Source organism: Saccoglossus kowalevskii, chromosome 14 (genome assembly GCF_978046115.1).
Source record: "Saccoglossus kowalevskii chromosome 14, keSacKowa6.1, whole genome shotgun sequence".
NCBI classification, from domain to species: Eukaryota; Metazoa; Hemichordata; class Enteropneusta; family Harrimaniidae; genus Saccoglossus; species Saccoglossus kowalevskii.
Window position 1 is genome coordinate 14,776,957 of NC_140654.1, and position 144,179 is coordinate 14,921,135.

The 144,179-nt window shown below is 35.4% G+C and overlaps 4 protein-coding genes and 1 long non-coding RNA gene across 6 annotated transcripts; 3 read left to right on the top strand and 2 right to left on the bottom strand.

The window, feature by feature from the left end:
- Positions 1-220: 220 nt before the first annotated feature.
- On the bottom strand, positions 221-64,102 carry LOC102802760 (uncharacterized). Its single transcript, XM_085507486.1, has 54 exons — positions 63,711-64,102; positions 60,715-61,284; positions 60,021-60,094; positions 58,149-58,352; positions 57,135-57,369; positions 56,413-56,603; positions 55,605-55,718; positions 55,342-55,484; positions 55,116-55,218; positions 53,321-53,629; positions 51,809-51,997; positions 51,007-51,141; positions 49,849-50,050; positions 48,820-48,959; positions 47,740-47,836; positions 46,617-46,834; positions 38,354-38,710; positions 36,577-36,705; positions 35,881-36,124; positions 34,599-34,799; positions 31,805-32,017; positions 29,679-29,869; positions 28,983-29,099; positions 28,230-28,739; positions 27,372-27,541; positions 26,676-26,832; positions 25,550-25,676; positions 25,027-25,218; positions 24,256-24,421; positions 22,400-22,568; positions 21,276-21,422; positions 20,848-20,937; positions 20,155-20,261; positions 19,479-19,560; positions 19,160-19,306; positions 18,311-18,475; positions 17,464-17,562; positions 16,563-16,657; positions 15,598-15,745; positions 14,736-14,853; positions 13,587-13,785; positions 12,286-12,514; positions 11,261-11,353; positions 10,414-10,519; positions 9,793-9,941; positions 9,376-9,486; positions 8,344-8,520; positions 7,075-7,587; positions 6,699-6,788; positions 6,296-6,463; positions 4,807-4,904; positions 4,410-4,575; positions 3,282-3,411; positions 221-2,880 (listed from the first exon to the last, which is right to left on the bottom strand). Exons 2-54 carry the CDS (start codon positions 61,271-61,273, stop codon positions 2,759-2,761), a joined length of 9,405 nt encoding a protein of 3,134 aa, XP_085363612.1. The 5' UTR covers positions 61,274-61,284; positions 63,711-64,102; the 3' UTR covers positions 221-2,758.
- A 3,859-nt stretch (positions 64,103-67,961) lies between these two features.
- Positions 67,962-87,733, top strand: LOC100376086 (dihydrolipoyllysine-residue acetyltransferase component of pyruvate dehydrogenase complex, mitochondrial-like). The gene is made up of 13 exons (XM_085507956.1): positions 67,962-68,145; positions 69,706-69,782; positions 70,525-70,610; positions 74,652-74,792; positions 76,755-76,883; positions 79,893-80,027; positions 82,677-82,868; positions 83,677-83,762; positions 84,635-84,775; positions 84,905-84,986; positions 85,728-85,808; positions 86,115-86,254; positions 87,576-87,733. The coding sequence occupies exons 1-13, from the start codon at positions 68,024-68,026 to the stop codon at positions 87,703-87,705; spliced, it is 1,542 nt and encodes a 513-aa protein (XP_085364082.1). The 5' UTR covers positions 67,962-68,023; the 3' UTR covers positions 87,706-87,733.
- Positions 87,734-94,232: 6,499 nt separating this feature from the next.
- On the top strand, positions 94,233-95,217 carry LOC144343523 (uncharacterized). The gene is made up of 2 exons (XR_013418974.2): positions 94,233-94,350; positions 94,792-95,217. It is a non-coding gene; the product is annotated as an uncharacterized LOC144343523 (long non-coding RNA).
- Positions 95,218-98,791: 3,574 nt separating this feature from the next.
- LOC146734491 (uncharacterized) lies at positions 98,792-100,493 on the top strand. 2 transcript variants are annotated; one of them, XM_085507666.1, is made up of 3 exons: positions 98,792-98,972; positions 99,549-99,653; positions 99,760-100,493. In XM_085507666.1, the coding sequence occupies exons 1-3, from the start codon at positions 98,952-98,954 to the stop codon at positions 100,177-100,179; spliced, it is 546 nt and encodes a 181-aa protein (XP_085363792.1). In that variant the 5' UTR covers positions 98,792-98,951; the 3' UTR covers positions 100,180-100,493. The 2 variants fall into 2 exon arrangements, with proteins under 2 accessions (XP_085363792.1, XP_085363791.1); XM_085507665.1 differs by having other exon boundaries at positions 98,792-98,958.
- Positions 100,494-105,331: 4,838 nt separating this feature from the next.
- Positions 105,332-108,365, bottom strand: LOC144343518 (bone morphogenetic protein 1-like). Its single transcript, XM_078006036.1, has 5 exons — positions 108,326-108,365; positions 107,630-107,763; positions 107,092-107,311; positions 106,283-106,437; positions 105,332-105,640 (listed from the first exon to the last, which is right to left on the bottom strand). The coding sequence occupies exons 1-5, from the start codon at positions 108,363-108,365 to the stop codon at positions 105,332-105,334; spliced, it is 858 nt and encodes a 285-aa protein (XP_077862162.1).
- Between the last annotated feature and the right edge of the window lie 35,814 nt (positions 108,366-144,179).

Consider the following 144,179-nt stretch of genomic DNA (forward strand, 5'->3'; position numbering starts at 1 on the left):
ATATAAAGTACCAAAGCAATCGAGCTGTTAGTTTTCGAGAAGTCGAAAATAGCATTTTTTACCGAAAATATTCACTAAAAATTGAGAATTGAACAAATCGCCAGGAAATAAATGATATATCAAAAAGACATGTATTAATACGAATGCGTCTATACCACACATGTAGGGAAATAAATAGTAATATGTGACAAATAAATACACAATTCGAAGACTCACGTAATTCTCGCGTACAAGCAATTAGTGTATTCTTGATATAACATGATATGACATCATCAACACATACTGCAATGTATAAACAGTCTCCAGTCCAATATACAATGCTTAGTATATTGCTTAAAAGCTATTCATACATTTCAGATTACATTTAGTAATGTACACATATAGATTGCACTTTGGTTGTGCTGAAAAGTATTCAAAGCGAAAAGTTCAGCAGTTGAAACTCCTATATATAAAATATATATAAACATCTTGTAGCCCAATAATTTTACATAAAAGAAAGTACGTTTAAATACTGAATATTATATATAGCTATCATCAAATTTTGTTTTTCGTTATCCCTGGTAAGTACTCAGGTAACAAGTACTTATTTTTCAGAATGCCAAGACTTCAAAAACATACATAATAACAAATCTTACAAAATATTTATAACATTAAAATTACAAGAAGTTAAAAAAAGGTACGATTGAGAATGCTATATATAATATATATATACTAGAGTAAGTTACAAATCTTTAATAAATAGGAAATGCTAACATGTACATGCAGAAGAAAGAACCCCCCCCCAAAATACAAATAAAAAGGATTATTAGAAATTTAGTTTGGCATAATTGAATGTCCTCTGTGAATGTAGTATAACAAAGTCCTGATTTGTATGCTTGTGGTATTGAAAATAGTAAATTTCTCATTAAAATTATTGTAATTTCTTGTATATTTAATAAAAAATGTTAGACAACAAATACCTTCTCAAATAATTGACACTAAGTACAGGAACAGACAACTGTGACATACAGCAAAGAGAATAGAACAATGCCCGCGAAACATATCACAATACATCTCATTCTATTACATGAAACAAGTACCAACCGCCATAACTTTTTCAAGCAGTTATTGTAACCTGTTATCAGAAAGATGATTATCGAATAAAATAGTTTGTGTACTTATATATATACTTTTGGGAAAGCTTCATTTTACAAATCAACAGATTAGAATACTACATAATTGTTTACATCATTAGGTTGCATCAAGTAACAAAGACAATGTTCATGACAACAATCAACATCAATGTATCAAATTTGTTCAAAATCTAATGCCTGTCAAACACATTACAAATAAATATGTAGAAATAAATGTACATGCATTTTTTCAACAATTTGCACTATGATCCAATATTTGACTTCTCCTTTATTTTACATATTTATATATACGATTTAGTAAGAATACAAAAATAAACAATTTTAAATAGTTCATTGTTCTTGAAAGTGAAAACAGCCTGAGACATGATCAAAATGAGAACAACCTGAAATAGTTTTTTCTTAACTGTGATAAGTAACACTAAATTGTAACCATTGGCAACTTCTGAAATTCCCTAGCCACTCTTTTTGACATAGACATATGGCACAATTTCTTAAAACATACAATGTAATATAGTTTTTTCCTGATCCATATATAAACATTTTCTAAAAATATATTATCTTTTTCATGTAAATGCAAGGAATGTATATTAAAAGTGTACTCTGAGATCATTCTTAGAGTTGTATTTGTTCCTTCGAAGGAACTAGTATGCGAAATATTGTGCACATGGCGGAAAATACTGGCAAAACTATGTATCAAAATATTAAACAGCTAGTCCATTCTCACATTGTTAAATTGTGTAGTTTCATCATCGAAATTGAAACAGCAATTAAAACCGCTGAACTGCTACTTTTAAATATGGTTTGTCGCACACTGACTCATGGTCTGCAGTAATTCAGAACAAAGATGAATCTGCATGAATAATCAAAAATTTTTTTTTGCAATTCATGTATATTAAAATCTTTGAATATATCACATAAGAGTTCCAATACCTAAATAAAGTTATAAAGTGATCTTCGAATGCGACTTATATTAAGTCCAGTAAAATTGTGCATATACATAGAATGTAGTGCTGATTAAAGATAATATATCATTTCCAGCACCTTGCGAGAATTTGTGTGACTTGGCAAATGAACAAATCACCAGTCGTATTTGACATTATAAAGTAGATAAACATGTACATGTAAAGCATTCGGATCACTTGAGTTGTAAATAGTATGCCACAACCCCAAAGATAGGTCACACCAGTCATATTCTACAATTTAAAGAAGATACACATACACATGTTACACAGACTGATTACCTGTTGAGCACTAATGAGGAATTTTAAGTGGTATACCACAACAGCAATGTTAACTTTATAGGGGTTATAGTTATTGCTTTACAACGCGAAAACCTAAAATTCAACAATCCTTTCTCATAATTTATTTTGAAATTTATTTATATTAATGAAACAAAGTCAATTCTGAATGGTATGCAGTAGGGATGTTCTTCCCTCTAAATATATATATATATACTTGAAACACTTCGCAACTCTGAAACTTATCAATATTATAAACAGTGATAAAAGCCCACTGTCGTGTGATTCAGAGTGTCCTAATCTTGCTCTGTGTGAAATCCTGTCAAAAAATCCCCTTATTTTTGACACAAGTCTTCTTCTTGAAATTTCATAGTATTATACACCCGGTTACAATATAATACAAGACTTGCTTGGGTTGTTTGGATCACTGGATTTGTTGTTGTTTGCTGCTCCTGCTGCACCTGCTGCTATTCCCGCTGATTTAAAACTAACATGTTTCTCATCAGCTGCTGAGATAAAAGAAGAATGCGATGAAGCATTGATTACAATGAAATGAATTAGAGGAATGTTCAACTTTCATTAAAAGTACAGCTGCTACGTAAGTAAAAGAAAGAAATTCAAGCTCAAAATCAAATCATTTTTCTGGCAGACGTTTGATCTACAGTAAGCTTTTGTGGGATCTCTATAGAAAATCACCTATTGCTATTGACAGACGTTTTTGGGCGATTTTAAAACCTTATGGTGGCAAAATTGTGTTCATCATGAAATAAAATGCATCCATTGTTGAACATCTTGCACCAAATGTTCAATATTATATTATTTTGGGAAAACTCAAACACTTAACATTGTTTCATTACCATTTTCATCAGAAACCAATAGAGTACAAATATTATATATGATTTTAAATCACCTTGCTTTTGTTTTGTCTCTTGTTGTGATGAACTTTGTGTCTCCTTGACTTTATCAGCTGGGTTTTGTGGAGAGGATGAAGGTGGTTCCACTTGACTTTTTGCCTCATCAATCTGTTGCCCAGATTTTCCCTGGCAAGAACAGAAGAAGATAGACCATGGTAACATCTTTAATGTTAATTATGCTGCAATCAATGTAGGATTGTCAAGGGGAACATAGAATACTAAGTGAGATTTTATCATTTTTGTTAAAATAAAATATTTTTAATGATGTTTGACAATTACATCCCTGGCCAATGAGCTTGAACAATTTCAGTTAAATTGCATCGAAAAGTGCATTCAATTTAGATGGATACATTACATGTAGACTGGTTCACCCAACTTCCAGACCTGTTGCCAGGATTTTGTCCCCAATGATAGATTTGACACTTATATAAATTCCCCATGTGCTATATCAACTGATAACTGCCACAGAGGAGGTGGCAGAACCATTTTCGACAGAGATGGATTAAATAGGTAATGCTTGTACAGAAAAATTGCTGGTTAGTCAAGATACAGTATATCAGCTTTTTCTTAATATATTTAGAATCTGCTACAAAAGTTTAAAGGTGCATTCACACAGTGTATTATATGCAGAACACCTCTCACTGATCACCATGAAAAATGATATAATCCATACATGTGCTTTGGAAAGAAATCCCGAAATATTGAAGCACTGAAGCTAGCCTTCACTGAAGTTCATGTATGGTGTTTAATTACCAAATCGAACATACATTTCATTATTTTAATCATTCAAGATATTTCAGGTTTTATAAATTCAAATATTCTATTTTTTTAGAATTTCCCATAAACTGTATGATATATAATGCCCTTTTTATGCTTACAAGGATCAGTGTTGCCAAAGATCTTTCAAAGTGGAAACTTTAATAGACTGAACATGAATATCAAATGAAAAGATGACACCAACAAATTATCTATCAGCCTAAAGAGTATTTTAGTATGAGATTGGTTTCACGCATCACTGTTTCCTTTTCTGTTGTTTTGTATTGTATTTTTCATTATCTATTTTCAGGGGAAGGGATTGTGAGAAAGCATCAATCTTTCTTGGATTGCATTATTAATACCGGTACCTGTTCTGCGTTTTCAAAGAAAAATCCATGCAAATGCTCAGCTAGTCCCAGATCTTCCTCTTCTACTACACCAGTGCCACCTTCACTCGCAAGTACGGTGATACGAGCCTCTTTGTTCTGATGTTCCTTGCATAACCAGGATATTCTCCCACTTGCTAGATGACACCTAGTGAATGGTAAACCATTGTAAAAGATACATTTATGGTCGAACATGAAGACTGGAAGTGATTTGAAAACATGATGAAAAATACAAATTTGATGAAACTCGGGTTCCCATTGTATTTTCTCTGTTCCCCTTCTACAAAGTGCAATTATGAATGGTTATCGCAGCATGGCCTGCACCTTCATCATCTCTGTGAAAACAACGAACATTTTTAAGTTATGAGATGAAGCACACCTTTGTAGTCCTCCCATGGACTGATTCACATCGCATTCCATTATGAATCTTCTCAACTCTTGGTAAGGGTTGGAGAAATCACCAGTTCCAGCAGCTTTCTGAAATATGAAATCATAATACCGGTACTCAATGTATGCAATGAGCTATTATGCATGTCTTTGTTAGTTAGTTAGTTATAATTAGTTTATCAGTGAGCTCATATATAGTACAGATTCATGTAAACACATATTAAACCTAGAAACCCATACTTTTTCACAGTACCAGTTTATCAATAAACCAGCAATTCACCAATTAAGCCTGTATTTGACTAGTAACCCATATGTTACCATTGAGTTCTTTGCCAGAAAGCAATTCTTTCACCAGTAAATCATACAATGTAGTTCATGTGAACCCTGAATAATTACATGACGTAAACATGCAGCCTCTCGGTTGAGATAGCTCTGCTGTTAGCAATGCACATTTCAAATATAAAATTGAGGATATCATCACAAAATGAACAAATCTGAGAGAGGACCACCTGTCCACCTTTATGTATAATATCAAATCAATCAGACTCATGGTGTTTAACAAGTAGTCAAAAATATTACTTTTTACTAAAAATTATCAAAATATTCATCAAAATTAGAGTATTGAGGATATTGCAACGAAATATATCATCACAAAATGAAACAATCTGAGACGGTAAACCTGTAGTACATATATCTATAATATCAAAGCAATCGGACTTTTCCAACAAGAGGATGAAAGTATCACTTTTTACTAAAAATGACAAAAATATTCACCATAATTAGAGAATTAAAGATATCATTATGAAATGAACAAATCTGAAAGGGGTCCACCTCAGGTACTATATGTATAATATCAAAGCAATTAGTCATGCGATTTTCAAAAAGAAGTCTAAAATATAACTTTTTACCAAAAATTATAAAAATATTCACCAAATTAGAGAATTAAAGATATTATCATGAAATGAACAAATTTAAGTGAGGGCTACTAGCATCAAAGCAATCAGGCTTGTAAATTTCAAGAAGACGTCGAAAATGAAAAAGTTGATGCGAATGCAGGCGACGATGATGTCGACAGACAATCACTCATATGATAAGCTCCGCTCAAAAAAGTCGACAGCAGAGCTAACAATGCATATTCTGTTGTCTACTGTTAAATCAATAACTCATTAGATTTTAATTTCCCTGATAAATGAAACTCTCTTAATGACATGTAAATTAACATAATATTTGAATGAAAAATCGACTGAATATATTTGATATATTAACCTTTCAGACAATAATTGTTTTTAACCAAGATTTTGACTCAATTTAATTTTCTTTAGAAACTTTCTCCATTAATTTGGAGCCAAACAGACATAGGTTACTATTAGCTACAGATCTTGAACACAATTTTCGATAAAAAATATGTGTTTTTTTGGGGGGGGGTTTAGTGTTCAAAGGGAAGGATGAACTGTACAGAAATTCTTGGTAAGTATCCTCACCTCTTGCATGAGTTTCATCATTGGTTCATCGTCTAACACATCAAGTGTTATGTTACCATGCCTTATAACAGCGTACATCCTAGCCAAGTATGCTGCCATGGAAGCCAAGTAAGAATCACCATCAGACACAGTCAATGGAATCAATTTGGAAGGCAGGATATGCCAGCCCTGCGAAAAAACAAGAAATAAATAACAACCTGGGATATTTAGATATGTGTTATTAATTGTGCCTCACTTTAAATTGTGTACTTTATTGTCTACTTTTTCTCAAAAAAACTTAGCTGTAACACATTTTGCACATTTTATGTATAATTTCACATTTCTTTTTACGAAAGTGACATATCCATGGTTGTCTATATGACTTTGGTGTTGAAAAGTTTATGATTCAGCAGTAACACCATACCTCATCATGCTCACATATCAGATAGGCACATAATTTACATTCTTCTTTTGTCTCCACATTTATTTCGCCATAACCCGTTACATCATCATCCTGCAGTACAAGAGATAATTCAATATTAATTACAATGAAACTATGAAAATATCAAACATATTTCGACTTTTATTGTATGGAAAGAGAGAATGTATATTACATACATTGTATACATTACATAGGATCCATATTGAAGACGATGCAGTGATTGAGATGTATTAATAATGAAGAATCAGTTTCTATAAAATTTTGAAATTATATGTATATGAGTCATTCTAAAATTCCAAATTCCAAATATATCACATAAGACCTCACTCATTTAAAAACAAAAAAAGTATCACCATACCTCATGTAGTTCATCACATTCGGCTTCCTCCTGTGTGTTATTAGGCAATTTCTCCTTAGATCCACTTAGATCCTCCTTCAACTCTTCATCTTTACAATCTCCTCCATCATGTAAATCAGACTTATCTTCTGCTTTTCCATCATCTTGAGACTTTTCTGCATTACATTTTTCTTTGTCATTTCCCTGCTCTAATTTATTTTCATCATCTTTTGGCTCATCTACCTTTGCATGATCCCCATTCTCATCAGCACTCGTTTTCAACTCATCTTTCTTTGCATCCCCATCATCCCCTTCTTTACATTTGTCTGCATCTTCCACATCTTCACTCTTATCAGCCTTTCCTAAAGAAACATCTTTTCTATCCTCATGGTTATCGACTCCTGGATCACAATCACTTTCAGGTTTGTCTGGTGTTTTATTATAATAATCTAGGGCAAAAAGCCTTGGATAGGTGCCATCAGAGTACAAGGAAACTTGTCGTAAAAACTTTCTCTGCGCCAACTCGTACAACTCCTGGAAAACATTATTTAAGTACATGTGAATGTTTTGCATATAATGGAAAATTATACATCCTTGCCCATAACTATAAAAAGGTATGGCCTGTATGTCTATAATTATTTTTAAGAAGAATGCAGACCCAAAAGAAAAACTGAGCTATTTCAGACCCATATCACTTAAATAAGAATTCTATTTTACTGAATAAAATAATTTTGCAATTGTAATTTGTTGAATTGTCTAACAGAAAACCATTCAATCAACAATTTAAACATAGTGTAACTATTTAAACCTTGTTTTTAATGGTCATATACATGTAATTTGTAGACTCCAAAATAAAAATGTTTAATCAGTAAATTTAATCAGCAAGGGTAAAAAGTATTTATTAATATTGTATATATTATATAAATATAAATGTGTATATGTAATGTATATATAAAAGTATATATTAACATTGTTGTTTAAAAATTAGTCTTAAATAGGCCATTATTTTATTGTGTATTTTTTTAGTAAGCAGTCAGTAAAAATGTCTACTATTTTCAATTAAAAGTAACTATGACAAGCATGAAATAGTTCATCCAGAAATTTCTAAAGTGGCAGATTAAGGCAAGTTACTTTCAATGTTAGTGTTTTTGGAATAAATGACAAATTATAAATAATGTATGGTATGCTTGATTAAACATGTATGCAAAACTAATGCCACCATTTTTAATGTCCAAATAATGGATATATGCAAGACAACAAAAGTATGGCCAATATTGATCAAATCATTACCTGAAATTCCAGTTGTTTCTGTAAGCTGCTTTGATTCTCCAGATCTTTATCATCTTCTTTCTCAGAGAGGTACTCTTTAACATAACGTACAAGTTGTGTTTTAGCTTCTTCCCACGCTTCAGGGGTCAATGCATTTTGTAGGTTAATTTTGGGATACCCAAGACTCAGCATACCAAGCTGAATTAAATAGAAAAGGTGAATTTCTGGATTAATTACCTTTGTTATTGCATACTATTGGTACAAGACTACAGCAAGAAATTAACTGACACTTGCATGTTAATGCACCTGCAGATCAGAAATGATAATATAATAATAATTTATTTACTTGTATTGCGCTATTTACAGTAATAACTGATCAACAGCGCATGACATAAAACTACAAACAATACCAAAGAAAGAATAATTCCAAATTATATGCTTTCTTAAACAAATAAGTTTTCAAATGTACCTGAAAACCATTAATATTGTTTCATTTTTTACATGTTTTGGTAGAGCATTCCACAAATGTGGTCTACATACAGAAAATGCCCTATCACCACATGTTACTAAACATGAAAATGGTAGAGTAAGTAAGTTTGAAGATGACCTGAGAGTGTACAAAAGTGTCACATGTGAATGGAACATTTCGGTAATATATTTGGGGGACTGGCCGTTGAGGGCATTGTGTACAAACAGCAATAATTACTAAACACACTGATACTCTATGTTCAATAGTGAGATTCCAAATTCTCACCGCAGTATCACTTGCAAGAATAGACCAAATTTATTGAAAAAATGGTGAGAAGTCAAGTCTCACCAATAAATTTTGCAAATTTATATTCTCGCCAATGAAGCAGTATTTTGAAATCTCAATTTAAAAATTCCCACTGACAATAGATGACAATATTATCAAGTATTGTCGAACAGCAAGAATTTTACGAGAAGAATGATGTAACATTATGGTTTACTTGGATTTTATCCACTGGCATCAAAACAAACAATGTTTTTAAAAATATTATGCGGATAAAGAAAACTTTGTATATATCTTCTCACCTCAGATGCCTCCCATCTGAATCCTTTTCCAACAACCACAATTACAATAGGTAGACGTAGCGTGACAGCAGCAAATCGGAATTCCATGGAACAGTTCTTTGATTTGGCATACTGTGGGAAAATAAAGCATACCGGTAGATGGTTAATATATACATGAACAGGATCTGTTCGATCCTTTGGAGGTAGAGTGACAAGAAAGTATTACTAAATAATATATATAGTCAAGTAATCAAAAACATAGAATGCCAGGTTCCTATGATTAGAAGTAAATACAAATAGCAAGTGATATGCCAGAAAAGACAATGACATTTAATGTTCGAAACTATTGCCTTGCAAGTGGACTATATTTTGTGGAAGAAGACAAAATCAGACAATGGCAGTAAAAAGGTAAAATGTGCATGAATATCATTACCATACCTCATCTGAGACACATGCTACCATGATATCAGCATGTTTCAAACCCTCAGCAATGTCTTCAAATAAACCTGCCCGTCCAACGTTATCAACGTCCATCCAACATGACACATCATTGTCTTCTAAATACTCTTTTATTGTCCTTGGGTCACCTAATGTACAATTAATATATATAATAAATACATTATTACAATATTAAATATTACCAAGAATTCAAACAGAACCGAATATTACTGTATTCGAAAATTCACACTATGCTTTGAAGGTAGGTAAGTACACTTAGTCTAGTGAAAACAGTTTAGATGAACACTAAACAGTTCTTTGACAGACTTGCTCATATGTATGGTATTTCTAAAAATGTGGACTTTATTGTCTTCTGATTGATGTTCTGTTCATCTCGTAATTTATGTGAATTTGTATGTAAACACTAGTTGCATCATCATATGAATCCTTGATATTATGTACGGCGATAAGGGACATGGATCCATAACACAAGAAACTTAATGATTAAATCGTATATGACGCATACACTATTAAAGCCCCATCAGCACAGCCATTGTGTACACATATAAACTTGTTCTATAACTATACAAACAATCTGCTACACATAAGATACACATTTACCTTCGCCAACTGCATTTGGATTGTTCGGAACTTGACCAAGATTAACAGCTTTCTGAGAGTTGTGCCAACAGTAGCTGATGAAACATCTTGGGAATGAAGACTTGGTCTGATAACAGAATAAAAACAAACATAGTAAAACCATTGTGACCTTACCTAGAAGATATATAATGAATTGTTAATAGAATACTCAACATCAAAGTAGCCTGTAGGCATGAGTAGGCCCTCGTTGGCCGAACGGCATCAGACCTCACGCCTGACAGATTAGTGTATGTCTCGTCAGCAAGATCAATACTGCTAATTCGCAAAGTTTTCGCCTTCTTGCGATGAGTTCAATGAATATTCATTTTGGCGGTCATGGTAACGCTGTCAGTCAAAGCTGTGTTTGCATTGTCGTCAAAAATCACAGATTTTTTTCAACAAGATGGTAAACATTAGGCAGAAATTTGTCAGCACCTTATCACAAACAAATAAACTCTGCCATGAATGGTTATAGCTATCACTATCTGACGTTTCTGCAATTTCATTGGTATCGACTTTAAATTGTCGAGGGAAGTGAAAAACTACATCGTTCTGTCAGGCGTGTGTTGGGTTTGGCGCACTGCGGAGGGCGCAACTCATGCAACCTCGTCAGACTAATATCAAAATGGTCAATATATAGGTTATGCACATACTAACTGTGTAAACGCAATGTGCCCTCTAAGCCAAAATGATGCACAACTGATGCAAACAGATTTGCTATGATGTAATTAGTTGTGCTAATCATATATTGATATAGTAATGTCACACAATTTTATTGCTTTGATCTATCCTGATAAGAATTCTTAGTCAAACAGTATAATTTGCTTACCTCTTGTTTCTTGGTTTTCTTGTTAACATGTTTCAGTAATTCACCCATTCTAACTTTAAAGTTACTTTGTCCATGCTGCATGTTAACATATACCTTTAAAGTGAAAATAGTTTATTATCAGTTTTGACTGCCATAATATAACTTTTGTATACCTAACATGTTGAAATATTTACCACAGTGTTTTGAAAGTGTCACACAATTATTGGCGTAGACACATTTCATCAACTTTTTGTTTTTTTCACCCAGTAAGAATATTTGTTGAAAAAATGCAAAAATGAATATATTTTTTTTTCATTTGAAATCTATGTTTAAAGCATTATGTCCTAACAAGAAAATAGTATTCATCATAATTTCTTATTAATTCATGACAAAAATGCACTTATCTTATAATTATACATCTGTCACCGTAGCGCCGTAAGTTACAGCGTATTGTAATTTTGAGGTATTTTACAGGGTAATTTCATCCTACCATATTAGGAAATGCGAATTCCAAATATGGAATGATTACGTGCGTAAGCGTCCTCTAATAATAAAAACAAACATGGCTGCCATGGCTGAGTTTGACTGGACCCCACACAAAGAAGTTTACTGATTTTGTTCTAAACATTTTGGATTTGGCATTCCTAATGGTGTTTCCATGGATAATAATAAGGTTGCTACGAGGATACCTTAAAATATGCACTCAGACAGTACGCCACGCATCGCGGGTCGGTCAATACTCCAGCTGTACTGTCTTTGTGCATACTTTGAGGTATCCTCGTAATAACCTCATATAATTACTACATGAAGATATTTGTTCACCCCATATACAATGTATGCAACCAAACATAAATTGATAGGATAAGACATTTTTAGATAACCAATAGAAATGAATGATTAATGGCTCAAAAGCCATCATTTTCACTGATTTTTGCCGCCTGATTTGGCACCATTTTGGTGACATTATAGTTTTAGCAGGGTTTAGTGAACACCAGCATATTATAAAAAGCTGGTATAGTATACACAGCTGAAAATAAAGGCCTCACCTCGTGAGCAAGCATCATTCCAGTATGAGTTTTCTGCCATTCCATCCCTTTTCCCATGACAACCGGAATAACAGGTTTGTGGAGCTGATTCATAGAGTACTCCAACAGATTTCGACAATTTGTAGATTTCTCAAAGTCATTTGAAATGAACACCATCACAACCTGTGCATCTTTTAATGCGATTGTGACCTGTTCAATGTGGGACTGTTCTTGATCTTCATCCAACCAACTGGAACAAAGAAACATGGGACAGAGTACGAAGGTTAATTATTAATAATAATTCAACAGTCAAACCTGTGTATAGTGACCACATAAGGAACTGTAAATAGATCTTTATAGACAGGTGGTCTTTATATGGACGTTGGATTATTTTTTCATGGATCGTCAAATCGTTTATTTGACAAAATATTTGGCCAGAAAATAATGAGCTGGTACTGTACAGTTGTAATATATAATTTATTTGATTTGATCAAAATCAAATCGGTAATTTAAAACTAAATTAGATTGAGGAAATTCAAAATTTGTTTTATAAACACACGGCACACGTTATTATTTTTGTCCCTAAATAAAGATGAATTTACAAAAAAAAAATGGAAGGATGCTCACATAGGAGTATTGGTTATTATATATAGAGATGGTCAAAAACACATGAAACATATGCTCAAATGAAACTTCATTCAGATTCAACAGGCATTCATGATATATGTTTGACGAAAATCTTTTAACAGAAGTTTGCTTAATCTCAAGAAAATGCTTACAGAAAATATCACTGACGGACAGACATTTAGTTTCTTATTTTTTTCATTTTGAGAGAGTCAAATATAACAATATCTATTTAACAGTGGGTAGTATATTTAATGCCATAATTGTACACTGTTTTCAGGTTACCATAGAATCTGTGAAAGCATAATACATAGACTATGAGATGATGCCAGGTGTTCTGAAAAAGGTGAGCACAAGCTGTTTTACATGTGACACAGTGAAAATATCACTGTGTTGAGAACTGGGAAAATTAATTCTTGCAAATAAGGCCTTCCAATGAACATTTCTAAAAACTTTTTTATGGACTGAAATTCAATCAGTTTCTAGTTTCTGGTTTCTTATATCAGCATGCACACCACCTGAAAAAGTGTGGGGTGATCTTTTTTTCACTTATTTCCCCACTGCATATCCTGTCTGTTGACAAAGTGATAAACCTGCAAATAAACCTGTGTCGTAAAATATTTATTTATATTTGGGGAGGCCTTACAGTATGCCCCAAGAAACAGGACAATTATGATAATGATGAAAAAAAATCTTACCATGAATATCCATCTTTCTCTAATTCATCTTTTATTGTTCTTATATCCACCGTCTCATCATCACCTGGAGACGGCAAATCATTCTTGCAGAATAACATAAAAAGGTCAACTGTCATGCTGTATCTGATGTCTTCAAGGTCTCTCATTGTATTCTCAAGATGTACATCAAAGTTACTGCTATTGTCAGGTGGCATTATAGCTATGGAGGTAAATCAGCAAAAAGTGAATCAGTATCACTGATACAAAACGTATTAGTTAAACAGTGATGGTCAATTCAATGCATTGTATTCCATGCAATGAATATAATTTGTTTGCTTGTTTGTTTGTTTACAAAAATGTAAGTCACACAATGATCACTGGTCTAAAAACACATTTTTCATTTCCAAATTCTTTGTTATTGCCCAAAATATTTTCATACATCTGAGGACATTCCTATTATCGAATTCCTCCAAAACTGGTTGATCACTTGCAAAACATATATTACCGTAGTTAAACAGTGCTGCTCATTTCACTGCATTCTTTGATTACACAAATGCACTATTCGTATGCCACACAATGATCACTGCTCTAAAAAACTATTTTTATTTCCAAATTCTTTGTTATTGCCCAAAACAGTTTTGAGAACATTTTTGTTATTGAATTCCTCCAAAAACCAATCATTTGCTAAGATTAGACAAACATTTGTCGTCAAATGTTTTTGCCCTTGGTAATGATTATAGGATTCAAACTTGTTACTACAATAGACCATTTTCCGTTCACTGCCAGAATCACGCGTTATGCGTGAAATCGAACGTAAAAACAGGACAAACAAAGGTCATAGCGTCATAGTGGAGTCAAACATCACGTGGGACTCGACAAACGCAAAAATATATTGGGGGGCATTTCCATGCTTAATAATGTGCTGTACACATTTGATGATAGACAATTTTGATTAATTGAGGGTATTCGAAAGCAATATTCATCTGTCTAAGATCGGTCGGTCGATGTGAGTTACCAAATAAAGAAATTCAAGTTCAAAATCAAATCGTTCGATTTTTGTGGCAGACGTTCAACACGCGTCTTTCGTGTATCTCGTGAGATATCGCAGTTGAACGGAAAATCACCTATGAAAGTATATGATGTAGTTTATTCACACAAAGCGTTTCTTACCCTGTAATTCATGTAATGATACTGTATGGAAATAATGATCACACTGTAAGAATGGTGCTTTCATATCATTAGCTCTGGATACTTTAGTTGCTGCAAACATACAGGGATCTCTAGAACCCTATCAAAGAGAACAATATATTAAAATAGTATGGTATAATTATTAGCAGTGGATTCCATAGACCACAATGAAAAAAAAACACTAAAAATATTCTTCAAAAAGTACCTTGTAAGACACTATATGTATTTTTTTCACCATGATATTACACCATGCAAATTTTGAGACATTGAGATATAACCGAGTGCAGTGAACCCAATTATTTTTAATTCATTTTGATATATCAAATATATAAAATATCAGAAAATACAATATTTCTATACTTTTGTGAAGGGTTCTACATGAAATCACAAATCACACTCCCTGTACAACTACATGTCTACTTCATGGTGTATAAAGCAGTCTGTGTATAATTATATCAACTGATGTACAGTTTATGTATATGAAGGTACAATTTATTATAAAGACATTCAAGTTTAAAGCGGGATGTCGTCACCTGTGCATGCATCAGATGGCCATGGCGTGTCATTGTTTATAAACAAGCGTCTACCCTGAGCGTTTTTAGCGTGTATTGTTATCGTCGATTGGGACTCAATTCCCGCGTGTGCGCAGGTGACGACCCTCCCGCTTTGATATCAAAAAATCCAGTACATTCTGGAAAATACTAATTATTTAATTTTAAGCACTGACGTCTATTATTTATCAGTTGAACTTGATGAAACATTCTTCACACATGTATCATTTCAATCAAAGTAGCAGCTTCTATTCAATACAGATTTTACAGTAGGTGTCACTTCTTATACTCACCACGTTTAGACAGTCTGGACATGGTATCATATAATCATAAGCCACACCATGGAAGGATTCTGTAATTAGCCCTTCATATACCTCATGTACTAGGAAAAGTATATTCTCAGGTCTGGGACCTTGTACCATGACAAGCAACTGAGAATCTCTGCACAGAAAGAAGATCACACATGTTACAATATTTGTCATTGAAAAAAAAAAGATGCAAATATTAGTTGATGGTGGTACACCATGTATGACACTATATGGTGTATGGTTATATCAGTGTCTTTATACATATATTATGTACACGTACATATCTATGTTTCCGCGCACATCATTTTGATCTATGCGCCTCAAATGTTTTTTTTTCCTTCTAAAGCATTCCAAAATGCGCTTGTACTCGCACTTGTCTCGAATTCCCCCCATTTTAGCTCAGTATTCAAAGAAAAAAAAGAAAGAAAAAAATGCCTCTCCAGTTTATTTTTAAATTTCCATGAAACGAGAAACAGAGAATTTTTTTCCTGCCATTTTAAATCCAATGTGAAAAAACAACAATCATGTGCATCAAGAATCTATATTGTGCAATTAACATGTATTTACAATTACCCAGGTATAAACAAAATACACCAATACAAAATAGAGATCAAATTCCAAAATGGCAGAAATTTTAAGTGCTAAAATCACACTGGCCATTTTGAATTGGGTAGTGAAATAAATGGACGTGCATATATCTCCTAAGATGTATGATATATGTATGATGTTTGAATGTGATTATAGGGCATGTCAGGGAAACAAGTCCCCGTTTTCAGGCAGAATTTCATCAGGAACAATATATGGCCAAATTATTGAAGTCAAATGCAATAGAAAATCAATTCGATCTGAAAATGGTGAATAAGCAACCATAATTATGTACGAAATGCCACAACACTATATGTCTTAAGCACATCAAGCTAAAACCAAGAATTGATATTTAGGCTTCTTACCTGAGTTGTTTCATTAAAGCTAAGTGACCATTCTTTCTCAATAAAGAACCTTTTTTCCATATCACTGAACTGTCACAGAACTGGTACAAACGAACCTTATCATTGAAAACAAATTTATGTTATTAATAACATGATTTAATGTAAAGGCAGTCACATTTAATGTGAAAGTGATGTACATGTGTATGGTGTTGCAGTGTGACAGTTATTCCTATGCTGTATGAGTTATACTTAGATGTAAATGTATGTTGCATCCAGGAACACAACACTGTGATACTATGTGATTAAGAGTAAATTTATTGCAATACATATATGTGTATACCGTATTTTTGATTTACACTCCAGTTTTTTGTTTTCTATTGAAATATTTACAGTGAAAACCACCAAGATTTCGTCACTGAGACTTCCCTGAATGTTGAAAGATAAGAACGACTAATTTCTTTCAAAATATTGTTGACTACTGGTACTAATACTTTTGTGTACAGTCAGAGTCTAGAATTTTTACATTTATTTCCATGTGTAGATATGTCAGGATTACAAACAAAATCTGCTTGTAATCAAAATAGGTATTAGTTAATTGTTCTGATCTTACAACAATCTAATCAATCTTACCGTAAAATCTGTATTAGAAGCCGCACCCCTAATAGAAGTCGCATCCATTCTATTTGAATAATTGAGAACCAAAAATTCATCATTTCTCATATGTGTAGATGCTCTAATAGAAGCCGCATCCCCTCTGTTGCATTGTACCATTTTAATAGAAGCCGCGGCTTCTAATACAGATTTTACAGTAATAACAAAATCCTGGTGGTTTTCACTCTAATTCCAGGATGCACATTTGCTTCCAGGTATGCGTGCGTACTATTTAATTCCCCTTCAATACTCAAATTGTTAAGTGTCTCACCTGTGCTCGGTTGAACAATCCTGTTGGTAAATATTCAAATTTATAAAGCATTTTAGTTTCTCTGAATCCTGGATGGTCGCTGATATCAGGCCATTCATACTGATGAGAAACAATATATAGACTTAATTATAATATAATAATTTTATCTTGTTAGATTTTGTTAATGCTTGAAAGTTGCAAATCATGTGTCTGGTGCAAAAATCAATGGATTTGAGTTTTAGCTTGAATTTACCTTTTTTTTTTATAGTTCAAATCAAAATGCCCATATTTCAGAGGGAAATTTGGTATTGAATACGCTTATTTCATCAAAATTTACATTATCACTGAATGTGTATAGCACATTATTAAGTGTGGAAATGCCCAAAAGATAGTATTGTGTTTGTTGAATCTCATGCAATGTTTTGATGTCACTATGACACTATGTTCAATTTCAAAAATAAAGCCATTTCTTGCAGTAAATGGAAAATGGTCTAAAAGCAGGCATCGTAAAACTTTCCTGTGACAATGTTTCTCATAATTTGTTTTATTAACAGGAACACATACTGTACACATACTTATACATTGAAAACAAGAGCTGTTAATTAATTATTTTATTTTTGGGTGTAAATGACCAGTTCATGTCAACAATTCACTACACATGCGCAAACTAGCCTAAACTCATTAACAATAATGTGTGAATGTGTAATATTCCACAACAAATATCCCTCACTGGCAAATCTTTTTTCTGTAATGTAGGTTTTTCATGCTAAGAAGTATACATCACTCAAAACATTTTGCTGGAAAGGATGATAATTCAAAGCATTCTTGTATAAAATATAATTCACTGCAAGCTGCAGTGATACCTCACCTCTGGTTCCTTCTCTGGAAGTAGACAGGGTACAATATTTACTGGTTTGTCAGATAATGGGAAAGTCAGATCAAATTCTTCTGTCAGTCTAACTAACCACTGGTGTAATTCTTTGGGGTAGTCCTGCCACACGGCAGCAATGTCCTTATGTTGTAGTTGACCTTCCTGTATGCAAGAAACGTACACATGTATTGTGTTTTAGGTTCACAGTTGGTGTTAGCATAGGGGTGTATGGGAAAGGTATGAGGAATCCCCCCCCCCAAAAAGTGCCCTCTATGGTTAAATTTTCAACCCATAGTCCTTTGCAAAATCCAATATGGTGGAAACACATTTATAAACAGTCAGTCAATATAATTGTTGTACATACATGTATGCATTAATCATTAAAGACCTGGGCTGCATTTTTAGCCAATTTGAAAATTTGCTGATGGGCTGATAATTTATGATGTATTTCAACAAATTGAGCTTTTGTAGGCTACATATCTAAATTCATGTAATTTAGCTTAGAGCTCAGAATCTGAGAAGATAAAGAGCCTAACCTTCCCACAACCAGTTTCCTCTTTTCATCACAAATTCACAAAATAGTGATTAGGACAAAAATAGTCAAATTTTTTGAGTAAAAACTGAAAATGTACTCAAATTTTGTTTGTTGGCTTCAAAATTAGTGTTTACTTCCAGAAATATTGAAAAATGTAAGAAAAAAGTGCCAAAAATTTGGATGAGAAAGTCTGGTGGTGAAATGGTTAAACTCAGCTGCTCAGATCTACACTGATAATGATCAACAAATAAATTCTATGCATTCCATAAATAATTATTATGAATAAATAAATTAAATGTCATGTGACTTACAATAATTGGTGATTTATGCACGGAGACAACACATGCCATGACATCGACAATCCATTGTGGGTTGATAACAACTCGCTTTTTCAGGTATTCATTCGCAAAATGCTGTAATGATCCCAAGTCATGGAGGAACTGGACAGCCTGGATTATCTAGCAACATAAATATCAAATGACAAAATAAACATGTTCCACGTGCAATAGCTGTATTTCGCCAATAATCAAATACATGTGATATTCACAGCTAAGAAACTCAAACATCTTTTTTAATATTATGTACTAATTTCTATAAATCACTAAAATGAACAATTAATTCACACTTTACCTCATTCTTATCATAAATTGCAGTCTTCAAAGCCAGATTACAGACTGTATCCCATGGCAACAAGCTTGTCTCATTTCTCTTCCTATTAAAAATGAACACAAGACTAAGTTGATCCACCTCAGCTAAACTGTACAACCATAATGTGTATATTAATTTTTTTAATATTTTATTTCTGAATCAATGTATATAAAATATCGTATTATATTTTGAGTTTATCACAAGAATACCGCAAATTATGCATGAAGGCAGTACTAACAGCGATTGTATCATAATAAGTAATAATGTAACAGTTGTATTTTTTGTAGATATTCTATTCTCAGAGACAGAGCTACGTCACAGAACATTATACATTGCTAAGACGTGCACCACTGTACCATGTATTTCTATACGCTCTACGCAAGCTGCTGCAAAATGCCGGTCAAAGAAAGAAAGCAGCACAAACTCAACTTTGAAGTAATCCTGAACAACCAAATTTGTATATGTAGTGCATGTAGGGGTAAATCTTGTTACACTGTTCAGGGGAATCTCAACAACTATTCCAAAGTACCATTTTTTGAGTTTTCACCGTGATTGTTGCCAGGCAATGAAAATGCCTGGAAGCCTGCCTCGAGAATATTCATTTTATTCTGTCTTGCTAGATGCACGTTTTCAGTTCAAAGTGAAAAATAAAACTTACTGAATAATCTCTTTCTCAAAGTTAAGCCATACTTGTGGGATTCTTTCTCCCATGTACTTCTCCTGTAAGGTAACCTCAATCAGTTGATGTTGTAATTCTGCTATATTCTGTAACATGAGGGATACCATATTAGAAAATGCAAAGTGTGTTTTCATTGTGAATATGGAAAATGCTGCTAAACTGACATTTTAGGCTTGTTATTTCACCGTTTTTCACAGAAAATAGATTGACAATATACTATAAAGTTGCTGACTAATACTAAAACGAATAAATGTAGACAGATTCTGATACAAAATAACTGCGATGTGCTCTAAAATATGCACATTTGTCAAAAACTCACGAAAGCTACTTTTCAATTTTAGCCAACCAATTAAATTTCCTTTTTTTCAATGTTTATGAGTATACAATGTACCTGGCTACAGTTGTTGACTTAACCAAGGAGAAGAGGGCTAAACCATGCATGATTCATGAAATTTCATTGTTTCAAAATCCTTTGAATCAATTAAACTATATATCTGTGTTGTTGAGACTGATATTGTACTGGTTAACAGGAGGTAACATTCTGGTTAACAGGAGGTAACATTCTGGTTAACAGGAGGTGACATTCTAGTTAACAGGAGCTAACATTCTAGTTAACAGGAGGTGACATTCGAGGGTTAAAACTTGCTAATGCTAAAGAGTAAAGTGACTTACATGGCCAGTAAGAGAGCTGACAAGGAAGAAACCGGATATCTGAGGATAACGTGCCCTCAACATAATTTCAGGAACTTCAACTTTAGCAACCTGCAATATAAACACACATATAAGAGTGTGAGTGAGTGTAAGTGGCCATTTTTTTTTTTGACAAAAATTTCGCTGCCATTTTAAAGCATGCATTTTCATATACTGATATGAATTATATGAATACTATCAGCATATATAAATAATAATTAATGACTTTTTGTGCAAATAATTTTTCAAAATTAGTTATATACGCTGTTGCTATCACTTGAGCGGTATTGATTTGAACAGACTTCAAACAAACAAATTTGCTATTTATACACTTGGAGGCATTAATCTTTTAATTTGAAAATTTAATTATTAAATAATGTACATTTTATTAAATGTAGAAATGATCTCACCTGGTCAGCATGTGTTCCGACAACAAATATAGGTGCCTTGGGTGCATGTACTGTGATTGAACTCAGCCAGAAATCCAAGCCCGAATGCTCCACTCCAAGACGTATATTCCATAATAGAAAGTATACAGCACGGTTGGAGAGAAAAAACTGAAACAGAAAAAAATAAGCAATGTATGGCAAAGTCCCTGTTAGTTATCAAATGTATACTTTTAATTTGTTTATAGTTATATAGTACTTGTCCATATTGACAGATGTTGCAGCATTGGTAGAACAAAATGGCCACCAGCCAGCTATACAATTTGAACATCAGTCAAACCATGTCAGAGATATGGTTGCACTCATTAAAACAAAATGGCCAATAGTTTTAGGAATAGGTTAAAAATGAATATTGTTCTTATTGGTAGCATATCATATGTTAATGACAGAGGTGTATCTATGGTCGATTAAGGCATATTTTAAAAAATCAGCAAACAGTAATTTCAATAATTCAGTTTTGGTTCAAGTGAGTTTTTATTGGACATACACTTCTAATAGAGAAAATAAAGAATTGTTCTCACAAAAAAACTATTTTTTCATAAATGTTGGCCTTTTTCAGAATAGTTTGGAACCACACAGTGGATATTGTTTACTAAAATCAATGATCAAACATAAAATAATTTAACATTAAGTAGTGCCTTAAATAATTTTTTTACCAATTCTCCCAAGAACTATACTGTGATGTGTTGACTCAGGAACAAACAAAACATCAAAGAAACCAGAGAGCTTTCAAGTTTAACTTCTTGTTTATTCTGCCATTTTTAGTTACACTCACTGCACTACGTTTTACATATCAATACACCCGGGTGATCAGGTGATATTTAAAACCATTATAAAAGTATGTATTCTGACGCATGCAATAAAGCAGTCTCAAAAACGTCACATATACACATGTATATATAGGTTCCAACCATAGAGTAATGCTTTGACAAATAATTATTTATAAATCTCAAGAAGTACCATATTGTAAGTACTACAATGCATACTTAAAAATGTATTATAATAAAAGTACTTTCAAACACGAAATATTTTTTAAAAGTTGTGCTTCTAATAGTGGCATTACTGTATTTTGAAAACGTATTACTTACTTGATGCGTATTGTAGTACACAGTCTGACCTGCAAAATCCCAAACACTGAAAGTGATTGAATCAGTAGGTGTTTTTACCGTCCATGTCTTAATATCGATGCCATCCGTGATAGCTTCACCATGAGTTGCCCTGGTTTGAAAAGAGCCACTCATCAGCGCCCTCACAAGGCTGGAATTCAAAATTTGAAACTTTTGTTTTTATAAATGTGACTTTACAGTAAATAGACTCAGAAGATATTCATATGATCTTACTTTGAAATTTTACCCCGGAGAACAACAAATATATTCATATAATGTTTTTTTGATGAAATCTAAAGCAGAGAAAAATTATGTCTGTTTGGTCCAAAATCAACAAATAAATTGTTAAAAATACAAAAAAAATGTGTAAAAATGTTGCACAAACATATTAGAGGGAGAACTATGGTGTTAAAAGGCAATGACTTGAACTGCATAACAGCCTACAGGTTTCAAAGGTAGAATCAAATAAGCATGAATGTACTTATCACTATTTTTGAATATAATTGATTGATTCACTGTGAAATAATTTAATTTTTCTAGAAAAGGGTTTATTCAGTAAAAATAAAATCCAGTGAATATACCATTTTTCCTATATTTTACATTCAATTCATTAAATATCAAAATAAACTCCACACAAAAAACCAAAACGGCTTTCAAGTGGAAATTAACTGATTGCAAGGAAAGGCATGGTATTTCATTTACTGTAAAACAATTTAATTTTGCTAGAAAAGGGTTTATTCAGTAAAAATTAAATCCAGTGAATATACCATTTTTCCTATATTTTACATTCAATTCATTAAATATCAAAATAAACTCCACACAAAAAACCAAAACGGCTTTCAAGTGGAAATTAACTGATTGCAAGGAAAGGCATGGTATTTCATTTACTGTAAAACAATTTAATTTTGCTAGAAAAGGGTTTATTCAGTAAAAATTAAATCCAGTGAATATACCATTTTTCCTATATTTTACATTCAATTCATTAAATATCAAAATAAACTCCACACAAAAAACCAAAACGGCTTTCAAGTGGAAATTAACTGATTGCAAGGAAAGGCATGGTGTTTCATTTACTGCCAGTGTCAAATAATTTAATTTTGCTAGAAAAGGGTTTATTCAGTAAAAATTAAATCCAGTGAATATACCATTTTTCCTATATTTTACATTCAATTCATTAAATATCAAAATAAACTCCACATAAAAAAACTTATATTTGTAGTTAAAATTTTATCAAAATTCAGCTTGTTTTGAAAAGATGATTTACAATGATTAGAGTAAGTATTCAGTAGTTCTAATTATACCAATACCTGTGTAGTTGAATCAGTATTATATCAAACACCTGTGATCATGATGTTTAACCCTTTGAACAGCAAATACTTTTCCCGCTCAAAATGGGGGAAATTTGTTAAAATTTTTACTGACTTTAATCTCAATTTTAGACCAAATAGACTAAATCTGACATTACTTCAAGTTTTTAAAATTAAAATTCTCATTTAACATTTTCTGTTGAAAAAAAACAGTAAAAATAGAACTTATTTTGTGGATGGTGCCTTGTTAATATTTGATTTTTAAAACTCGGCAAATCCCTCTTTTTAATTTTGTTATAAATAATTGACTCACTGACTCTCTGTGTATGATAGCCCTACCTTTCAAGTTTGTACATTGTTTATGGGGGGGGGGTGGTATTGTAGTGTGAAATCTGTAGATTCTGGAATAATCAACCGAAATCACATTCGACCAAACCCTATTTCATACCATACATACAAAGGGTTTAGGGTAATTTTTTTCACATAACTTTTATTTGGAAAAGTAGGACAAATAAACCTGACTTTACTTGCCTTGTTTTACCGGCTCCACCCAGTCCTACCAGCATGAGTTTGGTTCTCTTACAGGCTACGGAACCAGAAAGTAGTCTTTTGAGATATGCATAGGTTGGCCCGAAACCACGCGATGTGATTTCTTTTGGTGGTGTTCTCAGTGTGGGGCAATGTTGCATGGATATGCCTGTAAAAAGAATGGAATTGTTGCTGGTATAAAAATACAGAACAGTCATGTGGTAATTTCAGAAACTTTAAAATTCACACATCGCTTACCAAGACCCAAAGCGACCTCCAGATTGGTCAGATTGGGAAATGCAGTTAAATTCTTAATGATCGAACTAAACAATAACAAACTAATGAAACCCAAATTTTTCTTTGTAAAACTGCACTTATGCATTGTTTCATCACATATTTCATCCCTGTAAGCAATTTAAAATTAGTTTGATTTGGTGTAAAATTATAGTGGAAATTATAGAGCAAGCAGCCCCTCAGCTGAGATAGCTGTAGTATCTATATGTATAATATCAAAGCAATCAGACCTGTGGTTTTAAACAAGTCGAAAATATCAAAAATGACAAAAATATTCACTCAGATGCTAAGCTCTGCTTGATAAAGTCGACAGCAAAGCTAAAAATACATAAAGAAATACAAAACTATAGGCCAAAATGTTTGTGGGGGGAAATATGGCTTTTAAAGGATTAAGATTCAGTCCCTGATAAAATAAGTGACATCACACCACAGACTAAAAGTAGTGGTAATAGTAAAACATAAATATACTTTGCTACCAACCTTTAAGTGGAAGATTACCAAGTTCAGCAGAGAGAGTCTCTAAGGCAGGATTATTATTTAGACTCAATGTTTCCAGGCTTGACATTCCTTCAATAACATCAGGAATTTTCTTTAAAGCTTGGTAATCCAACTGTAAACTTTTTACTTTAGCCAGCTGACAAATCTCAATAGGGAAACCGCCATGCTCTGAATCTGAAGAGGAAAAAAAACAAAAAAATCTTAGTAAATAACAGAATAATGTATGACAAGAATTAAAGACGATAAATATGAATTGCCAGCTGGTTAGATTGAAAATAAATAAATACCATACAAAGTCTCACTGAGCAGCAAGAAAGTTTCACTTACTTACTCTAGTTTATCTCACACTTAATTTTCACCAATAGTGTATTGCAAAATAATTTTGTTTAATTCTTAGCAATTACATGTAATAGGGAAATTGTCTATTGAAAACATTTTTGAGTAGAACCGTAAATCTACATGAATAAAAAAAAAGTATATTAGAGTGAACTTTGTCAATGACTACCTGTATTGTCACTGATGCCAAATCTTGGAAACATCATGAATATCTTGGCATTCAATGCAGTCACTTCCTTCCAGGACAAGATACCATTGTGATCAACATCGCATTCAGTGAAAAGATCCTGTCGACTCTAAAGATTAAAAAAATAGCAAAGAAAGCTTAGAATGAACATGCTACAATGTCCTGAAGGTATCTCAGGCAATATGTGAAGATAAAATTAATAAAGCAAATATTTAGGAGCATCGATTAGTCAAATATTAATGAAGAAGCATGTAAGGTAATACAACTATGTGGTTTGAGATGCAATCTGTTAAAGCACTCTCAAATATATAGTCAACACAATTAATAAAAGTAACATATGACGCAAGATAAAACAAAATAATTGGATTTTATATACTAGTAGTGAAAGAGCTGAATATCAGCTGAATATCAGATATTAACATCTATGTACAAAGTTTCATTGAAAATTTATTGAGTGGCAAATAAATGAGAAAGCTTGCATGTGCAACTGTCATGGCTACTTATGGTGCAAATTATATATTTAATTTTCAGGTTTGTGAATTACCCCCAAAGTACTGTACACTGGTATTTATTTTCACTATTTGAATGTTTGAGCATATTCATAATCAATGGTTCACATGGGTTTAATTTTAATTGTGGATTTCATCTAAAAATAGCGAAATTAAACCCAGTAAGTGTCTTTACAGTACCAATACCAGTTTCATTTCATTAAAATGGAAATGAAATGGACACCTATTTAGATTGAGTAAGTTATGCAAATTAAGAAATTAATATTCACAGATTTCAATGGAAAGGCATAAAATTTGCGAATTGTAATCCTGAGATACTAACCAAGATTCTTTCACTAACAGATCAATCTTTGGGGCACCTTGGTTGAGGACCACGTACGATGCGTTAAACTTTCATAATCCCATTAGATAGGAGGACGTTTGCATACTCACAAACATTCAATATGCAGTTTCTGTTGCAATATGCCATAACATGATGTACCATCATAAATTTCCCACATAAAAAAGTTTGGAGAAAATTGTGATCTACAATACGTGCAATACATTGTCAGCTGATACACAAAATAAATACTTTTTAAAAAAAAAACTTATTTATTTACCTTTTTGTCAATCAATCGCAGTAGAGTAATATTATCAAAATGTGCATTGTATGCCTCTATGGTGAGAACAGATTTCTGACCAATTTCAGGGAACCATGGTACTCCTCTAAGATCCAACTTCTCTAAACTCTGGAGTTCAGAGAATCGTTTTGGCAGCCTGTGAAAAATTAAACCAATGCTATGAGTGTAAATACTGATTGATCACATTCTATCAAAAGTTGCAAAAAAAATGACAAGAAATTTTCAGATGGAGGTTGCCCTTGAAAAACAATTTGATTAGATTTTGGGAACGGTTAAAATGTGGTTGCCATGGAAACATGATTCTTCACCGTTGCCAGATAGAGTGTTAAGAACATACTTTGCAGCTTTGGCAGAGGTTTATGCTCTGGGAGTGCCCACATATAATTTGATAAAGAATGCTTTGAGAACAATTTCACATTATTATAACAATGGGACATTTAGTTCAAATGGAGCTATATTTATTATGAACATGTATCACACCATGATTTCCTTTCATTCTGTATAATACCTTGGTTATGAAAAGTAAAACAAACAAACAAGCAAGCAAGCAAGCAAGCAAGCAAGCAAGCAAGCAAGCAAGCAAGCAAGCAAGCAAACAAACAAACAAACAAACAAACAAACAAACAAGCAAGCAAGCAAACAAACAAACAAACAAACAAACAAATAAATAAATACCTGCTCAGCTTGTTCCCCTTTATAATTAGAACCTCCAACTGCTTCAATTCACCGATTTCTTCTGGTATCTCCGTTATTTGCATATTTGCAGCCTTCAAGATGGTCAGTTTGGTGAATTTACCGATATTCTTTGGTAATGACTTCAATAAATTGTAACTAATTACCATCACCTGAAAAAACAACATCAATTCATAGCCATAAAGTTAATTTTTAGTTCAGACCGAAAATTCATTTTCTAGCTGCTATTTGCAAATGTATCTATAGCCTAAACATTTTTTTTTAATGTGTTTTCATTTTGGTTCTGTATTACATAGGTATTTAAAAAAAATTTACAGATTGTGCTCTTTTAAAGTAGAAGGATCACATGTAAATGTGTTGGAATTGAGTCCTACGTGATAATAAAAATGCATGCAAAAAATATGCAGGTGATGACTACCTCACTTTAAATCGAAAATAGTCAGTCATATATGATCAGATTAAATAGACAAATCATTTCCAATGTCTTGTATGATTAAAAAAAAACATGTCATATTTTAAAGTAGGAACATCTGTTCTTCAACATTAATGAGTTTTATAAATGTTAATATTATTCTTAATGAAACATCATTCTTTGATTACTGGTTGTGTGTATACTATTTTACAGAATTTAAATTTACTTAAAACTTTATGTTGATGATAAGGAAGTTAGAAATATACACATGAACAGTAAAAACAGCAGTGAAAAACTTTGCTCCCTTGCTGTAATGAGGGCTTTGTCAAATAATTTTTAACAATTTACACATGCTCCGTGTGGGATCTTATCAGAAGCTTGAAAAGCTCTATTTGGCAAAGATTATGTAAAACAAACTTAAAACTCACCACGAGTGTAGGTGCACAATCACTAATATCATCTGGCAGCTCATCTATTCTATTTGCTCCTATATCCAGAACTTTTAAATGTTGACATTGACCAATACCTTTGGGGAACCTTGTCAATTTATTCTTGAAGAAGTTCATATATACCAGCGATGGGAACAGTCTGAAAAAGTCATCCGGAAGCTCCAAAATACTTTGTTCAGTGAAAGTGAGTTCAGAAATGTTGTCGTGATAAAGTTCAAACTTCTCAAATGGGAAGCTGGTTAGTTCTCCAACGAGCATCTTTGAGTATAGCGGGAGGTGAGCTTCACAGACAAATCGCCCCTTCTGAACAACAATCCCATAATCCTGCTTGATTGCACTCTCCAAGTTCTTGGTATTCCAATCAGGTACTTTCATATCTAAATCAGATTCTAACCTTCTGAGCATTTTCTTTTTCATCTTGCTCTTCTGTTGCGGTTCTTGCGTTGGTTGAGATAAATTGTAGTGGTCAAGCAAAATAGAGTCCAAAACCTGTTAAATAAATATGCCTATATTTATACAGTTGTCACATTAGTTGACGTATGTGTAAGTTGTCCTTTAGACAAACATCCATACCACATATGCAATATCATATACCTTCCTGATGATATATAAGTTGCTATCGCAATATCGTTAGTACCCCCCGTAACTCAGAGAGTCTAAATCATGGATTAATTTTGTACTCGTTTTCCCCTGTTAAATCTGGTATAGGCTGGTTTAGGTTTATATACTCACGTTAGGATTCCATTCTTTCTGCTTTTCTTTAAGCATGTTATCTCTATCTGACACAGCCCAGTCTGTGTATATAGTCAGGGCATAAAGATATATCAAATGCTTAATTGATTCCTCAACCTACAAGGCAAGAAATAAAACTTATAATAATATAATACTAATTATTGAACATCTGTCATCGTAATGCCATAATTTACACCGTGCTGTAATTTTGTGGTATTTCATGGGGTATTTTCATTTAATATTGCGACTTCCAAATATGGAGCGATTATGCACATGAGCGTCTCTTAATAATACAAATAAACATGGCTGCCACCAGGGTTTGACTGAACACCACACAAAGAAATTTGCTAATTCTGCTCTAAACTTTTTGGATTTCGGCATTCTCATATTATGAGAATACCTCAAAGTATGCACTCAGACAGTGTTTCTGCATTTCCAATGATGTATCTTTGGTAGGAATAGATGTAGAATAATAAGGTTATTACGAGGATACTGCAAAGTATGCACTCAGACAGATACTTTTGCTGTACTGTCTTCGTGCATACTTTTCGGTATCTCATAATAACCTCATATTATATCACTGCATATGCACAGCACTGGATATTTAAATGTTCACATCACTGTATGGATATGATAGGAAGCAGTATGCATTAATTGTGTTAATAATCTGAAAAATTCATAAAACACTGAACTTACTTGTTGATATGAGACCTTGTCTGTAACAGCAGGGAACATAGCTGAGTATTTGGGTAGCTGTAGCCTACTCTGCATGGACAATGCTCCGTATACAAAGATGACACTATTCTGATACTTTGAAGTTGACAGAAGGTCCATCCCAGGTTCTATTGGAATCCCTGGCTTATCAAAGAAATGCATCTCCTTATATCCTGTAGAAATCCAACATAAAAATATTCAAAACATAGTTGAACTCTGGTGACCTTGCCCTTTGTTATATAATATAATTCCCTTTATCATAGGCTACCGAATGTCCTTAAAAGATGTAAATATCTTACAAAAACATTGGTGCCTTATTTGTTTAATTATTTTAAGGGACATAATTTCCAGCTTTCTTCAAAGTAATTCAGATATTTTAGTATAAAAACAAATGTCTCATTGAAAAAAAAAGTGCTGCATTTAGATGTGAATAGATTCATAAAACATGCAAGATAACAGAAAATTTTAGCTGGCTTTAGTCTAAGTATTTTGTACAGGTGTCTGTAAAAAATTGATGATTCACTGAGACAAATATGAACTGCCTCATTGTGTGACTACTGTATTATATGAAAAGTAAAAAAAAAACACCCTTTATGAATCTATCATGTTGCAAGCTCTGCTTTGTATGCAAATCAACTTAAATAGTTAGTTGGTGTCCAGTGGAGGGAGAAGTCAACAGTACTGTTGCCTCCTGAGAATCTACATCTTCAAACACTGCAATCTTTGAAGTGCGTTTTTAAACTAGTATTATATAAACTCTATCATTCTGTTCTGATAGCTGAAACATATTCCTGTGAGTTTTCATTTGTCGAATGAACTGTTTGTCAAATACAGAATACATATATTTTAGAATAATTTTCTTTTTAAAATGTGGATGAAATGTTTTGCTTTTAATGTATTTTTTATGTATTGTTTTTGATTTGATAACTTTGAACTAAACAGATTTTCTATTAGCTTCAGATCTTGATCAAAGTTAGGCACCCAGTTCATGGAGTGCTTATATTGATTTTCTGACATCTTGTTTTCTGTAAAGATTTTATTGGTAGGTTTGCAAATGTGTATCAGACTGTGCAATCTCTCCATGAGTTGGTTTTGAAACCCAGTATGGGATACTGAGATACATTACCAAGGATATTATTACAAGATAAATCATTTGCTTCATTGAACATATACAACAATGCATATTTCCACTGAGATCAGTGACCTTTGATGTGTATCACCAGTGATCAGTCAAGTAGAAACAGTCAAAATATTTTATCAGATTTTCTCAATTTTTGCATGATATTTTCATACAGGACATCTGTTGTTCAAACTCAGGGAAGACTTTATACTGATGAATAAGGTGACCAAGTTGATAAAGTTTGGAATAGAATTAGTAAAGTTATTATGCACACAATAACAATTATTAACGACAACGACAACACCAACAACGACGACGACAACGCCGGACAAAAATTTTCCCTTAATATACCTTTCCCTTCCATCTTTGATGGTACGGGCAAGGTAAAAATCACATCATTGAATATTGAGGAAAACATTTAATTTATTTATTATTTAATATTCTTGTTTGAATGCTGGGTTTTTGCAGCATGCAGACTACTGAATTCTTTCAAATACACATGTGCAGTGATAGTTACTGTACATATACAGAAACAATCTGCACACAAGCATATTAACAAATTTAATTTTTTCATCAAACAAATATTTGTAAATATTATATAAAGTATTTAATTATCACCATACATTTATAGTGTCAAAGGGAAGTATTAATAATTGATTCTCATCCATATTCATTTTTAATGTGCCAACATATGACTGAGTTATTGAGCAGACTTATAATAGATAATTACGATTTGTCTGTCATTTTAAAACTCGCAGTTGGCCATATCTTAAAAAGGCTTTCACCTGATATATATTCATAGTGCTTATGTTGTTACAGGCTGTATTAATTATCGAGGGTAATACTAGACAATCACGTCACCCGCATCAACTAGCTCTTCGAACAAATGATATTAGAAGATAATGTTACTGCATATTGGTGAAAAACACATTATATATTGCGTCCGGAGTAGAAAAACAGGGTAAAATGTATAGAATACGACACATACTTAAACCATCACATAATAGATGTAATTTCACAGGACTGGTGACGTCATGTACAACTCTCCTGCATGGATGATGTATTAACTTATCGTCTACATTTCCAGGTAAGAAGACAAAGCCACCGTGATTTCCAGCAGTTTGTTTATTAATAGCAGGCACATTTTTGTTCCAGATCTCTTTCCAAGTATCACTGTTCGCGTGAAACTTTTGTATTGTTACTATAAGATAGAAAAAAAAATATCAACGATTAGTGATTCATCTCTCAGAAAAACGAAAATTTCTATCAAGCTACCACTAGTTCATGTTACGTACCCGGTAATTTACTGCAACTAAATCTAATTATAAATAATATGAACAGTATCCTTACATATGCTAAAGAAATACTGGTAACTCGTCAGTTTGAATTTGAGTATGCATAATACATTGATTGTTTTAAAATCCGAGACAACAACTTGAAAAAATTACTACCAGCTGCCTCAAAATAAATAAAAACATTTACTATAATTTATTATATTTTATTAATAACTTTGTTTTATACTCTTTGAATTTTTTTTATTGTATTTTATAATCAAAGTCCTATAGAGGATAGGATAACAATAAAGATTATTATTACACAACAAGTCATTGTCAATGACACGTCCCCGTTCCATTCATATTTGAGTGACATATACATTCAAAGCAGATCATGACCGAAATGCACCTGCATATGTACAACACATTGTGCTAAATCTGAACAAAATCCATCCATGCATGACTGAGATCCGGTTCTGGAATTGTGAAAATATGTGATTTTGATGCATTTTCGGCCTTAAAATGGCCATCATTCCGCTATTATTAAGCAGATCATGAAACAAATGCACATATCTATTTGTGACATGATGTACCATGTGTGTGTGAAGTTTGAACTTGATCAATCCAGACATGTCTTGGATACGGATCCAGAACTGAATTCTTTAACAAAATGGCCGCCAGTCGGCCATTTCGAATTTGATCCGAAAAAAAAAAAAGACGTGCATCAAGGTCCTATTATGTTTAATGTATGTACCAAATTTGAACAAAATCCATCCATGCATAACTGAGATACGGGTCCGGAATGGTGAAAATGTGCGATTTCAATGCATTTTCGGCCTTAAAGCGGCCCCCATTTGGCTATCGTTAATGAGATCATGAAACAAATGCACATACATATTTGTGACATGATGTACCTTGTGTGTGTGAAGTTTGAACTTGATCAATCCAGACATGTCTCGGATACGGATCCAGAACTGAATTCTTTAAAACAAAATGGCCGCCAGTCGGCTATTTCGAACTTGATCCGAAAAAAAAATGACGTGCATCAAGGTCCTATTATGTTTAATGTATGTACCAAATTTGAATGAAATCCGTCCATGCATAACTGAGATCCGGGTCCGGAATGGTGAAAATGTGCGATTTCAATGCATTTTCGGCCTTAAAGCGACCGCCATTTGGCTATCGTTAATGAGATCATGAAACAAATGCACATACATATTTGTGACATGATGTACCTTGTGTGTGTGAAGTTTGAACTCGATCAATCCAAGCATGTCTCAGATACGGATCCAGAACTGAATTCTTTAAAACAAAATGGCCGCCAGTCGGCCATTTCGAACCCGATCCAAAAAAAAAAATGACGTGCATCAAGGTCCTATTATGTTTAATGTATGTACCAAATTTGAACAAAATCCGTCCATGCATAACTGAGATCCGGGTCCGGAATGGTGAAAATGTGCGATTTTGATGCATTTTCGGCCTTAAAATGGCCGCTATTCGGCTATCGTTAATCGGATCATGAAAAAAATGCATGTGCATATGTCCCATATAAGGTGTGATGTATGAGTGAAGTTTGAACTTAATTGGTCCATGCATGTTCAAGATACAGGTGATCACGGACGCACGGACACACGGACGCACGGACGCACACAGGGCAAAACATAAGTCCCCGTTTTCGGACTGCGTCCGAACGGGGACTAATAAAACACACTCATATAACCACTGTCACTGTTTTTGCAAAAATTTACTAATAGCAAGGTGTCACACAAGCAAGAACTTCTCTTATAAACAAGATGACCTGCTATTAGAATTATGACCATATTTAGTTGATAACACTCAGTAACACTGCAGGCATGTTTGAAGTTTGTATATGATATGGACATCCGCAGCCACTACACATTTCCAGGAGTTCACAGTACAAATGTTTACTTGCAAACACTGGGTGTTTTATCAAATAGAAACCCAAAAAGAATATTGTCTTTATTGTCATATACAACCAGCTATGAACAAGAGCGACAAAATGGCAGATAATTATGATGTGGAGAAATGACGTCAGAAGGTCCCCAAAACATTTCAGTCTACGTCTGTCAGGGACTAATATAATCTCATATATTATTATACATAGGTCATCTTAATGCTATAAGTTTCAGCGTGCAGTAATTTTGTGGTATTTTACGTGGTATTTTCATCCTACCATTTAAGAAAATTAGACTTCCAAATATGGAATGATTACACGAGTAAGCGTCCTCTAATAATAAAAACAAACATGGCTGCCATCAGGGTCTGATCAGACTTCACACAAAGAAGTTCGCTAATTCTGCTCTAAACTTTTTGGATTTCGGCATTCTCATATTATGAGAATACCTTAAAGTATGCACTCAGACAGTATGCCGCGCATCAGCCACCGCTACGCGTTGGTCGATACTCCAGCTGTACTGTCTTCGGACATACTTACCTCGTAATAACCTCATATTATTTTCAAAAATGTGAATTCAATAAAGGATATACCTCCAATAGATTTCTTCATATTTTTGCAGATGATTTGTTTGTATTTTTCAAGAGAACCTTGTACGTCATGTGAAGCTAACTCTAGTTCAGGATAAATCTGTTTACAGCCTCCAGTCTGTTTCTCTGAAAAGCCGTGATATGGAGCGGTGAATCCTTTTATTTTCTCCAAATACTGCTTGTAGTCAAAAGATCCAGGGTATCCTATTAAGATGAGAAATATACATTCAAATACAGGTAATAGGTGATTTTCAGTTCATTGTGTAAGATCTTGTATATTGCATGAAAGGAGTGAACCGAACCTTCGTCGCAAAAATAGAATGATTAATTTTTATATAAATGCCGATCCTTCAGAGAGGAATATGGCATCGAGATACCCTTACTTAATCATTTCCTGCTTTTACATTCAATTTTACACATAAAGCGGGAGTTCACAGTGAATGACAAGCCATGCATGGCACAGTCTACGTTAGTTATCAAATTTAAGATATATAGTTTTGTTTATTATAGTAATATAGTTTAATAGAACATAAACATGTCAGAAGTATGGATCCAGAAGATGATGCTTGATTATGATGATTTTTTTAACATTAAAATGATTGACATCTTGTATGTGATCGTCAAATGAGTATTTGTCCATATTGAGAAATATTGCTCTGGAACAGCATTAATTAAAACAAAATGGCCACCAGTCAGCCATTTTGAATACATCTACATATATCAATAACATGATGTATAACGAATATATAAAATTTGAGCATAATCAGTCAAAGAATATCAAAGATATGGCTGTAGAAGCGCATTCATTTGAAAAAAATGGCCACCAGTCAGCCATTTTGAATCCGATCTGAAAAATAAAATGACGTGCATCAGGAACCCATAATCTCTAATGTATGTACCAAGTTTGCACAAAATTCATCCATAAACGCCAATATACAGTTCTGGAATGCAAGAAATGCTTGATTTTTGATGATTTTTTAGCACAAAAATAGCTGCCATTTGACTATTTTGAATCAAATAGTCAAAGCGGTATATCTATGTCATGATGTATAATGAATATATGAAATTTGAACATAATCTGTCAAAGCATGGCACTAGAACTGCATTCATTGAAACAAAATGGTCGCCAGTTGGCCATTTTAAATTGGATCTGAAAAGGTCACATAATGTCCAACGTATGTACCACATTAAGGACGATGATGCCACTCGTGGACGTGATAATTACCTCTATCCCTTAGTTTCTATATCATTACAATGAAGAAAAAAAAATTGTCAATACATATACCTTTCGGTGCTTGGAGATCTACACTGTGATGATAACACCATCCTATAGGGTGAATATCTTCGGTGGATGTCTCACACCAGTAGTCATATCTGTTAGTCCATCCATCAAAATGAATCAGGAGTTTATCATTGCCATCTTCACTTTTGACATCATCAATTGTAGCCACACAAATAAGGTGAGGATTCAGACGATCTTTGGCTTCTAAACGCATTCCAACTTTGTACATAGTACAAACGACCCAACTCTGAAATAAATAAAACATAGTATAACAATTAAAACCTTGCCCGTTGAGAATCTAAATAGCTATATATAGTGAATAATAATTCAACTAGACTAGTTGCTGACACACCAACTTTTCGAAGGCTTTCCGCAGGTGATGTGTTAATGACTGGTGATTATTCAACTCTGTGTTGATTTCAATTAAATAAATGCTGGGTTAAATACAAAGTACATGTATTATTCCTAATTCTGTCAGTCCTATGTTTGTTTACATTGACTTGACCACTTAAGTTTAATATAAGATGTATGAGTAGTACTTTCTACTAAATCAAACTGAAAAGCATTGCTACTATTTCTGACATACAGCCAAAAGATTCTGACAGCGAGTGGCCCCTTTTATTTACAAATAAAATTATTTCTGTTTTACCTCTTTTCTTCGAGTGTTGTGTCATTAACGGATACATTTAAGTGACTTACAGGTATTGTAGATGAGTCAACCATTAGTGTCAATCCACCTTGTGTTCCACGGTATCTGCAATGAGGCACCAGTGTCAACCCATCAGCATCTATTTCCTCCACTATCCTGCCATTCTTAGAAAAAATCACCTGAAGAAAATGAGATTTTGAAATGTACTTATATATAAGCCACGCAGAAATATTTGTATTTAAAATTCACTAAAGACATGTTGTGTTGTGTTTCTATGCTGTTGCAGCAAGGTAGCTTTTGTTTGCAGTGCTTGTATCATTATTATCATTATTTTATTTCCATTTCTTTAAAGAAGAATACCCCACTAACCTGGGGGAACGGGTTACAATGCATATAAAAAATAAAGTTTTATACAAGCGTGACTTTAATCGTCTCAATAAAATAAAATATTATAACTCATCTATTGGAGAACTCACACTAACAAATTATATCTAATCTGAAAAGCTGTGTATACAAAACTTGTGAGAATTTGGATGATTTCATGGTTATCCTGAGAAAAAATATATATAAGTTTACTGATAGGCCGAAAGGAGCTCAAATTGTCGTTCAATGCAGTTAATTCAATCAAAAAGTCATATAGTATGGCATAGACCCTGTCTATTTAACAATATAGCTTAAAATGTAAGTTCAGAAAGAGGTGAATGGAATCACTCAAAACATCAGTCAGACTAAAGGCGCATAACTTAACAATTAGACAGCTTTAACCTAGCTTATAGCTTGCTTTTAAAAAAACAAACATTTTCTCATAAGATATGCATGAGTTGTGCAGTCAATTTTTTTAATACGTTAGTAATACATACATGTAGAAAAAAATATACTGTAATTGTTTTATTCCTATTGTGCAATTTATAATTTGAGAACATCCATGCAGTTAAGCCAAAGCATATATACAAGACAGAATTTTATATGTTGAAAAAATAACTGTCAACAAACAACCTGCTCTCCGATTGGTCAGACTGTTTGGTGTTAAAGTTGGGTAGCCAATCAGGCACATTTTTGTAAGTAGCTTCTGATTCATGAGAACAAACTCAATAGATTTCTGTCATCCTTAATTTTTGGTTCTGCGCATTTCCGAATATAATGTGCTTCGTTCCTAATTTCACTACTTGTAATTATACACAGACATTCTTGGGGGTAAATTTTGCAAAAATGACTGATGTCGCTATAACTTGGAACCTGTTTATTGTTAATCTATGTTTAAAAAACTTTGTAACAGCACTTGGTACATGTAATAGACCATTTTCCGTTCACTGCGAGAATCACGTGTTATGCGTGAAATCGAACGTAAAAACAGGATAAACAAAGGTCATAGCGTTGTAGTGGCGTCAAACATTGCGTGGGATTCGACAAACGCGAAAGTATTTCGGGGACATTTCCATGCTTAATAATGTGCTGTTCACATTTGATGATAGGCAATTTCGATTAAGTAAGGGTATTCGGAAGCAATATTCCTCTGTCAAAGATCGGCCGGTCAATGTAAGCTACGAAATAAAGAAATTCTAGTTCAAAATCAAATCGTTCGATTTTTGCGGCAGACGTTCGACGCGCGTCTTTCATGCATCTCGCGAGATCTCGCAATTCTACGGAAAATCACCTATTTGTGGTCTATTTCTGCTTTTAGGGGAGAATGCAAGAATTCAACCTAAAAATGTATCACAAATTTTTGTTTCAAACGTTTTTGATTTGATTTTTTTGATTGATTTGAAAACATAGGTCACCAACTTTCCTACAATTTTTTTTCATATGATAGAAGAAACTCACACTCACCTTTTTGGATTCATAACTCGCATTATTTTGAGTTTTCCACCCAGCAGACTGCACTTTGCATGAGAAGACATCTCCCACATCTACACTGCTGAATGTTGAATGTTTCTCTTGGAAACCAATCTCTACACTGTTATCAGTACTAGGCGTGTATAATACGAGGATAGAAAACTCACTGAATTCAGAGGCACTCATTGCCGAAGCACACAGGATTGAAGAGTCCATGTCACCGGAATTTGTTGAACCTTTGAACACGTTCCCATATTGTTGTTTCTCACTTTTCCTCAGTTCTGGAACTTTGTCTTCATTCGTGAACATACCACGAGTGACACTTCCTGGATTCAACTTGTGGGCCAGTTTCTATGAAAATAACAATAGATCATAAAGTTTAAGGCAATATACACTGACATTGTAAATGTGAATGTGGTTAGGCTCACCCAATAAATGACGTACCTATAGATTTAGGCGAGGGTTCTTCGAACCCGCCTATTCACATTGTTCATACCCACCATAGACTCCGGTCAGTCAAAATGACTATTTTGAACTGTAGGCATTAATCAGTGATTCGCCGATGACGGAGAGATAGAATCCAGGTCAGGGGAAGCCCCATGACCTCAAGATTCTTTTAGCCCTTATGTCACGAACCCACGTGACCGAGGCCACCTGGCAGCGCCACAGGTAGCCGTCCATCACTCTGGTTCCTTTCTCTCCGCCTCAAGGACTTAAACCAACGCGACGGAAAGAGTGGGGAGGTTGGGGGGGACCCGGAGTCTATGGTGGGTATGAACTCTGTGAATAGGCGGGTTTAGAGAACTCTCGCCTAAATTCACTACGTTCAATTACCCACCATAGACTCTGGTCAGTCAAAATGACTATTTTGAACTGTAGGCAGAGTCAGACACAGATAGGTTGCGAGTTTTTCCGAGCAAACAGAAAAAAAAAGGAGAATGATGATATACTTTTCCCCAGTCCGGGATGAAAACAAACCCAAAAACCTAAGTTAAGACCCAAGAAGGGTGGTGTCTTACCTTGCCTGTGCTGTCCCCGAAGCAAGAAGCCAATGCTGCTGTGGTGACAGGGTTCGGTGTGCCGAGAAAGCTAGACCCCAGCCGAATTCGGGGGTGATAAGCTTGAAGTAGGACCGAAACAGTTCGCATGAGGGCGTAGGTCGAAGCGAAACCTGGGAGCTTCCAGGAAGTGCTAGTGGAACAGACAATCTGCCCGCAAAAATGCAGAGACTGACTTATCGCCTATGCGCAGAGGCCCCTGCGGTCGTTCGGGCTGGGTCAGCAAACAAGGCCTGACCCGCTACAACGAGGCCTAACCTGAAGAGACCCTGCTCAATAGATTGGGTGTCTCTTAGGTAGTAGTTGATGAAGACGTTCTGCGTTCTCCAGAAGCCTGCCCTCAGAATGTGTTTGAGGGGGCACCTGACGCTAGCGCTAGTGAGTTAGCAATCGCACGGACCTCATGTTCTCGTACTTGGTGTCTCTGCAAGGTCTGTGTTGAGGAGGATAGTGTTGTATAGACCTCCAGTAGCGGCTTATCCTGTTTGCCAGGGCCGTAACACAAAAACATGTGTTTGGTTCCCCGTCTAGGAAACCTGGTACGGTTCTTGTGGCAACTCAGCGCTCGGACCGGGCAGAGCAGCATTCCTCCTGATCCTCCGGACTGACAATATTTGCCAGCCGGGGGATGACGATCGGTTGAGGATCGTGTCCTGGGATTTGGTTCTTGGCGAGAAACCCGATTCGTGTCTTTAGTACAACTTGATCGTCCATAAAAGCGGCACAACTATCCGCGAAGGACAGTGCACGCCTAGCTCTGACCGGCGCCTACCTGAGGGCCAGTAGGAAGACTACATGTATTTTCCACATAAAAAATTTGAGTGGTGCTGATTGGAGAGGCTCAAAGGGCAGTCTGCTTAGAGCAGACAACACAGCCGACGAGTCCCAGTTGGGCGGCTCCTTTGTATGGGGTTTTGGCGTCTGGAAAGCAGTAAATAGTCTCCTAATAATAGGACAATTGGCTAGTCTTGTTCCCGTACGTTCTGAGTGGTGGCTGACAAGACCCACCTGTAACCAACACCAACGCTCGCTGCGTAGAACAAACCCACTTCGTCAAACAGGTGGACGAAGGAGCCTGCTACCTGGCCAATAGAGGGATGGTATGGATCAATCTCCCTTCCGCTACACCAATCAGTGTATGCTTGCGGCCTAGAAATGTAGGCCGCATAGGTGGAATCCCTGTTTGCCCTGGCCAGGACGTTGGCAGCCCGCTCAGATAAGGCTTTCGTATGTGCGGGTCTACTGAGAGCCTCTATGCGTGTAAGTGATACCTGCTGGGCTCGTTGGTAGTGCGCCGTCTGGTTGGGACGGCAGGTCCGGTAAGTCCGGAAGCACTGCTGACGCTTCGACTAGCATTTCCAACAGAAGTGGAAACTAGGCCTTGTTTGGCCAATTGGATGCAACCCATGATAATATGCGAGTGTGCCCCTGTCGAAGTTTTCTCCGGTGCCCGGTGAACTAGCGGGATGGGAGGAAAGGCGTACACAACTAAGTGGGTCCACGGGGCTAGCAAAGCGACCCTGGCCCAGGCTCCTGGAGTCAGCAGGAGTGTTACGTATGTCCGGAGCTTTGCGTTTCGGGGTGCGGCAAAACGGCCCAACCTTGGACCGCCCCACGGCCGAAACAGCCTAGAGGCTACCCACTGGGGTATCAGCTACTCCGTGTTCTGGAGATGGAGCCTCCCTGAAAGGGCGTCGCCAGACTATTCCTCACTCCTGGAAGGTGGTGTGCGGTTAGCTCCACATTGTATTCCAGGCACCAAAGGAAGATTTTGCTTCGCTAGGACTGACAATGATGGGGAATGCATCCCCCCCTCCTTCTTGAAGGAGACCACCGCTGCGTTGTCTGTGCGGAGCAGGACTCTGTGGTCTCAAACTACGGGTAGAAAGCGTGGTAGTGCTAAGTACACTGCTCTCAGTTCGAGCCGGTTGATATGGTAGTCCCGAAACTAATGCGGGGCCATATCCTTGGGCTTGCTGGCCCAATAGATGCGCTCCCCAACCCTAGGGGGAGGTATCTGTTACCAGATTCATACCTGCAGCCAGTGACGACCACCAGGGCAGGGCTTCCTTCACTTGGTCCGAGATCGAAACCCGCCTATCTAGTTCCCATAGGAGAGCTTGGCGTTATAACAAGCATTATACTGGGCGGCTGTGTAGTGCGGCCTGGGGAACGACCCTTCGAACCGAGGTCATCATTTCGATGATCCGTATTAGTTCAAGGAGGGACACCGAGGGAACACTGACTAGGCATTCGGCTAGGCTGCTTAGCGCTAAGCAATACGCTTGAAATAGCTAAGCCAAGCTTACCTCTGTGTCAAAACTCCATGCCCAGGGACACCAACTGTACGTTGGGTCGAGGTGGGACTTGTCGATTTACTTATGAGCCCAACTGGTGAAGTAAATCCCGTGTTAGCCTGACGCGTTTGGCTATTACCCCTTGCCCGGGTTGTTGGTAACCGGAAGTCTGGGTACGGATTGAGGTGTAGCGACATCTGGTGAAGCAGCAGCACTACCTGTTTCATCACTCTGGTGAACATGTAGGGCGCTGTGCCTAACCCGAACGGGGGGCACCCAAAATTCGAATACTTGGCCCAGCTGGACGATTCGAAGGAGATTGCAACTCGCTGGGTGCATCGGTACGTGCAGGTAGGCCCCGCTTAAGTCTAGCGGGGCTAGCCAGTCAAAACGGTGGATGGAGAGAAGAACCCTGAATGGTGTCTCCATGTGGAACCGACCGAAGAGCATGTACTGATTCATTCTGCCTAGGTCCAAAACTGGACGCCTGCCACTTGTAGATTAGGTACTACAAACACATTTGGGTAGAAGCCTGGCCTTAGTTCCGGCTGATGTACCCTGTGTATGGCGTCTTTCCCCAGCAAACTGCTACTTCCTGTCTAATTGCTTCCGCCTTGTGGGAGTCCCCTGGCAGTGCCCAACAGGGGGGACACTGACGGGGGGAAATGGAGATTTCAGTGGTATCCCGTAAACGGATGTCACTACCTGGAAAGGTCCAGGGATCGGTCACCCACCGTCTCCAAACCGGACTACACCAGCACAATCTGTGTACGACAGGGATATGTGGCTATGTGTTCGGCAGTAACGGGGGGGGGCTCCCTTCCCCCATGAGGTGAGTTCCCCAAGGCCTGAAGTAGTCACTAAGTTGTGACCTGGCCTTTCACCGAACACGTGCCTGTCTCCTCCCCCCCCACGGTTGTAGAGGTGAGCGTCAAACATGCCTCCCCTGCTGCCGGGTAGACGTCCGCCCAGGGAGGGTGAGGAGCCACCACCTGGCTCTTACCTCCCTGGGGGCGTGCCACTACCCTCCCTTCCCATGGAAGGGTATAAGCGCTTGCCTCCTGGCTGACTCTGGCTAGCGCGCGACGCCCTAGGGCGTTGTGTTTTCTGTGCTTGGGGTGCCCTCCGTTTGGCCATGGCAGGACCAACTGGCTAGCGGATTCGATCTGAGCCCTCTGGTTCATTGCACTCCGAAGCTCCGAGACTGTACCCACCATTCCCTGAACAAAGAGGGTGGAGGATGTCCAGTCTACGTCACTGAGGTGGGGGACGTACCCCGGCTCAGCTTGTCAGCAAAAACATGTGCGTCTAACGCCGCGTCCCGTAGCACGGTAGTGGCCCTGGCCAAGGGAGCCAGGCGACACTAGGGGGTGTTGCATGTAGATGTGCGGTGACCCACCAGTAAAAATGACGCCTGGTCTAGGAGGCTGGTGCGTTCTGCCTCCAAGGTCTCCGGAGTGCTGGTCACGCATAATAATGTGCTCAAGCAACTCTGCCCTCAGGGCTGGATGGGTCGTCTTCAATTGGCAAAGACACCCATGGAACGCGGCTATCCCCCTTTGCCCCGTTTGCCAAATTCGTGGTACCGGGGTCTGGGGAAGGAGCCTTGGAATCTGGTTGGGGGTGTTTTGGTCTCATCCCACGCTATGGGGTCTGATCCCGAAACCACATCGACCGGGTAGCGTTTGGTCCAGTGGGAAGTGTTGCCTAATGTTATCCCCACCCGGGGGCCTTAAGCATTACATCCTCCGCGGCTGACCAATGCCGCCCATCAACACCGTTTGCGTGCTCTGCGCCCCACTCCGCACTCAGGCAGACAGGGTGATCCCATAAGCGTTGAAGCAACCTTAGGTGGTCGCTTTAGGATCAAGGGTGGGGGTATATACATCGTATCACTGGGATCCCAAAAGCGTGGCTCACTGAGTCATACAGATGGAAGACTCTGAGGGACCGCCCGGAGTACCGGCTGTATCCAACGCGAGCGAACTGCATCTCCTTTCACTTTAAATATGTGAGAGGGAGCGTGTTCGACTGTGTGTCTCATGACAGGGTCGGTTTCCTCTGGGGACGCCCGTGGGTTAAAAGAAAGGAGTCAAAACCCACAGTGGGGACCGGACACAAGGAAAAATTCGTTACCGTTGTATCGTTACCGCGTGACGAACCCTAGCTGGCTGAAAGTAGGGGGGGTCAGCGTGTGCCCTGCCCTGAAAGCCCTGCCCCGAGATCGGAGACTTGGCTGCCAGTACCCCGTTGGCATTCAGTGCCCGAGGATCCAGAGAAGGACCGGTGCAATTAGCCTGAGGCTCGGCCACCCCCCAAAATAGTGGGAGAGCCGTGCCTGGGAACGAGGGTTCCCCGGAAGAGACGTGTTTGAATGCAAACATGCTTTTGTGTCTCTTCCTGCTTGCCCACCGAGGGGACACAGTGGAGACAGCTCGCTCCGACTGCGTCTGATCTACCCGGCCTGCCAGGAACGGAATTGCCCCGACAGTCCTTCGACCAAAGCCCTCAACTCGGGGGCAAACCCAGCGCCGTGCGAGGAAGGGTTCACAAAGAGACCCGCAACGGGCCCCATAGGAGGAAAGCCTCCAGGTGCACAGCCTCGCTGCAGCCGGTAAAATCGGTTAAAACACCGCCTGAAAAAACAGACTGTGAGGATGCCTTCCGATCAGCGGGGAAGACCGAGAAAAATATCGGTACCTCCGCCGTCGGGCCTCTTACTTGACGTCCCGGTACATGAAGTACCAGTAGCCGAGCGTGAGGACTTTCCACTCATGCCAAACACGCAACTCACTTTAACCGATTTGTTTACTGGACGCGCGACCTTGCTGTGACGCGGTCAGTCTCAGCGATTTTGATGGCTCTGAAAGAAAATCTCAGGCCTCAGAACTCCAGTGAAAAAACATGCTTTCACGCAAAAACCCCGAAACCCGCACGTATCCACGACAAAGTATCTCGGATGCGGGTTCTATGCTGGTAAATTCTGAATATAACCACTGCACGGTCGACTCGAAACACGAGGAGACCGGAAAGAAAACGGCAGCGAGCCCTGGTGCTGTCATTACATCTATATACTGCTAAATACATTGAAAATAAAAGACGACATGCATGAGAGAAACGAATTACAGTTGTAAAAGGTGCCGCCATGAAAACCAACTGGTTATGTAGTGGCGCCGGATTTTGATTTTTTTGCTGTGAAAAATACTACACACAAAGGGGAAAACGACACGAGGGTAAAAATGACAAGGAAAACTTATCCTAGCAGCTACAATGTCGGATGCCGAGCAGCGGCAACAACCCAAGCTATAAATCCGGACAGGAAAAAAAGCAGGCGATCCAGCAGAGCTCGCTAGATTTCATCTCCACTCGAGGCGGAGAGAAATTAAGAGTGATGGACGGCTACCTGTGGCGCTGCCAGGTGGCCTTGGTCACGTGGGTTTGTGACGTAAGGGGTAAAAGAATCTTGAAGTCATGGGGCTTCCCCTGACCTGGATTCTATCTCTCCGTCACCGGCAGAATCGCTGATTAATGCCTACAGTTCAAAATAGTCATTTTGACTGAACGGAGTCTATGGTGGGTAATTGAACGTAGTAAATTTGCCTAGTAATGAAATAGGAAATGCGACAGTTTGCGGAGATTATTAATTAAACAGTGCAATTACAATTTGAATATTAAATTATAATTTTATTTACATATTCATCTAGCTTCCCCATTGATTGTACGGTTATATATTATAGATATAATATAAAACATAATGGTTGTGTTGACAGCATTGTCAATTGAAAATAGAACTTAGATAAACTGTTCTCAAAATGAAACTGAAGATGAATTACATTTCTTCATGGATAGAGATCTACAACAATTATCCAGACAAAATGAAGGAAGGTTTTGAACTCCTTAAAGAAATAGATTTATATACATTTATATATCTGATGAGCAATAATAACCAAAATATAATTAAACAAGTAGGGAAGTATATTTACAAATCTTTTGAAATCAAAAATGAAAATTCCTAATAAACTCATTACAAGGTACTTTCATTTACTATTACTTTTATCATATTATTAACTAACTCAACTTCCTCTTATTACTTTATTGCTGTAGACTGATAGAAAGATTTATTTCTAAGGATGCAATAAAGATTATTATTATTGTTCTCCGAAAACAATAGAATTTACCGGTTTCTAAAACAGAGGTGTTTGAAAGTGCTACGATAGCACTCAAATGTCTTCCTTATTTGTGCGTCATGTTTACGTCACATTCAAACGCTTTCTTTTGTTTACTTTACATGCTGAAGCACTATTACAGCAAGATGGAAATAGAATCATGTAACTGAACTCAAACGTTCACACAGAATGAAACATTCTTTGATGTCATTTTGGACTATTATCTCTCATTAAATTATTACTACAAGCAGGGAAGAGATAATAACAATAATGTTAATCACAAGAATACTGCAAAATATGCACACATGTAGTATGATAATGATCTCAGCTATGTGCCAGTTGATACAATCACCAAACTTTGTTGTATTTTCATAATAACATCATAATATTTGCATATACCAGATAATAATAATTCAGGGTTTGCGCTAGTGTCTCGGCAAGACGAGTCCCACTTACAAAATTTTAAGAAATAGAAATGTTATCCTAGATAACCTTATTAGAGATTGGACCCCAGCTTGCCCGAAAAACTGGGTCCCTCTTCAAAAATTGGAGTCAGGGAAGCAAAATATGGGGTTAACACAATCCATGAATTATAATAACGTAATAATCTCTAAATCTTTGTTCCAAAGAATAATAATAACATAATAATCTCTAAATCTTTGTTCATAAATGATACAAAATCAGAGGCATGAATCACACAGAAAATACTAAGAGATTACAAGTCTATATTACTTACATACAGAATACCAGCACAATATTGAGAAGTTCCACAGTTAATACAGGTTGTAATACGTCTGTCATGGTGTCCTCGTTGACTGTAATGTGTACCAATGACAGCACTGTTTTTTTGCACAGAGGCAGTCTGGCACATCATACTGCAAAGCTTTGGTTCATTCTGGACCTCACTGTCTTTCACACTTTCCTGGAAGCTGTGAATAAAACTCACATCTGCATCTAAAAGTAGAAGTGCAACAGCATAAAAAATATGTAAACCTCAAATTTCTTTTATTAGTTTGTTCTTTTTAACTGTGAATAGATTAACAAATAAACTCTAATAAACTTGTATTTGTATTTACTGATTTCAGTGACCTATGTATTTTCGCCATAGAGGGCGCAATTTAAAATAAAATAGGTTTATCTGAATGAGCAAGATCACAAGAAACACCATTTACACCCTAAAGTACATTAATGTCAACATAACAATATCAAAACTAGTTTTGAATAATCTATTGATAAATCAAGATATGAAAAATTAAAAACAAAAACAAAAGAGGGATGTCATCAGCTGCGTATGAGCAGAAGGCCATAACATGTCACTATTTACAAACAAGGGTCTTTGCATATTTTAATAATCAATCATACAATAGATGCAATTTTGGTTTTATGTTCACTTCTACACTAGAGATGTGCTTTTAATAAACGAAATAATAGTTTCAAATTTTCTCTATTAGAGGTGCAACTCTAATGGAAGGACACATAAACTAAAATTTGCATCTATTGCATGCTTGATTATTAAAATATAGACCATAGACACATCTCTGTAAACTTATGTGCTATTAATAGAACCATTACAGTATCTTAACTTTATTATAACTCAAAACAACTACTGTAAAAGGGTTAATTATTCACTGGGTTTTAATTTTGCTTATTTCGCTGACTGGAAAATGCGCTACATTAAAACCCAGTGAATATGTGAAATTATCTAAATGATAAAACAGTGAATTTAAACCCACTGAATATGCCTGAAATGGTAAATCAGCAAAATTTAAACCCAGTGAAAATTACAGTATCAAATAGTAAGGTTGTTTTACCAGGTGGAAGGATGTCATTCATTGAGTGAAAATGTCTGCACTTCTTGCCTTCTAAGACATCTGATGACACTGTGTTTTCTGTGAAAGGATATTCCTGACAATCTGTCGACCTTGTACGAAGACATTCCAGACATGTTACTGTATTCTATGGAGTTAGAACAAAAAGTGATTCTTAAAACAGTAAGTTTTTGCACAGTGCTACAGTGAATTGCATAAAAGCATGAATAATTATAAATATTTTTACAGTACATGATTGAAGAAAAGACTGATGGGTAATAGACTTTACTAAATTGCCTATATAGCTAATAAAAGCACATTCCACAGATTTGAATAAAACAAGAGTGTCCTCCAGTGTAAATATTTTAATTAAGATTTCATAAAAAAACTTATGTCAAATTATATGTACTGTAGAATACTTTATTTTCGCCATTTTCGCTGAAGGGATGATTCCGTGAAAATAAAATCCAGCAAATATACTTTTTTTCCTATATTTCACATTAAACTCATCAAAAATCAGTGAAAATAAATTCCATACAAAACACCCAAAAAGCCTTTTCAGCAAAAATTAATTCCAGCGAAAATAAAGTATTCCACAGTATTATAAAATTAATAAATTGATCAGTTTTCAAAAGTGCAAAAGTGTAGTTTTTAAAAAGTACTTATAATAAAGTGACTTCTAATCAAATTAATACTTTGAATGCCATAAATTTTCTCACAAAATTGTTAGCAACATTTTTGCACATGTTTATTTTACATGTTTGCGTATTTTCTAGAATTTTTTTATTAATTTTGAACTAGGCGGTTACAGTTTTCTATTACCAACAGATCTTGAACAAAATCCTTGAAAAATCATTGAAAAAATTGGGTTCATTTTGTGAAAGATAACAAAGTTGAATATGAGGGTCAAAGGTTAATAAAACACCCTAATGTTAATACTTTATTACCGCTCTGAGTTCAGTGTAAAATAAAATCCAGCGAATATACCTTTTCTCATTTATTTTACCTTCTACTCATCAAAATTCAGAGAAAATAAACTCCATACAAAACACCCAAAAAGTCCTTTCAGTTAAAATTAATTTCATCTAAAATAAAGTATTTTACAGTAGCTGCAAATTGAAATGTACATACCATAGATTTAACATAAGGAGAGTACATTGCACTGACACCATTGATGACAGTGTCCAATATTTTGATAAACTTTTGCATCATTCCAACAAGGCAGCTATTCTTCTTCATTGTACATCCTGTAAGCTGTACAGTTGAATTATCTGTGTTAAAAAAAAAACACAAAAAAAACTTTTTAAATTGATATATATTATAATTACATTCATCATGAGACGATTATTTTTTAACTCAAACATTCATTCAGTCTTCAGAAATTTCATAAACAAAATGTTTCCTAACTTTACTTTATTATAATAAGTATCACAAAACTTGATTATATTGAAATAAACCTTGGAGGCAAATGGCCAGCGAGATCTCCTTGACAGTGAGAGAGACACAAAATTTGTTTTTGCCCTTCAAATATGATCCTTTCTCTCATAATCATGTCTTTTACTTCAATGATCTTTGTTGCCATGGTATTTGGAGCAGTGGATTTGGTGACAGGGAGAATGGAAGACTATTTGAGGGGCACAAACATCCAATTCTGTGTGCATATCAATACAACCAATTTGTAATATTATATGCTATCACACAAACACAGTGGACACTCGAAAAAGTATGCTTGCATAATCAATAGTGAGTGAGATTATCACATTGTTCAAAAATGCACATAATAAGGTTGTGTGAATAATGAACAGAATAAACACCCAGAGATGAACCCTATCAAGTTCTTGAATATACTGTAAAATAGATAACTTTCACTGGGTTTAAATTTCGCTGATTTACCATTACAGGCATATTCAGTGGGTTTTAAATTCACGCTTTTATCATTTAGATAATGTGATCTAGCAAATTTTCCAGGCAGCAAAATAAGCAAAATTAAAACCCACTGAATAATTAACCCTTTTACAGTACTCACTCATTTACAATTTAGTATTTCTAGAAATATATATTTGTTGAGTCATTTTTTGTGAGATCTTCATTGCATACCCACATCTTATATAATCTTGGTACATGCAACTGTGATATTCCCTTAATATAAAGCATCATTACCTTTTCCTGTCACGCACACAAGTACCTCAATCGGTCCTTGCTGCAGCAGTATACCATATTTCCACACGAGATTGACATCGCCAAATATACTACATTGTGATATAATCCAGGCAAGAAGACCAGCTGGAAGACCACCTTCGTAATGGTAACTGAGTTGGATTCGCTCTTCACTAGTTGATGCAAAGTGAGGCCAATAGTGGTCCTGAAAAAATGTGTACATTCTAGTATATTAAATTCACTATGTAAACACATACACAGTAGACATATTATCTTGACAAACCGGTTGGATTGTAGCAATTAAGTTACTCTAAGAAAACTACAATTAGCAAAAATAAGAAATCTGAATTTTCGGTTGGAAAATACCACATGAGCAGAAGTTAAGTGATAAGCGATCAAATAAAAGCAATAAAAGTGGGAGGCTTGGCACAATGAGTACTGTGTATGTTATCTTTTTCACTCTTTCAATAAAAGAATTAGGATAACAAAATTAAAATAAAAATTCCCAGAAACTTAGAGTGTCAAATATCATGAAAAATTGCATAATTTGCAGTTTTGTACTTTCTATGATGGAATTATTTTTTAATTATATCTGAAAATTTTGCTTGGTGACACAGAATTAAAATGTGAAATGTAAAATGCAAGTGTATTACTGTCTATTGTTATAGGAGTGAAAATATCACGCGCTACTGCGGTGTAAAGTGGTCTCCTCCAGCCCTTTAATGGCCAATTAAATACACGATGCAACGAAACATTAGTTCTTTTACTTTAAAAAACCAAACAAAACACAACAGAATTTTAGGGAGCCATCAAACTACCCACGACTTACTGTGACTTACTGAGACGCGACTTAGTGAGGGGGGGTCACTGTATCAGTCATGTGATTTATATCAAACATCCGAACAATCAATTAACCGAACAAATACGTCACTGGCCACTGCGTTCGGATAATCAAGGTTTGACTGTAATTTATGCAAGTGTGTGGCTCTTGCTGCAGACAATAGCAATGGAGGCCGGGGAAAGTCACAGTATTTTGATTTGTGCTAGAAAAAAATTGACATATGTTTGGATTGATATGAAACCCCAGTGGTTATCACACAGTGTCTGCTGACGTTAAACTAAGAGAAATATTATGGGATTATATATAAATGTTAGGCTTACCAGAATATCTTTAGGAGGATAGCTTTGCAATGCTGGGTAGAAAATATTTGGAACACTAATGTCTTCAGGCGTAAATGGAATGGGCAACTTTAAAATGAGACCAAGATCTTGCAACAATGCTAGAAGACCAGAATTCTGTAAAAGCAAGAAGAAAGCAGACATTGGTATGTCTATTACCTGTCATCTGGACCATGAAAATAACACAAAAATTAAAATTATATTCTTTGAATTGATAAATTATTAACAAGAAGGTAAAGTGAAGGTGAATACTGAACACTACAATGGCTGCCAAATGGCCATCTTGAGTAGGATTGGGAAATGTATACAAATCTGCGTACATTGCATGCATTGCATTATGGATAATTTATGTTTATATATTAAATTTTAATGTAATTGATACAAATTTTCAAAATATATGTATGACTGAGATTAGGCTATAAATTCATTTTGGTACTTTATACAAACTGGAATTGGTACACGTATTATACAAGAACAATGAGGTCATCAGTAATTAGTTATAAAAATTAAAATTCTTAAGTTAATACTAAATATACTCAATTATGCCACAGTCCCTCATATAATATGACATGATCTGAGAAATGGCTCCAGAACAGCTGTCATTAAAATAAAATGGCCACCAATTAGCCATTTTGAATCTGCAAATTGGTACAGGTAATACGCACACACTGAATAAAAATCAAAAAACAACCACAAAATTCAAAAGCGCTGAACGATAAATTTGACATTCAAAAAATGATTAAAATTTCCCACAGTATAAAATTAAAAAATACACTAAACCTACCTCTGCTATTTGTGAGCTCATTTTCTGATGAAGTGAAGCATCTGACCAAACCGTGGTGTCAGCACCAGAAGCAGGCAGTCGTGTAATGTTTCCATCATGATCAAATAAAGTATTCAGTATTTTGACAAACCAAGGCACATCAAATATTACTGGATGATCCTCAATATGTTTAAAATACAACAATTTGCCCTGAAATAGACAAGAGTAAATTCAGTGAAGGTCAAATGTACAGTGCCCTCTAATATCAGGGAGGGGGTTGCAAAGTTGACACAGAAGGCGCTATTGTATGAGCTACAATACAGAATATCACTTCACTTCACTGACATACCGGTACTACCTATGTTTCAATGAACAGTGTACAGCGCTTACAGCATTTTTTGTCTACACCAACCATAAAAAACAATGACAAAACAGTAGATGAAAACATGCACAGTTCAGTGCTTTTTAACCCAGAGTTTTTCCACCAAAAAAATAAATGCAATATTTTACTTATTTTTTTAAATTTTGGGGAATAACATGGACATAATTCGCTGTTGATTAAATGATCTTGATCAAAATTCTGAATACAAAACATGAATAACATTCAGGTTGATCAATACACGTTAGTTTTGAAGTGTGTCTGCTGGAGTTTTGACGTGAGAAGACGTACCATTGCACATGTATTAGAATAAGAAATTGTGTTACAGAAAGCAAAGCAGGTAACTTTCAAATTTGACCATCAGTTACTAGCCCTGCATTAAAGATTATTTTAAAATACTTCTGTTTCCACAAAAGCATCACAAAAACGCAACATTCTGCAGAAACAAACAACAGAAATATCATATTATATTTCAAATTTGTTGCATAATTGTTTCACAATCTTTCTAAATTCATCAGAGCAGAATGCATTCAACTCATGCAATAATATTATTCAGTAAAATTGCATTTAAAAATTGTTATTGAAGCAGACCATGAACAAATTCTGCCAGACCTCCAAATATGTAAGTTTTAATTTTTTACCAGCTGAATTGAAAAATTAATTAAAAGATGGACAGACAAATTAAAGAAACCAATAAATCTTTTTAAATTGATTTTTGATTTTGAAAATTATATTTCCTGGCACATTTGTTTTATATTTTGAATTCAATAAAATAGTAACATATTTTCTAACTGAATGGGTCATGTTTTATTTTTTCCCCAGAAGAGTTCCATGTATTAACTCCATATTTCTCGTAAAGTAATATCACATTTGTATCAAATATTTGGTCTATGATACACATTTTTTTCTTTATATGAGAAATCTATTCAAAGGCAATCAGCAATTTCCAAATAATTTCATGATACTTTATTGATCATGGGTTATATTTTTCGAAGAACTGGCTTTGGCGCTCAAATAATATGATTGACAATAGCAGAGAAAGCAGTAGTACACATGTGCACAATACTTAAATATTTCAATTTTAGCTACTAGCAATGAATTCAAACTCCTCATGGAAATATCACTGCTATCGAATAAATTTATGAAACTCATACAATTTTTATGGAGATTAAAGATTTTTTTTTTTTTGTAAAGAGGTTTACATTTTGTTTTAACCTTACCATGATGTGCATAGTCTCCAAGATCTTTTCATAGACATCCAAAGTCTCCTGGTCCTCTGCACCAGATCCAGCACAGAGACTGTGTACTTCACACAGAGAGAAAACCTTTTTCTCATTCTGACATAACTTTAGAATCTTTTCTACCTCTTCACCGAAATCTTTACCAAATTTTGCGAGATGCGGACAAACTTCATCCATTTTGGTTTTCATGTTTACTAATCCATCCTTGAATGCTTCCATTCCCTATAAAAACCGAAAAGAGGTAGCCTCACTGCAGTGGCTGCACATACATTTCCAGAGTGCTTGGTTTACAATGACAATAAATCATGAGTTGAAAAATTGTTGATGAGGCAAAATGCACTATACTATGTATCCTCAGCAGTTGTTTATTTCAATAATTAACAAGTCATTGAAAATGACACAGTCCCCGTTAAGTTCTCTTTGTGCTCGTCATATTAAAGCGGAGGGGTTGTCGTGAGCGTGTCCTTGAAACTTGAGTTCCAAGTGGCGTATACAACAGAATGTTTATTTACATCAAAACACGTGTTTCGTGTCATAGTAATATGGCCAAAATAAAAACAGCCGTTATTCGGCCATCTTTGATCTGATTATGAAACACACTGATATGTATGATTGTATGGGCCAAATACGAATGAAAATAGTACATAAATTGTGGAAATATAGTAGTAAGGCCAAAATCTGAGATGGCTGTCAATCGACCATCCTTGACCAGATTTTGAAACAAATTGTCATGGACATGCATCCTAACATGTATAAAGTACATGTATGTGCCAAATTTGAATGAAAACTGACAGGGCACGTCCAAGATACTGCATAAAAAAACAAAAACAAGATGCCTGCCAGTCGGCCATCTTTGATCTAATTGTGAAATAAATCATCATGGACATGTATCCTAACATGTATAATCTATGTACCAAGTTTGAATGACAACTGACAAAGCATGTCCAAAATACAACTTTTTCAAAAAACAAGATGGCTGCCAGTCGGCCATTTTGAATCGAATCGCTAAACAACAGCGTGCATATATCTCACATAAAGTACTAGGCACATGCAAAGAATGAACGGAATCGGTCCAAGGGATTTTGAGATATGACTCCGGATGGACGCACGGACACACGGACGCATGGACGCAAGGAGACCAAATTATAAGTCCCCGTTTTCGGACTTCATCCGAACGGGGACTAATAACAAGCAACCTATCGGCTGAGATAGCTTCGCTGTTAGCAATACACATTTCAATTAAAGAACTGAAGATATCATTAGAAAATGAACAATATGTATAGTATCAAAGCAATTGGACTTGCGGTTTTTAACAAGAAGTCAAAAATATCACTTTTTACCAAAAATTATAATATCAAAGCAATTGGACTTGCGGTTTTCAACAAGAAGTTAAAAATGTCACTTTTTACCAAAATTACAAAAATATTCACCAAAATTAGAGAATTAAAGATATCATCACAAAATGAACAAATCTGAGAGAGGTCCATATATAGTACCTATATATGTAATATCAAAGCAATTGGACTTAAGGTTTTTAACAAGAAGTTGAAAATATCTTTTTAGACAGCGAAGCTAAAAAGTCATGAAACTGCGACAAAATTATACATATATACCGGTATATATATAAATTAGATTGATCCAAGTCCCCTGCAACAACAAGAGGTCAGTCAATGCAATAGGAGATGTCAGTGATTTATGCTAGACTCACCTCTCCATTTGTCAAGTTGATGGCATACACATCAATGGTTTGATGAGCTGATAGTTGTGACTGTAATCTACCATATGTCAACTGCAGAGCAAGGGATGGGTCACTGAAACAAAACAAAAAAAGGCAGTACATGTAAGTACAGGTAAGCATAGAGAAAAGTGTGTGTTTCACAATAACTGAACAATTAATAATCCATTTTTTTATTCATCTGGTTTCATGCACTTACACCAAGTTTGCAATCTCATCCATTTGATTTTCTATTTTCTTTTTCCTTTCTTTGTATAAATCATGAATTTTGCTTTCCAACTTCTTTGCATTTTGGTTCTTGCCTTCGTATGTGGCAGCAATAACAAAGAAGGAAGAGGTAGCCTGCAATTGAGAAAGAAGAATGCACATTGATTTTCTGGTTTATTCACAACTTCAAGACTGTCTGTACATGGTTTTGGTTTGATATAAACTCCATAAATGATGTAAAGCTTTTGTACTTACCTGTACAGCTTGGTTCGATACAATCTCCATACACTTCTGAGCTGACGAGCTATCATTCAAATCACATGGGATAACAAACAGACATCTTTCACTGTTGAACACATCAGCAATAACCTGTACAATAAAAATAAATTTCACTATATTCCACTGAAAAACTAAGTAAATAATTCCATTGCAATTTATATAAGATTGTACCCCAGAATTTTGGCACAACTGCTTTTTTTGTGGTCTAAGGTTATATACACCGCAAGCACCCAAGCTTGCAAGGGTTTGCTAGCCATATAACCAAGAACAGCAAAAGTTGATTTTTGTTATATACCTTATGTTATATATACCTAGGTACTGATGTTCGTTTTGTAGCTAATGTGATCAATGTCTTATAACAACAAGCACCACAACATAGTCGCAAAAATCTGCCAGGAGAATTGAAAGCTATGAATTATATCTTAATTTTATCTTCGGTATGCGATATACTGATAACTGGCTGTAATAGAGCTCACACTGATTTAAATTAATTGAGAGAATGAATATGTTCATCCAAATATGGTCAAAGAGAACCAGGTGGGAAATTGCTAGTCTGGTTCCTCATAGAGCATTATAAGATCCAGGCAATACAAGGCCTTTTATTTTTAATGAAACCTATAATGAAAAACTGGTATAATACGGTAACAGTCAGGCTATTTAATGAAATATTCCAGCACCTGCAGCCCCATCAACTTTGTTCACCTCACATCTATTTAGTGAATGATGGTTCTGTGCCAGTTGTTGCAGCAATCCCACTACTGTGCACTCACTTCACTTCGCTCACCTTATCACTGACATGCACAACATTATAGATAACATTTGATTGACTCTGCGGTTTCCAGTCTCCAAGCACAGTGCACAGGTTACCCAGCTGACCATCATAACTCAAGGACATTTTGCTCAGGATTTGTGATTTTTTCTCTTCAGTATCCACCATGATCATTTTATAGGATGGACATATATAAGATTGTTTTTCTGCAGAGACAAAATTACATGATAAGAACAGATTTTTTTAAGTTTATTATAACATTTACTGCAAAGAAAACAGGTTTTCAGATAATAGCTAGTGCCTATGTTGAGTAAGTACAGTAAAATTTATAATTATTTAATATTAGTTATACACGTACAGACAAGTCACATTCTCAAACTTGACATTGAGAAATATAACACAGTATATCAGGGTTTTTTTCTAGAAAAAATCTGCAAGAGGGAGCACTGTTATTCAGCGACGCTACCAAGTGGGGGAGATAGGGTTATCCCTTCCAGGGTGTGGAGTTTTTGATAATTCTAAGTTAAAATGGAGCATTCTATGGCTTCCTTGGGGACAAAATTACTATCAGACAGGTCACAGTTGTAGACTGTGGCCATATGTGATCCCTAGTCAATCAGAATTTTATGGTTGCCAGAGGATCTGCTTCCCAGGGTAAGGGGGTGCATGGGCATGGCATGAGGGCGCTGCGCCCCTGTTCCTTTGTTTAAAAATATCCCTGGTATATCAATTCTTACCTTTCAGATATTTTTTGACAACAGATATAGAGTTGACTTCAGGTTTACCAAGTAAGTTCTTTTTAGGTGAGTGCAGAGGGCAGCCCAGGAGGGACAACTTTTTAAGCTGAGAGACACTACTCGGCACCGTAGACACCGATGCATTGGTCATTATTAAATTCTTTAGGTTTTGACACTTTTCAGTCAATACAGCGATTGATTTCTCAGTAAGTTGTGTACATCCTCTCAAATCAACCTTGGTGTAAAAATATAATAAATGATTCAGAGATGAAAATGACTAACATTATACTTTTGACATGACAGACAATTTGTTTAAAACGCGGTAGTCGTCCCGCTGCGCATGTTCGACATTTGTGTTGATAAACATTGATTTTCCCACAATCCAATGCACTCTTCAAATGGAAATCACAAGTATGAGGTTTGACCTGGGCGCGACTTGCACTGATTCCCGCCAGTGACTCCTTCGATGCCTTCCAATAACATGAAAATTACCTAATTAAAGCTTGGAAACATGTCAGTTCGTACTCGAATGGCACAACAGTCAAAGTCGCCATCTTTGTTTATATGAGACCCATATATCTCGCACATGCGCAGCGTGCCGACTACCGTGCTTTAAATTATGAATCTTAATTAGTTATTTTTATTTTGAAAAATTTCAAATAGATGGAGAAAGCACTTACATCATTGTTTCCATGAAAACAAGCTTGAGAAGCCCGCTTTTTGCTGCTGTTTATTATGTAACTGTAGTACATTTTGATTGTCAGAATACTGTAAAATACTTTATTTTCGCTTGGAATTAATTTTCACTATTTTCGCTGAAGGAATGATTCAGTGAAAATAAAATCCAGCGAATATACCTTTTTTCCTATATTTTACGTTCAACTTGTCAAACATCAGTGAAAATTGATTCTATACAAAACACCCAAAAAGTCTTTTCAGCAAAAATTTATTCCATCTAAAATAAAGTATTCTACAGTATGCAGATTTCATTACGTATGTTCAATATATACTTACTGTAACAATATTAGGACACCTGAAAGCAATCAACTCTATAGCCTTGTCTGTTATATTAATACATCCCATAAGAACCAATGTTTGCATTAAATCTGCCTTGCTCCAGTTATCCATCCACACTTTCACCGCCATGTCTGTCAAGTGCTCTAGACCACAAAATGTAATAATCGATTCCCCTTTTGGCATTTTAGATTTGGCCACATCCTGAAAAAAAAAAAAAAAACAGAGAGAAAAATTGGTATCCACTTATAGTAGAATACTCTACGGGAAAATTTAGTTTTTAAGTAAGATATTCTTCATAAATGTTGAATGAAAATCACTTTTAATATTCATGATAATTATTACTTTTTAATGACCCAAACCATTGCATGAGAGCGCTACAAAATATATCAAATGCATGTATCAAACTGTTCACATATGGTAGGGTTAAAAATCATGATTATACATTTATCGCCAAAAGTTACAGCGTGCCATAATTTTGCGGTATTTTACGAGGTATTTATAAGGAAGTGCGAATTCCAAATATGGAATTATTATGTGCATAAGCGTCCTCTAAAATTAAAAACAAATTTTCATGGCTGCCACCAGGATTAGACCGGATTCCACACAAACTGATTACTGATTCTGTTCTAAACTTTTAAGATTTCAGCATTCCCATGATGTATCCTTGGAAAGAAAAGATGTATAATAATAAGGTTATTACAAGGATACCATAAAGTATGCACTCCGTTGCGCGCCGGTCGATACTCCCACTGTACTGTCTTTGTGCATAAAATGAGGTATCCTCATAATAACCTAATAATATGATAACTTACATGATGCATGTGAAAATACATTTATGTATTTCCTCACTTAAAAGTTTTTGTATATTTTACACAAAACAGTATCAAAAATAAATGTTTTGCAAAAAATGAAAAATGTAGAAAAATAAGATGCAATTAAACATAAATGGCCATGCTTTGCCATCAAAAGAAGCAGCATAGTATTAACTTAATATTTATTGTAAAAACAAAAATAATATTATTCCATTGTTTTTATTCTTTTCTCTATCGGTGTACTGTTGCCAGTCATACTACATTTCTGAAACTTTAAACAATTTTAGCACTATATTTGGTTACAAAATGACATGTCTTAGATTTTTTTATTTATCATTATCATCATGATTATGATGACAGGGTAAAAATACCACTAATTGCAGAATTTGAGCCCGAAACATCAATGAGTTATGATTTGGGGCTGGAAATTACTCAGTATTAAATATAACTTCTAGTACCTTGAGCTTTCCAATTTTTTGGTACATGAAGTCTGGATCACGAACAGAATTGTGAAAATTGCACAGTGATTTTTTAGAAAGATAATTGGTATATAAATTATGGTATAAAATTACTAGTCCTGTAAAATACTTTATTTTAGCTGGAATTAATTTTCGCTGAAAAGATATTTTGGGTGTTTTGTATGGAATTTATTTTTACTGATTTTTGACGTGTTAGATGTAAAATATAGAAAAAATGTATATTCGCTGGATGTTATTTTCACTGTGCGAAAATAGTGAAATTAAATAAATATACAATTGAAAATATAATATATTTTAACAGTACATTTTAGCATATATAGTCAATGTGGCATAATTGGGCTACTGCTAGTAACATCGCAGTTGTATCGCGGACATATTCATGTTTGTGTACGACATGAAAATAAAGCACCACAGGCGTTAAGATTGCCGAAAAGAGTGATTTTGCGGAGCACCCCGAAGAGATGTTTCACGCTTGAGTGTCATTTGCATACTGAAAAGTGGCGGCCATCTTTCCTTTTATACACCCAGACCCGCGGTTTAATGTACTGTTTATGATACTGATCATATAGTAATCCTACCTTCAACTTGCCAAGTGGAATGTGTGTAGTGATGCCACCAATGTCTTCATACAGGCGTACAGTGTCATATTCAACTGAGAAAAAAGAAAATAACAAAATACAATTCAGATTCAGCTCCTGGAATAAGCCACACACATAAGGCAGTTTGACCCGAATTCAGCAACTTACCATACACATGTGCAATGCATTATGGGAGAGAACTTCCCACTGTATATAATGAAGAGCTGTTATTAACAATTGCAACTCCCTCACAGCAATATTACGATACATCTGGAGATTTTTGTGGGGAAAACAAAAATTATAAAAAGTAAAATTTGCATAACACTGTCCCTATCAGGTTCACAAGGTCTACATGCATAACAAACCTCTCAGACATACACCAGGTAATCCCAGAAATTCAAATAATAAATCAAGTTGGAAGCTGAAATGATCGCTAATATTCGGATGTGCTGAGAAAATGATTTAACAGTACATTATTATACATTTTAGTTTTCGTAATTTGTTCAAATTCAGACAATCAACATTGTCACATACATGTAACAGTCTTAAGACTGTTTATTAAGATTTAAGATTAAGAGTGTAAAATATTATTCATCTAAATTGCAGAAATTGGCATATCAAGCTTAAAAGCACTAAGAAGGAGAAGTGATGTTAACAAAACAAGTATAAAATGCAAGTTATGCGTTACTCATACCTGCATGGCCACGTACAGCTTTTCCATGTCTTATTATAGGAGCTTCTACTTTCCTGAGTTTAGATTTGGAATATAGTAAGTCCTTAGAACTAAGTTGACTCAGTGGTCCATCTAGGATTTTGCTCTCTCGTTGGCGTTGTTTTTTTGAAGGAAGAGTTCTGGATCTCATCTTTGCTTTGGAAGGAGGAGGATCAAAGTTGTTGGTTTGAAACAACTCGTCTTCCTCCATCGACAAGAAGTCATCATCCTCGTCCTCAGAATCATAATTAAATTCTTCTTCATCCTTGAAAAGTAAATTGTTAAAATCTGAAGGAGGGGGTGCAGTGTTACTCTCTGATAGAATATCAGCTTCATATTCAGTGTATATGTTTGGCAGTTGCTCCTGCTGTTGTTGTTGCAGTTGTTGCTGTTGTTGCAGTTGTTGCTGCTGTTGTTGTTGTTGCTGCTGTTGCTGTTGTTGCTGCAAAGCTTCTTGAAATGAAGAATGTGAGCCCAGCTCAAGTGCAGGAGCCTTCTTCTTTTTAGTTGGAGCATTTTTTTTCATTTTCTTAGAGAACATATTGCATCAGTCTAAAAATAAAAATTAATTTGAGTTACAGATTGCATCTTGAGGATTGTATAGAAAATGTACATTCAGGTGTTATTAAATAAATATAAAGACAAGCAGCCTGTCGGCTGAGATAGCTCCGCTGTTAGAAATAGACATTACAATTAATGAACTGAAGATATCATTAGAAAATGAACAAAATGTATAATATCAAAGCAATTGGACTCGAAAAGTCGAAAATATCATTTTTTACCAAAAAAGACAAAACTATTCATTAAAATTAGAGAATTGAAGATATCATCACAAAATGAACAAATCTGAGGGAGGTCTACCTGAGGTACATATACATGTATGTATAGTATCAGAGCAATCAGACTTGCGTATTTTTAACAAGAAGTCGAAAATACCACTTTTTACCAAAAAATTACAAAAATATTCATCAAAAATAGAGAATTTGAGATTTGGACATGAAATGAACAAATCTGAGAAAGAAAACATTCCGACTGGTGGTTTTGAAGAAGAAGTTGAATTGTTTATTCGACGTTTTTCGAAAAACCTGCAATTAGGCTGTGAAAGTAGAACATTCCGGAGGGGGTGAAACGGAAGAGCCAAACTTAACTCGTAAAAATAGAACGCGTATTTTGACCTCTACGTGGCCAACCAATGGCTGGACACGGATACGTTTGCGGTCGTTGCCAAAGAGCCCCGCGTCCATTGCCTGGCGATGCTCTTCCGTTTCACCCCTTCCAGAATGTTCTACTTTCGCAGCCTAATTGCAGGTTTTTCGAAAAACGTTGAAAAAACACAAGAATTAGTAGAAATGTTCCTATTTTGGGCGGATTATTGATAGAGAATAATGTCTTTATTACAAAAATGCTGAAAAACCGTGATTTTTTGCCTTAGTTATTTTTTTATCGGCGATAAACTGCGAACTCGGCAAATTTTGTTGCACAACTTCCCTCTATCATATACACCCAGCGACACCGATGCCAGCTGACTGTGGTTTTGTAATAGCAGTGTTCAAAACAGATGGAAATAATAAATGATGTAACAGAAGAATACATCCTAGTAATAAACTAAGTGACTTCTAAAGACTGAATGTTTTTTGCAAACCTCGTATATGGGCCCATTTAGTTATAAACCGACGTTAGCTTCACGTTTATGTCACACTATGGAAACTACCAAAAACATGTTGCTTGTTTTTGAGCGAAGTGGAGCGGTTCGCCAACCAGCCTACTGGCTTGTTTATATACTTGTCAGTGTCTGACTAGCATACAAAATGGTACAAAGAAAACATTGCATATGTACAAACAATTCTAAATATCAGATAAGGTCACGACCACAACTGTCGGCACAGGTGCTAGTAAATAAGACCCGTAATAATGTTGTTCCAATAAGATCAACGCACTACATTGAAATGCAGCAATCAGGACAGCATTGAATCGATCATAACTTGCAATGAGTTGCAGTTTCATTGTATTTGTATCTATTCTAATCCTTAAAACACTCAATTGAATGTTGCCGAGTTTGTGAGTTGTTTTTTATCTACACTGATGTAGAAAATGCTACAATTGAAGATGTGATGGACAGAAAGTCACTTTGAGGTCAAAATTTGGAGAATTAAGGACTTCTTATATGGATTAATATAAGCATTATACACATTATCTACTGAAGTTCCCTCACAGATAGCTAACAACACTCAACTGATATCGGGTGATAGTTATAGGGCTGCAGTCGTCGCACTGCACATGTGTGACATTTGTGCTGATAACTATTCATTTTCCCACAATCCAATGCACTCTTCTAATGGAAATCACAAGTATAGGGTTTGACCTGGTCGTGACTTGCACTAATTACCACCGGTAACTCTTTTAATACTTTCCAATCACCTAAAAAAATCTATTTAAATCTTGGTTACGTCTCAGTTTGTACTAGATGATCTTCCACACAGGCAAAGTCGCCATCTTTGTTTATATGCATGTATGTATGGGGGGTCTAAAAAAATCTCGCGCATGCGTTGCGCGACGACTACCGCCCTTTAAAATCAGTAACCTCTATAATTTATTATCATATTTTAAAACAATTAAATCCGAGACAATTTTGAATGAACTACAAAGTTCAGCCATCTAAACCATAGACCAATTCTATAATTACGCTTTTTATTTGTCTGTGTCTGGTCCAAAATTGTGTGACATCACAGTCGATTTATTGCAAACGCGGTTTGTTCATTCAAATATCATGTACGAACCCGATCGATTTTCAATGCCAACCCCACCACACGGTGGCACTCTTTGAGTAATCGGGTACTCACGCCCAGTCATGATTTTCAATATTCAAACTTGTTGTCTGAAAATTGCTCATAGAGCACCTCCTGTTTATGTTAAATCAAGCAGTGAATACTGATAAGAAACACACCCTATTTCGAAAGTCCGTGAATCAATATTAGTACCTGTAGGTTTTACCTCGTTTGTGCACGATCAGAAAATCAAAAGTAGACATGGAGACAAACTACGAATTTTCGATCACTGATTGCGATACTGTTTCCAATAATCTTCCATATTTGACGAACTGTAAAAGCGTCTTCTACCAGCACATCTCCGCCGTCGAAGTAATGTCAATATTACATGTTGCTAGGTCGCCATTTTATTTGGTAAACATGCTTGAGGAGGTGAAAGGTCAAAGCACATTTTTCGCACCCTATTTCAGCAGAAATATACCAGATCTTTTGTGAAATTATAGCCAAGCCCCAGTATAGCACATCATACACACAAGTACACATGGACTGCACCTAATTGTGAGATGGCCACAAGTGCAAATTTAGTAACCGTTTGCTTTCACTTTCATCAGCATCAGCGCCCCCAGTGTCCGGTTCACAAATTACTCAGTAGATAGTTATCCACGGGTGCTCGTAATAATGATATAGGTTGTTGTGTTTTACTTATAAATACACATATGATAGCATAACTATTATAACTTGTATAACTAAGACATCAAACAATGCGGGTAAAGCTATTGTATCTCTATTTATAAACAACAACAACAACAAAAAGCACAATAGTTACAAACACTCGTGATTATGTCTCCCATAGATTCAAACGCCACTGCAAGTTCAGCTGACTATTAGGAAAACGGCCACGCGTTTCGGACTGATCCAGGAACTAGGTGCCGTTAGTATTTTCAAGTGATAAGAGAAATTGGAAAATATTAAAACCATTTAAACATTGATTCCCAGCCCTTTCCCAAACATTTTATTCGTCCACACTGTTTAAGCGGGTGGCGTCTTTTGCTAAAAATTCGAGGAAGTTTGCAACGATATATATTTAATTTATTTAGTTGACAAGCACATTATCTCCGGTGGTCTAGTATTCGGAAAACACGCCCACATGCTCGAATAGATCAACAACATGTTGGTAGTTTCTTAGATTTTGATTTTTATGGAAATATTATACTTTTATTCAATCCAATATGTAGAAAAAAAATATGGCGCTGATAAAAAGTAAACACAACTTTATTGGTCCGCCAACTCAGATAAAGAATCCATGTCGTGAATAGCAAGATTTCTCTTGAAACAGATAAGGGCCCACACTTTTAACTAAATGGGGGTAGGCAGAAGAGTCACCCAGGTAGAGTAAACATAAAGTTATAGATGCATGTGTGGGTAAATGGTCATCCCTTAGTCTGTTTCAAGAGAAAATTATGCTCGCCGTTTATGATAAGGATTCCTTATCTGATTTGTTAAGAAAATATTTACTCACCGACGTTTGCCCACTACTTATTCAAACTCGTTACCAATGTATCTGTAATGCCTCAAGAACATAGTTTAAAACCATGAATCAAACCATGGAGCTAAAAAAAGGAGCAGTGACGGAAAAAATCAACTTCAATTGTTTATTGCTAGTTAAGCTCCTAATACCTTTGTACTCCTGGTGTTTGAACTCGATGATAGTTCCGTTTGTTTCAAGACAACCAATAAATCTATAGTTGTCTGAGGTTTAAACAAATGTACTAACCGCACTGAATATTTTTTAGCTCCATGATGATCAAACTAATAGTGTACTGATTCAATTGAAAACTGAACCACCTGCCCGAAACCAATAAGCCTTCAACTGTTAAATATTTTTCTACGAATGTAATAGAAATCTTAATTTCAAATAAAACATAAGGGCGGGTTTCATTGCAACCTGCAAGCCTGCAAAGTTTCAAATTATGTTACAGCTACCTCAACAACAAAATTGATCGCAAAACTGACATTGTGGGTTTCTATGTACTCTAACATAAAATAGAACGGTTTAAAAAAATAATAACGCCTGTGTAAAAAAAAAATCGACACATTGTTTGATTTGTTGAAGAAATAATTAAAGATATAAATTAAATGCCCTGAAATAACGCAAACTAAAAAAGCAAGATGACACCGAATTTTATTTTTTCAAAATAAGTCTGAATTGGGACATATCATTATATTTATTTACTTACATTTTTTTCCCTTTTGGCTACAATGTTACTAATATCTTTTTTTTTAGGAAAATACTCATGTATTATTTCTAGTATTATACTGACCCGAGCACATTTGCCTAGCGCTCTTGATATTCAAGTTGTTCAAACCGAGATATACGAATTGCTGAACATAGAAATTGAAAAAGACAATTGCCAGATAATTTTAATAGTAACTGTTGCGTGATATCTGCACCGTAAAGATTTCGCAGCTCAGAAATCAATCAATCAGCAAGACTTGAAATGAACTGACCATAATGCTGAGTGTTTTACGAATAGCCAGTGCCTCGGAAAATAATAAAACGATTACTGAGCGGCCCAGCGGGCCGGGCCCTCTGAAAATGTTTTAACTCCGTGAATTATTTTAGTAAGAATAAAGCAAAATTATTTTTTATTGGATACAATGAATCACCCAAACCAGAATCTGAATGTTCCCAAAGTAAATATGCAACACAAAACTTAGAACCAAGCAGAATTCCATTACATTAATTAATTAACGTTCTTGTGCCTATCACTCCAGTCGAAACAATTATTCCCTTGATTTTGCCGTAAAGTCAAACTAATTTGGGAATGGATGAAAAACACTTAACTGCTATCGACAAGTTTTCGATAGCATGTCTATAGTTATTTGGTCACGGCATAGATAATAGTAAAACCGGGACACGGTCATCTAGTCTATAGTCTGGGGGGGGGGGAGAAAATAATAACATCCAATTTACAAACTGCTTGGGTTTTGACTAAACAGTTGTCTTTCGAATCTCGCTGGCGCCCGACTTGTGCGGACCACACCTGAGCGTCTACGCTACAGTAGAGTACACATGATTTTATGCAGTGGAATATAAATAAATGATTCTGTTAACCATTTGTACAACTTCGTCTATTTTTTCAGATTATTCTCTGACAGGTGTATCGTATGAATCGTAAAATACCAAGTCCAGATCTCGTACGGAAGATGAGGGGGGGGGGTCGACATCATGATGGTTACGCCGAAGAACTAAATTATAACGACTTGCTGGAAACCGCCTCTTTTCAGTTACATTATGGAAACTGCGAAGAGACTGACGTCATACTTTCAGGAGGTTCGTTTGTCTGTGGAAGTTTGTTAATTACCTCCTATTCAGCAGAAAAATGAAAAATCTGTTTTTCAACTTGTCTATTTAGTTTGAAGTCGTATTCAAAATAGTTGCCGTCATCATATAGTAAATATCAGTGAATTAATCTAATTATCACTTTCACTCCAGTTGACTGTGATTTTTACTGTGGAATTGATCATAAGGAACGATTATGACAGAACGCCCAATTATTTCAAGTTGATAAGATCGGGGTGAGCGAACTTTTTGTAAATTACTCGTACTTGGCTACCAATTTAGCAACTGTATACTTTCGATAAAAACGCCTTCTATTCACCTTTAAACATAAACTTCTACGATTTATAACACACATAATGCAAAGTACATATTTTCTGTCAGCATTTCATTGCAAAATTATATATTTTTGGGGTATTTCAAGTTGACGATTGAATTTTAGGTTTCTTCATTTATTCAGTTAAAAACAAAATATTTTGCCATGAGACACACAAATTTCAACATTACCCTATTTGTGAAGTGCTCGTTGTTTTATGTAACCATTTTCTGTCCGTAAATTGTCTGTTTTTGGTGGAAAGTCAGTTGATGTACATTGTACGACAGGTTGTTCACTGATCCAAGGTTCAGTAGTGAATGACCGTTTTGTTCATTGTATTATTATGCTCAACATCATGATAGACTTGTAGACAGTTTATTGTTTACTTTTTGATGTCTTTTCAATAAGATATTAATGAAGTGTATAAATAGCAAAAGCTAGGTTACCGTGTAATCATTTTTTCACGATTACCCGGCTTTTAGCATTTATGCACTCCCATAATTTTATTGAAAACACACACACAGATAAAATAAACAAGAGACTGTATGTAAGTCTTAGACATCGCTATTTCGCTATTTCATTGACTGATTTTCTCCGAATTGAGTACAAATATTATTAATTTATTCTCATCTCTAATTCATCCTTGTAACATGATACATGTATCAAAATATGTGAAAAAAAACACAAACATTATAACAATATTTCTATTTTTGTGCAGCGTACTTTTGCTCGCTCAGGGAAACGCCCTCTATACATTGATTTAATTTGAGAAGAGGAACCAACAACAAACGAACCTTCGTTATCAAAACGAGGCTTACGTTAATCTGTGTTTGCAGCCGATACTTGGTTATCGGAAAGAATAATTGAAAGATGCAGCGATCAGCAGGTTCATTCAGGTCTTTTTGCCGAGCATATAATTTCTCCAAATCGTGGAGAGGGCAGGCATGTCGACAGTCCGTCATCAGATGTTCACATTATAGCAAAAAAGCCAGGTATGTTTATCTGTACACCGTTGTCGAAAGTAGACTCACCCAGGGTGAACCTAGTCGCAACTACTACGACGGCGATCACGTTCTGTTCGCATGACACATCTGACTTTATCGAGCTCCGGCCGGGCCGAGCTGACTATTATATTACGAAACTGCAGCATACCACGTTGTACCGTCAGTAGTAGCATCGCAGTTCTAACATTACGTAGTACATGTAGCAGCATGGAAATAAATTTATAAATTCCGTGTGATAGTGATACAATTCCTACTCCAGGGTGGTAGTTGAATAATACCAAATGTTTGTGAGGGTAATATCACGATTTGTTGCCTGGCTGCCCATGGGATAGTGGTCATAACCATAATATTGATGTTGCCAGAACCGAATGACTATGTGTTATTTATTTTATCACATCGAACAGACATCCACCATGTACAATCACATCTATCATACATCTCTCACTCCTACTCTCCCACATAATAACAATACTTATATTTGTAGTATGCAATATTTTATTTCATGTATTATAACCTGACGTATTACTCCATAGCATACATCCGTTGTTTGCTAAAACAAATGCGAAATACACAGTAAACGTTACTTTTAGGATTGTGAATCACTCAATTTATTGTGTATAAAATTATTAGAATGAATTGAGAACTTCCTAAAGTTACTTTGCTTCTTGTGAGATAAGAATGTCAGAATGGAAGGATGCCATGACCAACTCACGAACATACCACACGTTCTACAACTCACTCAACGTAGAGCGCTCTCAGCGAGCATTCACGTGGCATGTCCAGAACCAGTGTAGTACCCTCACAGTGTAATGCACCGCTGTGACTCTGATGCAATGTTTCAGTGGTAGCTTTGCCGTACATATTTGCTTCATATAAGTACCGGTACCTTACTTAATATCCATTCTGGCTTATTCATTGTCTGTTTGAGTTTGCTAAAGTTCCTTCAAAACCTTGAAAACAACAGCGGCTGGTACAACAACAGTGCAGTGAACGACAATTTGTTATACACACTATTGTTTATGTAATATCCATTTTTTTTCATTGTCATGTGACTGAGTCGCAATCACAGCATTTGTAACAGTGAGATGTGATAATCCGCGATAGTATACATGTACTTGTATAGCCATATAACAATTCTGCTATAATTCTAGGCATCATCTTTGTCAGAAACTGCCCGCTCTGTCAGCACTAATTTACAATCAAATTTCGCCATAGATAAGTGGAGTTTAGAGTTCAGTTTTCTGAAGATAACCAATTTCCAGGCCATATTTGAAAAAACAATGCTTTGGAATGATTGAAAATGTGAAGAAACTTTGAAAGTGCACCAAGACAATGCAGCTGATACATGTACATGTATAATTCGATAAGGATGCATTTTGAAGTTGCACAAATTATGAGATGATCGCAAGATAAGCGTTTATTAACCACATCATAATTTTGTGTGCCTTGTACATTGCAAAGACTTAAAATACAGATATTTTCAATATTTCAAGTACATGTGATAGTACAGAATTAGCACTACATATGCTATGTGTTCTATATTTGCAGGTTACCTTTGTATTCTCCAGTCACATTTCAAGTATTAAGAATCAATAATGTCATGCAAGTTAGGTTTTACAGTTCAGGTAAGTTGATTTATCATCACCAGTAATTTATTCTTGTATACATGATTTGTATAATTTTAACTGTAGGAATGAATTTCAAAAGATGATCCAGGCCAAATACAATAAATTGTTTTTTTTTTCAAGTTAACCCTACCTACCCATACTTTTGGAGGGAAATGAACAAGTTATTTGTACAGAAATATGCACAAAATTATTTATTTATATGCAAATTATCTATATTCATTTCATTTATGTTGTAATTTTTTTTGCTTTCATTTATCTCCTTCTACATGTATGTAGTAAATGGATAGCACTTAGTTATACACATGTATGAGGGAAAATTGAATTAGATGTTTCATATCTGTATTTAAAGCATGTGCAAAAAACAAACCTAAGATGCACAACACATGGGGATTTCTTTAAAACTATTTCAGGAAACAAAAAATTTTTTGGCTATAGTGCCTTGGGTCATAGAAGGTCAAAGCTATAAATTCACTCTTGAATGCAGCTTTGGAAGAACATTGTCCTCAATTCGACAGATCCCACACAGATGGACCACCATGAGAGCTTGTGTATTGCGTGAAGGCAAACAGAATTTGATTTTGAATTTCTCTTTTGAGATAACCTTACTTCATCAAATTTTGATCATCTTCAAATGTGTATACATTATACATTATTAAGTGTGGAAACATGATGTTTTGACGCTACTACGGTATGACATTTGTTTGTTCAGATATCATTTTTTCACTTGTTCCCTTCACAGATGATTATCCACCACATCACAAAATACCCTTACCAGCCTTATCACCAACTATGGAAACTGGTTCACTGTCAAGATGGGAAAAACAGGTCAGAAAATTGTTGATTATACTGGATAGAGTACTTGAGTGAATTTTATTTGAAGAAAGTAGCATGTAATTCCTAAGTTTTCGGTTTTGGTGCCCTCAAGCCTCATCAGGTACAGGCAATCAACGCAGTTTTGTATGGGAAAGATGTCTTCATAGCGACAAAAACAGGAAGTGGAATTTTATTTTATACAGTCAAACCTGTCTATAAAGGACAGTCAGTGGACTGAGCCAAACTGTCCTTTATAGACAGGTGGTCTTTATATGGAGGTGGCCTAATTTATTCATTCAATCATGAATATTATTTAGGTGGGAATTTTAAGGGAGATCATAAGCAAAACATAAAAACAAACCTACACATTGTACAATGAATAGGTCTTTTTTAATAAAAGTCACTCATTTTCATCTGGATAATTACACAGCTTTACTTTTTTACTACAAATTATATCATGTAAATTCACTGAAACCAAGTGATTCTGCCCATGGATTCATTGGTGTATTTAATGCATAAGAACGATTGTCAACGATCGGCCGCATTGGCGTTTCAGTTCAGTCTTTCACACTCTCGCCACGCAGTCTTATTCCCCAGTCTCTTACACATATTCCATCACAGGTGGCAATCAGTCCCATCGTTAGTATTGTCGAATGTACACTGTGACAAAATGCACAGGCAAAGTTGCCATGTTTGAAAAAACAAACAAACAAACAAGCATTAAAAATGAAGAAGCATTGGTAATAAACAAAATTTACCGAACTCTTAACGATTGCTCCAACTCTCGGTGTTGAATCAGAAAGTCAAATGAACCGGAAATGAAACACGATGATCGTACTCGCAATTTTACAGTTTTTTGTTGCAAGCATCGACTTGTCAAAACTGCCCAATCGAAACGAATTTTCTCGATTGCGAATTATTGATATTACCTTTTATAAAAAAAAGAGGATCAAAATAGAAAACATCTTTCGTTGAGAATAACCCTGAGATGATCCCTCAGTAACAATACGTTTTGCCCATGCGCTAGCTTCATTAGCATAATGTATAAGGATCAACAACAAACAACATGGCGGCCAAAATAGGTCGGATTTTGCAATCCCGCGAGGAAAACGAAATAAACGAATGTTTTATTATTTTGTTTGGATATTTCATGTCGACAAGGTAAATAAAACATCTCTCATTTAATAAAACTGGTTCATTTTTCTTTGTTTTCGAGACGGGAGGAATTTGCTCTTCATGTGCGAGACAGTCCACAGAAGTGCCGTTGGCCGGCTGGAAATCGATAGTATAGTACCGATCGGAAACAAGCTAGTTTTTCATTTCAAACTTTGAATGAAACTGTTTTAATTTATTGTTAAAATCTTTCCAGTCTCCAGACGTTACATTCAGATGATATTCAACTTTTTTTTAGCTCCGCTGTCGACTTTGTCGAGCGGAGCTTATCATATGAGTGATTGTCCGTCGTCGTCGTCGTCCGTCCGTCGTCGTCCGTGTCAATGTTTTACTTTTTCGACTTCTTCTTGAAAACTACAAGCCTGAATGCTTTGATACTTGGTGTATATGTACCTTGGGTAGACCTCTCTCAGATTTGTTCATTTCATGATGATATCTTCAATTCTCTAATTTTGGTGAATATTTTTGTCATTTTTAGTAAAAAGTGATATTTTCGACTTCTTGTTGAAAACCGCAAGTGCAATTGCTTTGATATTACATATATAGGTACTACATGTGGACCTCTCTCAGATTTGTTCATTTTGTAATGATATCTTTAATTCTCTAATTTTGGTGAATATTTTTGTCATTTTTGGTAAAAAGTGATATTTTCGACTTCTTGTTGAAAACCGCAAGTCCAATTGCTTTGATATTACATATATAGGTACTACATGTCGACCTCTCTCAGATTTGTTCATTTTGTAATGATATCTTCAATTCTCTAATTTTGGTGAATATTTTTGTAATTTTTGGTAAAAAGTGATATTTTCGACTTCTTGTTGAAAATCGTAAGTCCAATTGCTTTGATATTACATATATAGGTACTACATGTCGACCTCTCTCAGATTTGTTCATTTTGTAATGATATCTTCAATTCTCTAATTTTGGTGAATATTTTTGTAATTTTTGGTAAAAAGTGATATTTTCGACTTCTTGTTGAAAACCGCAAGTCCAATTGCTTTGATATTACATATATAGGTACTACATGTGGACCTCTCTCAGATTTGTTCATTTTGTAATGATATCTTTAATTCTCTAATTTTGGTGAATATTTTTGTAATTTTTGGTAAAAAGTGATATTTTCGACTTCTTGTTGAAAACCGCAAGTCCAATTGCTTTGATATTACATAAATAGGTACTACATGTGGACCTCTCTCAGATTTGTTCATTTTGTAATGATATCTTTAATTCTCTAATTTCGGTGAATATGTTTGTAATTTTTGGTAAAATGTGATATTTTCGACTTCTTGTTGAAAACCGCAAGTCCAATTGCTTTGATATTACATATATAGGTACTACATGTGGACCTCTCTCAGATTTGTTCATTTCATAATGATATCTTTAATTCTCTAATTTTGATGAATATTTTTGTAATTTTTGGTAAAAAGTGATATTTTCGACTTCTTGTTGAAAACCGCAAGTCCAATTGCTTCGATATATTATACATATAGGTACTACATGTGGACCTCTCTCAGATTTGTTCATTTTGTGATGATGTCTTCAATTCTCTAATTTTGGTGAATATTTTTGTAATTTTTGGTAAAAAGTGATATTTTCGACTTCTTGTTAAAAACCAATAGTTCAATTGCTTTGATATTACATATTTAGATACTACATGTAGACCTTTCTCAGATTTGTTCATTTCGTGATGATATCTTTGATTCTTTAATTTTGGTGAATATTTTTGTCATTTTTGGTAAAAAGTGATATTTTCGACTTCTTGTAAAAAACCAATAGTCCGATTGCTTTGATATTACATATATAGGTACTACATGTGGACCTCTCTTAGATTTGTTCATTTTGTGATGATATCTTCAATTCTCTAATTTTGGTGAATATTTTTGTAATTTTTGGTAAAAAGTGATATTTTCGACTTCTTGTTAAAAAACCAAAAGTTCAATTGCTTTGATATTACACATATAGATACTACATGTAGATCTTTCTCAGATTTGTTCATTTTGTGATGATATCTTTAATTCTCTAATTTTGGTGAATATTTTTGTAATTTTGGTAAAAAGTGACATTTTTAACTTCTTGTTGAAAACCGCAAGTCCAATTGCTTTGATATTATAATTTTTGGTAAAAAGTGATATTTTTGACTTCTTGTTAAAAACCGCAAGTTCGATTGCTTTGATACTATACATATTGTTCATTTTCTAATGATGTCTTCAGTTCTTTAATTGAAATGTGCATTGCTAACAGCGGAGCTATCTCAGCCGATAGGCTGCTTGTTTTTCCATTATTGTCTATGAAGAGTTTATTGTAGTATGTAACCAACTGATTCTGATGTAAACAAATAAAAGTTTTTGATGTAAATGTGAATGATGCAACGTTTCTAACAAGGAGTGCTATTGTAACATGCAAAACATGTTGGTATGAATTCTACCTACATTGGCAGCCACCCCAAAACGAGGCTGATAATTTCAATATGGCTACTGTCAATGATCGTTCGTGATGTATGTCTGCTTCAATTTTGACAATGACGATTCTAAAGCTGAAATTTGTGGTTTTTACATTCAGAAACAGTAATAAAACATTATTCCACACATTTATTAAGTCTTTTATGAAAATCATTGTTAAGGATCGGCCTTGCCAGTTTTAGCGAAACTTCAACATACTTGGATTGCCAAGGAATACAAAAGTTTGCCATTGGCGACTGGCGAATGGTTAGCGGGAAGCACAGCCTAAATTCCATTGTTTCTATTTGAATTTGTACAACTGATGAATGTGTCTCAATATGGTAGCTACATGTATATTCACCCAATCTAGGTTTTTCTGCTTATTGTTTGCCACTGTACACAAATAATTTCTATAACATTGTATTCTTGTTGGTGTTTACAGGTTGGTGATGTAGTAAATGAAGGAGACGTCTTAGCTGAAGTAGAAACTGATAAAGCTACTATGTCCATGGAGACCCCGGAAGAAGGATACTTTGCCAAAATTCTAGTAGAGGAAGGAACAAAGGATATTCCCCTTGGAAAAGTAAGTTCATTTTTGCTCATTGCTGTAAAGTGCTGTGATTTGAATATTATATTATTGAATAAAAATTTGAAAATTTCCCATATGAAATTTTGCGATGAAAAGAATTCATTTTCTAGTAACTGTGTGTAATTTAGGCCCACTGCTTCCAAATGAATTTTAAACATGGAATATTTCATACTCCCTAGGCTTGTTGTGCTGAGCGTGCTCCAAAGCAGAAATGGTGCATTGCGTGATGGGATTTATGTTGTCCAGATAACAAATAAGTTCTGACATGTATAATTCTTAATTCCTAATTTTCGAGTTGTTAGTTTTCTACGGAATTCCGCTAGAGGGCGCATCCAAAATACCCGGATGACGAGCCTGAGTGGGGTTGTTTTTATTGAAGTTCTGTATTCTTAAATGCGTAAATCAATAGATTGGAAAAGCAAAAAAGTCCCAGAACTCCGCAAATTTCTTCAGGATCGTGGTATAACTTGCAGCAATGTTCGTAAAACTAAACTGTTTGAACTTGTTGAGTTAACAAACGAGTTAAATGTTCGCCAAGAGTCAAACAATCGTCGTTGTACTGTAAAACACGAGTCGACGATAACTCTGGTAGATCCGTGTAACGTAACAACTTTGCAAAAAAAACTTCATACTTTGCCTTTGTTTGAAATAGTTGATATGTTCGCATATTTGTTGCATCGAAGTGACTGGACAACAGCCAGACTAAAAGAATATCGACTTATTAATGGTTACTTACTTCATAATTTCCGTAAAGCTTCATCATGTGCAGAATACAGAATTTAATTTCATTATGGCAGAGTGTATTCGGCAATGATCCATGAAGGAAAATCCTTACAAGCCATGGTTTATTATTAAATCAAACTCTAAAATAGTTTCTGGTGTTTGTAACTGTGTAGTGTAAGTTTGATTTAATATTTTATTCACTAGGCGATCAGCAGATGCAGTTATCATAAATGGACACACGTTTTTTTCCTTCCGTAGTTATTTTAACTTCAACTTCGCAAAAAATGCCATCATAAGGATTCTGAACAAGAAGATCGATGTGGGAATCGGCAACGAGCGAATTTTTCATCAAATCCGGCTCAATGTTTTTGTTTTTCAATCGATGTATAACTGTGGTTGAAAGACGGCTGTCTCCAGTTATTGAACTAAAAAAATACTGGCGCAGGATGGAAAATGCCGTGAACAAACCCGGGAATATAGTTTGGCGTCAGATTCCCAACGACGCATTCGAATCCACTGGTGTTGAAGTGTTGATTTCTTGGACGAAAGAAATGTATGAAAAGTTACGCCTTCATCCCAGGATATTTCGCTGTTTTTTTCTTTTTAATCGAACCCAAGGAATAGTCTGGGGCATTACAATGCCAGTTAACCATTTTGACCAATTCTTGCAAAACGTTTGTAAAAAATAAGACTTCGGCAACAGTAACTACTAGTATATTGCTTACAGCAGATGCCGCTCAAATTTCAACCCCACCACGAACGTTGAACGGACTGTTATCCGGGTACTTTGAGAACGCCCTCTATCGAATTTCGTGAGAAAAATAGTAACTCGGAAATTAGGAATTTACAGCATATATTATACAGTTGTAAATCAACTTTAAGTCAACTGCATGGCAATTTCTCTTGGATAGCCCTTAATCTTTTTTTACTTTATTATGTACGGTACTGTAATGCTATTTTTGCTGAAGGGATGATTCAGTGAATATATCTTGTTCGTATGTTTCACATTCATCTCTCCAACAATCAGATTCGGATTCTGTATCTTCTGAATACCTTCATAAGATTTAACATCCAAAAAAAAAAAATTTTGCATGACAAATATTTGTTTTTTTTTAATCAAAACTTTTAAAAAATTGTGATGCGCATGTTTTAAACTGACATGTGCAAAAACCAGAAACATGAATATATATTTTTCTGTGCCTAAAAATGTTTCGTCTCATTTTCTTTGCTCAGATCCTCTGTATTATTGCAGAAGAAGAAGGGGACATTGAAGCTTTCAAAGATTACAAAGTAACTGATGAAGACCTGCAAGGTCCACCTCCGCTACCAAAATCACCAACAGACCAAACCCCTGAAGAGCAGGTAATAAACCCTATGAATTTAAAAAAAATAAAAATAAAATTTACTACACGAGTTTTGATTAGCCTTAAAAATGTGGGCGGCGGGGGCGCAGCGTCCTCATCCATGGCCATACGCCCCCTTACCCTGAGGAGCAGATCCTCTGGCAACCATAAAATTCTGATTGACTAGGGATTACAACTGTGACCTGTCTGATAGTAATTTTGGCCCCAAGGAAGCCATACAGTACAGTTCTCGCGGAAGCTTTGGCTTCACTTCAGCTTCACCTTCGCTTCAGCATCGCATCATTATGGCATTGTTATGGCTTCAGCATCGCTTCAATGTCGCGACATAAAAAAGTTAGAAGATTATCGCTTCGCTTCATTGTGGCCTCATTATGGCGACAATGTTGCATCAGCATCGCTTCATCAAACAAAGAAGTACTGTACTCATTTCCCCCAAACCTCTTGACCGCTTCCGCTTTTGACCGGTCAATTTCCGTTTTATTTTCGACCGTGCAAAAATTCGGACTACTAAAAATTTTCTGGTTTTCATAGATCACGGTTACTAGTTTAGGGTTTCTTTTCCTGATTGTGTTGAGTTTACGATTTGTATAATTATTGTTGTTTCCCCCCAAGCAGAAGACAAGCCGAAGGACCATGAAGCTAAATAGAAATCCCACGCATGGACGTGGACTGAGTGAAAGAAAATATTTCTAAGGCTAAAATAAAAATGACCTACTATTACACCTCTTTGTGTAGTAACCGTGCATAGATGTTGAACAACCGTCAAAAGTTCAAATACATTTTGTTTTAACTATCTATAATTATATGCACGCAATCTGACCCTTTGACCTAGATTTGGCTGGGATTGAATATTTTATTTTAGACAACATTCCGACGTGACGCACTGCTACAAAATGTATTCAACAGAAGTACAACATGGTTGTCTGGGTTTCTTTTCCTGATTGTGTTGAGTTTACGATTTGTATAATTATTGTTGTTTCCCCCCAAGCAGAAGACAAGCCGAAGGACCATGAAGCTAAATAGAATTCCCACGCATGGACGTGACCTACTATTACACCTCTTTGTGTATTTGTCAATTTTGAAATATATTTGGTATGACCGTAAATACCTAGAAAAATCTCGTCTTTCGTTAATAATTTCGATTGTTTGAAATGTCTACCGACCGTAATTTGTTTCTCCAAACGGTCCCGACGTCCATCATTCAACACAATCAGCATTTATTTATCGCAATTCATGGGGATCATGTCCCGTAATTTGCGGGCTGTACAACCAAATAATTAAACAAGTACTATTTATTGTATTTTTGTTTTACCTCGCGAAACTACAACAGAGCGTAGAGTTGTCGCGGTTAAATAGTCGCCTTGAAATCGATGGAACTTCAACTACTAGTATCCATTTCTCACCTTGAAATAAAAAAATCGAAGAGCATCGGTGGATATATTATTTACCAGTCTTACGAATCGCTAGCTTTATTTTATTCGAATTCATAAAATTCACGAGTTTTCGACATTTGTTGGCAACTTCCGCGCTAAAATGGTTGAAAATGTGGGTGTGGTTTTCTCGCAAAGTCCTGTTGATAATACGGACAAATATGGTTCTGTGACCCAGGTCGTGCTCCGATCAGGTGACTCTCAGCCAATCAATGATATTGTAACAAAACATATTTAACGCAAATTGAAGGGTCGTCGTACCATCCAATCTCCATCGTCGATTCACAAAGTTTTTCTTGTGCTGTGACAGGCTTCGCAATTATTCACTGAAAAACATCGGTATATTTTGACAAACGGATGGGATTTTACCTCAGTTCAAAAAAAGAAAAAAAAAAAACAGGGCTGGGATACAAATCAGTTTTGCAAGTTGGGAAATAAGGTAAACCAGACTGGGGTCGACGATTTTCAGTATCGAAGGACTTCCGTGTGAATCATGATTTTCAAATTGTTCATCGGCTGGTCACCAAATATTTATGGCCACACTAAATGGACACGTTTTTTTCTGAAGCCCAATAAATTATTTCTGCATGTCAAGCGCTATTCGATTTTTTACAGGGCATGTGGCTCGTTTTCATTCGAAAATATGTTTGTGAGAATACTTTTAAAGTACGTATAGATCGAGCTCAGATCACTGATCGTGACTTAATTTTGAGAATTGGTTGTCAAATTTTACCAGACCGACGCCACCACAACCATCCAATCATATGTTGGAAATGTACGCACTTGTTTTGAAACTTTGTATCAAGATGACTGGCGACGACGCCGACGCACCAGGCGGCGTACGTGTGTATTGCATGTTTTAGTAGTCCGGGCATGGGGTCGGACTCGGCTAAAACTAAACGAAACACAGAAAAATACCACCGAAATGAGGAATCTGAATCTGCTCTTCTAGCAGCAAATAAAATGAGCGAAAAAAGGTAAATTTTATAACAAGAACAGTTTCACTTCGTATACAGCAAATTGTGTTGTATCAGAACGACGATTGCATCGTGTGATTTGACTTTATCACGATTTTCCTTCCAGTCAATATGAAACTCGTCACCTTGCCCATTGTACTGTACTTCGAAAAGTTTTTGGTGCCCAATACTCGCAACACTAAAATAATTAAACAAGATATCTTTTTAAAATGTCATTTTACTCTTGATCATATTATTTTATTCGCCTTGAATTTCAAATCGATTACATATCGAACTTCTGTACATGTTTTTGTCTACTGCCCTTCTGCGTGCAAATAATGAGGTCATACTCATGTCACAATAAGTTGAAGCTGATGCCATGTTGATGCCATGAGACTGCGAAGCTGAGGCCACGATGATGCCACAAAATAGCGAGGCGAACACAGCTTCAATTTTCAATGACGCGAAGCTGATGCCACAATGATGCGATGCTGAGGCGACAATGAAGCCATGCGTAGGCGACAATGATGCCACAAAAGCCAAAGCTTCCGCGAGAACTGTACTGTAGGATGCTCCATTTTAACTTAGAATTATCAATGTATTGTTTTCTTTTTTCTACAGCCTACAGCTTCTCAACCACCACCAGTTGTTTCCCCTGCACCCGCTCCAACAACAAGTGCATCAGAACCTGGTGTCAGAATAATTGCCAGTCCATTAGCCAGGAAAATAGCAGCTGAAAAGGGGGTAGATCTTTCTGTGAGTAATCATTACATCTTGTATACTTGATTAGGAAAAATGCTGTCACCAGTGGGAGAGCCATTAATAACTACCGTATTACCCCGGGCACGCGCCCCTCCCTGGGCAAGCGCCCACCCCCCTGTTTTCACAAAAGTTAGATGTTGGGGACATCCTCGGTTAAACGCCCAGGGTGATTTTTAGCCAAGAATTAGGTCAACAATAAAGTTGTATTTGTCAAAAACGAACGCGTTTGATTTATTTAAATAGTGTGTTTGTTACGGTAGTTCTCTTTTTGGAGTGTGTGGTGGCCCTGAAAAGGGCCGTTTTGTTTGTGTTTTTACGTAAAAACTCATTGGAAGAGCATCGCCAGGCGATGGACACAGGGCTCTTTGGCAATGACCAAAAACGTATCCGTGTCCAGCCATTGGTTGGCCACGTAGAGGTCAAAATACGCGTTCTATTTTTACGCGTTAAGTTTGGCTCTTCCGTTTCACCCCCTCCGGAATGTTCTACTTTCGCAGCCTAATCGCAGGTTTTTCGAAAAACGTCGAAAAAACACAAGAATTAGTGGAAATGTTTCTATTTGGGGCGGATTATTGATAGAGGATAATGTCTTTATTACAAAAATGCTGAAAAACCGTGAGTTTTTGCCTTAGTTATTTTTTTATCGGCGAAAAACTGCGAACTCGGCAAATTTGGTTGCACAACTTCCCTCTATCATATACACCCAGCGACACCGATGCCAGCTGACTGTGAACGGGAGCTCGCACTTTTGAGACATTGCTACTTTCTTTCCATCCCTCATCACAGCTATGGCATTACGGTCATGTGGATTATTTTTCTGTCGTTGAAGAAAAACACATTTTGCCGATCTCAAGTCCATTACGATAACCATAATGAGGCATGCCGACGATGGGAACTTGTTGCATCATAATTTTGTCTTGTGTGTGGGTGCGTGAATAAATCATGTTAATGAGGTCGACCAGAGTTTATTTTCAGTCTGTTTTTTATGTATCGCCATTTGGATATGTTTATGTATTCACAATAGTTTGTAAACATCAGTAATAAAAGTTTTTTTTGTTTCATAACCCTGTCTGCTATTCTTCAGTAATTACGATGCGATGTATCAATACGTGCGTGAACAAAATTATGCTAATGAGGTCATCGCCTTCTTGGATTACAAGCGGTAGTTTTTCCCGGCCGTTTCGACTTGCACTGATCACGGTTACTAAAAATGTAACCGTGCATTGATTACAATATTTACCATAGTTTGTAGTCAATTTCAGTGAGTAATACAACTTCATTCGCTGACATAAAACAAGTTTTATTCTTGAAATTCGACCCTGTGTCTTAGTGTTCCCACAGATCTTGACCGAGTGCTCACGTTTATTGAAACCTCGCATAAATCAAGAAATAAGTATGTGTACAAAGTGTACGAAAGCATTCCTTTATTTGACCTTATCATACGATCACAAAAACAAGTTTTTAAAATCTTTTTTGGGGTGGTCCTCGGGTAAGCGCCCACCCCCAATTTTTCCCGATTTTGTACGTTCAGGCCCCTGGGCGCGTGCCCGGGGTAATACGGTAATACATATTTGTATTCTTAGTATTAAAAATGGGATATTCATAAATCTACATTCAAAGTCTGTTTATAATTGGTCAATAGATCATCATGTGACATGAACAAGAATTACACTTCCTCCAGCACATGGTGAACTAAGAAGGTGACATCATTTTGGCTATAGTTTACTATTCCTGATGTTATAACGCATATAACATGGCAAATTCTTTGTTTACAAAATCGCAACGGTTTTGTATAGCACTTGTAACAGCATATGTTAACATGTCCATGATTCACTTCGATAGATGAAGAACTAATTGGCTATCCAAGTGTTACCATAATTCCAATTTATCATATTTTATATAATTATTACAATGGGACTGGTAGGTTTCAGGTGTGCACGTGTTTAGTTCTGCACACTATATGCCGTCATTCTGTCGTACACATATGAAAATAATGTTCTTGAGAGATTTACTTTATTCTAAATAACACACCCAACATAGTTCTTGTTTGATCATTGCTTTCATCTACCTATGACATTTTATCATCCCAGAAGAAAATGTGTATTGCCTTACTTGTTCAAAAATATACACGGAGCTGTTCATATTACTGATTGTCCTTCCTCATCGTCCGTCTCGTTGTCGGCGTCAACTTTACAATTTCAACTTCTTCTTCGAAACCGCAAGTCAGAATGTTTTCAAATTTGATATGCAAGTACCTTGGATGGTCTTTCTCAGATTTGTTCATTTCATTCTCTATTTTTGGTGAATATTTTTGTCATTTTTGGTAAAAAGTGATATTTTCGACTTCTTGTGAAAAACCGATTACTTTGATGTTACATATATAGGTACTATATGTGGACCTCTCAGATTTGTTCATTTCGTGATGATATCTTTAATTATCTAATTTTGATGATTTTTGGTGAAAAGTGGTATTTTTGAATTCTTGTTGAAAACAGCAAGTCTAATTGCTATACATAGTTCTGTTCTTTAAGTGCAATGTGCATTGCTAACAGCGGAGTTATCTCAGCCGACAGGCTGCTTGTTTTAATGATGTACCAGTGGAGAGTGTGTGCTTATCAATTCCAATGTTACTTGTCTTATCAGCGCATCAAAGGCACCGGTCCTCAAGGCAGAATCAAGGCTGAGGATGTTGAAGCTGCTGCAGCAGCGCCACCACCACCACCTCAACCACCAGCAGCAGTACCAACAACACCTATTTCAACATCCGCCCCTGCTCCCTTACCACCACCAACAGCCACATCATACACGGATATTGAACTCAGTGGCATGAGAAAAGTAAGTCATCTGATTGGTTGAATTGCATGACACTTAGTTTTTTGAATGAAATTTACATAATTTTTTGGATAATTTTCACACATTCCTGACTAATTTAATTAGCTCATAATATTATACATGTCCTAGTATTGGCTCTTTTCTATTTTGTTTTGTCCTTAATAAACAAGACTGGTTCTTTGCTCAAACCATTGTGTCATGTATATTTTGCAGTGCTCACAAATATTCCATACTAGAAAACCAGATGGTTTTCAGGTACCTGCAACTGTATACATGTATACGCATTGAACAAAATATGTGCCCAGAACTGGCACAGTCGCCATGCAATGTCCAAATTTCATGTAAATAAACAACGTGTGTTGTGCATGTCACACGGGATTCATAATGAAAATATCGAAACATGACAATTGTTGTACTTGAAGCTTGTAACCACAAACTAAAGCATGTGTAAGTTTAGTATGCGGCAATCATTTAGTTTAGTATGCGGGTACATTGTATGTCTTATTTAATTTGTACCAAGACTTGTTAAGTGTGAAGCTTTGCTACACAGTCATTTTAAACATGCAGAAATTGAGTCCAAAGACACGTACATGTAGTTAGGTGTTTGTTTGTAAACAATGACATGCTATTGTCATCTGCTGTATTCACATGGTAGTGAATCCCACGCTTTAAAATTACATTTCTATATGAGTATGCAAGTCAGAAATATGTAATCCCATAACCAGCTTATAAATATGAAGACATGAATTCTCATTGGCAAACTTAATAGTACAAAGTGTCCTTGTAACATTGTATTATTATCTCTTTTCAGACAATAGCAAATAGACTAACTTATTCTAAGCAGACAGTGCCCCATTATTATCTTACAGTGGATATTAGAGTGGACGATTTATTGCAGTAAGTACATGGTTGTAAAATTACATTTAGTTTTAATAGTCCAAACTGCTTGAACAGTAGACAAGTTTCAGCTGTTACCTTAGAAACTTGCGCACTCTGGTGTAAATTTATTTCTCTGTAGGTGGGTTGATTTTGTCGCGTAAATATTCGATAACTCAGAATGCCGGGTACCGGGGAAACCAGTAAATATATTGGGTTAGCTGGAAATAGGAAACCAACTTATGAAGCTATATAATTGCCTCCATGATACCCCGATGCAATTCCTGGAATTAACAGCTACCTCTTTAATAATATGCCCATATTGCCACTTGAGGGTGCAGTAAGCAGTATGGCAGCATTCCCTGGTTCCCAATGTCCCTTGCGAGTGGTAGGTAGGACGCAGGTACCTAACAGGTAATCGCCATATCGTTCCACTTCGCCGGGATTCCGGCCCAAAGGCACGTGACTAACTGACATATTTGAAAACATTCTAAGTTCCGTTCTGCGTAAACATGTCTGTTCGTTCATTTGGCCTGCTAGGACTTCATACTCGAGGTGATTCTAAGAAAGAAAAACCTGTTTTATATTTAAAACGACCGCGAGGGTAAGCGCTGACCCAGGAAAATAGACCCAAGGAAAGTAGAACAAGGAATGAGAATGTGATCAACTAATCAGAATGCCGGATCCGTTACTAGTTATTGGTCTTTTGTGGCTTGGTACGCCATAACACTTGAGACGAGAACCAGTCAATATGGCTGCATTTATCTTTATGCCTCTTCTTTTTCTTTAAAATCACTTTAGATAAACTAAGTTGATCTCACTCATCTTATCAGACCATCATTACCATATAGATTTGTTACTCATCCTGAATATGTTTTATAATAATTTATTAGGCTTCGAAAAGACCTGAATAAAGAAGTAGAGCCTGATGGTATCAAGTTGTCAGTTAATGATTTTATTGTGAAGGCATCAGCGTTGGCATGTCTCAAAATCCCAGAAGCAAATTCAGCGTGGCAGGATACATTTATTAGACAGTAAGTAATTTTATATTATGCATGTTCCAGGGCTATCTTGATTTGAATCGTTAGAGCGACACAGTTATTATTATGCTGCGTCATGTTCAAATGTAATGAATAACAAAATTGATGCATTTATTTCAACAGATTCCAGTCAGTTGATGTGAACGTTGCAGTGAGTACTGATCGGGGTCTTATTACACCTATTGTCTTCAATGCTGATGGAAAGGTATATTTCTTTCTTATAATCATTTTCTACTATGAAATAGTTATTTTTGCATAAGAGGAAAGCATGATTCTATTTTCAAATAATACAATGTCAGAATTTCTTTTGTTTTCCCAGTTCATAGATTGTCATTGCTTTTATTGCATTGTGCATGTTCAAAAATGTTTTCACTTGAAATGGTTTTTTTTTCAAAACTGAAATAGAAGATAATTCTATGCTTTAACACTTTGTTAACATGTTGATACAAAGGAAAATCATTGCTGCAGTTGCAGTACCTGAATAATCAGTGTCAAATTACACAAACATTGAATTCTTGGTTAATTAAAAATAGAAATAAAAACAAATTATTCTTATTCGTCTATTTCATGCTGTGGTTTGTTTTGGATATACACTTTCATCCATGCCATCCATTACTTTCATGCCTGTGAAAACCATATTATGTAATGAGATGTAAAATTTAATTAGTATCTGTTATTATGTATCTGCCAAGAAAATAATAAAATTGTAATTGGCATGATAATAAAGCATTTCACAGTATTTACCTCAAAACGCTGCTTCTCAGGAGAGGTTTCTGGTTGAGCTTATTATACCTGTGATTCATTCACTTACGATAAGAACCTGTTATTCATTTATCTATGTTTGTGAATAGTACTTGCCTATGATGTCATTTATATGCACAAGACATAGCTGGTGATATGATAATCTCATAAAAAAAACTGTTATAAACAATATTCATTTTTTCAGGGAATTTCTACAATTAACCAAGATATTAAATCATTGGCAGTGAAAGCCAGAGAGGGTAAACTTCAACCAGAAGAATATCAGGTAATTACTGTAATTATCAAAAAATACTTTTAGAACAGGTAAAATTGTATGGAGTAATAGTAGTGATTTTGTAATGTTATTTACACAATGTTGATTTCACTGTAGGGTAGTAGTGCAAACCTGTTGCCTGAAATCTTTGTATAACTTTTACATTTCCTTATCTGGTATTTGTTATGTTTAGAAACAATGCACCTGAAGCTTTGGCTAAATAAAATTATTTATGTTTCAATACTACATGGTAGATAAGCATTGTTTGTGTGTGGATTAAGGGAATCTTGTTAAATTTGTTGTATTATTCCTTTCCAGGGTGGCACATTCACAGTTTCAAACCTTGGTATGTTTGGTGTAAAACATTTCACTGCAATTATAAATCCTCCTCAAGCCTGTATATTGGCAGTTGGTGGGGTGAAGAAAACACTGGTTGTAGATGAAGACAATGAACAGGGGTAAGACAATGTAATTGGTTCTATTGAGACAGTTTTGAGAGATGGTTGTCCACATGTGGTTTTTATGACTCTGTAATTCTTGCATCTGACCAAACCAACATTTTCAGTTTGAGGAAGATCATTCACAATATGAAATAACAAGTAATGACAAGACGTAGTTCCTGTCATATGAATGTAACATTATATTTGAGTGCATGTGCTCATACCTTGTATGTCATCTCATATGTATTTAAAATAGAGGTCAGTGCAATTACTCAAAATTGCTCTGGCAAATCATTTAGTGACATACCAAATTTGAAAAAAAAAAAACATTCTTGAATAGTGTATCACATATGCACTATTTACTACCATGGCTAAGATCGCATTATATGACATGTATAATGTGTATGTGAAGTTTGAATGTGCAATCAGAGCAAGCATGTCAGAGATACAAACACAGGGTGGACAGTAGATTCGTCCCAAATCACATTCATCCCAAGTCGATTCGTCCAACAGGTTGATTCATCCCACAAGTTTATTCATCCCAAAGTAGTTGATTCGTCCCACAAGTGTATCTGTCCCAAAGTTGTTAAGTTCGATGTATTAGGTTAGCCTGATACTAACTCGTCTAATACGGGCAACAAGATCCGAACAACAAACTGTGTCTGATGGTGGCACTCATTGTGCATATGACAGCACTGTGAAGACTGAGCCCTAGTCGTTTATCGTATCACACTTTGCAATACATTAATTCATCAATTGTCAAATCAAGTTATTCATATTAAGGTGGAATCAATTAATCTTCTGAAAAATAGTAATCACGGTGAAAGTTGTTTATTTCTGAATATTGGGAAACACAGTACATATTGTTGTGGCGCTTTCCAGTTGTATTTTGGCTAACCAAAGACACTTGGACAACAGTGTACTGGGACAAATGTGATTGGAAGAATTGACTTTTAGGACAAATCTATTCAGACAGATGTGAATTGAGATGAATTAACTGTGAATCAGCCACAAGACTGTGTGACATACATTAAGATCCTACGATGCTCATCTTAAGTAATTACTCGGCCATACATGACTGATTTCAAAAATCCTAGATTTTGTTTGCTTTTTTTTTATCAAGAAAGTGGCCACAATTCAGCCATCTTGAATCAAATCATAAAACAAATGCACATGTATCCCCAATTTAGTATATTATTTTTTTTATATTTTTGAGCAGTGTTGGAAACTAAACACTGTTAAGTGCCCACTTGAAATATACATATCATTTTATTTCTGTTTTTCATTCTGGTACAGTGCAGCAAATATACATATCATTTTATTTCCCTTTTTCATTCAGGTACAGTGCAGCCAGTGTTATGAATGTGACTCTTAGCTGTGACCACCGAGTTGTAGATGGAGCTGTTGGAGCACAGTGGTTGCAACATTTCAAAAAGTTTTTAGAGAAACCTTACACTATGCTGCTGTAGTAAAAACTATTTTAATAAAAAAAAAAAACAGGAAGATTTTTTTTTGTACATACACTTCATTGCTTGATTTTCATCACAATTTAATTTTTAAAAAGCATGTCTGGGTTTCTGAAACCGCCATTTACACACTTGTCATTGGTAGAGATGTTCATGTGTATCATGCTTTAACCGAACAATTGACTTGGCCATTTTTTGTTATTGTTCTATTGTTCATTATGTAACAAGAAGACTGATTATGGCTTTGCTAGCTTGTTTTGAACAACAGTTATCAAAATTCTGATCAAGATTACCACTGGAGTGGGTGGGTCATATTCAACTGAAATACAACTTACTGGAAATGAAATAATTGAAATAACTGGCAGTAGAGACAGTTTAGCTTTGCACATCATGCTCATATTGGTCAAATCAGTTTATGCCTCATCTTTGGTCTGAAGTGACCACTTACACAAGTTTATTGGAACACCTTCACTGTGTTTTGGTAGTTATACAATGACAATTAGTCATCACCTGGTTGTGTCTTCCACGTGCCATACCTAAAACCTGACTTGTAATAAGTTGTCTATAGCGAACTAGCAGCTGAATATCCTTGTATTTTATTGGTTTAATTTACAATCTAGATATTTATGGCTTGCTGCTTAATTTTGTTTGACATTGTTGAGTTTGTTTTCACTGTCGGCGTGTAGATGACTTTTGATGTATATAGTAACTTGTTTAGTTGATAATTGATTAATTACGGAGTGTGGTAATGTCAATAAAATAAGTGCTAATTTGTGAAATTTGATTTTTGCTTTGTTTTGTTTTTTCAGTATTCATGTACCAGTCATTTCAAAACCTCTAGTTTGGTTTCAGTCATTTCTTAACAATGTCTGTTTTCTACATTTATCTAAATCCTGTGCGATAACTTTTAGATCGATAATCGTATTACTTACTTTGTATAAAAATAATTCCTTTCCACTGCAACATACCTGAAACCAATTTCTTTCGAAGGCAGTACTAGCAATCGCAATGATAATGCTGTTTAATCCTAATATGACCCCCCTCCCCCACCAGGAGAACTTTTTCGCTACAGGTTTATTAATTTATGTCCGGCACTTCAGTGTGCTTAATTAAAACTTGATGCCACAGTAGGCTATATTCACTTCTTTAGAAAGTCTATACCATCAATTCATTACATCTGCACATCCATTGCCATTGCACTTTCAAAATGTGTCTAGTAACCATTGTACGGCTCAATACATTCAATTGAGGGCAATCAAGACAGAATGAGCATTTTCAGTCACTGACAAAAATGTGGGGGTTTTGTATGGAGTTTATTTTCACTGATTTTAGATGAGTTGAATGTAAAATGTGGGAAAAAAAACGTATATTCGCAGGGTTTTATTTACCATGTATCGCCGCCCGTCCACCCCCGCAGCAAAAATACCGAAAATAAATTCCAAGCAAAAATAAAGTATTTTACAATAGTTAATTTGCAGGATTCTCTACTCGTCAGAGAGACGAGGAATTCAGTAATATTGATGATGCTTGTGATTATTTTAGGGGAGGCGAGGTCTGCAATCCCTGCTTGCCTTGTCAATGAGTTTTGAATATACCAGTACAGTATAAAAACATAAAATCAATGTACATGTATACCCATTATTGGCATATTGTAACACGATTTTATAACTCAAAAGGGTGTGGCATGTATCCAAATCTCTTTATAATTACCCCCGGTAAGTAGCACTTTTAAAACAAAATATTTCGATAGAATTGTCACTCTATTTAAGGTGGGCCGCAATGCCTGTGAACTACCTTAAAATAATACATGCCAAAAGGTTACATTTTTTAATACTACACTACCAAAAATTAAGTTTCACATTCTTCAAAACAACTATTTGTAAGAAATTGTTTTAGCTATTGAAATTTGAAAATGTGATGAGGATCTGGTTATTATTTATGAATTTGATTTCTGGCTATAATATAAAGATGCTTTGGTATCCCTAGTCACATCAAGACTATGCCGGTAATATATATATATATATAAACTGGTAGGCGGTCATGATAGGTGCTGAAGGCATGTGGCGAGATCTGTAGCGTCAATGTACTATCCTTTCATTGAGAAAGAATGATTTGGTTATATTCAACAAATAACAACGACCACCTTATATATATATATTTATCAGTACAAGCAAAGACACTCTTCTCTAGTGTCTTTGGTTCAAGCAGCTTTCACTAATTTTAAAGGGCGACAGTCGTCGTGCCGCGTCCTGTTCGATATGGGACTCATAGCGACGTATACAACGCGTGTAAAATACATTGTTTATTTACATGAAATTCGAACACGCGCTGCGCGACGACTACCGCGCTTTAATCTTTTGTTTAATTCTCTGTGATTGGAAACAATCAATCTAATTTGTGAAACCTGGTACCCATGTGTGCCAGTTTTGATGTATTATCAAATAGAACTTCACAAAAAATAAAAAGGTGGGTGTATAAAACTATTATACATTGTCACTAGAAAATAGGTGATTTGCCGTACACTGCGAGATCTCGTGAATTGTGTGAAGGGCACAGAGCGAATGTTTGCCGCAAAAATTGAATGATTGATTTTGGACTTGAATTTCTTTTATAACAGCTCAACGTGGAAATTCCGATCTTTCAGCGGGGAATCTGGCATTGAGATATCCTTACTTCATCAAATCTGACCATCATCAAATGTGTTTAGCACATTTTTAAACCACAGTCCCTCTATCACTATCACTAGAGGGACTGTGTTTAAACGTTAGAATACCCCTAAATACTTTCGCGTTTGTCGAAATCCACGCGATGTCTCGAAATCGTTTAATCATTGTTTGTCCCGTTTTTACGTTCGATTTCACAAATAAAAGCGTCATAGTGACATCATAGTGACATCATAGAGTCGTGTATTTGTCACACATATACATATTGTTCGCAAGATACCAATTTTGAATTAAGTTTTTCTTTTGTGTACGTATTTTGAATTAAGTTTTTCTTTTGTGTACGTGGCAATATGTAAATTACAAGCAGGATTTGTATCGACCATAATACTTTCTATTCATTTCAAGTCTGTCTTTCTGTATCTTCATGTAAACTTCATTGAAACTGGATAACTTGTCCAATGTTCATTTCTATTGTCGTCATGACAACTAAAACCCAATAAAATATTTCTGTGAATAATCTTCATAAATTCACAAATTGGTGAATTTTGATCAACATTACCACTTTGACACCCCAAATGTGGGTGCCTTTCTTCTCACAAAAATGCCTTCAACAGTTTAAACACCTACTATTTCAGTGTTTGGATGATCTACTAGTTGTAATCTAGTCATAATTGCCTGATTAGCAATATTGTAGTTTTACTTGAGCATAACCTAGTGTGCATATACTTTATTCAATAATACAAAACACATTCTGATGGCTGTTTTAAACGCTTACAAGCAGGAATAAAGATCATTGGGTTAGTCATTAACAGTTCAAGTTAGTCGTTAACAGCCTGCCTCATACTGTAGTACACGGCCTGAGACTTGAGTCACGGTGTAGGCTCATTAATTACCCGCTAGGGGGATCCCCAGTGTCGCAGTTTAAATGCTTACTAGTATTGGTATGCAGCGCTGTAGAGTTACAATCCGCTCTCTCAAATGTAGCCGATGATTGCCCACTTATCGGACAAACAAATAATATTCTTACATCGACTATTTACAGTGCCATCGAAGAGGATCTTGGTAATTCAGGTGGGTATACACCCATTCTGTATATCGAAATGACATCGATTTAGTTTACCGTGATATTACAATGATGGCGATTTGTTGTTCACGAAGGAGGTGCTAATTTGTACTATACGTATACTGTTATAAGCCCACAATTGAAGGGCGGTAGTCGTCGCGCCGCGTTCTGTTCGATATGGGACTTGTAGTGACGTATACAACGCGTGTAAAATACATGAAATTCGATAACGCGCTGCGCGACGACCACAGCGCTTTAAACATGCGAATTGATTTGCACACTCTCTGATATGCTAGCATTTAAAACATTGATTTTATATACATACGCCATTATACGTGATATTTAAAGACATGGCTACATTCGTTTACCGTCAATGAAGGCTGTGCTATATATAAAGTAACTAAAATGGCGTACTGCGTAACGCGTACACTTGTTTGTAAACACTGACTGCATACTTTTTTGCGCAGCCACATAGGATCGGACTTTGTACTGTTGCGTTGGCATTTATCCAAAAAACGATTATGTTGCCGCTTACTGTCACAATTATTTAAAAGCGGGAGGATCGTCAGCTGGTTACGTGCGGGAATTGAGTCCCAATCGACGATAACAACGCATGCGCAAATTACATTGCTTTTCACTGCATTTTCTTTCGTTGTTACTAGTACGTAACGTCATTGAGATACTAAACTACGACGTGATTTGAGCAAAATGGTGATGATTTTACTTTGTGATTCAAAACAAATAACATTCATGAAAACAACGCCACCACTTGAAGTTTAATGTTTATACAAAAACCCGTTTGCTCGGCCTACATTTTTGACAATCCGAGTTCATGAAGTCTGTCTATCGTCAATAACACATTTTTAGAATTTCTCGATTAAAAATCACCGCAACCACTTGTAGGCCATTGTAGGATATGACGTAAATCTGAAATCCTGTGATAATACATGCATTGTAAAACGCGACACTATACGAATGTTCACCCCAGCAGAGGTGGACATACAGTTTTAGCGACCCGAAGAGCTCATTGTCAACCGAGGCGAGGCGATATAATCTTGTGATAATACATGCATTATAAAGCGCGACATTATGGGATTGAACTAACCTGTAATTTGTATAATTGTAACATTATCGGAGGCAATTATGGTTCCGTTATTAAACGCGAAAAGCGTCGCGGTACTGATTTCTTACCGGAGTTTCCCGGGCCCCATGACCACGAAATATAATTTCGAAAAAAATCGTGTTACTTTCGGAGAATTTCTACGTCATGGTGTCAACGCTTTCCTACCTTGTGTTATTATATGAGTGGTAGGCGAATGTACCGGCGACTGAGTAACTATGCCGACCCTATTTTAGGTCATTATTTATTATCAATGAAACGTTCCGAGCGCCTGTGCCCATGGCACCACAGTTAATGTACTCGACTTGACTCGACTTTGACGGTTAGTTTTATTAGAGATATTTTATGAATTATGTCATTGATTAGTTATTGATACTTTGTTTCAGTTAATATTGAAGTGAATTACTTGATGTCGCAAACATGTCGGATTTTCCAGAAACAGGTTAACTTGACTTTATATATTTACATGGTCGCGAGAGTTGCTCCCTCTGGCGACGGACAGCTGTGTTCGGCATTTTGTCGTCGCAGGAGGGCGCAATTCAAATGTGTTTGTGTATCGAGCCCATTATAACGTTACCATGAAATAATTTCAAATTCTGATTCTGATAACTTTTTGACATAAATTATGTGCATATTAATTAGCTTAATTATAAAAAAAATATTATATACATGTTTATTGTACTAACCTATGTTGAACCAGTTGTTGGGGCAAGATGGAACTTAGTATTCGGACAGTATATCATTTGTTTTTGCATAATTTATGTGCATATTAATTGAGCATTCTAGACATATTCGTGCAAGTGGACTTATACTCAATATAATTATAATTACGAAAAAAAAATAGATATGAATAATGAATAATTTCGTGCAACGTAATGTTTAATGTGCTACATCACGCATTTATTTCAATTATTTCTGTACTCCTTTCCAGGGTCAGTTTTCAACACGGGAAATTATCAGAACGGTCATAACAACAGAATAGTTCAGTATAACGATCATCACTACCACTACCAGCATCATTATTATCACTATTATCCGCAGCAACGTCAGTTGGATACAAGCGCATTTGAAGGTAACACAACCAATAACAAATTAGTTGAGCGTGAAAAGACCGCGTGGATAAATGTGTATTACATGTATTTTTTTTATCGCGATTATCCCATTTAGATAGTGACCTTCTGAGCGCCGAAATCAACTTTTTTCATTTTTTCCCCAAAATTTTGATCAAGACCTGTAACCACTAAAGAATGATGTTCATTTGGTCTAAAATTACAAAAACAAAAACAAAATTCTAAAAAAATAAACAAAATGTTACACCAAAATGATGGCGCGAACAATCATGGAGTTCAAAGGTCAATGTATATATTCATTAGTTTTCATGTTGTAATCAGCAGATTACCCCCATGAACCAGTTGTTGGGGCAAGATGGAACTTAGTATTCGGACAGTATATCATTTGCTTTTGCATAATTTATGTGCATATTAATTGAGCATTTTTGATATATTCGTGCAAGTAGCCTTATACTCAATTAAATTCTAATTACGAAAAAAATAGTTATGAATAATTTCGTGCAACGTAATGGTACCGTTTAATGTGCTACATCACGCATTTATTTCAATTATTTCTGTGCTCCTTTCCAGGGTCAGTTTTCAACACGGGAAATTATCAGAACGGTCGTAACAACAGAATAGTTCAGTATAACGGTCACCACCACCACCACCACCACCACCACCAACACCACCACCGTCATCATTATCACTATTATTCGCAGCAACGTCAGTTGGACACAAGCGCATTTGAAGGTAACACAACCAATAACAAATTAGTTGAGCGTGAAAAGACCGCGTGGATAAATGTGTATTACATGTATTTTTTATCGCGATTGTCCCATTTATATAGTGACCTTCTGAGCGCCGAAATCAACTTTTTTTCATTTTTTCCCAAAATTTTGATCAAGACCTGTAACCACTAAAGAATGATGTTCATTTGGTCCAAAATTACAAAAACAAAATTCTAAAAAATAAACAAAATGTTACACCAAAATGATAGCGCGAACAATCATGGAGTTCAAAGGTCAATGTATATATTCATTAGTTTTTATATTGTAATCAGCAGAAAATTCTACCCAATTTTAGCGAGTTTCTTTACCCCTTCTGTTCTCGAAAACAAAACAAAGACTGACATATTTTATAGAGACCGATGTGACAGTTAAATGTTTTTTTCGTTTTATTTTTCATGTACAGACTCGGCGCACGAACTTGATGACGAAGAAATATATACCATTCCAAGCTTCGTCTCTATGATTCCTATAAGAAGTATGTGAGCATTCATCGACGTTTTATTGTGTTACATGCGTTGCTACACACCCTCTAGACTATATCAAAGGCTAACAATATCATACACTCTGTTCGTACTGCCACAATGAGAATGACTATCCGAGATAACCATTTGTGTATGTGTCCAATTCTGTGAATTATCAACTCTCCTATCATCAAGATAACTATTTGTAGATTCGTAACAAACCAACCTTTCACTTTTAATAAGAAATGCGTCTTCTAACGACAAAGCGGTTTTTGAAGTTGAAATGACAATATCTATGTTGTTTAAAGCGACAAATATATTTGGTTGTGTAGTTGAACACCACTTAGAATAAATCTCAAGAAACTTTATTTTTAACCTGCGTGTCTACATGTCTATGCTTTCAACATTTATGTCACACAATTGTTTCGTCACTAGAGAGTGTCATATTACTATGAATACATTTGGCAATTACGTATTTACTAATTGAACTCTAGGGAGGGGAGTAACTAGTGAAAATGTGCTAATGATTATGCTAGGCACCCACGAGGTCTATGGTCAAGGGGTCCATTTTGACATTTTTAGTCATCAAAGTAGTTTTTTCTTTTTGTTGTATATAATGTGTGATAGATTTTGAACTGCTGTATACTAATAATGGTGTATTTTTTGTGTGTATTTATTTCAAGAGTTGTTTTATTTTGAAAACTTGTTTCAAGGGGTTGGATTTTTTTCACGGACCTGGTCTCTCGGATCATGATTTTCAACAACAGTTGGTGCCTAGCATACCCGTATATAAATAATAGAAGTGATCCCCCGGGAATGAACTATTCCGCAAATCAGAATGCATCATGATGTGTGCTCTGACTCCCTCTGGCGACGGACAGCTGCGTTCGGCATTTTGCCGTCGCTTGAGGGCGCAAATCAAACATGTTTGTGTATCGAGCCTATTATAACGTTACCATGAAATAATTTCAAGTTCTGATTCTGATTACTTTTTGACATAAGTTATGTGCATATTAATTAGATTAATTATAAAAAAATAGTATATACATGTTTATTGTACTAACCTATGTTGAACCAGTTGTTGGGGCAAGATGGAACTTAGTATTCGAACAGTATATCATTTGTTTTTGAATAATTTGTGTGCATATTAATCGAGCATTCTAGACATATTCGTGCAAGTGGCCTTATACTCAATTTAAATCTAATTACGAAAAAAATAGATATGAATAATTTCGTGCAACATAATGGTACCGTTTAATGTGCTACATCACGCATTTATTTCAATTATTTCTGTGCTCCTTTCCAGGGTCAGTTTTCAACACGGGAAATTATCAGAACGGTCGTAACAACAGAATAGTTCATCACCACCATCATCACTATCACTTTCACTGTCATCAGCAGCAACGTCAGCCGGATACAAGCGTATTTGAAGGTAACACAACCAATAACAAATTAGTTGAGCGTTAAAAGACAGCGTGGATAAATATGTATTACATGTATTTTTTTTATCGCGATTGTCCCATTTAGAAGTGACCTTTTTTCATTTTTTCCCAAAATTGTGATTATTAGACCTGTAACCACTAAAGAATGATGTTCATTTGGTCCAAAATTACAAAAACGAAAACAAAATTCTAAAAAATAAACAAAATGTTACACCAAAATGATGGCGCGAACAATCATGGAGTTCAAAGGTCAATGTATATATTCATTAGTTTTCATATTGTAATCAGCAGAAAACTCTACCCAATTTTAGCGAGTTTCTTTACCCCTTCTGTTCTCGAAAACAAAACAAAGACTGACATATTTTATAGAGACTGATGTGACAGTTAAATGTGTTTTGTTTTATTTTTCATGTACAGACTCGGCGCACGAACTTGATGACGAAGAAATATATACCATTCCTAGCTTCGTCTCTATGATTCCTATAAGAAGTAAGTGAGCATTTATCGACGTTTTATGGTGTTACATACGTTGCTACACACCCTCTAGACTATATTAAACGCTAACAATATCATACACTCTGTTCGTACTGCCACAATGAGAATGACTATCCGAGATAACCATTTGTGTATGTGTCCAATTCTGCGAATTATCAACTCTCCCATCATCAAGAAAACTATTTGTAGATTCGTAACAAACCAACCTTTCACTTTAATAAGAAATGCGTCTTCTAACGACAAAGCGGTTTTTGAAGTTGAAATGACAATATCTATGTTGTTCAAAGCGACAAATATATTTGGTTGGTTTCATATTACTATGAATACGTTTGGAAATTACGTATTTACTAAATGAACTCTAGGGAGGGGAGTAACTAGTGGAAATATGCTAGTGATTATGCTAGGCACCTAAGAGGTCTATGAATTATGATTCAAAAAGGTCAAGGGGTCTTTTTTCCTTTGTTTTCTATAATGTGTGGTATGTGGGCAATGATAGTTCAATTTTAATAAGTTTTGAACTGGTGTATATTAATAATGGGTGTATTTTTTGTGTGTATTTATTTCAAGAGTTGTTTTGTTTTGAAAATTTGTTTCAAGGGGTTTGTTTTTTCGTGGACCTGGTCTCTAGGACCATGATTGTCACCAACAGTTGGTGCCTAGCATACCCGTATATACATAATACAAGTGGTCCCCCGGGAATGAACTATTCCGAAAATCAGGATGCACCATGTGTGCTCTGACTCGACAATACTAAATATTATCTGTGTTGTCGAATTCATGGTCATGATTTTTAAAAGAAAATGTCTTTTCGCTGGATACATTTTTTCAGTACATCACAACTGAAAGTAAACACCCGATATATTCACATTCGGATCCATAGACCGGCTTGTATAAGATTTAAAATTACCTCTTGTGCAATCACAATCGTGCATATACATAACTCATACACTGATATAACATGATTATTATTTAATAGCAATCGCAATTTTCTAACCTCAAGTTTATTTTATGACTTGCAGATAATGTTAACGACAAGAACCATATTCATCTATGCACAATATTTTCCAGTTTAAATCAATGTGGTAAGCTTGCATGAAACTTTTTGACTAATTAATCAAAAAACAGTCAAAATGTTTTTTGTTTTTTTCGAGATCCTGTTCAGCATAGTAATGTTGCATTCTGTTTACGCATAGGCTCTTGGAAGAAGGTACATTCGCTATTCAAATCGTATCGGCGAAATGTTAACCTAGAATCGCCTCATATGGTGGACCGCATCATAGGCGTCACATGTTACGTAAGATCTATAATTATTGCATTGTTGGTTTCTTACAAATTGAGCTTCGCCAATTTCTATATGATACAAATTTGTTGTAAAACTATTTCCCATCGTACTATAGGTCGCAGCCGCTATCTGTAGCCACCCGTCAAAAGTATGTTTTTGAATAAATTACCAATTTCTAAAATAAGGAATAACTACGCGACCAATTATATGTGCTGTTTTGAACAATACGTCTAACGCTACTACGATGTTTCAGAATTTAAAGATTATTTTCTCATAAATTCCTCAGAGCTACTCTACCCGTCAAGATGTTTACGTTTCGAGGAAAAACTCACAATTAACACCAATATAACATCTAGTATACGGGAGTACATCACTGGAACTTCCTAACCCGTTCCCTTCAAAAATATAAAAATATCTCCTCGGAGACCCCGTGTAAATAGTTTCTTTTCGTTTAGAAATTTGGCTTCAGTTTTTCAATACAATTTATTTAAGATTTAATTTAGACACACACTCCACACACTTTTTGTGATAATGTAAAATTATTTAACAACTTTTTCCAGTTAATCAATTAAATATTTATAATTGATCGATTTGTTCAGTTGACTAATTGTTTTGTATTAGCATTAATCTCAGTATTTTTTTTTATCAATTAATTAAGTTTCCTTTCATATTCAATTAGTACTGTTTTTAACATTCAGTATTCTCTTGCTGCAAGCCTCTATGGCAAAGGTGATAAAGGTAAACGACAACTCGATATAGCCAGAAGTCTTCTTTCGAATTCCACTTATCGCCTATTAATGGAATCAAGAATCAAATATATTGAGGCATATATTTTGAAAAGAGAAGGGGACCCACATTCTGCATGTAATCTTCTGGAGCAAGCATGGCAGGTAAACACGATATCGTACGTGTGTGTTACGTTGTTATATCAAACCTGTTACTACAAAGTTAGTAGCCTTCCCTTACCGAACTTGTAGACCCAAATGTCATATTCAATAATATCCATTTTAGGTATAATTTAGAACTACGGACTGTGGTGAAAATGACTCCTTTTGGTAATTTTATGTGTGTACTTCCGAATTATTACTAGCTCTCCGAAAATCGGTTGAAATTAAAGCTACTGCCAGGGAATTGGCGGAAATATCACAAAGCGCAAAACCGAAACACAGCGAGGGCCGCAAGACGCGCACAATGTTATATTTGTATTCGATGTTATTCCGGCAATAGTTCCACCTTCAAATATGCATGTAATAAATGTATAATATAAATTTTCTCTCTGAGTGACTTCAACAGATACATGGGATTAGCCCAGAGTAGCCCGAGTCTCAGCTTGATAAAAAACTGGCAGTAATCACTCATGTCTGATTACGTCAATCTGAGCGAAACATAAACATAGTATATATAGAAAAATCGAGTGTGTCATCACATGAATAACGAATATGTCATATGACTTAAGTAAAGAAATGAAATTTCATTTCAGATGTCAACTGGGTACGACATGCCTTTTTATAAAGGTGCCATCCTATATCATTTGGTGTGTGCAAGACGCCAATGCCATGACAACACACTACGTAATCATGACAAAGTAAGTGGCAATATTACTGAATTACTGATTACTGAATTTTCATGTTAACGAATAAAACATGCACCTGGTGTTGACCTAACCATCTTTCTATTTTAATTTGTTTTAGGATATACAGATGATTAAAAAAGCGGTTGATTTACTTTCTCAGTCCGACGACGATCTCGCAGCTGCCTTGAAGTTTCGTGCACAGGCAATGATTGCTTTAATATACTTGAAAAGTGACACCTCTTTTTCACGGAGGAGAGCTCTAGGCGACGGACCGGTTATGATTAAATGTGCTAAGAACATAATTCACGGACTCAATGGATCTGGGCAAAGCACGTGCCAGAAGCTTTACCCACGATGCTTCATTAATTTTTGTGAAGCCAACTGTTATCTGCGCCAAAAGAAATATGGGAAAGCCAGGAATCACGCGAAGAAAGCACTAGAAATAGCGAATAATAACAATTTCAAATCAGAAATGTCCAAAGTATATGAATTACTGAATGACATCGATGTATTGAACAGACAAAACATTTCAATTTGAAGAGAACAAAATAAATCAATGGTTTGGATTTGAGCATATTAAAAAGAAACTGTTGCTTTCCATATTCGTTGTATGATGCTCGTAACATTCTAGACCTGGTCTCATACATTTCTTATTAGTACCTAAAATCATATACTTATAATGAGGACTGATTACTTTAATATGTAACATAAAGAAGGTCATGCTCGTTGTGTCTTTTATTGTTTCCCGAAAGTCTCCCTCAACAATTTGAGGAACTTTAAACTCTCTAATTTAGGAGATATTTGTGTTGAAGATTTTTTTGGTGCCCCCACATAATAATAATAAAAATAAAATGTAGATAGGTCATTGCCACTCAGATTGTTTTCTCAGATTGGCTCATTAACATACACAAACACTGTATTTCAGTGAATAAATTTGGTAAAAATGAGATTCCCAATTCGATGAGAAGTACTTTAAATGGTCATTTATTATACTTTTCAATTTTAACATTATACATTTGATATTGTCACCGAATATTCTGTTGAAACAACTTTTCTCACATTGACAAATGTTCTGTGAATGTTTATATTTTCAACTTCTTAAAATCTGTGGGTCAAATTACTTTCATATTAACCACGCTGGTAATTTTAATAGTTGTGACTTCAATTCTATTGATTATTTCTTGCTATAACTTGTTTTATATATAAACATAAAATATTTTTTTGCTTGAAATACTATATGTATATAATCAAATTTATTCATATTTCAATAATATATTTAAATATTTTATGGTTGTGTCAATGAAAAACTGTGGTTTATATTTTGATCTGAAAAACAACCGAGATATATCTACCAAAAAAATGCTTGTATATTTATCGAGTTTGTTTAACTAGTTTTCCATGAGTGTGTGAACACGCATATTTACTGATAGTTGCATTTTCCCAGTGAACATAACTGAGCGTGAGGTTGCATATACAATAAACAACATTTAAATATGCGGATTTGTAGAACTTAGCAATTTGTTTTACATGTAAAAACTGCTCTACAAACGTAATTGTTATAGAATTGTTCTATGTAAGTATTCATATTATTTGAATATATATATATAGCTACTTTGAACCAAAACATTTTACGAAGTATTTTATGATTTTGTACATGTTTTTACTGACATTGTTCCTCTAATCTCGCACTACAATAATGAATTTTCATTCGAAACATTTCGATTTTAAATAACAGTGGTTAAATGTGTGATCCGATTGTTTATGGAAACACGGTTGTAAATGCATTTGCCTTTGTCAGAAATAAAATGTATTTCGTTCGTATATTTTATTTATCGAATACATACTGTTTTCAGACAGATGGGCACATATGGATCGTAGCAGCTAAAAAGACAGATACTGTGTAAGTACATACCACCATTTATACGTCTACATAAACAACGGCCGACAATATAAATTTAATGGCGACCTTAACAATGTTAACAAATGCTTCTTACAAAACACAATGTATCTGAATACTGATAAAACCATGTGTACGTGGGTCGCAACATCACAACAATTGTCACATAGTCCTTTGTCATTGCAAAATGTTAAACATCGTGATAACAATTTGAAAAATGAAGAATGTAAAAAATAACTTGTCTTCGTCACTTTTATCAAGGCAGATTAATTTTACATTTAAATGATTAAAATAGAAGTTAAATTAATTAAAGTGGTTAAATAGTAGCTAGTAGGATGGCAAAATGAATATTAATTAGCTCATGAATATTAATTAGCGATCGGCACCCTGTCATTGTATGTGAATAGTATCATAACAAAAGTAATAAGCAATTTGTATTTATGAGTACAAATATATATCTCCAAAACTACAATATTCACCTCATATTAATACAACAAAATGACAAGATTCAAAACGGCACATTATAAGATTAATTTACAGTACATACAGAATGGAGCGGTTAATGTATGTTTCAAGACGCAAATAAAACAGCATGGTGAGACTATAAGCGTGAGACAAACGTAAATCGTAAACACTGTAAAGCAATAATCACGGTACGCTGAAACCCATAAAAAATGAACAAATAGCATAAGATACTATATATCAACCAAAATATCAAGCATATATGTCTGTTGAGCATAAATAATCCATTTTCTTCTTACGTCGACTACATCTATTGCGGAGTGTCGCTGTTATTGTGCTGGTTCATTACTGTAATCACAAATAACGGTAAGATTGAATAGTAGTGATTGTGATGATATAATTGTGAAGTACAATGTACAATACCAACATTGAGATACTATCGCCCAAACAATCACAATGCAGAAGCGTCAATATACTGTATATGACAATCAATGTTTGCTAAGACCATTCTAAATCATGGACATTGCCTACTTCACCAATCCATAAAGTGTCAAATACTGGCTCAGTGTCAAATGTCAGAAATTCAATCTAATTCGAATCAGTGAATATATGTTAGAAGAGTTTACCTACGATCATGCAGAAAGCAAAGATGCATTATTTTTGTTTTGATATCTTGCAAAGAAATTATTTTGCATTTCGCCCTGTTTTGCTGTTTAATCCGGTTTGATCGAGATATGATCACAATTATCTATGCAATTAGTATCTGTACCTGTATGTTATATGCATTATCAGTACTAATGAACCATGTACATACAACATTTATTGGGTATACTGCTGGATAATCAGGTGTGGTTACTAATATATACCCACTTTCAGGAACAGTCAATTGACTACCACATGTATCATTTGCGATAACTTATGTATTGAAAACAACAACACAGTATTAACATGCAGTAGAGTACAAATGAAATGTAATCAGTGAAGTAAACAAGCAATTCGTGAAATGTATTCCCAACACTTCATTGTAATGTTATATATTCGATCTACGCATGTTCATTTAGTCACTGCATATCCGCGTTTATTACACAGGACGATTAGTGTGATGACGAGGTGCGCGTCTGCGTACAGTGGCTAGGTGCTCTGCCGAGTTCGATCATCACGCGTTGTGTGGTCGAATCTCAGCGATCTTGTACTTATGTTTAATCACATATTTTTTTTTTCATTTAAGAAATGATAATTAATTATAATTAATAATTACCTGATGTTAAACGTATTTCGAACCCGATATCATGAGTATCACCATCGCTGCTAAAAACCAAGCGAATCGGAGATGGGACAATAATCGTTTCCGGTATCAAGGAACCACTGTGTTGTAAGATAGCACCTTGGTTACCCCCAGGATCACTATAAAGGTCACCAATCCATAATAGTTCGTAGCCGCCCTCCGTTTTGAAAAATTGAAATTCGATCTAGAATAATAAATTCTAATTTGTTGAAAATTCTAATAATACTATAATTATTTAGCTATCAGATTTGTTTCGTTTTCATTGAAAATCTGAAATTACATGTACATACATTTCGAGATTTATAAGACGCCCGAACCAAAATGTGAACAGCTTACCTCTATACTGTACCAAGAATCATATGAAACTACAGTCCAAGTGCAAGTGATGTCATCTGGGTAATCGTTCGGATAACCAGGTGACGTCACTACTACATCTCCGCCATTCGGGATAATCAGTTCTTGGTAACATACGGTAACATTTGCTGACAATATATATATTATGTTCATTAATGAATACCTTCGTAATCAAGAAGTAATTTGATCCTGAACATAATTTGAGATTGAGAAATATGGAATTTGATTGACGTACAAATTGATATGTATTATGCATACATTTTTACATCGGTTCCTCGTATCGAATGAGTGGCGTATTAAACGTGAGCTATGAGAAATGAACATAATAGATGAATATTAATTATTGATCTTGGCTACAGCACGAAAGCCATATACATTTTAATACATGGTTTCCTTCATCACAAGGGTGACTCATATTGGCATCTGCAAAAACAAATGAAAACGTTGTATAAATTAGTCCTTCAAAAATACGGCTGCAAAGTATATCGTATGTGCAATTGCTATCAAAACAATTTACCGTATCAAGATTATTATACACATTCTAAGTCATGCATTATATGGACACACTGAACTGGGCATTAATTGGTCCTACATGTACGTTGAAATCAACCTTTTTAGATTTTCTGAAGTGAAAGTTTTTATTATGTAACATCAAATGGAAATTACAACACTCCTTTAATAATTAAGATATTGCAAGTTTACTCATGAGAAATTCTGTTTATCTCAATATATCCATTTTACAGCTTTTAAACACAACATACTAAGATTGGAATCATAATTTGTAAGAACGTATACATACAAGACATATATCCACATTGCCTTCTAAATATATTCATATGTCATATATTAATTTATTAATATGAATACCGTGTAGAATATCAATCATAAAAGGCATATTTTATGATCTGTGGATGCGTAAAATAGAGATATTTTTTAAATATAAATCTCAAAATAAATTTATAATATTTTTAATATCAAGAACGAGTGAGTTGATGTTTTATTTATCACATATCATGGTATGAATATTACAGCTAATATTCGCGGTATAAGTCATCATGTTAAATGATTATCACTCATGATGCATTGACGCTAAGTATTATCAATGCGAAGTGAATTTTGAGAATAACTACAGCCGAAATTAAGCGTCATATGTAAATAACATAAATTAGTCTATGATTCGTAAATATAGTTAGAAGACTGCAATTCATAGGTATTGTTGAAATACAGTCGTGCTATTAAAGGCTACTACCCAAATAATAACACTTATTTGCAGAGATGGTTGATAATCGTCCAGTGAACAATTACAGCCCATGATACCACTCGTATCAGCGAAAAAGTGATATCGGACGCAGACCACGAACATATGATAACCTCATTTCAAAGATAGGCGTTATACGGTATTACAGATACTCGACAACTAATTTGTGGTTGGTAAGGATAAGATAAACATATATCCGCTTTTTACAACAACAGCTATGTATGTTTATACCAGTAACTGAAAATGCATGCGATGTGAGTGTTTAGACAGTCTAGACGCAGCTGGCCCCCTTCCGAGATCACGTTGTGGACGAGAGCGCGAAATTGGTCAGTAGAACCGTAGACGCAATGACGGGAGACAATGTAAGACTAGGGACTGAACCAAGTCTCGTGTCCCTCTCTCGCTCTCAACGAGATATCAGCGGTTATTTCTGTCTAAGGTCTGTTAGAAGCATGAATATTGACGGGTAGTTGCCTGTTGTGAAATATACTGAACATCTGAGTTACATTACGAAGTGTATTACCTAGTTTGGTTGACGTGAGTCGCAGTTCAAATCCACCACCATGGATGGAACTATCGCTGTTAAACATAATGTGAATAGGGGAAACAGTGATCAGTGTATCTGGTATATCAGAACCGCTGCGAGTGACGATAGCACATTCATTATCCCCGGGTGTACTATACACATCACCAATCCACAATATATCGTAATCACGCTCTGTTTCAAATGATTGAAAATCGACCTGTATGTTTAAAAAAATACTAATATATAGGGAAGAAATGCATTGGTAGGCTAGATATAGTATGTACTGACGTAACTATATTAAAGCGGGAGTGTCGTCACCTACGCATGCGTCATGTGGCCAAAGCGTGTCATTGTTTACAAACAAGCGTCTACCCATGAGCCTTTGCGTTCTTAGCGTACGATGTTATCATCGCTTGGTACTCAATTCCCACGCGTGCGCAGGTGACGACCCTCTCGCTTTAAACATTATAATACCGTTCGTTGTCCGTATTTTGAAACGCCGCATTCTAATGTCGATGGGTATCACGTGCGGCCCTGTTATTAGACAACAATAGGGCGGTGTCTCACGTTTGTATAAACAGTTTAAACAACAAGAAATCAGTGTCGTTTTTCATGCGTATGTTCGCATGTCGTGCACTCGTGATCTTCTCTGAAGTAAGTGAGATACAAGCTATTATGTTTTGATAGTCCCATGGTATTATTATGGATATAAAGGGCTCCTCACTAACCATTATTTTATGATAACAAGGTTCGGACAGGGTACTTGCTTAAATAATGGGCGAAACTTTGTCTTTGTTATTGCACACACCACCGTTCTTGCCCTGCCGCAGGTATCATTAAATGGTATGTTATCATTTACCTGTATGTTACACTCAGTATTCTCTGTTGATATCGCCCACATACATGTAACTAAAATTGGATATAACTCCGGATACGACGGTGATGTAATTATTATATTTTCTGTATCGTCAATAGTTAGTTCTCGAGAACAGTTGTAAACAGGAATCATAAAATCTAACATAATATACAAATGAAACATTTTTTCTTTATATATATATATACATATATTCAAGCAAACATGATTAGATGGATGTTAAAAAAATATATAATACAAACCACACTTAACGCATTTAGCAATTATAAAGTTGTGATATTATTGCTATGTATTCTGTTGAAACGAGGTTTTTTTCGCAACGTGCTTATCTGATATACTGTGTGCCCTGAGATTATTAATCTCACCTGTGCCTTCTTGAATAAGATCGCCACGACGATCTATATAGGCTAAACACCAATTATCATGATGGTGAGAAGAAGAAGTGAGTTAAGATTATATAACCAACGCATAAATTGCATAATAACTATGAAAGCGGCATGATTATAGGATTTAATAAAGATTTTTTTGTTATCTGGGAGTTCAATCTTACCTGTATAATTGCTTGTAGTAGCTGTGATTCGGTATTTCGTGAAACAAATAGCATGATGCAATTAATCACAATAATTGTCACACACTGAAGAATAAGAGTGTGTTTTCAAATGTTGCGCGCGCGTTGTGACTGTTTTATTTACTTCTTTTCAAATATTGTATATATTTTTGCAAATATTACACCATGGGTTGTAGAATAAATACAGATAAATAGCAGGAAGTGACGTACAGTTAGATTCCCTTACCCAGCAATGTCGCAGAAAGAAGAATCACAAATCCATGATACTGGAATGAGTTATCGCTCTTAAAAGCAATAAGAACTGGAGACTCAACTATTAGCGGTTCTAGTATGCTGTTGCCGCTATGATAGAGAAACGTTGTATTCATTTCTTGAGGGGTGCTATCGGGGTTTCCAACCCATAAGTAGTCAAATCTTTCCTCCGTTTCGAAGAACAGCAGCTCTATCTATTGTATCCGGAAAAATGACCAAAATGATAATAAATTTGGAAAATTTAAATATATATAATATGAATATAATAAATACATAATTTTTAATCAGTGAATTTTTCTCTTTGGGTGCCATAATTGTTCTAATTTTGTGACATTTTGCTTGCTTTTATATATGTATTTTTTGACAATTTTGGATCAAATGGGCGCAATTCTCCATAGGATACAAGTTTTGATCAACATTCCGAGAAAATATTATTAACAATTTATGTCAGTTCTAAATTTGTGAATATAGATGAAAGTTGTCTTTGGTGCTCACAGTTCTAAGTAACATACTTTGATGTGATCTTCGAGATCTTCAGTCCTCACATGCCATGTACAGGAATGTTTATTTGGATAAAAATCTGGATACTCAGGCGATGTAATATTGATCTCTCCTCCACTGGGAACAATCAGATTCTGATGACAGCCTAAGTATGGAATAATATGTTGATTTTTTGTTACCAATGTGTGTGATTGAATATGAACACATATACCCCAATTCAACGCTATACACTCGCTGATGGTATTGCATTGCATGAGGCAACGTCTTTGATCATAATAATGGCTTGGAGTTGTGTATACAATCACAACAACTATATAGTTGAAAATACCCCTACAACTAAAAACAACTGAAACTATGTGTCAACAAACTAGTGATAACATCATATCTAAACGATGTACACATTCATACTTGTGAACGGGAATTTACAAGTACAAGAACGCAATAACAAACAAACAATCGACAAATGCATATTCACCCGCAAGTACACCATATTTTCAAATTAGTGACAGCTAATTATGGAACCTCAAGAAAGAACGATAACGTATACATATATATTACATGTATTTGGCGAGATCGTTTTTGTTTTTGATATTGATATATACAGGATCATCATGACACCTATGTGTTATCAATTCGTATGTAGACACTATCAATGCATATTCATATTCAGTGCAATGCTATACGTACAATATAAACTGAAATCTCACCATTGTTGGAACTATTTCCTTCCCATGACTCTGTTGACATGTCTCTTACTGACGTATTGTAATTCTCTGTACCGATGCCCGTACTTCCTTCTTATATTAATAATTCCTATGAATGGCAGATAAATATGAAAGACACGTTTTAAATTGTACCAACCACGGACCACAGATACGAGTACACAATTCAAACCGCACATACCATATACATACGAGTATATGATTTAACCCACGCCAACCACGTATTTATGAGTATACGAATTCGACCACAGAAATCATATATACGTGAATAGATAATTTAAACCACACGAACCACATATGCATAAGTATATGATCTAAACAACACCAACCACATTTATATGAATGTATGATTTCAACCGCACAATCACATTTATATGAGTATATGGCCCACATATATATATGTCTGACTTGGACCACACCAATTACATATGTATGTAAGTATGATTTCGACCATATATATACACGAGTATGTATATATGGATATATGAATATATAATTTAAACTTTATGAACCACATACTACGTTGAATGATGGCGTCCATTGTAGTGCGCGCGTAATTTGAATGCTCTACAAGTAACAGGCGTTTTGACAGTTTATACATCATATATATCAGTAAATTCATATATAATACTGTTGTGAATGTATACGGAATGGAGTAAACCATGGCTGATACCAAGAAAGTGGTGAAATCCAACGTTAATGAAGATTTTATATACGACACGCCGAGTATAGTAACAGTGAATAATCCTCCGATGGCTGCCATTCAAGCTGACGAAAATATTCACATCGACTTTATGTACGACTACAAAATAGATAGCTCAGTACCAACCAACATGATATTCAAAACTACGACAGTGAGGCTACCGTTTTGGATCAAAGCAGCGAAAAAAAGATATACAGACGAGTACTGTGAAGAAAAAGATATGATATCGGAATGGAAAGATACTAACGCGGTGGGTAAGATGGCTGTCCTTGTGCTATAGAAAGACCGTAAGGAAAAACAACGCAAATACGTGGTACTAACATTCAATACCAAAGGAGGAATTATGATTCAAGGTGAAAACTTTGCAGACTGGGCAGAAATAGATTATTTAGAGCTAAAAAACGATGTAGCGAAAAAAAATGATTAGCGAAAGTATTGTAAATAAAACAGCGAACAAAGAAACTCGGAAACAAGATGGCGGCACTGATAACGTAACAACATGTGAGTAGACTAACAAAGCAGAAGATATAAACAAGAATAGTGAACAAGGAAATAAACAAGTAAGTGAAGAAACTACAGTAAATGTTGCTACTGATAATAATATGCTATGAAACTGACAAATAGGCTGAACATTCCCACTCCAATTCGTAATACCAATATATGGAATTTTCCAAGACTTAGAAACGTATTTTCCGGAAACTGGTAAAATATCATTTCGTGACTACTCCAAACTTGATATAATCAAATTTAAAAATGAACTTGAAAGTCAGAACTGGTCCGATGTGTATAATAGTAACGATGTTGATAATGTATATGACGCATTCTCTGGCACTTTTTTGAATATTTGTAACAAACATGCCCCTCTCATTACCAAACAAATTGGTTCCCACACTATCCCCAAAAATCCCTGGTTAACTATAGAGTTAAAAAGGGCAATAAATAAAAAAACATAAATTGTTTTCAAAAATGGTTAGATGTAATTATAATGCGGACAGCGCGGCTAAATATAAACGCTATAGAAATTATGTGACAAATGCTCTAAGAGATGCGAAACGTAATTTCTATTCAGAACAGTTTGTTGAATATAATGGGAAAACCGATAAAACCTGGAAAATAATAAATGAAATATTAGGAAGAGGACATTCAAAAACAAAATTACCGGACCACATTGATGTCCATTACCCCGGTAGCAACGTTACGACTACACTGAATGACCAAGATGCAATTGTGAATGGGTTCAATAACTTTTTTACCAGAGTTGGGGTGAACCTTGCAACGAAATCTCACCACGTACATTCGACACTTATAATGCACATGTGACAAATTCATTTTTCTTGTGTGGTACCACGGCTCATGAAGTGTCAGATATATTGAAAGGGTTAGATAAAAAGAAGGCAGTTGGTTATGATCAAATAAGTGCTAAGCTACTCATACATGCAGCGGAGTATATTTCTAAGCCCCTCTCTCACATTATAAATCTTTCATTCTCTTCTGGTTCGTTTCCAAATGCTCTTAAAATAGCAAAGGTTACCCCTATCTTTAAAAAGGGAACTCCTTTTGACACTGGTAATTATAGACCTGTCTCAGTACTGCCCCAATTAAGTAAATTATTCGAGAAAATAATCAACAAACAATTAACTGTTTATTTGAATAAATTCAATATATTTTATTCCAAGCAGTACGCTTTAGAGAAAAATTTAGTACAAAACTCTCTGTTATAGACCTAGCACAAAAAATATTAGATGAAATTGATAAAGGGAATGTAGTTCTTGGAGTTTTCTTAGATCTTAGAAAGGCGTTCGACACTGTTAATCACTCAATTTTATTTAGAAAATTATCTGGATATGGTATTCGAGGCCTACCTTTGGACTTGATCGAGAGCTATTTACAAAAAAGGGAACAACATGTAAGTGTGAATGGTGTAACATCAGACTCGCTTCCAATAATATGCGGTGTTCCGCAAGGGTCTGTACTTGGTCCTACTTTGTTTCTTCTTTATGTAAATGATATAGCATTATCATCCACGTACTTTGACATCCGTCTGTTTGCAGACGACACCAGTCTATTTCATACATTTCAATCTGGGAACAGTATTAATCTACACTATGTTAATGAAAAGTTAAATCAAATAGTTGACTGGTGCGACTGCAATAAACTGACAATAAATACTAACAAAACTGAATATATACTATTCAGAGGTAAAAATACAAAAGTAGCGACTTTTGGGAGTTTGACAATTAGAAACCAAAGCATTAGTGAGGTAAAGTGCACTAAATATGTTGGTGTGCTGCTGGACCACAATTTGAATTGGAAAAAACATATTGATCATGTGATGAGCAAAATAAGTGTCAAAGCAGGTATCATATATAAATTAAGAAAAATTGTTCCAAGGTCAACTCTATTATTATTGTATAACTCATTTATTTTGCCACATATTTCATATATGTTAGAAACCTGGGGAAATGCCTATAAAACTCATTTACATCCAATACTAATTATTCAAAAACGAATTGTACGTACTATTTCTGGTTCACCTCCTTTTTCACATACTCTCCCATTGTTTAACAGCTGTAATATACTTGATATATACAAACAACACCAGTTCCAATTAGCCCTTTTCGTTTTTGATAGTATTCGTGGACATTTTCCTAATTCTATATCCCAACTCTTTCAGCATGTACCCAAAACTTATCATACTAGGTTTCAAACCAAAGGAAATTTAATAATTCCAAAGTACCGTATTAATGCAGGTCAACATTCTATTAAAAATACTGGCCCCAAGCTATGGAACCAGCTACCACAGAATATAAAAGACATTACATCAAGGAAATTATTTAAGTTAAAAATGAAAGAAAAATTAATTGAATAATAATAATAATAATAATAATAATAATTATTATTATTATTATTATTATTATTATTATTATTATTATTATTATTATTATTATTATTATTATTATTATTATCGTTATCGTTATTGTTATTGTTATTATTATCATTATTATTATTATTAGCTTCATTTACAGGTTCAGGTTATTATAAATCACCCTCAAAGATAGTGTAATTCATTTGCTTTTTGAGGAATCAGACTAGATTAGCCAACGGCTATTTCTGGTTCCTATTTTACCTATTTATAATTGATTCTTGTTTTGTAAACAACAAGTGTACATTATTAGGTAAAATAAAAATATTTGATTGATTGATTGATTGATAATAAACCAATACAAGCCATAGTAGAAAGACATTACAGTGGTCTAGAAAAGCGATTACATGAAACAGAGGTCTGTGTTGACGAAGTATAAAAACAAACAACAGAGCTTTTGCAGTTGAAGAATATGGTAACTGATGAATTCAGGGCAATTCATGATAGCCTGAAATCCATGAAGGCATTTCAAATAAATCCAAGTACTTGCAAGCATAATGATAAAAAATATCAGGACTTGAAATCAAACATTTCATTTTTGTCAGCTGAGAATAATAGACACCTTAACTTTTTTGACATGGAACATTCAAGGTGTTGAACAAAAATTTCATGACATGATTTCTTCATTTGATTTTGTAGCTTTAGGTGAAACTTGGTTAGATTTAGTAGATGATTTTTCTTCAGGTGAATTTAGTTATTTTCGTAGCGACAGAAAAAAAATTAGCAAAGAGAAATTCGGGTGGGGTAGTATTTTTATTCAAAAATAAATTCAATAAGGGTATTTCTAAATTGCAATCCTCCATGAAAGATACAATTTGAATAAAGTTGGATAAGGTTTATTTCAATCTGGAAAAGGATATTTATATGTGTGCGACATATTTTCCGCCAGAAAATTCTTCCTTATATAAAAATAATCCAAATACCCTCTTTGAAGACATTGAAAAAGAGATCATTAACAATTCAGTTGATGGGGATGTAATTATAATGGGAGACTTGAATGCACGATCAGGAAAACTAGATGATTATATATCAGATGACACTATTGACCATATTCCATTTCCAAATATTTATAAAATGGATCACTTTGGAAAAAGACTCAATAAGGATAACACAATTAATTCATATGGTAAAAAGCTTATTGATCTTTGTTTGTCAACTGATATGAAAATAGTGAATGGGAGAAAAATAGGAGATTTATATGGGAATTTTACTTGCCATGCATACAATGGCTCCAGGCTGGTTGATTATGTAATCGCACAAACAAACTTGTTTCCTAAAATCCAGTACCTGAGAGTGCATTCAATGACCCATTTGTCTGATCACTGTTCATTGTCATTTTCACTGACAGTGAAAGATAAAATCAATAATGTTGATTTAAACACAGGGTTAAAACCATTTCAAGACAAATATATGTGGGACTCATCCTCAACTGAAAAATATAAAACAGCTCTACAAAATCCATCTATCAGCTCAAAATTAACCCAATACTTTCACATGAATTACATGAAGATCCGTGGTACATCGTGGCCATTGTAAACTCGTTCTTACAATTAAATAAATACAACATTAGTATATTAGGCCCATTTTATATGATATTTCAATCGTGTGCATGCGACGCAAAACCTAATATATTGTCAAATATTTTGATTTAAATTATTTCCATGGGATAGCAAATTTAGTATTTTTTGTCAAATTTTTAATTCATTATCAGTATCAGTGTGCTTAAAATTCGCGAATTAACATTATGACATTTTACGTCAGTCAAATAACGGTCAAATAAATACGTGGAATCATTAATTACCTGGCGTAGAATTGGAAATTACTCCAAATAAACAAATGTATAATTGGTTATTGATGAAATAGCAGGGCGCCACCAGACGGTCAGGCTTAGTAAGTGCTTCGTGTTTCTCTCATGAAGTTGACGCTGATTGTGCACAAGGGAAGCCGCTCATCCCGCCATTGAATGGCGACACATCGTATATGTGGTGTTTATAAAGGACGTGCAGATGATCCGTGGTTCATCGTGACCAATAATAAAATGATTGGTTGTCCAACTGTGGGCGTGTCTTTTATTTCTGTGCTAAATGTGAAACACCAAAGTCCCGCCATTTATTTCTCATGGTTGTTCGACCATAGTTGTCTGCACCAGTATCGCGAGTTCTAAGTTTGGTTTACTATGTTGGTAAAACCGCGCAAATTCATTTTACCGCCACTTTACAGCGGTTTTCATACAGACACCAGTTAATTCCGTTACCCAATGGCTGAAACAATTTAACATCTACCAGACACGCCCCAAAACAGATGACGAGATTTGACAGGATCGGCCAATGCGCTTGCGTATAAAACAGCTGGTACTAATATCCTAATATCCTAATTTCCTAATAACTTATTTTGCACTCGTACAATGTAAAATACATATTTGATTAGGTTGGTTGGCCATCAAGTACCATCCTATGGCACCCAATTCATATATCACTAATACCATAGTACAGGGTTATGTTAACAACGAGTCAAAAATAAGACTAATATACTAAATTTGTATTTAATTAATTGTAGGGATGAGATTACATTGTGAAATGGCCACGATGTACCACGAATCCATGACGGATGATATTGATGATGCTGTCTTGGGGTTGAATGAGATTATTTACAGTGCAGCTGACCTATCATTAAAAACGGGTCCCAATAATAAGAAAAATATGAAAAAAATTAAAAAAAGGTCAGAAAATAAAAAGTGGTATGACAAGTCATGTTATATTTTAAGACGTGAGATTATTGGTATGGGTAAGCTTCTAACTAAGTACCCCAGGGAACCCTATGTTAGAAATAGATATTTCCAGTTGAAGAGAGATTATAAAAAAATAGTTAAACGCAAAAAAGGGATTATAAAGAGGAACTTCTAAATAAAATTATAGAAGTTGAGAAAATGATCTTGAGGAATTTTGGAATACAATCAAGGAGTTAAAAACTAATACTAGTAGTACATTACCCTCCAATAGTGATATCAGTAATAGTATTTGTGTAGAAGAATGGGTGAAACATTTTTCAAATCAAAATGTTAAGTACTGCAATGACAGCTCATTAGATACAGAAATAAATGAGTTGGAAAATAATGCAACTATCAATGAATTAAATATTAATATTAGTACAGATGAAATTATTAAGGCTATTAAACAGCTTAAAAAGAAAAAAAATCCGCTGGTAAAGATAGAATCATAAATGAAATGATTATTTATGGTCAATCAGTTCTGTTAGAGCCAATTAACAAATTGTCCAATGATATTTTTAATGCAAACAAGTTTCCGGATAGTGGGCGTACTAGTACCATTAAACCTATTTTTAAATCGGGTGATAGAAATAACCTAAATAATTATAGAGGGATAGCTCTTTCAAGCTGTTTAGCCAAATTATTTACATCTGTACTAAACAAACGTTTGCATAATTATGTGGAGGCAAACAATATTTTGAGCCCTTGTCAAACTGGATTTAGGCCTGGGTAAAGAACAACTGATAACATGTTTATTCTTAAAACTGCCATTGACAAATATATCAACAATACTGAGAATAAAAAAAAGGTGGTAAACTATTTGTTGGTTTCGTAGATCTTAAAAAAGCCTTTGATAGTGTATGGCATAAAGGGCTTTATTATAAAATGCTGAAAAACCATATTAATGGTAAATTATATAATGTAATTAAAAATATGTATGATATTACTGAACAGTTCTGTTAAATCACTCAGAGGTGTCAGACAAGGTTGTAACATTAGCCCCATATTGTTCAATCTTTTCTTAAATGATTTTCCAGATAAATTGGATGAGACATGTCAGCCTGTTAAAATTGGAAAGTCATCAATAAGTAGGCTATTTTATACAGATGACTTAGTATTACTCTCTGAAACAGAGGAAGGGTTACAAAATTGTTTTACTAAGCTACATTCCTATTGCACTGATTGGAATTTGGAAGTAAACACTTCCAAAACCAAAGTAATCATCTTTAACAAAAATGGCAGGTTGCTCAATCATAAATACAATTTTTATTATAATAATATAGAAATTGATATTGTCAGTAGTTATTTAGGTATGGAGTTTTAGCCAAATGGAAAGTTTGATTCGGCAAAAGAAAATTTATATAAAAAGGCAGTCAAAGCATTTTTCTTTATTAAAAAATCTCTTTGTGGGTCTACCAAAATTAATATAAAAACTTGGCTGAATGTCTTTTATCATGTTGATAGGCCTATATTAACATTATTATTATTGGCTGTGAGATTTTGGGGGGATAGAAAAGTATACAGACAAAACAGTCATTGAAAAAATTAACATAAAATTGTGCAAACTACTCCTCCAAGTTAACCAGTCTGCAACAAATTTTGCTGTAAGTGGAGAACTGGGTAGACTTTCACTGTCAGTATTTCTTCATAAAATGATGATAAAATACTGTGAAAGACAAGTAACCTGTAGAATGCTGGGGGGGGGGGGTAATATTTTTATATTGATTTTTTGTTTCATTTGCAGAAAATAGTTACCAAACAATGAGAAATCTATAGGATTGGATATACCTCTCAGCTGGGTTCACATGCATAGTTCAAGACTGCCTAACCGGTGCTTACACCAGGATGTAGTTACAGCACCTAGACAGTATGTGGTTACAGCTTTATGTTCCGAGTAATCGCAAGAAATTGACATTACATTAGAAAATAAAAAAACTGGCACTCCCATGCAATTAAAAGCAGGTGAAATTCCTGGGATTGAAACATAGATTTTAAAGTCACTGATGTAGGCATTGAATACCTTCAAGTTGGCATAAAGACGAGATAGTTTATTTAATCAGTGCTGAACTAGAAATTATAACTAAGTTCGTTGTCATATAATTTATTTCAATTTCTTCTGAAGTCAAATAGAATACACTGGTGAAAGGATGTTTTGGGGGTGTAGTTTACATTGTGTATGGAGTGGTAGGGTTGGGTGTCATATAATTTGTTCATTTCCAACTCTCATGAAGTCACATAGAATTTCACTTTATTTTCGATGAAAAGTTTTCAAGCATTTACGTGTGAATCCAGTTTTCACTGTGCTGTGTCAAGTTTCAATAGAGTATAAGGGAAATTGCATTTTCACTGGAATTTATTTTAGCGGAAAAATGTTTACAGTGAAAATGAATTATTCCACATTATTACATATGTACTGCAGTTTATTTTGATTCGTCCCGGAAATCAAAATCGGTATTTCCACACCCCATATGCAAATGACGTCTGAGAGCAAATAAAGTAGTCTATTCAAGAGTAGCGTTTTTCGAAACATAGCAGAAATAAACAATATTTAGAAGTACGATACTTTACTCTTGGGTACATGAATATACATGCCGAGTGTAATGAAATTTGAACAACAGTAATCGTACTTCTAGGCAGTCGCTTACTTTGACTAAAACTAATTTGCATATCACCCATGCAATAGTGCTTTTGGTATTTTCACGGTCAATATGCAAATGAACATGGTAATGGCGATCCGGATTGTCCTAAAAATCGCTTTTGTGTCTGTGTGTGTGTGATTTCCAGTGTTTTTCATGTATCAATTCTTCTGTGATTGTTTTGGCTTGGCCGATTTCGCTCACACCTTCACCCTAGTTATTAGGAAAAATCTGAAAAAATTGTACCCACCGTTGCCATAGCAACAGCCCCCCAAAAAACTGATTTTTGGATAGCTTTGCGCTAAATGTATCTCATACAAATTTATGATACAACACCTCAGACAGAGCTCATTCTACTCAGATTGAGTGTGGGCACAAAGATACTATTTGTAAAATCTGAAAACAAATTCTGACCACCGTTTCCATGGCAACAGCCAAAAACTGATGTTTTGAATACCTTCACGCCAAATGTATCACACCCTACGATTAAAAAGCACGGACGTAGCTCATTCTACTGAGCTTGAGTGTAGGCAACAATTTACTGCTTTTTATGTCTATTTTCATCACCGAAAAAATTTACCCCAACGTTGGGGTAACTTTTCACCAGCAACAGCTATTAATTCCTCTGTGAGATTTTTTTTGGCTTGGCTAATTTTGTTCATAGTTGACAGGCAGGTCGTACCGTCATTAATTAGAAAAACAATCCTGGCCCACAGCTACCATGGCAACAGCCAAAAACTGTTTTTGAATACTTTCGCCCCAAATTTATTACCTTCTACCAGTCTTGAAATAGCAGTGTTCAAATGATCATGCCTTTTATTTTCTCTACGTTGCACATCGGTAAGAGATCACCGGCGCCGACATTGTTACGCTGTATCAACATAATCTCAACGCAACTTTGAACTTTGAATGAAATGTAAATGCTGCCTTCAATCTAGAAAATACTATCGCAAAACGGTTGGAAATAATACATTTAACGGCAGAATACGTCCTAGCAATACAATAAAGTGACTTCTAAAGACTGAATGTTTTTTTGCTAGCTTCGTATATGGTGCCCGGTTTTAGTTATAAACCGATGTTAGCTTCACTTTTATGTCCTACCATGGCATGCGCAACAGCCGAAAACATATTACTTATTTGTTGAGCGGAGCGGATCACCAACCAGCCTACCGGCTTGTTTTCATTGGCAAAATCGTTCAGCAACATTTTTGGCATATTATGTGTACATCATATAAGATACTACATTTGAGAAAACTTGATGTATGTTGACTGAGTTTTATAAACCCCGATGGGCTCTCATAAGATCCACCCGCAGTAAAATTAGCGATTTCCATGGAGATGCAACCATCAACATCAAAGTACCCGGAGGTTTCTGCTGGCGACGATGCGGCGTTACTCAGTTCCAAATAAAGATTACCAACGCCAAATGAGCAACATTTTAACCGGTAATCAAGATTCATTCAATCCACGGCTAACAAGCATCATCGCAAGCGAAGTTGTAGCGTGCAGCTCAGCGACGACCGCTGACGATGTAAGTCATCCCGTCAGTGGAGTACCACAGTAGCACGGCATGATTGCCTTCACCATTGTATTCAAACGAATCACGTGGTGTGCCGTTCTCCTTCAAACCAGGGATTCGATCAATAGGGGAGTTTCGGTAAAAAAACACATCGCAAATTTGCAAATTCAACATTTTCAAAACAATATACTAAAACAGAAATGCTCAGCGCTGCAAAGGATACATATTACTTTTCAGTATACACATCTCTGTTGATACTATCCCTCATATATTCTACTCCCAATTATTCCTGCGTAAAATGGACGAGCCTCTTTTCATATTGACATTCAGAGTAAAATCACATGACAGGCTGTTAAAATTGGCTATTGCATACTCTTTCGCCGGTCTGTTATTCAAGCAACAATGCAGATTTCCCAGTGGGAGTGAAACTATTCGACTCTGCCATTAAAAAATAGGGGTGTTTTCAGCAAAAAACGAATAACCCTGGAGTGCACACAACACACTGAGTTTCGCAACAAATCGTGCATTATTTACAGCAGCAGAATACCACAGAAATATAAGACAAAACATGAAAACACTATATATTGTATTTCGGCCTGAACCCGCTCTATTACAATTCCAGAAATTACCCCCATATGTGCATCCATTTTCCACCTCGGTATCCCCATCCCCTGAAAACAAACTCTTAATACCACGCTGAAGCGTTTGGTAAACACACTTTAATTCACGAGGCAATGTCCTACAATATCGACAACAAAACAAAGTGGGCAACAACAATCAGTCAAATAACTGGTGTTATAATATACATGATTACTGGAAAGGGGATGGTAAAAGTGTGAAGGGAGTTTTGGAAAAAATAGAAGATGATTACTCAAAAAAGTGGAAGAGTGACATTAATTTAGAAAAATCTGATTCAGGGGAGCTCAACAAACTCGCACCTACAGGAAGTTTAAAACAAACTTCAAAATGGAAAAGTATTTGATGGATGTAAATAATTCAAAATATAGAAAATATATTTGTAAATTAAGAATTAGTGACCATTAGCTTATGATTGAGAAAGGGGGGGGGGGGGTATACTAGACCAAAAACAAAACTGGAAGACAGAATCTGCACTAGATGTGACAATAACTCAGTTGAGGATGAGTACCATTACATTATGGACTGCCAACAGCACAATGGAATGAGGCAGAAACTTTTTACAGATTTACATAAGTATAATCCTAATTTTACTGCAATGGATCATTCTGATATATTTATTTACATTATGACAAACTGCCACATTAAGCTTGGTGTGTTTATAATGCAAACAGGTGTGTATTAATAATGGTAAAACATCTGATTCTGTATTACTTTGTAATTGCCTTTTAATTAATCTGTTATTTTAATTTTGTTTACTGAGTTTTTTGATTATCCTCTTCAATTTTTGTTTTTATTTTACTTGACTATGTTCATCTTATATAGAAAGAATAATGTCAATAAAGTTATCTTATCTTATCTTACTATTTCTACTACTAGACAACATAGTGAAAAGATGATGTATGCAATAGTAATAAGAAATACCAAATTTGCATTGACTTCTAATATTGATCTGCTCCTCCACATAATGCTTAATTAGTTTAATACATTCCGCAAGATAATCAATGTTCATGACATTTAAATCGGGTTGTTCAATACCCCAGTTTCATTTTTTGTACATATTTAGTGTATGTCAGCCATAATATGTTGATGGAATGATTTTTTCTTTCCCTTAATTAACTATTAGCATTGCAACAAAAGATTTAACGTTACATAAAAGCACGTGTTATTTAACTTACCATCGACAGGAGAATCAGTGCTTTTTGATGCGTCCTTGCTTATCCCAGAACCACTGCTATTATATCCTGGGAATTAAAATATTTTAAGTAATATTATAAATAATATTTGTTAGGAGGAGTGTGAAAAATAGCGGCCGAGAGAGCTGCGAAGATCACTATGCGTGTAATTCGGGATGTGTTCCCGTTATTTTTGTGGAATACAGAACTATTTGATGTGGGTTTTACTGTCAAACATTAAACAAGTTGCTTTGTTGAATTATAGACATGAATATAGAACATGAATATCCACATTTGGGAATGGAATCGCCCGCGAGTATAGCCAAGTTCTAAAGAAGACATGACGTCTTCTTGCCGATGGTTCTTTGTTAAAATTCAGAATAGTTGTCAATATCGATATTCATTACGTTAGCTCATACTACTACGTGATCACCATATGGAATTGTAACTCTTGATTTTGAGTGATTGCTATGTTTTGACCCCAGGGTTGCGTGATGTTGATCGAATGCTGCAGAATATTGTTGGTCACTAATACATATGATAATGTATTTTACTTTCGACATCTATAGTGCCTAACAAGATCATATATATGCCTTAAAATGTAAGTAGAAATACGAGACGAGTAGCCACATGAAAATGACGTGTGTAACATCATTAAAATAATTTTATTCGTCATTATTAACATTATTAACATTTAACATTATTCGTCATTGAATTACGAACATAGCATTACTTACAGCCAGTGTGGTGTGATGTACAAGATGATCCATGACACTGAACAAATATGACAAAATCTAATCAACCGAAAACAAACAAGAAGAATACTTAATAAGTTAAGTTAGTACCTTCTTTTAGTATGAAGAGTGGAATGGATGAAATGATAGTTCCAACAATCGCAATAATAATCACAGCTATAGTCTTTTTCTTGTTCCTTGTCAGACAGCATGCTTCTCGATTTGGCTAAAAATCCATTGTGAGATCCGTAAATAACAGTTACTTCAATAGCACGTTACTCAAAATTGCATTGTGCAGTCTAGTCACAATCTACACGTTTCTACATATAGTTTTTTTACACAAAAACAGCAATCCACCTGATGAAAAGATAACACGATTTGGACAATACGATTTTGAATAACATTTAACATATTTGCGATACTCACCATTGTCGGCGAAGCTGACCATGACGGAGACACTACATTGTCCATTAGAATAATATTAGTTATATTAGAAGACGCAATTTTATATATACATTAATTGATTTAATGTTTTTTTAATGAACCAAGCAGTAATTCAAATACTATTTTGAGATAACGATCTGACCTATGAATATTTAACAAACCAATACTGGTATAAATTACTGATAAATTAACCTTACTGTAGGTACAACACATATGAATACATTAAAATATACGAGAGCCTCATAATAATCTGATTGCTCTTCTGTATAATATGTGAATGTTAATAAACAGCACTGGAACGCTAACATATCGCGATGATGTACATTAGTTTCCCTCGATTTATCACGAACAAACGATGAATAACTTATACTAACATTTTCTGTGGAGATTCAAGTAACTACGTTTTATTGTTTTAGACAGTTCTCAGGCAGCTAAAACACATCATACGTTACAAGAACAAGTCTTTCTGAAAATATCTAGGTCGATTTTCACATTTGTGGTTTCAGATTAAAGCTTTTATATATAGGAACACTTTTGATTTATACATATCAATCTTGATTCTGAATTTGCATCATAGAGGGCGTGTTGTAACATAAATGTATGCTGATCTGCTGTTTTTTTCTTTTGAACCAAAAGGTCTATTTCAACAACTAATGATTACGTAAACATTACATGATTATACAGTGACACGCTTTTGAAGTACTAAATTGTCCCTGCCTTGTACCCAGCGTATTCTCTGGTTTCATTCCTACTAGGTGCGTGTTATGATAACATAAGCATTATTAAGTTGTGCAAGGCACTATGGTGGATAGTGTTGTTAAAAGGAAGTTGGTACGCTCCGCTGCGAGACGGCCCTTCTAAAGCTTAATCGTCTTCGTGATGATGAAAAGCTGAAGTCTGAGTTTTCTTTAGATAAAATAAATGACTCTGCTTTCTTGCGTTTCGAATTGATCGACGATTGATAAACTGTATGGTGAAATTATTTGACACACGCGGAAATAATTTCATTCAATCAAAGGTAACTATGTATTTAAAGTGCGTACCCGGATGGAATAATTATGTAAAAGAACATGCTTTTCTGTTATGGCGTAACAATGATAGCCCTAGGCAGGACCATTTTTTGATTTAATGCGAAAAACTCGAGCTAAATTTGAACATGTTTTGCTAATAGTCACCTTGATAAGTTCAAAAAGTTAGCACAACTTTCATTATCAATTCATGGATACAATGGCCGTACGAACGTTACTAATATGTGCATGTATATACCGTCTCCTCGCAGTAGTATTATTGTTCGTGTCTCGTGTTTCTAAATTTTGTTAGTGATTATTTATATATATGAGTTATTTCGAATACATTAAGCAATGATTGTTGTGACATAAAGTGGCGAAAACATGGTGAGTTTTCAGGCATGGTGATATATATGGGTGGATTTCATTTTGCATTAATATACGATGGTATTGAGGCTGTGGTCTAAATTTATCAACAAAAGTACAAGAATTCTGAATGGAAATTCATATAATTATGGTGTCAGAGTCCACAAGTAAATGGACAATGGATAATATTTAAAGTAATAATGACATCACTGTAGATGGGAAGGACATTGAGGAAGGACTTATCACAGGTATAATCAATGATGACCAAGATACATATTTGCCCTGCTGCAGGCAAATAACATAGTGCAACTTATGTTATAATTTCAGGCAAGTAGAAAGGTATCAGTCACATATTTGTGCCTTTTAGGATAATCATATTACCATGGTTGAGCTACTTCTCCAATTTCCCAAAGTCATTGCATTGCATAGACCTATTTACTTACGATGGTTGCCAGTGTATATTATTGATTCAAATCAGCTGTTTTCTGCTCATTAAAAAAGTATATCGTAGATGTTTCCTTGGTAATCATGCGATACATGCGTTCAGCTAACCCTACTAGTGTATGTCTCTTGAACAGTCCATAAATCTGTACTCAATGTCTAAAGGTCGGATCATTGGTATAAGTCTGAATCCTAGTATGTTGGAGCACTGGCTCTTGAGTATTCATGAGTGAACAACAACAGCAACAACAAGAAATGTGTGACATCCAAAACATCGACCAAGGATATCAAAGAAGCAGCAACAAGAAGAGTGGAGAGGGCTGAGAAAGCTGACCTCGATCTTCACATCTGGGTTGATGATAAATCATTTTATCATCAATGAATTTTTGTTGAATACCTTGTGCCAAATAGCTGGAAGTATTATTGTCAGATCAAGAAGAAGCAATGACACACAATAATACTGCTTTATGCTGAGCATGTATCAGTATCTGTAATTTGACACATTGTTGTTCAGTAAGCTGATGGGGCCATCATAATGGCATACATACATCGATTGCCAGATGAAATATTTATAATAGACGCTTTCACAGTAGGCTATTTTTGATTGACGATGTTGATTATAGAGCAATATTTATTCCTTTTGATATACATACATTTATTATGAACTATATTAATCATATATTTTTGTGTTACTGACAAAAGAAAACATTAAACAGTAAAGATTAAACGTGTCATGTAAATTGCTCACTAAGAAAAAAACTATTATATTTGAAAATCATTATAATTTCAATAATTTATTTTTAGAGCGATGAATGTAGCTACAATTCTTTTATACCTAAACACAGTTTATTGTTAATGCATATCTGAATTATATTTTGAGACACAGAAGTTGGCAAACTTTTACAATGATGCAAATTCAGCGGAATTAGTCACATGAATGACACCCTTATAGTTATATATACAATCATCAAAGTCAATATCCAACTATGTAAATTAATAATATAAAATAATTCTTGCGCAGTATGTTCAAAACGTAATTTATATATAAGTGAAAAGAAAATTATGAGATTGTGATCCTACAAAGTATTATGCATACACATATATCATTAAAGGGCGGCAGTCGTCACGCCGCGTCGTGATCGATATGGGACTCATAGCGACGTATACAACGCGTGTAAAAAACATTGTTTATTTACATGAAATTCGAACACGCGCTGCGCGACGACCACCGTGCTTTAACCCGAATTGTATCGAATCCATGCAAGCTATAAGACTAGCAATGACGAATTTACTTCCACTTCTGTGATTCTACATATCATGAACAACGAACCATGCGGGAGACATCCACGAATAGTAAGCTTTTTAAAATGACAACGAACCTCAAGGAAATTATTCTTTGATGACAAATTAAGATAAAACTATTTTAAATTTAATAACGAAACACGGCACCAGAAAGTGTTATCTGTTTTGGTGATAAAGTATTATTCATATAATTCTGTCTCAACTGAATGAATAACATGGTTGTGCAGATCAGGTGTACACGGAACAGGTTTATACATATTATTTCGCGAAGTGAGCTTTATCGATAACATGTGTATATAGAATTTGAAATTAATGAATTTCCAGTCAATGAGCAGCTCCATTCTGTTGGTTTGAGAAACGATGCATAGCGAAACAGCTTATTCACGATAAAACATCATCGGAATGTTGTTCAATGATAAAGCAATTGTTATTTGACATGGACTGAAAATAGTTCAACTTTGAATAATGTTTCGAGTCACTATGACCAGCGGTGACACACGAACCGTGCCATCTTGAATCCCGCTCATCTTGCGCGTGAACTAATAACTTCCACAGTTCACACGCTTCGACGTTCTATAGTTAAGTCGGTTTTATTTTCATTCAGTCAATCAATAATGTATTCAGCTGCGCTCGCTCGCCATGCATTGCCTGCAACATATTATAGGTAAATTTGAACTCGCTGCGTGTTTCCCAACCATTATGAGCGACACGTTTATGCACGCGTACAAGTCGCCATTTTAAATTGTAGAGCGCGATAGGTTGTGGAAAAACAAATGTTTTGTGTCAAAACAAGATGCATACGCGGCACAACGACCACCACCTTTTCATATAATTGTATCATGTCAACAAGGTATGAGACTGGTAACCCGTTAATGGTTACTTTCAGCGACGCGTAATGACACACAGCAAATAAACAAAGATCTTATCCAATTATACATGTTTAACAATCAAAGACAAATTATTTATAGCTGAGATGTGATTACTTTATCGGAGTGAATTGAAGATTGTTACTCAGATATTTATTTATTTGATTTAAAAACACAGCTGTAAATTCTTATTATTTCAGAGCATGTTTTTGCATATTTTCGAAAAAATATTAGGCTTTGGAGCAAAATATAGTTTCACTGATTATTGCCATAAATAGGAAAAATATTCGGTGTAATGGAAAAAGTTTATAATATAATTTGTAATCAACACACTTCCATAAAATTAACATAAAATTAACTAAATGAAGAGACAAAACAGTAAACCTGGAATAAATAATAATAAAATAACCATTAACATTAATATTAACTGGTCATCAAACGGTTCTTTTAACATGAATTTGCTGCATAATTATATTTTTTTATATTCTTTGAAACGAGATTAATTTTATGTAAACACCTTCCAAATATTGAGTCCAGCTTGACCATGACCATGACCATTTTATGACGTCATTACCACAGGTTATTCGCAATAATGTATAAGGCCCCGTACCATGCACAGGAAAAGAGTACAAATATATATCTCCAAAACTACAATATTCACCTCATATTAATACAACAAAATGACAAGATTCAAAACGGCACATTATAAGATTAATTTACAGTACATACAGAATGGAGCGGTTAATGTATGTTTCAAGACGCAAATAAAACAGCATGGTGAGACTATAAGCGTGAGACAAACGTAAATCGTAAACACTGTAAAGCAATAATCACGGTACGTTGAAACCCATAAAAAATGAACAAATAGCATAAGATACTATATATCAACCAACATATCAAGCATATATGTCTGTTGAGCATAAATAATCCATTTTCTTCTTACGTCGACTACATCTATTGCGGAGTGTCGCTGTTATTGTGCTGGTTCATTACTGTAATCACAAATAACGGTAAGATTGAATAGTAGTGATTGTGATGATATAATTGTGAAGTACAATGTACAATACCAACATTGAGATACTATCGCCCAAACAATCACAATGCAGAAGCGTCAATATACTGTATATGACAATCAATGTTTGCTAAGACCATTCTAAGTCATGGTTTTAGCAAATATTGTCTCAACCAAGAAATATAGAATGTAAGTAATCTAAGTCGGAATTACGCGTTTCAATAATTGTTTCCAACATGGAAATCTGTGAGCAGAAAGTATAATGAAATGGCATACAGTATGAAATGCAAATACTAGTACCTGGACGTTAGGCGCAGTTCAAATCCAGTATTTTGCCGACTTTCATCACTTGTGAATACCATACGAACAGAAGGTGCGAACTATCAACGTATCGGGAATCGCTGCGCCACCGTGGTATAAATAGACGTTCTCTCCATCATCCGGGACATTGCCTACTTCACCAATCCATAAAGTGTCAAATACTGGCTCAGTGTCAAATGTCAGAAATTCAATCTAATTCGAATCAGTGAATATATGTTAGAAGAGTTTACCTACGATCATGCAGAAAGCAAAGATGCATTATTTTTGTTTTGATATCTTGCAAAGAAATTATTTTGCATTTCGCCCTGTTTTGCTGTTTAATCCGGTTTGATCGAGATATGATCACAATTATCTATGCAATTAGTATTTGTACCTGTATGTTATATGCATTATCCTCAGTACCAATGAACCATGTACATACAACATTTATTGGGTATACTGCTGGATAATCAGGTGTGGTTACTAATATATACCCACTTTCAGGAACAGTCAATTGACTACCACATGTATCATTTGCGATAACTTATGTATTGAAAACAACAACACAGTATTAACATGCAGTAGAGTACAAATGAAATGTAATCAGTGAAGTAAACAAGCAATTCGTGTAATGTATTCCCAACACTTCATTGTAATGTTATATATTCTATCTACGCATGTTCATTTACTTTGGCTTACCGAATCTGGATTATGGGTGAATACTGGGATTGATTTTGGTGGCTCTGTCAATGCAGATTTAACTCTGATTGGCACAAGTGATTTGTATGCAGTTGAAGTGCATTCAGGCATAATAGCTATTTGTTATACTGGAGCACAATGTGATTATAGTGGCAAAAGTAAAGGTGTGTAATTATTACATTGTTGTTTCCATACATGCTGTGTATCTTGTAGTTGTTTAATGACATCGACATTAACTCAATGTGCAATATTGTCCAATATTGTTGGGTAGTGGAGCATGATAATGCCGACTTACACTGACTTTGTAATATCTCTGTTACCACTTAAAACATATTTTTAATTAATACCAATTATTGGAAATAAGAGGCATAAACGTAATTGTTTTTATTATGCAATATTTCATATTGTTCTAGAGTTTCGACTGATACGAGATTTAAGCATTTCAGATTTTTGAATATTTTAACTATTCTGCCAATAATAACTACATCGTGATCATTATTCATTTTGTTTACTTAGGTCCAGCTACACTTCTGGTTGGAATCAACAACAATTTATACATGCGTGATAAAAGTAACAATGAAGTCCCTATATTAGATTTCAGTGTGATTTTATATATTATGGTGATGACAGATGGTTCATTTATCGCTGTGGATACAAGTAACGAGCTAGTGGGAAAGTTACAATAAATACTCTGGGATGACCTGAGAAAATACCAAACTCTTGTTGTGTGATTAGTGCAGACCACGCGAACAAAAACATTATTAGTCTAGTAGCCAATTTGGATAAGGGCCCTAGATAATGAATTCGTGGTCCCCTCCTGGCAGCTTTATTTTGACCAGTGTACATGAAAGTACATTTCTTATCCTAATTATTTTTGGTGGATGCCAGAAAAATATTGAATATTTAATGAGTTATGACACTTTTGACCCTGCCCCTCATTTCATCAAAATGAATGGTTTTGTGAAAAGGCATGCTAGTGTTTATTTGTATTTTCTTCTCCTGTGGCTTCACAAGTGTTTTACCAAATCTTAATGGAGTAGTTTGAAGTTTTCTAATATACAGTTATGAAACATTAGTAATTTAGGTCAAAGTTCACATAACTGGCGGCCATTTTGAATTTTTAGCTAACAACTACATATGATCTCCGATGAACACAAATGTTACCAAAACCAACCATTAAGAAATACTAACAGACGTGTTCATTATTTTTTTCATCTTGCATCTTGAAATCTACACTCAAACTATAAATTACTCTTGAGTGTGATTATTCTTCTCCATAATAGGATCGGACTATTTCTACATTTTCGAGCATTGTCAAAGACATTATCAATACCAGGGAGTGGATAACTTGGGGTCAGTGAGATACACAGCCTTGTTTATAGTCATGAAGCCAAGATTCCATGCAAATCTCATCTCGTAGATTTAAATATGTGGAACATAATTCTAATGAGTACGCGAATGGACGCAGATACGCGCGTTTGAACAAAATTGCGATTAATATAATTTTTCGCTCCAGGAGATTTTGATTCTTTAACCTAAACAAGGTCCATATTTTTGCACAATATTTAAACTATACATTTTGTCATTTAATGTGATTCATAAGGATTTCTACCAACAGGGTTGATAATTGCCAAGATCGTTCAGTAGCTTTACATTCAGTTGCCTTTGTTATCTACCTTTGATAATACTCATCCAACAAGAAATCTCACCATTTCCCAGTTAGCTGGATTTTCAGTGAATACACAAAGACAATAGAAGTATATTGTAGATGATTTTCTGTATATCAGGTAGGTATTTATTTCTATTGAAAAAATGAACTGTTCACAATCTTTATATATTAGATACACATTTATAGTTAGCATTGAAGATAACAATGTTTACACAATGCTGCAAACGAAGAAGAATGTCCTAAAACATATTACACGATTTCTGCTTTGTCAGGTCTTCAGAAACCTCTGACAATTACCATACAGTCTGTGAATTACCAACAAGATGGAGGGACTCGCACCAATAGGACAAGCTTCCCCTGTTAAAAAAGCTAGAAAGTCAACAGATTGGTCAAGATGTATTTTTTGTCAAGGTAAAAGTAAAACCTTACGATGTGGTACTATTTACGGTGTGAAAAAGGTAAAAGCTGCCATAGAAATCAGGTGTGATGAAGAGCCATCAAAGCGTTGGAAGAAGATATTGACAATCTTCTTGAATATGGGACAAAATAGCACAAAGATTGTTACTCAACTTTCACGAGTCAAGAAAAGCTCAATCGCATTAAGCAGAAACAGTCTCATCTCCATTATCGAGTTCAAGTGAACATAATCCAATTAGGTTCACTCGATCTGCTCTAGAATCTAAGTGGCAAAACTGTTTGAACTGACAAATATACGAGATAGGTATCGACAAATCCTATGCACATTTAATGTGGAAGCACACAACTACAGGTCTGGTAGAGTAATAAGCGTCTTCTACAGCATTATGGTACACTAATTTCCTTCCACAGACCTGAATCAAGAAACAAAAGTGAGCTTGTTTTTGCCAGTGACAGTATCACCGGAAGTCCTCAACAGAGGTTACTGCAGATGCAGTGTTAAATGTTGATGCACCAGTGCTTGACATTGATGACAAGACTGCTGCTCTTATTAGAGCAGCACTTATTCTGAATGCAGAAATAAAAGAGGTAAAAGGCTTTCAGAACATACCACCAGATCCAGAAGATATTAATGTTTCTGAAATGGAGAACCAAGTAGAATCTTGCCTTTTGCTCTTTCTTCAGTGGCTGGTCGCAGGAACTAGTAATTCCAAGTTGATGGACCCTCCGATTTCTGCAGCGGACGATCGCTCTAAGCGTGTTCTTGCCATTGGTCAAGACATAGTCTATGTGACATCTAATGGTGGCAAATATACCTCAAAACATATTGCAGTTGCTAATGCCATCGACCACATAACCCGAAGCCGAGAACTTATTACATTGCTGAATAGTCTTGGACATTGTGTATTATATGACCAATTGCTTCGAATCGAAACTTCTATGGCAGAAACACAACAGGTAACTGAAGAAGAAGTAATTGTTCCTTCCAATGTACAGGCTGATGTGTTCACACAAATCGCTGCAGACAACAATGACTTCACTGAGGAGACTGTAGACGATAAAAATACCACACACTGTACCAATATGATAGTAATACAGCGAAAGAGCAATAATCCATTATTATCTGGTAGTTTCATTGATAACTTTTATGTGCGTAAAAGGTCTTTAGATACAGTCAAAGAACCTAATGTGAAAATGTATTTACCGCCCCGAAGACGGCCATGCCCAGTGCTACAGTCTAAAAATGTAACCTGGTTGTCCAGAACCATGCATCCTGAGAAATTATCCCTAGATGAAGCATGGATTCTGTTTAGAGCACTACCTACTAAACTAATAACACTTGAAACAGATGGTGATGCAGATATGAGAGAACAGCAATATATTCCTGGATGGACTGGCTTTAACGTGAAAGCTTCCTCGCACTCGCCAGTGTTATCTGTCATAGGTTATTGCCCTGTGATCAATGCATCGCCAACACAGTATGATGTTGTGTACACCGTGCTGGACAAAATTACTAGACATATTGGACAGACACACACTATATTAGTTTTAGACCAAGCAATTTACTGTAAAGCCATGGATGTAGTTCTTGAAAAGAAAAATGAATTTCAAAATGTTGTATTGAGAATGGGCTCATTTCATGTATTGCTTGCATTCCACGCTGTACTTGGTAAACGAATGGAATGTAGTGGCTTTGAATATATGTTGGTGGAAAGTGGAGCATTTGCAGAAGGATCAGTCCCAGGTATCATGACTGGAAGATCTTACATTAGAGCTGTGCAGGATCATAAGTTGGTGTTAGAGGCCCTTGAAAGATTATTGCATAACAATTGACCGTATAAAGATCTTGATGAAAATTACAGGCAGTCAATAAGATCTGCATGTACTGTTGTTCATGACTTGTTTCAAGATGATATCAGACCTGATATACCCAATGCAGTTAAAGACTTAACTAAACTTCTGGGTCCTCTTTTGCAGTTGAGAGATGCTACTGTTAAGGATAAATCATCCCAGTCACAAATGTTTTTATTCTGGTTCGAGTATATTCAAATGGTTGACATTCTTTTAGCATTCATTATAGCTGAGCGAAAAGGAAATTGGAATATGCATCTGTCATCTCTGAGATCAATGTAACTATACTTGTTTGCATTTTATAGACATAATTATTCACGATATGCTACTCTTTATTATGTACAAATGTTGGAGCTTGACGATAGAGCACCTGGTGTCCATGAACAGTTTATGAATGGCGACTTTGTAGTTGCAAGATCCAGCCAAAGGTTTGCACAAATACCAGTTGACCAGACACTGGAACAGACATTGAACAGAGATAGCAAAACAAGTGGTGGTATTGTTGGATTTTCAAACAAGGCAGAAAGTGTTCATCGCTGGATACTTACTGTACACTACAGAGCTGATCTTCTGTGCCATCTTAGAACAGTTCTTGAAATGAATGATGACGCAAATTGAAACAATAAAGATCTACACAACAATTCAATAGCTCGAGATAATGATATTGTCTGCATGATATATAACCAGTTTGAAGAGTGGGTAAATCCATTTTCCATTGATGACCCATCCCCACTTTCAAACATTGCCTCAGGTTGTCAGTTGTCTGAAAAAGATTCAGAATGCCTCCTAGGATCTTGCATCCTAGGTGAAGAAGCTCTTTGTAACCTTGTACAGAATCGTCTTGCGCAAGGACAGATGTTCTTTGACAAGATTAAACGCAATAAAATACATACCTTTGCAAGCCTGAAGAAAGGTCCATTGTCCAAAAAATTGTCTACTCAAATTGTGACCCTTGCAGATAGAGAACTATTTTCCAGACATTGCTCAAAGTCGGAAATTCAGTCTGAAAGAACTTTTCAAGTATGAACTAGCCAATATACCTCTGTCAATTGCTACATCTGATCGGACACTACGTAAGATCCAGAAAGCAAATCTTTTAAATGAGATTGAACAATTTGCAAATGTACAACACAATTTCTATCTCTGACAAATGTAAGTGGTGTGTTTCCTTCGGCCTTATGGCCGTCATTCAAGGCACAGGACAACTTGCACATTCTTGCCAATCATTCGGAGAATATGGGGATAAATTATTTGATTATATTCTGGTAACATCAAAGTCCGTGGCAAGAATTTATATTGTGAGTGATCAGTATTTTGAGAAATCAATTGAAATGGGCAAGAGGTCTCGCCGAAGCAAATCTGGTGGAATTACAATTCACATTCATGAACCACAGACATTGATCCCGAAACAATGGAGCAAATTTATTTCAGTCACTGCGTATAAGATCAATTTAGTTGATTTTCTTCATAAGTATTGGTTAGAGCATTCTGCTCATTTACTAGAAATTGACCAAATAGTCTTTTTGGCTGGAATGCAGAAAGCTAATGGACTTGCACTGCCCTGAGAAGTAACTCTGTTGCAACTATTATTCCTAGTCTGTCTTGTTCACATGAAGAGGCAGACACAAGACTTGTCTTTCATGCTAACCATGCTTTCGATACAGGTTATGAAACTGTGATTATGTATAGTCCAGACACAGATGTGACTGTTTTATGCATTGCCAGTGCCTCAAGATTGGCAGGAACAGTGTATTTTGCAACAGGCGTGAAAGCCAGCTTTAGGTATATTAACATTTCAGAAATAAGCAGAGCACTTGGAGGATTAGCTAAAATCCTTCCAGCTTTACATGCATTACCAGGAGCGGACACAACATCTGGATTTGCTAGAATTGGAAAGAAAACTGCTCTAACCATAGCTACTTCATGCGCCGATCTTCTACAGAATCTTGGAAAATCATTTGTTCAGAAGAGATGATGCAATTCGCTGAACTTTTATTGTGTCTTTGTATAAGAAGATTCGCTGTGACGACATTCCAATTAATTCATTTCGATACAGTTTGTTCTGTAAAACTCAAAAGCGAAATACATATTTACCACCATGTCAGGATACCCTTCAACAGCATGTTTGTACGACAAACTATCAAGCAGCAATATGGATTCGCTGTCTGGATGGAAACCCTGAATTACCTTCACCATGTGGTCATGGATAGAATGAAAATTGTGAACCAGTGTTGATGAAGCAATCGGCAGCTCCAACTGTTCTACAGGAATTGACAACATGTAAATGCAAACAAGATTGTACAGGACGTTGTGGCTGTCGTAAAGTTAAAATGGCATGTACGCCAGCATGTTGCTGTTCCTCGGAGTGTACCAACATTGAGGACAATGACGAAGATGAACATTCGCTTCTTGAATAAACTATAGAATAATTGGTATGCTATTTACTATTTGAATACTGTTTTGTTTTGTTTGAATAATGTGTTAATTTGTGTTTAGTAAACCATTAAACATGAACGTATGTTTTTGCCATATTTTCTGTTATATATCACCACATTGAATGCTATCAATGAATACCATAATTATGTATATCATATTGTATATGCAATATGAAGTTAACAATCTGAACACACAGCTTCAGGGAAGTATGTTCATCCAATATGGAATTTTCTTTGTTACCTTGGTTAGCAGCTGGAAATACAACCCACGGCATGTAGGGCTATGTGTATTTAATGTGTATGTTCCAACCTTGCCAAAGCCATTTCAATTTGAATTTGACTTGAGTTTAGGAGTTAAGTACTTATAAATAAATTTCCCTCTATACCTGCAACAAGTTTTAAAGGATTTTGCTAAAAACTTGTCCAGATGCATCATAACAAATAATGACTGTAGATATACACTGTCACAGGCATAGACTAAAAAGTGGCCTTTGGATGTAAAGGAGGGGGGGGGGGGCTCAAAGTGTGAAAACAAATTAAATATGCGACAATTTGTTTGGCATCCACCAAAAATGATGAAGGTAATAGATATACTATCACATCCAATAATCAAAATAAAGTTGCCAGGAGAGGACCACGAACTCAAAAAATACTGGCCTTGGCTACTAGACTATATTGGTGTTGGGGTTGATAACCAGTTGTATATAAAAGAATCATTGAATGCTACATGGAATGGCCCAGTTCCAGGGAGTGGTTTTGTGACAAAGGTGATTGTAGATAAAAATGGATAAAGAATTATCGGAGTGGATACAGATGGTGCAGCATTACGAGTTACTGGTTCTACGCTTTTCTGATTTAACCCCAGTGAAAGATGGAATATTTGTAGCAATAAGCGTTAATAACCCTACATTTCAAGCAAAATGTCGGGGTGAAATACCGTATGCAGGTAGATCAGTTATGTCGTCAGTTTTGATGAAATAAATAATAGAACTAGAGATGTTCGCACATGCTTTATTATCATTACAACGTAAATCACAGATTTGTTTTTATTGATTTATAGAAGTCTGGTTCATCATATCAAGGAAGTCGCTATGCAACAGGAGAATTAGATCAACGCATTGTTATTGCTGTTGGCGCTGATGGTAATATATGGGAATCCCACTAGGAGGTCATATTTACCAGTACAGTGAACCAATACTGGGTTCATGTTGTGTGAAAGATGTGGCTAGCCTACCTGATACCACACTTATTGGTGTTCCAGAAGACGACAGTTTGTATGTGAAACCAAATTTAGTGGTCAACAGCTGGATCAAAGGTACCACAGATAGTTGTTCTATTGTGAGTGTGGATGTGATGCAAGGTCAAAAGCAATTGTTGGAGTTGGGGTTGAAAAAGTGTTGCTCATAAGATCAAGTTTAAATGCTGAATGGAATGTTGCAATTCATACTGACATGCGCCTTGCAAAACTAACTGTATTACCCAACTACCTTGGTGTAATTGGGATTAGTGAAAATAGTACACTCAGTATTCTTACATTGGATGATATGTGGAAGATTCTCGAAAATGACTTAACCGATTTACCTATCACTGACCTGGCTATCGATAAAGATGGGAATTGTGGCATCTTGATTCCTGGAATGTCAGAAGGGCCGGACGGGAATCAAATTGACATAATTAGCATAACTTATGCAGATGTTCCACAAAAAGGGTGTTCTTATCCTCACTCTATAGATCACTCTATTTTGCCATAGAATGGATCAAATTTAAGTAGCAGTAATTTAAATAAAGTATGACATATATGAACTATTTGTAGAATTCGGGAGCATTTGTCTGAATAAAAATAGTGAGTGCATAAATTGTCCCCTTGAAGCGTAGGGGTCGTCTTCTGTAACGCGCTGGAATCGAGTCCCGAGCGTGATTGATACGAGCTCATAAAACAAAATTACTTAATTGGGTTGTCCACTTTTAAAGTATTTTATATAAAAGAATGTATTCTTGAAAAATGTATGACAATTACCTTTTTTTGGGTGGCCGATCTACAAAGGTGAATGAGGGCCACTACATCAAGGAGTATTGTCATCCCAGGGCTGTACATTTTATTAGTATAACAACAACAACAATATTAATGTCCGCTACGACAATAGTAGGGTAAGTTAATGTTAAAATAGCCTGTGTGGGTAAACTTCATCAATATACGCATTCAAATGAAATATGTGACCTATGTAACGAAGTCAGTTTGTATAGAAAGTAGTAATACCTTCTCACAGTGATGAATGTCAAAACAATGAAGAATACACACTGATGAAAATTAACTGTGGTGATTTTAGATTACATACAGATCAAATTTTAAGGCATTAAGATATTTCTTTCAGTTATTCATTTACGACTTCGTTGTTTGTTTTAGAAGCTACTTTAAATGTCACGAGTCGATTACAGTCTACCCAGACGGCATCCACAGGTAAGTTACTTTGAAAAAAAATAATTCCCTTAATACTGTATATGCATTTTTAAGTTGGATATTTGATAAATTATTTCTTATTTGTGTTTGTTTTTATGCAGATTCCAAAAAATAACAACTAGTAGTGGTTTCATTGGTCAAGATAATTCAGGTATTGCTGGAAGCAGCGGATCAGGTATTTGAATCATTAAAATATACTACACTAATGAAAATTTGTTAAAAGGGATTACGTGATTGTTGTTTTATCTCTTTCCAAGGCACAACAGCAACGATTTGTTGGTGTTAGGTACACCAGAAAAAAACAAGAAGAAAGAAAAGAGGAAGTTGCAAAAAAGAAATCTAGTGCACCAAAATCTACTCCGGAAAATCGACCAAGACATCCAGAAGGATCCACGAACTCAAAGGGAAAAAATAAGTTGTTGGTCAATAAACTGTATATCGCAGATTGTATATAGTTACGAGCACCAATCTTGTATTATTTGATTGCCAATAATTTCAGCAAAGCACTGATGAAATAAAACTACACAATTGTAATCCATCTTTTATGTTTAATACAAATGTGATTATTTTTTTAATTTCTCAATGTAGATTAAATGATTAAATGACAACAATTAAACATACCTCTTTAATATTTAATAACGTATATTACCTAGTGCAAGTGACAACTTGTATAGAACAAAAACAAAATATTAACAAGCCATGCCGTCCCCGTTAGTTATCAAATTTAAGATATATAGTTTTGTTTATAGTAATATAGCTGGAATACAACCATGTCAGGAATATGATTTTTTTAACATTAAAATGATTGACATCTGTATCTGATCGTCAAACAAGTACTTGCCCAAATTGAGAGAAATTGCTCTGGAACAGCATTCAAAATCAGCCATTTTGAATACATGTATATATATAACATGATGTACAACGAATATATAAAATTTAAATATAATAAGTCAAAGCATTTAAAAGATTTTGAATCCAATCTGAAAAATAAAATGACGAGCATCAGGCACCCGTAATGTCTAATGTATGTACCAAGTTTGAACGAAATCCACCCATGCTTGATATTTGATGATTGTTTAGCACAAAAAAGGCCACCATTTGGTCATTTTGAATAGGATTGTCAAACCAATATATCTGTCTATCTATGACATGATGTAAAATGAATATTTAAAATTTGAACATAATCAGTGAAAGTAAGTCAGAGATATGGCACGAGAACCACATTCAATAATACAAAATGACCACCAGTCGGCCATTTTGAATCTTACCCGAAAAAAGAAAACTATTTGCACCAAGGTCCCATAATGTCTAATGTACATACCAAGTTTGAACAAAATCCATCTGTAAACAGCCCAGAAATGGTTGATTTTTAGGATTTTTTAGCACAAAAATGGCCGCCATTCGGCCATCTTGAACCAGATCGTAAAACAAAATGATGTGCATCAAGGTCCTTTAATGTCTAATGTATATACCAAGTTTGAACATAATCCATCTGTAAACAGCCGGGAATTGCTTGATTTTGATGATTTTTATCACAAAAATGGCTGCCATTCGGCCATCTTGAATCAGATCGTGAAACAAATTGACATGCATAAGTATAATATCATGCATGATGTATGTGTGAAGTTTGATTGTGATTGGTACAGGCATTTCTAAGATACAGTTCCGGGCGCACGCACAGACGCACGCACAACACACACACACATACACGCACGCATACACGCACGGACACACGGAGGTCAAAACATAAGTCCCCGTTTTCTTTTTCTTGAAGGGAGAGGACGTCTATTTTTTGGCTCCCGCAAAAAAGCTATACTACAGTTTATGATCGGGGTTCATTTATTCTTGTTGTACATTGATATTTATGAAGAAACCCTGATCACAGGTAACGAACTTGTACTGTAACACTGTATAATTTGAATAGCTTTTGGTGGTGAGTGTGGTTTGGGCCTGGCGTTCACCACTGCAATCTAATATGGCGGCCGACGTTGATGGAATTTCCAAGATGTCAATAAAAAATTTCCTTAGATTTACAGGCATTGAAGGCGCTACAGTGAACGATTACGTTGAACGTATTACTGAATCAGTTGGCGCACACAACATTGAAGCAGCATCAAGAATGAACAGGTCGGTGTTTGTTTTCCTGTAAAATACGGATCTCGTGAATAAGCTATGTGTTACAGGTGTTAATGTAACCAATGCCTTCATTCAACCCGAGCCGTTGATCAAACCTTTCATACCATTCTCCACAACTCAAAAATACTTGTATGCATATGTGAAAGTTCTTACTTCTACATTCCGCTTCATACATTTTGGCTAGCTGTGTCTACCCGATTTGTATTTCAGCTAACGAAATTCAAAGCTCTAATTGCAAAGGCACAGTCCACGTTCAGCGAAATTATCCTGCTCTACAGATCGATAATCAACCCCAAAACAACACGGCGGTAACTGTGTCTGAAACCCCGGTTGCCATGGGCACTAATGTAATGATCATATAAACAAAGGCAATACTGATGACGCAACATATATCACAGTTAGCACACTGAATTCCATTGAAATCAAACAATCGGCAATAGTCCCGAGTACTGATTAAACAGATAATATAATTGATAGCACTCCAAATACAGTTGTAGTCTTTTTACAACCCACACAAGAACCAAATAGCACCAATACACCGTCTAACCTATCAACGAATACTGCTTCATTTGTTGAAGGCAGGGTAAGACCCGTTTTTTCACCAACAACATTAACACAAGCTTCCTTCGAGTTGGATACCGGGCAGTCACCGGCACAAAATAAACCGAGCACAAGATGATCTTCTACTACGCTACTCGATGTTCTACCCACAAATAACAGCTTTGAAGTTCTGGTTAATAGCCCAGCTGATGAGAATGATGTTGGGGATGACGACGATGATGATACTCATCGATGAGCTCTTGTGTCTCTGAAATGTTGCGGCTCAGTGATCTGAACCTCCGCCCCCCAAAATAACGTTTCTTTTCGCACGAGAAGTTGATTGTTTTTTTCGATGAAGTTAAATATTCTGAATTTTTTTTCGAAAAATGTCCAGATCTAAGGTCTCACATAAAGGCGTTATCGCATCTACGCAAATGGGAAGATCTTTCCTCTAAAAAGAAAACCGTGAAACGAAACTGTTAAACCCTTGACAAATGTCTCTAGTTTGATAAGTGATGGATAACGACCTGGAGATACTTTTTTCTCTACTCATTGGTGTGATGGCAGGCATTACTGTTAATATTAATGATGGACGTGATTTCCTGAAAACTGAACTGCCCTCTGACATTTATTTTCTGCAGGAAACACATACATTCAACATTGATGTGCACAAGTGGCGAATTACTTGGTAGGATGAAATACAGTTTCCACACTTGGAACAGAACCGACAGGTCAATCATATTATACCCGGTCGCGCATCACATCTCAAAGCATTACATCTTTTATTCCAAATGAACGAAGCGAAAAAACTTTCTGAAAGCGTCAGATACATTTGAACCTATTAATCTTGGAGGCGACTTCAATTGTACACTGGATATGACCGACGTAGTCGCACCGAACCAGACATTTTCAGTTCAAATTTTCTTTCTGCGATCATAAAACAACACAAACTTATCGACACATGGGCTCGTCTCCATGCCGACAATACAACCTTAAAGTACACCTGGGAAAACAATAACAAGGCTGCTCGTATTGATCGTATTTACATTTCAAAGAACCTTGCCACAAAACAGGAAACAGGTATTAATTCTGATAACTCCCTTTCAAACTAAAAATCGCAGGTGACACTCACCGCTCACATAGTCCGATATGATAGCTCAACACTCAATTATTACACGATCAGAATTATTGTGATCTCAATGAACTCTAATGGAGGTAGTTGCACTTAGAAAAGAATAAGTTTGCGTCTATGCAAAATGTGTGTGACGAAGGCAAACTGAAAATTAAATTTCTTTCACAACAGTACAGCAAAGCCCAAACCCAGAAACAAAAAGACGCTGAACAAGCTCTTGAAAAGGAGCTACATACGCTTGAAAATAATGACACCACTCGTGATAACGTTCAGGGCGCCATCGTGCGGTCACTATTTAAGCAGTTGCACGAACGTCACGCAGCAACTACCTCCTTTTTCAACCTAGAGCAATAGGAAGTTGTGAACAAGTTCATGTCACAACTGGTAATGGGTGTTGGATCGATAACTTATGACCCCGCAGAGATCAGAAAGATAAGTAAGAATTTCTATTCATAGATGTATAGCCCCGATGACACGTGCGACGCGTCATAACACGAACTGCTCAAAGACTTACCACGAATAAACAGTGATAGCAGAAACGTCTTCGATGTGTCTATCAATTATGATGAACGAGCGAAACTCAATAACTACACATCGCCTGCCATTGACGGTCTGCCAACCGAATTGTTTAAACAATTCTGGCCAATCATCGGGTCCTACTACTTTGACGTTTTTTCTTACTATATCAACAAAAGCACATTGCCATTGGGCTCTATCAACCCTTATACCAGAGAAGGGTAATAACAATTTAATCAAAAACTGGCATCTTGTGTCTTTACTTTGCATGGACTACAACATTTTTAGCCAAACATTGTCTATCCGCTTACGCTCTGTTCCAGCCGAAATCATACATATTGATTAAAGTTATTCTATTTCCGGAAGAAACATTTCGTGTCAATTTGTTGTGCCAATCAACACAACATTCCATTAGCAATAGTCTCAATTGATCAATGAAAATCGTTTGATCGTATTCATTACTAGTGTCTCTTCAATACAAAATACGTGCATTTGGTTTTGGAGAAACTTTCATTAATTATATTAGTACAATATACACTGACTTTGTAAGTCGCATTAAAAATTAACCAAACACCTACATCTCCACTTAATTCTAATCGTGATACACGGCAAGGCTGCTCTCTCTCGGGACAACGTCTTGTAGTGTGTATCGAAACCCTATTTTAGAAAATTTGCACTAAAAGTGGGTTGACTTTACCAGGCTGCGTTGAAGAAAAATGCCACCTCTCAGCATACGCCGATTACATGGATTTCCTTTTAACGCCGGACGTTGATTTTGAAAGACAGAAGTACTGTATAAGGTAGCGGGACTATTATTTGCATACTTGTTTTCATCTTCTAATTGTGACTAAATGACTACAAATAGACCCGGGAAAGTATATATTTTTAGAATCGCCAGACTTCAAGCTTTTCACAAGTGTATTTTGCATGCCCGTATCTGAATTCTACGACGCGTTACTCAATCAAAGGTGAAAAATTATTTTTTCTGTAAAAAAAAAAATTACGCATTTATGCTGGCGATAAGAAGTATTTTTTTCACTTTTCCTAGTTGTTCAATAGTCTGGTAAATTGAATGTGTCTGGGTAGTTTTATTCAAACAACGCGTTTTAAAAAATAGTGTCCTGAATTTCAATTACTGTTTTAGTCGCATTGCCCCTAACTCAAACCAAAACTCGTTGGTAAATAATCGATGAAATAGTTTGTCTGGACACATTCAAGTTCCTCTCATTGTCACCTTAAAGCTGTGAAAATTTGGTGTTAATCCGACGACAATAAGTATATGTTATTTTTTGTTAAAGACCTTGTATTTTGAAAAACATAAACTCCTAGAAAACGTCCATGAAGTAACAGCAAAGATTTTCAAGCTTGTTTATCGGCACAATCAATTTGTTTTCCTATCAAGGTCTGTTTTACCATGTGTCGGGACATCCAAATGTGTAAGGCTATTGGAAATCAAAACAATAAAGGAATGGGATAGCTATAATTGGATAAATTCGGCATATGAAAACACCAAAATCAATGATTTTTTTCAGTGGCTGTATAACCTTGTGTCTGACACATTCATATGCAAATGACTAATCTGTGAAACAAACAGGGGCGGAGACAAACCACTCAAATGTTTGGAAACACTCATTGTGTGTCAGATAGCTACTGATAACACATCCTAACATTGCTTTGTCTTGAGTTTATCTTTGAAACTTATAGGCACACAGATTAAACCTGTGTTGTTGATTTTGGAAAGCACTACTGAGGCTGCCTTGCTTCCCTTCAGAAAATCTACATTTTAACCAACTTACATGACATTCTATGTTATATTGACTTTATCATATGAAAGTTTATGGTGCATTTCATCAATTAATAAATAAATGTGAAAATCATAATTTTCAACACAAATAATAGTCTCGCTACCTTAAAATTAATCAAAACTCATCAAATGCAAAAGTTAACGTTAATAAATCTGTAAGACTGTGGTCGGATGCGTGGATGAACCGGTCGGACAATCTTCTGGGTTTGAAATGAAACAATAAAGGTCTTAAAATTCTGGGTAAATTTATTTGGAACAACTAGACATTCAGCCAAACAAATTGGAATGATGTTTAACCAAAATTTACAACAAACTACAGCACTGGGGTCAATTTGCAAACGCACCTTCTTTTTTACTGTGGTCGGGTACTGGTCATCAACCAACTTTGTGCATCCACACTGTGTCATCGCCTCATTTCTATGTCGCCCCCCAACATCTGGTCGAATCGCTGCAAAAAAAAAAAAAAAAACGTTCAACGATTTTATGTGGGAAGGTAAACACTGGGTGGCTTATGAAATTATCTACCAATCTTAGATAGTGGGCGGGCTCTGGCTCATTCACATTGAATCCAGGATTAAAGCATTCATAATCAAATATCATTAACGCTACCTCTACTCTGACATTGATCATCCAAGCTTCTATTTTACTGATTAATTGTTAAGGCATTACGGAAACCTAAACTACAATAAAAAATTCTCCTGTAAATTTGTTGAAAACTTCGCTTGACAACTACTGACGAACTTGCAACTCAAATTTCCATACACTCTACCCGCATTCTAAAATGCAAAACTTTCACACACTGGTATTTTATCCAGTTTCCCGGATTTACCCTTCCTGGACTACTTCCATGAAGAAACTGCCATCTCCTGACACCACTCGCTACAATCACACATTGCCTATCAGCTCTGATAATGAAGCTAAGTCTGTATGTTTATATAAGGTTAAAACAAAGTTATTTATAATCTTATAGTTAATTCACTTGATATCAACAACAGTAGACTTGATTCCGTATGAAGAGATATCCTTAGTATACCTACGATCAATAAACCCAATTTTAAATGCTTTTACGTCACTCCAATTGTTTAAAAAAGAAGATGACTTACTATGGCGCCTGCTTAACGGAGCCATGCCTACCGGTAAATTCATGCAAGCTGCAGGCTACTCAAGTAACAATACAAGTGAATGTTCAATATTTTCCCGATGACTATTAAATATGTTTTTAGAATGTCCATGGCTCAATTCACTTCTCACATCTGTTTTTTTCTGTACTGATGTGATACCCCTGGCATGGTTCATTTTCGGCTCTCTTTATAAACAAGCCAGTAAGTCTGACTGCTAGTTTATTAATTAT

Bases quoted from the DNA above. Each gene is read 5' to 3' on its own strand.
- LOC102802760 (XM_085507486.1), bottom strand. From the start codon at position 61,273: ATGTTCTCTAAGAAAATGAAAAAAAATGCTCCAACTAAAAAGAAGAAG. The intron at 19,307-19,478 runs GTAAAGTGTGAA...TTATGTTGCTAG, and splicing joins CAATTTATGATAAGAATGAG to ATAATCCAGGCTGTCCAGTT. The intron at 9,942-10,413 runs GTAAATGTGTAT...ATTGTACATTAG, and splicing joins TCCAAATGCAGTTGGCGAAG to GTGACCCAAGGACAATAAAA.
- LOC100376086 (XM_085507956.1), top strand. From the start codon at position 68,024: ATGCAGCGATCAGCAGGTTCATTCAGGTCTTTTTGCCGAGCATATAAT. The intron at 69,783-70,524 runs GTAAGTTGATTT...TTCCCTTCACAG, and splicing joins AGTTAGGTTTTACAGTTCAG to ATGATTATCCACCACATCAC. The intron at 74,793-76,754 runs GTAAGTTCATTT...TTCTTTGCTCAG, and splicing joins AGGATATTCCCCTTGGAAAA to ATCCTCTGTATTATTGCAGA.
- LOC146734491 (XM_085507665.1), top strand. From the start codon at position 98,866: ATGGAATCAAGAATCAAATATATTGAGGCATATATTTTGAAAAGAGAA. The intron at 98,959-99,548 runs GTAAACACGATA...ATTTCATTTCAG, and splicing joins TTCTGGAGCAAGCATGGCAG to ATGTCAACTGGGTACGACAT. The intron at 99,654-99,759 runs GTAAGTGGCAAT...AATTTGTTTTAG, and splicing joins CACTACGTAATCATGACAAA to GATATACAGATGATTAAAAA.
- LOC144343518 (XM_078006036.1), bottom strand. From the start codon at position 108,365: ATGTCAACAGAGTCATGGGAAGGAAATAGTTCCAACAATG. The intron at 107,764-108,325 runs GTGAGATTTCAG...TTCCATACTTAG, and splicing joins AGGAAATAGTTCCAACAATG to GCTGTCATCAGAATCTGATT. The intron at 106,438-107,091 runs GTAAGGGAATCT...ATATTATGTTAG, and splicing joins TCTTTCTGCGACATTGCTGG to ATTTTATGATTCCTGTTTAC.